At 41.1% G+C, this 144179-nt stretch overlaps 1 protein-coding gene across 1 annotated transcript; it reads left to right on the top strand.

The window, feature by feature from the left end:
* The first annotated feature begins 58868 nt into the window (after positions 1–58868).
* LOC125455547 (kinesin-like protein KIF28P) lies at positions 58869–135760 on the top strand. The gene is made up of 21 exons (XM_059649460.1): positions 58869–58922; positions 65241–65432; positions 65663–65869; positions 65974–66009; positions 67064–67285; positions 84985–85139; positions 85348–85459; positions 89165–89232; positions 94522–94664; positions 95665–95744; positions 114323–114470; positions 115651–115837; positions 117443–117624; positions 122012–122130; positions 126579–126686; positions 127915–128060; positions 128198–128326; positions 130566–130700; positions 132588–132754; positions 135227–135333; positions 135599–135760. Exons 1-21 carry the CDS (start codon positions 58869–58871, stop codon positions 135758–135760), a joined length of 2859 nt encoding a protein of 952 aa, XP_059505443.1.
* Positions 135761–144179: the final 8419 nt, after the last annotated feature.

Genomic DNA, 144179 nt, shown 5'->3' with positions numbered 1-144179 from the left:
CAGAATGATCCTGTGGATGAAGAACTGTCATACTGGATGCAGTTGAGAACTTTGGATCTGGACTTGAAGGAGTTTATAAGGATAAAGGGGAATTTGAAACTTACAAAGTACCAAGAGGTGTGGATAGAATGGATGTGGAGAAGATGTTCCATTAGGAAAGAGTAGGATGTGAAGGCACAGCCTTAGAGTGAAGAGGCTACACTTTAGAACTGAGGTAAGGAAGAATTTCTTCAGCCAGCAGGTGGTGAATCTGTGGAATTCACTGCCACAGAAGGCTGTGGAGGCCAGGCCATTGAGTGTCTTTAAGACAGAGATAGAAAGGTTCTTCATTGGTAAGGAGATCAAGGGTTATGGAGAGAAGGCAAGAGAATGGGGTTGAAAAACATATCAGCCAAGACTGAATGACAGAGCAGACCTGATGGGCCAAATGGCCTAATTCTGCTTCTATGGCTTTTAGTCTCATTGTCAAGTGAAGCCCTTAAGGAGACAATTACAGGAAGTAGAATCATATTAGTGATTTCTAATCTGGGATTCAATTGATAAATGTGGTTATTTAGGTTTACAGTGTGTCCTGTAGAATTGAAAATTTTTTTTTAACAATCAAATCATGAGAGCTTTTCTCATTTTGTTACTGTCCCAGACCATAACCCAAATTTGAATATAGTCCAGTTAAGCACCAGTAACATTTTGTTTAAAGTAGAGAAGTGATGCTGAAAATTCACTGCCTGGTGAGAACTCACATTTTTTACATAATAATCTAGAATGCTCTGATATGCTCTGTGTGGAACTTTCTTTGTGAACCTACATAAGAAAAACAGTGAGATCTAGACCAATCAAAACACAAGCAGCTTTAGTCATGAAAACATTTCCAATCAGAATTGCCTTAATAGTCAAACCAACTATTGTAGACTGACAAGTCATCATCATACATATACTTCATTTTGCTAAGGATGGATTTCTCTTTTCAGAAGTCAATTTTAATGTAAAAACAAAATACTTAATGTGTCTGAAATCTGAAGTAAAGGCATACAATGCTAGAAATACTCAGCAGATGTGGCAGCATTGGAGAGAGTTAACATTAAACAATCATCTTTTGTCAGCTGCAGAGCAAGCTAGCGATGTAACAAGTTTTATCTAGAAAAGTTTTAAATGAGCACGAGAGGTAAGAGAGATTAAATGTAAGATGCAATGGTAGTCCAAGACAAGAAAATGATGTTGATTGAATAAGTAGTGGATGTATCCACTGTGACTGTAAGTAAAAAGTCACTACGAACTGCCATCTGAAAGAAACAAAGGATTCGGCATGTATTTTGCAATTGCCTAACTTCTCGGTCCTGGATGTTACACAATTCAGAGAAGTCAGAATAGAGAAAGGAGAGGAATTGACCATCAAACATAAAAATAGAAAATGCTGGAAATAAATTGCCTGCAGTGTTCATGGAGGTGTGGATTAGGTGGGTTATAGGGGGAAGGGTGTGTCAGATTACTGCACTCAGTGTGGAGACTGAGAATCTGTAAAGTCCTGAACCGAAAGATTAGATGCGGTTCCTTCAGTGTACATTGAGCTTAATTGTAATAGTGCAGATGGCTGATGACAGAGATCAAATTGAAAGTGAAGCAGAGAATTAAAATCTCAGGCATGCAGCAACTCAGGGTTCTGTTTACAAACTGAATGGAAGATTTCTTAACCCTTTGCTGCTTCCCATTTTATCTGCCTCAAGGGGGCTGTTTAAAACCCGTTAGGTCTCCCCTTTTTCCCATGCGGCTAATAAGTCATATGAAATATTATTACCGTCACTCCCTGCTAGAACTGAACCTCAGAGAATCCCACCCAGACCCATTCCCCCTATAACCCACCTAATCCACACCTCCGTGAACACTACAGGCAATTTATTTCCAGCATTTTCTATTTTTATGTTTGATAGTCATTTCCTCTCCTTCCTATATTCTGACTTCACTGAATTGCAAAATACATCCCAAATCCTTTGTCAATGCTAATGTGAAAGAGACAGCTAGGTTAGGTGACACTTCTTCCTTCCCTCTTTCTCTGTTCAATATCTCTCTATTACATCTGTGATTTGGGAACTTGCAATGGAGGATTGCAGGATAAAGAACACTTTTTAAACCAACACTCTTTCTTATGTTTGCATAAACAAAAGAATTCAGATGGGAGATTCAAATAAATCCACAAACCTGCCTGCCCTGGTCGACCCATTGTCTCAGCCTGTTCCTGCCCCACTGAACTCATCTCCACCTATCTGGATAATAAAATGTGAGGCTGGATGAACACAGCAGGCCAAGCAGCATCTCAGGAGCACAAAAGCTGACGTTTCGGGCCTAGACCCTTCATCAGAGAGGGGGATGGGGAGAGGGAACTGGAATAAATAGGGAGCGAGGGGGAGGCGGACCGAAGATGGAGAGTAAAGAAGATAGGTGGAGAGAGTGTAGGTGGGGAGGTAGGGAGGGGATAGGTCAGTCCAGGGAAGACGGACAGGTCAAGGAGGTGGGATGAGGTTAGTAGGTAGCTGGGGGTGCGGCTTGGGGTGGGAGGAAGGGATGGGTGAGAGGAAGAACCGGTTAGGGAGGCAGAGACAGGTTGGACTGGTTTTGGGATGCAGTGGGTGGGGGGGAAGAGCTGGGCTGGTTGTGTGGTGCAGTGGGGGGAGGGGACGAACTGGGCTGGTTTAGGGATGCAGTAGGGGAAGGGGAGATTTTGAAACTGGTGAAGTCCACATTGATACCATATGGCTGCAGGGTTCCCAGGCGGAATATGAGTTGCTGTTCCTGCAACCTTCGGGTGGCATCATTGTGGCACTGCAGGAGGCCCATGATGGACATGTCATCTAGAGAATGGGAGGGGGAGTGGAAATGATTTGCGACTGGGAGGTGCAGTTGTTTGTTGCGAACTGAGCGGAGGTGTTCTGCAAAGCGGTCCCCAAGCCTCCGCTTGGTTTCCCCAATGTAGAGGAAGCCGCACCGGGTACAGTGGATGCAGTATACCACATTGGCAGATGTGCAGGTGAACCTCTGCTTAATGTGGAATGTCATCTTGGGGCCTGGGATAGGGGTGAGGGAGGAGGTGTGGGGATAAGTGTAGCATTTCCTGCGGTTGCAGGGGAAGGTGCCGGGTGTGGTGGGGTTGGAGGGCAGTGTGGAGCGAACAAGGGAGTCACGGAGAGAGTGGTCTCTCCGGAAAGCTGACAGGGGAGGGGATGGAAAAATGTTTTGGGTGGTGGGGTCGGATTGTAAATGGCGTAAGTGTCGGAGGATAATGCGTTGTATCCGGAGGTTGGTAGGGTGGTAGGGTGTCCAAGTTCTTTAAGGACCGCAACTTTCCTCCCACAGTGATCGAGAACGCCCTTGACCGCGTCTGCCGTATTTCCCGCAACACATCCCTCACACCCCGCCCCCGCCACAACCGCCCCAAGAGGATCCCCCTCGTTCTCACACACCACCCTACCAACCTCCGGATACAATGCATTATCCTCCGACACTTCCGCCATTTACAATCCGACCCCACCACCCAAGACATTTTTCCATCCCCTCCCCTGTCTGCTTTGCGGAGAGACCACTCTCTCCGTGACTCCCTTGTTCGCTCCACACTGCCCTCCAACCCCACCACACCCGGCACCTTCCCCTGCAACCGCAGGAAATGCTACACTTGTCCCCACACCTCCTCCCTCACCCCCATCCCAGGCCCCAAGATGACATTCCACATTAAGCAGAGGTTCACCTGCACACCTGCCAATGTGGTATACTGCATCCACTGTACCCGGTGCGGCTTCCTCTACATTGGGGAAACCAAGCGGTGGCTTGGGGACCGCTTTGCAGAACACCTCTGCTCAGTTCGCAACAAACAACTGCACCTCCCAGTCGCAAACCATTTCCACTCCCCCTCCCATTCTCTAGATGACATGTCCATCATGGGCCTCCTGCAGTGCCACAATGATGCCACCCGAAGGTTGCAGGAACAGCAACTCATATCCCGCCTGGGAACCCTGCAGCCATATGGTATCAATGTGGACTTCACCAGTTTCAAAATCTCCCCTTCCCCTACTGCATCCCTAAACCAGCCCAGTTCGTCCCCTCCCCCCACTGCACCACACAACCAGCCCAGCTCTTCCCCCCCACCCACTGCACCCCAAAACCAGTCCAACCTGTCTCTGCCTCCCTAACCGGTTCTTCCTCTCACCCATCCCTTCCTCCCACCCCAAGCCGCACCCCCAGCTACCTACTAACCTCATCCCACCTCCTTGACCTGTCCGTCTTCCCTGGACTGACCTATCCCCTCCCTACCTCCCCACCTATACTCTCTCCACCTATCTTCTTTACTCTCCATCTTCGGTCCGCCTCCCCCTCGCTCCCTATTTATTCCAGTTCCCTCTCCCCATCCCCCTCTCTGATGAAGGGTCTAGGCCCGAAACGTCAGCTTTTGTGCTCCTGAGATGCTGCTTGGCCTGCTGTGTTCATCCAGCCTCACATTTTATTATCTTGGAATTCTCCAGCATCTGCAGTTCCCATTATCTCTCTCCACCTATCTGGACTCCATTTTCTCCCCTTTGGCTGAGGAACTCCCTGCCTACGTCCATGACACCACCCACACCCTCCACCTCCTCCAGAACTTCTAATTCCCTGGACCCCAAAACCTCATTTTCACCATGGACGTCCAGTCCCTATACACCTGTATTCCTCATGCTGATGGCCTCAAGGCCCTCCGCTTCTTCCTGTCCCGCAGGCCCGACCAGTCCCCCTCCACCGACACCCTCATCCGCCTAGCCAAACTCGTCCTCACCCTCAACAACTTCTCTTTCGATTCCTCCCACTTCCTACAGACAAAGGGGGTGGCCATGGGTACCTGCATGGGCCCCTGCATGGGCCCAAGCTATGCCTGCCTCTTTGTAGGTTACGTGGAACAGTCCCTCTTCCGCACCTACACAAGCCCCAAACCCCACCTCTTCCTCCATTACATTGATGGCTGTGTAGGCACTGCCTCTTGCTCCCCAGAGGAGCTCGAACAGTTCATCCACTTCACCAACACCTTCCACCCCAACCTCAAGTTCACCTGGGCCATCTCCAACACATCCCTCACTTTCCTGGACCTCTCAGTCTCGATCTCAGGTAACCAGCTAGAAACTGATGTCCATTTCAAGCCCACCGACTCCCACAGCTACCTAGAATACACCTCCTCCCACCCACCCACCCTCCTGCAAAAATTCCATCCCCTATTCCCAATTCCTCCGCCTCCGCTGCATCTGCTCCCACGATGAGGCATTCCACTCCCGCACATCCCAGATGTCCATGTTCTTCAAGGACCGCAACTTTCCCCCTGCAGTGGTCGAGAACGCTCTTGACCGCGTCTCCCGCATTTCCTGCAACACATCCTTCACACTCTGCCCCCGCCACAACTGCCCCAAGAGAATCCCCCTCGTTCTCACATACCACCCCGCCAACCTCTGGATACAACGCATCATCCTCCGACACTTCCGCCATCTACAATCCGACCCCACCACCCAAGACATTTTTCCATCCCCACCCTTGTCTGCCTTCTGGAGAGACCATTCTCTCCATGACTCCCTTGTTCGCTCCACACTCCCCTCCAACCCCACCACAACTGGCACCTTCCCCTGCAACCGCAGGAGGTGCTACCCTTGCCCCTGCACCCCCTCCCTCACCCCCATCCCAGGCCCCAAGATGACTTTCCATCGTAAACATAGGTTCACCTGCACATCTGCCAATGTGGTATACTGCATCCATTGTACCCGGTGTGGCTTCCTCTACATTGGGGAAACCAAGCGGAGGCCTGGGGACCGCTTTGCAGAACACCTCCGCTCGGTTCGCAATAAACAACTACACCTCCCAGTCATGAACCATTTTAACTCCCCCTCCCATTCCTCAGACGACATGTCCATCCTGGGCCTCCTGTAGTGCCACAATGATGCCACCCGAAGGTTGCAGGAACAGCAACTCATATTCCACTTGGGAACCCTGCAGCCCAATGGTATCAATGTGGACTCCACCAGCTTCAAAATCTCCCCTTCCCCCACCGCATCCCAAAACCAGCTCAGTTCGTCCCCTCCCCCCACTGCATCCTAAAACCAGCCCAGCCTGTCCTCGCCTCCCTAACCTGTTCTTCCACTCAACTATCCCTTCCTCCCACCTCAAGCCGCACCTCCATTTCCTACCTACCACCTCATCCCGCCCCCTTGACCTGTCTGTCTTCCCTGGACTGACCTATCCCCTCCCTACCTCCCCACCTATACTCTCCTCTCCACCTATCTTCTTTTCTCTCCATCTTTGGTCCACCTCCCCCCCCCTCCCTATTTATTCCAGAATCCTCTCCCCATCCCCCTCTCCGATGAAGGGTGTAGGCCCGAAACGTCAGCTTTTGTGCTCCTGAGATGCTGCTTGGCCTGTTGTGTTCATCCCGCTCCATGCTTTGTTATGTTGAAAACAATGTTTAGCTTCACTGCACTGTGTGCAGTGCTTTGTCTCCCATTAGCACTTGCTTGAGAGGTTTGAAGACGATCACAGACTCTGAGCTTTTTTCTTTCGTTCATTCATTCATAGCATGAGGGTGTCACTGGGCTTGACAACATTTATTGCCCTCTCCTAATTGCCCAGAGGGCATTTAAGACTCAACCACATTGCTGTGGGTCTGAAGTCACATTTAGGCCACACCAGGTAGGGTTGGCAGTTTGCCTCCCTAAAGGACATTGAAGGAGATGGAGTAGTGAGCAGAGAGCGGGAGGAGAGCTATAAAAAAAACAAGCAGTGTGAAGGAGGTTCTGAGAGACTTGGGGAATTCATAACTGGCCATGGCTGTATTGGAACTCATGACCCCCAAAAACCTCATCTGCAAACCACTTCGACATTGAAGCAAAGTTAATGTTTCGGGTCCAGTGATGAGGCAGTTCTGAAGAATAAAAATTGTCACCTGGAGAAACGAGGATTAAGTAAAACTTGCACAGATTTGTTCGGGGTATATCATATATAATCGAGTCGATTAAGTTATGAGCAACGCAGGTTGATGATAATCATGCAGTTAATGTGGTGTACATGGAATTCCATGGTAAGGTGCCACACAATAGGCTTGTCAGCAAAGTTGAAACATGGAACAAAAGGGTCAATGGCAGCAGTGACGCAAAGTTTGTTGAGTGACACGAAACAGAGAGAAATGAGAATTTTTTTTTGACTGAGGGAGGGTATGCAGTGGGGTTTGCAGAGGTGAGTACCAGCACCTGTGTGGGCAGCATGGTGGCGTTGTGGCTTTAATTATGGCTTTCAAAAGAGAACTAGATGTACTCTTGAAAAGCAAATGTCAGCAGGGCTATCGGTAAAGGGATGGAAATGGATGAATTATTCTTAGAGAATCAGAATAGGCACAATGGGCTAAATGGCCATCTTATACTTGAATTGATTTATCACATGTACCTCGGTACAGGGAAAACTTTTGTTTTGCATCAGTACAGGCAGATCATACCATACAAAGTACATTAGAGTAATAGAACAGAACACAGAATACAATGTTACAGCTGCAGTGAACACACACAAAGAGCGAGATCAACAAATCAATTTAAAATTTGAGAGGACCATTAAGGAGTCTGATAACAGCAGGGAAGAGGCTGATCTTGAATCTGTTGATATGTGTGTTTAAGCCTTTGTATATTCTGTCCGATGGGTGAGGTCGGAAGAGACTGTCATCAGGGTGGGAGGTATCTTTGATTCTGTTGGTTGCCTTTCCGAGCCAGCAAGAAGTGTGGATGGAGTCAACAGATGGAAGGTTGGCTTGCATGATGGACTGGGCTGTGTTCACAACTTTCTGTAGTTCCTTAGTCCTGAACAGAGCAGTTTCCATACTAAACTGTGCTGCATCCAAATAGGATGCTTTCCATGATGCATCTATAAAAATTGGTAAGAGTCTTTACAGACATTCTGAATTTCCTTAGCGATGTAAGGAAGTAGAATTATTATTGCGCTTTCTTGACCATAGCATCAATGCGGCTGGTCCATCTCCACCCCAGCTCAATTGATGCAGACAGGCATGTTCCCTCCATCTTGTTTTCTCAAGTCAATGAAAAGTTTTTTGGTTTTGTTGACATTGAGGAGAGATTGTTATCTTTACACAATGCCACCAAGCTCTCTCTCTTTTCTGTATTCTGTCTTGTCATTGCTTGAGATCCAGTCCGTAACCATGGTGACATTAGTGAACTTGTAGATGGAATTAGGACAGCCATGAGTGGACAGAGAGTATAGCAAGGAGCTGAGTCCGCAGCTTTGTGGGGTGCCGGTGTTGAAGATTGTCGTGGAGGAGGTGTTGGCACCTACTCTTACTGATTGCAGTCCGTCGGTCAGGACATCTAGGATCCAGTTGGCAAGGGCAGAGCTGAGAACCTAGGTCTTGGAGTTTGGAGATGAGTTTGTTTGGAATTATAATATTGAAGGTGGAGCTGTAGTCAATAAGCAGGAGCCTTATGTAGGTTTCCTTGTTATCCAGATATTCCAGGGATAAGTGTAGGTGGAGATGATGTCTGCCTTGGATCTAGTGAGATGCTGGCAAATTGCAAGGGATTAAGACAAGTCTGGGAGGCTATAGTTGATGTGAGCCATGTCTAAGCTCTTAAAACACTTTATAATTATGGATGTCAGAGCCACCAGGCAATAGTCATTGAGGCATGTGGCACCAAGATGCCAGTTGTTTTCTTGAAGCAGAAGGGATTTCAGATCATGACAAGAAGAGGATAAAGATGTCAGTGAATACTCCCACCAGCTGGTACATGTAAGATCTACGTGCACAGCCGGGTTCTCTATCTGAGCTGGTCATTTTTCATTTGCCCGCTCAAAAAGGCTGATCTGAGGTCTGCGGCAGTGACTGAGGGCACAAGTGTACCTAAGGGCCTTGCAGCAGATGACACTGTTTCAGTGACCTTCTGCTCGATACAAACAAAGCATGCATTGAATACATCAGGGAGGGATGTATTTTTGTCTGCCATCCTGTTCTGCTTCATTTTGTAGCCCATTACATAGTGTAGGCCTTGCTACAAACAGCGGGTATCCATGTGGTTATTGTGCGATCATCTGTGATATAACCATTTTTAGTTCAATTTTATTGACTTCGTGATCCATTCACGGTGTCCTTAATGTGAAATAAGATTAAATTATTAGCAATTGACACAGGAGATTAATTTATGTCAGATTTGTTGATCAACCTGGTGACTATTTCCAGTAAAAATAATTGAATATTGATGAAAAGTAAATGCAATATTATTGAAAAATAAAATTATTTAGCATCTGTCTTTGTTTTGTGACATATGCACTTTTATTTCCCAATACCAATGTTCCTTCTGCAGATTGATACATATCAGGAGCACAAATAATTTTTCATTTTAAACTGTTTTGTATTGAACTTATACTTCTAGTGAATTATAAAACAGTTTCACTTTTTGAAGATTGAAGTCATAAATCAACTGGTCAGTACTCTAAAAGGGAGTTTTATTTTTATATTAAAAAGATCTATAATCCTTAGGTTGAAAACCCTATCATTACATAGCTGAAGAAATATCACTTGTAGAAGAATTGAAATGAACCAAAGCAATCAAAATTAAAAGTGAAGTTAAGCAATGGTACCTGATTGGAAGGATATGAGAAACGGAAAAATTAGCTGGATGAGCTAAGAGAATGACAAATCTAACCTGACGTAGAAAAAAAAAATGTCACATCATATTTTGTAAGAGAGTATTAAAAGGAAATACACCTCCAAGTGGATTAGAGGAGCAGAGAGAAGTTGGTGCACAAATAAACAGACTAAAGGGTAGCAATGCAAGTCAATAAAGATATAAAACTACAAGTGGATTTTCTTACTTTTCTGTTAATTACAGGAAAGATGTGGAAATGTTGGAAAAGGTGCAGAGGTGATTTACCAGGATGTTGCCTGGAATGGAGGGAAGGTCTTATGAGGAAAGGTTGAGAGACCCAGGGTTTTTCTCTTTAGAACGACGAAGGATGAGAGGTGACTTGATAGAGGTGTACAAAATGATCAAAGGTATAGATAGAGCAGACAGCCAGAGACGACTTCCTACTGTGGAGGTAGCTACTATGAGGGGCAATTGTAAAGTGAGTGGAGGTAGATATGGGGGAGCTGTCGGAGGTTGGTTCTTTACTCAGAGAGTGGTAAGGGTGTGGAATGCATTGCCGGAGAGGGTAGTGGAGTCGGCCTCATTAGGGGCTTTTAAGCAGCTATTAGAAAGGCATATGAATGATATTATAAGGTAGGGGTGGAGGTTAGATAGACCTTAGGTTTAGGGTAAAAGTTTGCCACAACATTGTGGGCCGAGTTCCTTGTTCCAATTTCCATGTTCTGGGATAGACCTAGAGACAAAGATGTAATGGGGAAGTTAATGAAGACTGAAATTGGGCTATTCTTGGAGTATTTTGTACAATTTATGGCAATACACTTGTGAAAATATTAAAACAATTCATGATAACAAAGTGTGGAGCTGGATGAACACAGCAGGCCAAGCAGCATCTTAGGAGCACAAAAGCTGACGTTTTGGGCCTAACTGGACTGTTACTTTGGTTGAAGGATTACAGTTATGAAGTAATGTGAAAGAGGCCTTTCTGATTCTGGAAGGTTACATTAGGGTGCAGTGATGGATTGTTTCCATTCGTCACCTGGGTGGTAATGGCGCGGTGGAGATTTTCAAGACATCCAAAAAAGAACTGAAATGATAGGTTAGAAAATAATCTTTTTGCTAAGAAGTTTAGTTAGAATGTGGAAGTCTCTTCCTCAAGTCATTCTTGAAGAAAGCCTCTAAAAATATTGGTAGAGGGAGTTAAATATTTGCTGGAAATTAAGAGTATTGAAAATTGAGCAGGAATGTGGGACTTGGATTAGTGTAGATGATGACGTGAGCATTCAAGGATCATGGGGAAGAAGAGAGCAAAATAAACAAGACAAACAAAAAAAGGCAGTGGGAGCTTGGGACATAGGCTCAGACCTAGGCCTCTTAGTCCTGTGAGCCTATTCTGCCATTCAAAGTGATGACTCATCCATGGATTAACTCCATATACTTGCCTTTGGCGCATATCCTTTAATATATCTGCTTAACAAAAAGAGTTATCCATCTCACATTTAAAACTAACAACTGATCCAACATCCACTGCTATTTGTGGAAAATAATTCCAAATATCCACCACGCAGTGTGCATAGAAGTCCTTCCTAATATCTATCCTGGACAATCTGGCCCAAATACTCAAACTATTGCCCCTGTTCTACAGACCCCAACCAGTGGAAATAATTTATCTTTAGCAACACAATCTTCCCTCCGAATATCTTGAAAACTTTGATCAGATCACCTTAACTTCTAAATTCTAGGGATAAAAGGCCTAATTTGTCAAATCTGTCTTTATAATGTAACCTCTGAAGTCCAGGTACCGCTCTTGAGATCCTAATTTCACTGTCGCTAATATCTAGTTAATTCACTTTTTTGGAAAAGTTGTGTGATCTGAATATCAGAAGACAGCTTCCTATGAATGAAATACATCTGTTGAACAGAAAATTGACTAGCAATTCAAGTTGACAAAAGGGTTCTTAATCAGATTCAGTTGGCTGCAGCCTAACTGCATGTCATAATGGAGACATGGGGGGTGGGGGGCGGTGAGAATATAAATGTAAGCATCGAACATGAAGAAATCATTCATTCCAAAACATTTTCGCATCACACATTTCACAACTGCTTTGTCGTGGATTCTGATGTTGAAAAGAAAGATCTGCATGCTGCCTAATTCATAAAACTGTTAAAGCAGGGCTCTGAAATTGATGTATTTCCTTGATTCAAATCTGCAGCCTACGTCTCTCCAAACATCATATAGTCTCCTGAAGAAGAACAAGGCATCAATTTGACATTCATAATTCAGGAACCATAAGGTAATGATGCACAACTTCCCAAGATACTTCAAAGCTCTTTCTCATGTGATTAGTGTCATCATAACCCTTGCTATCCACTCCAAATATTGAGCAAATCAGAATTGTACCAATTTCAATACTCTTGTTCTAAACAGTTCATTAATGATCTGATATCCTGCAGCGCATTGAGTGCAGCAGTTTGAGTTTCTTTAATTATTAATATGACTTCTGGATAGAACACATTGTGGTAGCAAAATATTTTCCATCAGAAAGGGAAACTGACTTTGCCTTAGGACTAATTTAAATTAATTCAGCTTATATATTTCCCCTTGTCAAATTATTTTTCATCATACATTCGTGGAGATATAATTTTAAAATATTTATGTTATTAAAGTACTAAATGCTTCTAAAAACGGTCTTATTCATCCAGTACCTTCTAATAGGACCCAATTTTGATCAAAAAATTGCCAGTATTCAATTTTTTCTAGAAACTGTTGAATAATTGAAGTCTTTTAATAGAAACATAGGGATATTGATGGACCACGGAGAGACAGAAAGAGCTTTGTGTATTTTTGCAGTATATAGTGTATATGTATCCCCACACTTGCATTTTTTTTTCCAGTCGTTAACTCTTATTGTTCAACTTTAGACATTCATTATCAAAGTATAGGTTTCATGCTTGGGCTATAATGGAAAAATAAAAGTGTGGATGCATTCCATTTCAGTGGAAGAGGATTTTCACAAAGTGGTTGTAACTGGAGAGCAATTAGATGTAGCACAAGCTAGTAAAGACATAGTGAAAGAATGTCTTCTGTCAAATGTGATTTCAGCTTTAGTAAAATAGGTAGCACATAAAATCCTTTACATAAGATGATACATATTAATGTGATGCTAACAATAATGTTTCACACACAATTACGAAGAAAGAAATGTGCCAAGCTTATCAAAATTGTGGAACCATAAGTTCATTCATACAGCAAAAGTAAAAAAACAGGCTGAGCAAAAGTGCTGACTATTTAATGGCTCAGTTTATGCCTTTTCACAGCACTGGAACTAAATTTCAAGCTTTTACTTCGTTGATTAAGACCTATAAACACTCAATCTCTGAGCAAAGGAAAACACCAATTTTTAACAGCTGCTATTTTTAACAGCTACTAAGTTTTTACAATAAATATGACTAATTTCTGTCAAAATAACAACCTGTATGTTTCTCTTTCCTATTCAGCTGAAAGTAATGAGAGTTTAAGTGGTGCAGTTGGTGTCCATTTGGTTAATAAAAGATGGCAAAGATTTCACAAACCTGATGCTGCCATTTCCAAAGAGCCCTGGATGAGTTCTTCATTTGTGCAGGAGAACTACAACTTTAGCTCTTTGAGCCCGCTTCTGGAACTTGAACCTCTACAGGTAACCAAAAGACAATCATGTGAAATAGATTGAGTTAAGCCTCGTATGCTTTATTATTTTCTATAAAATTATCCTGCTGGGAACTTAAAAATTCAGAGTATCGCATTTCAGAGTTTTGGATTCAAATCATTTTGAAAGTGTTTAGCTCTCACATTGTGATGCTAAACACATATTTTTAAATGCTATAAAGGCACTGAGGAATTCGGGTAACTTCATTAATCAATTCAGTACCATAAGACAAGAATGATTACTGTTTGAATATTTAAAAAAAATTGATTCATCTCCATTGGGATTGTTATTGTAGAGTAAAAGTCAAGTGCAATATTTAGACTAAGCACAGTTAGACTGCAACCCTGGATGGATAGTGCAGTCAATTATGTTAAAGACTGCTGACAATTTAAGATAGATGAGGATAGATGCCAATTGTGACTTTGATAAGGACCAGAATGGCAGGGGCAAAAGTTTGATTGGATGGATTCAAGCATAAAGTTGCAATCTGGGAGGTACAAAGTTTGGAGGAGTGAGGGGGGAAGGAGAGTTGGAGGGTGGGGTTAGGAATGAAGAGTAAAAAGTTGGAGAATGGGAGTAGGGAGAAGGTGAAGAAGAGGGAGAAAGAGGAATGCCAAATGAGGGGATAGGCCCCGTATTTCATTGAAGTATGGTGAGGTGTAATGGATTTCAGATAGCAATTAACCAAGCCTTGGTAAGAAAGCTGAACCAGTAACTCTGCACAGAGAATTGGAACATCACATTATGTGGCACTGTCACAAAGCTAAATAGCATAGACTCGGAATAGACCTGGCATCTCAAAAACTGGGCAATAGTGAAGAATTGTGGGCCATCGCCAGCAGCAGAATTGTGTTTAACCACATCCGAAAATCCATTTAACCCACTATATCATGATAATAAAATGTGAGGCTGGATGAACACAGCAGGCCAAGCAGCATCTCAGAAGCACAAAAGCTGACGTTTCGGGCCTAGACCCTTCATCTGATGAAGGGTCTAGGCCCGAAACGTCAGCTTTTGTGCTCCTGAGATGCTGCTTGGCCTGCTGTGTTCATCCAGCCTCACATTTTATTATCTTGGAATCTCCAGCATCTGCAGTTCCCATTATCTCTAACCCACTATATCCTTCAGTTTACCATTACCACAAGCAGGTGATCAGCCCTGATTCAGTGAGGGACCTAGGAGAACATGACAGGAACAGTACCAAGTGTACCTGAAAATGAAAAATTAATCTGATGAGGTACAATGAATCATCAACCTGATGAAGTACCCTCAGGACTACATGCAGGGCTAATGGCAAAAGCAACATAGACAGAGCTTACCAATTCTAAAATCAATTGATCAGACCAAAACTGCTCCTATCACATTCAGTGATGAATGGTATAGGATAATTAGATTGCTACCAGAGAGTTTTAGGTTTCCTGAACGTGCTAATCCTCAATGATGGTGAACGCAGCATGTCAGTGCAAAAGAATAACTGGAATGTTAGCAATCATCTTCAAAGGTATCAAGTGGGCTGGCCTATCTCACCCTTCTCTTGTTCTGCAGTATGGCTACAACATGGCCTTCCATTCAATCCAGTGGCTAAGGAATTTCCGATCCGCAGAAAATGTAACAAATCTAATTCAACAATTCACCACCCAATCAGTGTACTCCAAACAAAACAAAGTGATGGAAGTTGTCATTGATAGTGCTATCAAGTGGCAATAAACAGCCTATGGCTCTTCAGTTTGCATTTCACATGGATCATTAAACTCAGTACAGCCCTGACCTGATTATGGATGAAACAACATATTCCAGATGTGAGATGTCCTTGACACCAAGGTAATACTTGGCTGAGTGTTTATTCTTTATTCATTCACATTTTTTAAAAATTCACTCAAGATGTGGGCGCCACAGATTGCCTTACTACAACCGGATAGGCTTATGGGCTATTAAGAGTAAACCACATTGCTGTAGGGCTGGAGTTACCTAACGGAAAGGTCAGATAAGGATGCAAGTCTTCGTTCCCTAAAAAACCTTAGAGCCAAGATATTTTGATAATCTGGTAGTTTCATGGTCAACTTTATTGATACATGTTCCATCTGTATGCTGATGACCCAGCTCTACCTTGTCACAAATTCTTGACCCATTTGCTATCCCTGGTTTGTCAGCTGTTTGCCAGCCATGACGGGGAGTGCAGAAAATACTTTCAACCAAATCGTGGGAAGAATAAAGTCATTAGCTGCAGTTCACACTATGAAGCTCATTCATTTGATACTACCTGCATTTCTTTCTGCAACAACAGTCTGAGGTTGAACCAAACGGTTTCAAATCTCTGTGCTTTATGTGACTCGAGTCCAGCTTTTGATTACGTATCTGTACCATCAGAGGTGACTACGCCTGCCTTGATCCTGTTTCACCTCATCTACGGCTCAAAGCCTCATCTATACCGTTGTCCCTGAATTTGATAATTTCAATGCCCATGTAACCTGTTTTCCAACTTCCACTCTACGTAAGTTTGAGTTCATCCAAAATTCTGCTGCTCATATCCTAACTTGCACCAAACCCTGTTCACACAACACCCTTCTGCTCACTGATCTATGTTGCTGCTCATCCAGCCATGTCTTGATTTTGAAATTTTGACCCTTTTTTTCAGATTCCTCCAGGAAATCCTCCTCCCTATCTTCCCCAGTCCCACAAGACTCCTGAGATCTTTTGCATGACCCCAGTGCTGGCCTCATACACATCCCCAATTTTAATCATTCTGAATGGTGACCATGTCTTCAGCTTCTTAGGTGCTAACTTCTGGAATTCTCCTCCCTAAACCTCTCCATCTCTTCACATCTTTCTATTCTCAAATAAAACATTGTTTAAGCCTACTGGCTTGTTTAAACTTTGCGTTATTTTCCTAAAATAACTTTGTGACATATGGTTATATTTTGTTTGAATGTTATTTGATAACTCTCATGTGAACTGAATTGGAATATTTTACTACATTAAAGATACAAATTGAATGCAAGTTGTCATTAATTTCTAGACAGCTAGGTGGGGAGCAACAGGTGAAAGGCAACAAAGAATTCTATTAAGATGGGGGTTGAACTGGATTGAATCTCTTGTAATTTTTAAAGTTTATACCTTGCTGTCTTTGTTTCATTCAGAAGGGGGCATGATTCCAAACCCAGTTTAAGGGGACAGAAGAACGAAAGAACAAAAAACGATTGATCACCTAGAGATTCTTAGCTCTTGAGAGTTCACTGAACAGGTGCTCAGCGTACCTGGGATAAAAAGATGGGGGTGAAAATACAAATAAAATAGAGGAAAGAGTGGGGAAGAGAACACTGCACAAGCAACAACTCCTTTTAACTACTGTACAGTGCAATGATTCACTGTGACCTCCTCAAATGTTCCGAATATCGGGAAATGAAAAGGAGTTTTCACGAAGGAAATTTTGAATTTAAAGAAATGTTATCTGCAAACAAAATGACAACTGATCTGAAAGCCTCTGTGTTTGAGGAGAGAGACAGTAGGAACTGCAGATGCTGGAGAATCTGAGACAAGGTGTAGAGCTGGATGAACACAGCAGGCCAAGCAGCATCACAGGAGCAGGAAGGCTGACATTTCGGGCCTAGACCTTTCATCAGAAATGGGATTTGAGGTGGCTTGTTTCATGGATTCTGGATTGAATCACAATGATACAGAAATACACCAGTTCTATGTTCACAAATCCTGCAACATGTAGCAGGGATGAGCTTAAAGTAAATAAAAACAAAATTGAAGCACAAACATTTAGAAGATTAATGGTGCCAATGAAAGATACCTTTTGTCAATAGAAATCCAAAATTGATTGGAAAAAGATTGTTTGATGAATGAAGGAAGGGAAACATCAGCAGTGTTGTTGCTGCTATGGAAGGTAATGCTCCAATATTAAAAGGTAATTCTTCACAGAATGTAATACGAGAAAAATAGGTAGGGTTTTACAGCACAGAAACATACCAAAGTGGCATTTAAGTTCCATGCAACTTTTCTCATTTCACACCAATATTCCTTTCTTGTTATTCAGTAAAGGACTCAGATTCAATTCCAGCCATGGCTGACCATTTGTGTGGAGTTTGTATGTGTGAGTTTCTGCTGGGTGCTCCCGTTTCCTCTTACAGTCAAAAGATGTACAGGTTAGTTGGATTGCCATGCTACATTGTCTGTAGTGTCCAGGGATGCATGTGCCAGGTGTTGTGTTATGGAATAGACTGGCGTCTGGGTGAGATGCACTTTGCATGATTGGTTGGTTGACTCTTTCTGCACTTTAGCAATTCGCGTGTGGACATAGGTATGATTTAGATCTCCACAACTTTCATAGTCAAGAGTGGTGGTTCATGGTACCTTTGTTCTGTTCTGAGCCATAGTCTGAATGATCTTCTCCTGAGGGGGGTGAGTCGGAAAATAGTATTGATTAAAAATTGAGAGAATTGCAAATGCAGTAAATCAGAAACAAAATGCTGGAAAATAACTTTCTGGAAGAGCTCAGCAGGTCTGGCAGCATCTCAGGTGCTGAGGAAGGGTCACTGACCCGAAACGTTAACTCTGATTTCTCTCCACAGATGTTGCTGGATCTGCTGAGGTTTTCCAGCAATTTCTGCTTTTGATGTTTTATGAGAGGCCAGACATTCATTACTCAAACTCTTGAGACTCTGCCTGATTCACAGCATAATTATAATCCCTAATCTCTGCTAATAAATTCACAATTTTTAGTTAGGCAATGTTAAAACGTTTAAAGTGCCTGAAGTTTCAACAAAAATGGTTCTGAAACCTTTTAAGAAGCAATAGTTTTGGTGAATAACAGTTGTGCCAACCTTTGGGCATAGCCTGGGTAAGCTGACCTGACAGTAGCCTATACCTCCAGTTCTGTAATAAATAGCCCATCTTACCTGGTACTTTCTGGTTGGAAGTGGGGTGTGGAATTGAAAGTTCAGGTAGAAGATGCAAGTGGGGAGGGAAGGCTACAGGGAGATTCAGGACGTCACATAATCAAAGGAGTGGTGTACTGGGGAATTAGTGGGACAATGCAAAGACCAGGTCAGAAGAAGTTTGCAGATTACAGGGTGGGGTGACCAATCAAAGCCATGAGTGAATCAGTCACAAACTATTTTAGATCAAGCAATGTGTAATGAAGTAGATCTGATACAAGATTTTGTAGTTAATGGCCACAATATATAACAATTTCAAATTCAGTTTAAAGGGGAACAATTCAAGTCTCAATCCAGTATCATATCACTGCCTTTATTTAAGATGATGAAGTTGTCTAAAACTGATTGGGAAAATAAATCAAGGAGGAAATCAGTAGATGAGCAGTGATAAACAGTTAAGCAGGTATTTCATAACATTCAAAAAAAAAAGGTATTCCAGTCAAAAAGAAGGACGCAATGAAGAATCACAGGAAAGAGGGAAATGGCAAATAATTTCAATTAATACTTTACATCAGTCTTCATGGTGGAGTATACTATAACCAGCCCAAAGATAATAGGCAAGCAAGATGAGAATGGGACGAACGATCTTGTAACATTCTCTGTCATGAGGAACAAAGTATTTGATGAACTAATGCAACTAGTGACAAATAAATCAGCTGGACGTGATGTCCTGCATCTAAGGGTTTTTAAGGAAGTGGCTGTAGACATAGTGGAGCTATTGTTTGTAATATTCCAGAACTCATTTGTTTCTGGGAGGGTTCCAGTGGTTTGGAAAACAGTTCAAGAAAGGAGGGAGACTATAGGCCAGTTAGCCTAACAGTAGTTGTTAGGAAAATGCTATAGTCCATCACAAAGGAAGAATTAGCAGGACATTTTGAGAAGCTTAACAGAATCAAAGTAAACATGGTTTTGTGAAAGGAAGATCATGTTTGACAAGTTTACTGGAGAGTTCTTTGAGGGTTGAAGAAGTGTATCTGGATTTCCAAAAGTCATGGTGCAAGATGCACAAAGGTTACTGCACAAGAACAGAGCTCACACTGTTGAGGATAATATATTAGCATGGATTGAGGAATAGATAACAGAAAGGTGGGATAATGGGTATGCTTCGCTTTGGTAAAATGTGGAGTAGCACAATGCTCAGTCCTAGGGCCTCAGTTATGTATTATTTGTATTCATGACCAAGAGAAGGAACATTGCCATATCAAATTTATTGATGATACAAAAATATCTGGGGAGCCGTGCTGTCAGGGACTAAGGAGTCAGCAAGGGGATAAGTTGAGTGAGTGGCCAAAGGCTTTACAGATAATCATGCACTTTGGTAGGAAGAACAAATCAAAAAGCAGACTATAATTTAAGCAGAAAGAGACTCTTAAAAGTACAGCACTGAGAGATTCATGTCTTCTTGTGCATGAAACACAAATGTTAGTATGCTAATGCTGCAAGAAATTGACCCAGCCAATGGATTAATGACATATTGTTTGGGGGTGGGTTGGACTTTAAAAATAAGATAACTGGGAAGTTTAGAAGAATGAGTGGTGATCTTAAATGAATCATACAAGATACTGATGGGGAATGACAAGATTTTTCCACTACTTGGGGGGAGAGTCTCAATCAACGAATGTCATTTCAGAATAAAAGGATACTTATTTAAAACTGAGTTGCAAAGAAATGCCTTCTCCCAGAGTGTAATGCATGTCTTGAATGCTCCACATTGTGGAGGCTAGTTCACTTAAAGTACTTAAAGAGGAGAAGATAGGTTTTTGAAGTGTTAAGCAGTTGAGGGAAATGAGGAGCCACACAAGAGGAGTTGAGACTTGGGGCAGAACAATCACTATGATGTTGAATTCTGAGCAGATTTGGAATAAGTTATTCCTGTGCCTTTCATGTCCCAAGAATGGTTTTGGGTGAGGCTTGGAGAGAACAGAGGTGAACGATTACTGCAGCTCTGCCTCACAAGCAATGTTGGAAAGGCACCTCATCGCTGAATGCAGAATTCCTCACCTTTGTTTACCAACTCAAGCTCCAGGTCAGGATTCGGCATCATCAGAAAATAATGTGGAGCATGTATCCTCACAAAAATATTTAAATGTCTAAGATAACAAAGCAGCATCTCAGGAGCATCTAACCTGCTACCCGAGGGCAGGTTGGTGAGCAGAGCTGGTGTCCCCTTCCCTTGAACCAGAAGTGAATGGGTTTGGGGCTGATGTGTTCAGGCAAGACAACATCTGACCCAAAAATCAAATCCAAACCAGAGTGATACAGAAATGGAAAATTATAACTTGAGGAGAGACCTGAGACATTGGTTATTTCCACTACATCAGGAGGTTAAGAAGAGATTTAATGTCAATTTTTAAACTTATGAGGAATTTTGGAAAAGTAAATAGGAAAAGATTAATTTTTTCCCTCTTTACAAGCCAGATATGAAGGGAATAAGAAGGAAACTTATTTATGCAGCAAGCTGTCGGAGCAAGGAACGAGGTGTCAGAGTGTGACTGGGCAATCATTTGAAGGGCATTGGGAACAGTTTAGAAGCTGAGGAAAATATCGAGCTATGGAGAGTGTACAGGACAGTGGAATTAGTTTTAGATTGTTCTGACAAAGAACTGACGCAGATGCAATCGACCATGAACTAACTTCCATCTGTGCCCGATTCCTTAGTTTCACCAATTTGAGATATCAAAATTTCACCCTTCCTTTCAAGAATTCCCATGCTCATTGTCAGAAAGCATTTAGAAGTAAGTGTTTTCCTCATTTAAATAAGTGTGCCATTTCAATTAATATTATCAATGAACTAAAAATGCTGACAACCCTAGTATTTGAATTAAACCAGAAATTGGTGGAAAAAGCAGTTTCAATTGAAACCATTTTTTAAAAAAAAACACAATGTAGCACAAAATTATGTTGATCCTATTATGCTGATTGCTTTTAATTGCTTACAAGGCAATATGTAATCATAACCACTTTTACCAATTACACTGAATAGCAAATGGCATCTGGGAACTTGTTCAAGAACCAGGAATATTAACATAACAGGATACACCAAATATATTCAGCTAATATACACAACATCTGGAAATTAAGCCTCCAAGGCAACTGGTGTGCTGCAAATCATGCTATCACAACATGCTTATTTATTAGTTTCTTAATCTCCTTGGATCAACTAAATTATTTAATGTTGCAAATAAGGCTCACTGAACAGAGTTTTTAAGATCGCCGTGCAAAATATGGAACATACAAAGACTGACAAATCTGACATTGCGGCTTGTTGATAGTCCATTAAAAATTTAAAATGGTTGCAAATCCTGTTTCATGCAGACTCTTGACAATAAATACATTGGCCAGCCATCCGACTATAATTCAGTCTTAGTTATCCTTACTGTAAGCTGTTCCATTCCTTTTAAAGACTGGTATTTCAAAGAAGGTCTAGCCCAGTTTGTTGTTTTGCTGATATGATATGGTTTCAGCCTTTAAGAATACAGGAAATAGGAGCAGAAAAATTGGCTGATCTGATTATGACCTTAACTCAATTTTCTTGTTTACCCTGCCAGAACAATTGGATGACATGCTAGGTCATTTTTAGAGAGAATTTAGGGTCAAATACATCACCATAAGTGGGCCAGAATAGGTATTGGCAACAGCTTTTACTCCTAAAAGATATTAATGCACCAACATTTAAAAAAAAACAACCATGTGTTAATTACGTGGAGTGGATATGCATTTCACATTGATTTAATGAAGTAATTTTTATTCTGCTTGTTACTGTGTTGGCATTTGAACTCATATCTCCAAAGCTTTGGTCCAGGTCTCTAGTTTGCTAGTCCTATAACATTACCACTTTGATGCCTTTCTTGCAGGTGATGGTATTCTGTTTAGAAATAGGCCAAAGTTCATTATTACAGCCTACTATAAGATTATCATCTTGTACAAATTTAGATACTAAGGACTTCCTCCACTTTAGTGGTACTAAATATTGTTACTAGCCATCCCACTGTTGTCCAATATTTTCCTGCAACTGGCAATACGTCATTATTGGCAGAGGCCAAAAGACAAGAATATTCACTTATCACCCTTAAAATAGGTGTGTTGTTGGGGTTGGAATGAGGAAGTCACAGAAATTTGTACCAATTTAACTTAGTTATTTGGTTTAATGAGTTATATTTATGACATAACATTCTAGACACATGCTGATTTTCACTGTGGTACAGATTTGGGTTTCTGTTAGGAGTCTCCATCATACTGAGGTAGAATTCAATGTGCTGGTGTAAATTGTTCCATTGGTACAATTCTTCCTCAAATGGAAAAGGCTGAAGGGCCTGTTCTGTGCTGTACTGTTCTATGTTCTCTATGTTCTATGTATCATTGCCATGGACGGCAATTTAACAAACATTGTGGAAGGGCCATATCTTTTTATTTTGCTGGATTTTTAAACTGGATTGAAAATGTGGAAAAGATTGTGTTTTAATAACTAAAGATTATGGAAAGTATTACTGCAACTTTCTTTTTTAAAGCAATAACCTGGTACTCATTATAAATTGAGTAAACAGCTACTTGTTCAAGCAATGGGAATATCTAGTTTTAGACAAGCTGGGCTCTGCGGGACTGCATACAAATGGAGATTTGACTGGCAACTAATAGCTGATTAGTCTGTGGGCTGGGAACCTGTGTTCAATGACAAAGGCATTCTGCCTGCCAACAACGTGACTGTCTCCCAGAAGCACAATAGCTTGTAGAACGTAGAACATAGAACAGTACAGCACAGAACAGGCCCTTCAGCCCACGATGTTGTGCCAACCATTGATCCTCATGTATGCACCCTCAAATTTCTGTGACCATATGCATGTTCAGCAGTCTCTTAAACGTCCCCAATGACCTTGCTTCCACAACCGCTGCTGGCAACGCATTCCATGCTCTCAAAACTCTGTGTAAAGAACCACTTCTGACATCCCCTCTATACTTTCCTCCAACCAGCTTAAAACTATGACCCCTCGTGTTAGCCTTTTCTGCCCTGGGAAATAGTCTCTGGCTATCAACTCTATCTATGCCTCTCATTATCTTGTATACCTCAATTAGGTCCCCTCTCCTCCTTTTCTCCAATGAAAAAAGTCCGAGCTCAGTCAATCTCTCTTCATAAAATAAGCCCTCTAGTCCAGGCAGCATCCTGGTAAACTTCCTCTGAACCCTTGTGGGTGTGAATGTTTTGACAGAGGCCCTTGCTCTGCAGAGAGGATGGAGCTGTCCTGTTCTTCTCACTTCAATAAGATAAAACTCACGTCTGTAAGCTGTACCCCTCAGTTGATCGGTCAGAAGTTATAAGTACAACCCAGTCATCCTGTGCTTCCTGCAACCAAGGGGAAGCACCTGGAGAAGTCAGGTCGAGGAACAGGAGGAGCTAAAAGGGTTATCTTAGTGAACCTTGTGGGCAGGGACTGTTAAACTGTCTTCCTTGTGTTGTTAACACCTTTTTGTTTGTACCCATCTGTAAAAAAGTGTGGGTTAAGTATTATAAAATGGTTAAAGCTTTAACTAGTAGAGCTATATGCCAATGAGTCAATTTTTAAAAAAAAATTCATTCAAGGGTGAAAATGTTGCCAGCTGGACCAATACTTACTGCCCATGCCAGAGGGCAGTTTAAAGTAAGCCACATTGCTGAGAGTTTGGAGTCATGTGTCGTGCAGACCTAGCAAGGATGGCAGTTTCCTTTTAAAGGACATTGGTGTGCCAAATATTTTTCCAACAATAGAAATGGTTTCATTAGACTGTTAATTCCATTTTTTCAAAAAATTCATAATTGTATTCAAATCCCATGACAGGAATTGACCAATGTCTCAGATTATTACCTGAAGTCTGTGGATTAACAATACAATGACAATACCACAAAGCCATCTCCTCCCCCATATCTGTAGGTAGAATTTAAGAATTATTATTACTACAAGTTAAGTACAGAAACCTGGTCTGTACTTTACTGATGTGGGGCTAAAAGACAGTTTAATAAGGAAAATTCACATTTCTGTAAAATCATTAGCTTTTGTAATGACACCGAGAATAGTAGGGGCATGATTTCCAGCACGCTAGCCCAGTAAGGCATAACAGTTAGTGACTTATCCAGTCACATGGAAGCTTTTCAGGAAGATTAGTGAAGCTAAAGCAAAGAAATGTTTACAATGTCAATGAGCCACTGAAGGATGGTTATAAATATGTACAAAAAAATTCATGCAGATTGACAAAGCTTACAGGTCCCAAGTACAAACTCAATGCTTGAACCTTGCGTCAATGGAGCAAAATAATCAAATAAGACTTACTCACATTTGGAAACATTTGCAGTTGTACAGGGCCTTGGTGAGGCCACACATGGAATATTGTCTCCACTTCTGAGGAAGGATGCTCTTGCTCTCAAACAAGTGCAGCAAAGGTTTACCAGGCTGATTCTGGGGATGGGGTGGGAATTGACATGAGGAGAGATTGACTAGGTTAGGATTGTTTTCAGTGCAGTTCAGATGAACGAGGGGCGCTCTTAAAATTTTAACAGGGCTAGACAGAGTAGAGGCAGGGAGGATGTTCCCGATGATGGGTGTGTCCAGACCAAGGATCACAGTCTGAGGATTTGGGGTAGACCACATATGACAGATGAGGAAACATTTCTTCACCCAAAGAGTAGTGAGCCTGTGGAATTCATTACCACAGGAAGCAGTTGATGCCAAAATGTTGAACATATTCGAGAGGCAGTTAAGTGTGGCACTTAGGATGAAGAGTTATGTGAGCTTTATGTGGGGAAGTCATGTCTCAAACTTGATTGAGGCTTTTTTGAGGAAGTAACAAAGATGATTTGAGGAGGACTGGGTGGTAGATATTGTCTGTATGGGCTTTGACAAGGTCCCTCATAGCAGGATGCTCCAAAAGGTGAAGTTACATGGTATCTATGCTGAGCTGATATAACAGATGCAGAGCTGGCTTAGTAATAGAACACAGTAGCGATAGATAGGTATTTTTCTGACTGGAGATCTGTGACCAGTTGTGTTCTGCAGGGATCAGTCCTGGGGCCCTTATTGTGAGATGTGATTTGGAAGAGAATGTAGGCAGCCTGATTAGTTGGTTTGCAGATGACACAAAGGTTAGGGGAAAGCTGTGGATAGTAAAGAGGATTGCCAGAGGATATAGCAGGATTTAGATAGGCTTGAGAAACAGCAGATGGAGTTTAATCTCGGCAAACGAAGATGATGCATTTGGAAGATTTAATGAAGGAGGAAAGTATACAGTAAACCCTTGGTATCATCAACATGCAGAGGGTTTGAGGTGTACATGTCCATTTTCCTGATAGTGGTAATACATGTTGATAAGGTGGTCAAGATGTGTATGGCATGCTTGCCTTTAGTGGTTGGAGCATAGGTTATGATGATTGGCCAGTGTTGCTGTAGCAGGATAGAACTTATTAGCCCATGTTTGGAATATTGTCTACATTTCTGACTGTCACACTACCAGAAAGCTGTGGAAGCTTTGAAGGTACAGAAAAGTTCTCAGGATATTGCCTGGTTTGGTGGATATTAACTGTGAGGGGAAATTGGACCAATTTGGTTTGTTTTCATTTGAATATCAAAGGATGAGGGGCAACCTAATAAAATAATGAGAAACATGGGTAGAATAGACAAGTGGAGTCTTTTTCCCAGTGACTATTCATTATTACCTCTAACTCAGAGCCAGGTCTCAATATGCTGTCTGAGACTTTTAAAAAAAAAAAGCAGGTACCCACAGCCATTGGAAGAGGTGACAAAATGTATGAAAGTAAAAAAGTTTAAGCATGCAATGGTTCACTCATCCCATGTGCAGGAACAATCACATTGACTATATTTGTGCTCCAATCGACACAGACATTGTGGACTTCTCCAATGTAGACATTGCTAGACCAGCAGTTGCAGTACACCATCACCTCACACTAGTCTTTATCCATGGAAGCTGTCAGACACCACAGAAATTGCAAACAAACAATTCAAGTGGCAACTGCAGAACTGAACGTGGAAAAAAAACTGGATTAATAGAGCAAAATCACAACTCTCTGCTGTAGAGTTAAAATTGAATGTTTACAAATGAAAAATCTGAACAACCAGCTCAGGATAAATCCAAACTTGAACAGCAGCTTTGAGATGGAAGAGTCCTTAGGGGATACCTCAACTCAGCTCACTGAAATGAATGAGGAACTAAAAGACAAAAGGAAGAAGGATGAATTATGAACTTTGTAGCATAAATCCCATGAAGACATCACCCGTTTAAGTGAAGATCTGGAGAAAATCATATGCAAGATTAGGTGAAGGGAGATCCAGAGAGTCATCTTACCTGGTGTTCCTAGAAAGCTATCAGATCTGTGAGGGAGCGGCTTGCAGTAAGAGGCTGTAAATCATGGGTGAATTTGTAAGTCTCCACCACTTGCCTGGGATTTGGATAGGCACACCATTCAGCTGCTTAGAACCATCTCATTCTGAGTTTGAAAGGAGAATGAGATGATGTGATAGCAACAGAAAATCTGAATTTAAATTGTGATAAATTAGAAAAGAATGTTATTTTAGAAAGTCATGGCTTTTGTTCTGTCCTATTCATTTGTGGGATGTGGGCATCACTGGCTGGCCAGCATTTCTTGCACATCCCTTATGACTTTAGCTGAGATGCACCAGTAAACAAGGGAAAATTAGGGAAATGTGATGAATCCATAGAAGTAATCCTAAGAACAGGAAGTTTAACATAAAGGAAATAATTTTCAGATATGGAAGTCCTGCTCAGTTGAATGAAAAGTATGGTTTGTTTAAAAAGTGTTAACATAATAGCAAGTCAAACTAATTCTGTCACTATTTCTGGATTCACACTGATCTTAGATCACAGGGAGAGTGCAGGGAAGGGGAGTTGAAATGCCCATCAGTCATGATTTAAATGGCAGAGTGGACTTGATGGGCCAAACAGCCTTACTTCCACTCCTATGTCTTACGGTCTTAAAACATTCAATGACCTTTCAAATTGCCCAATCATTTCCAACCAGACTTTACAAATAACAGATCTGGGACACTAAATTTGTAAGACTTAAAGAAAAGAAGGATTTAACTATAAAATAATCTAATTAATATCTATGCTGAAAGCCCAGTCTTCCTTGAATAAAAACTCCCACTCACACACACCAATAGACCAAAACAGTTAAGGGATAAATTGAAGAAAAAAAAAAGTTTACCAGCTTGATAACCATGAAATCCTTTGATGATTGTTCACATTACAGGCACATAATTTAAAGTCACCAGTCAATACAAACAGCTTCAACAAGCCGCTGGAGACTTTTATTCATTTTTTACAGATTGGATTCTGAAATAACACTATAGAAGCCAGAGATAATGGGAACTGCAGATGCTGGAGAATTCCAAGATAATAAAATGTGAGGCTGGATGAACACAGCAGGCCAAGCAGCATCTCAGGAGCACAGGCTCTCTGATGAAGGGTCTAGGCCCGAAACGTCAGCTTTTGTGCTCCTGAGATGCTGCTTGGCCTGCTGTGTTCATCCAGCCTCACATTTTATTATCTTACTATAGAAGCCAACTCACTTTTTATTTACTCATGGGAAACCCTTGACACAGAACCAGCTCACAGAGTGACCAGAACCTCTGACACTCCTGTTATATCTGTCAGCTGGGTCTCCTTGATTAGATCAGATTAACAGCCCAAATCAGGAAACTTACATTCAACACGATCCACCTGGCTGATATCTTTTCAATCACTACAGGTTCAGAGAATTCTCAGCATTTTAATAGCTGCAGAATAACTAGAGAGAGCAAAACCAAAAACGGCTTTCCAGTCCAGCAGCTTATAAAGCAAACAACTGGCTTCTGCTCAAAACTCAGCAGGAAACAATTTAAACTTCATTTTCTCTTTCTTTTCCAATATTCTCTGTGGGCAAGTGGCTAGCACTGGTCTTCTCATGTTTGACCAATTCAAAATCCAACCATTTGACTGTAACCAAATCTTGGTGCCGAATCATCTACTGCATTATTAGAGCAGTAATTAAACCTGCATTAACTCTCCAGGCCAGTTTCCAGAAGTATATATCTTTTGTTTCTTTTTTTTGTCAAAACAAGTTGTGTTTAAGGTTCAACACAGCAGGCCAAGCAGCATCTTAGGAACACAAAAGCTGACGTTTTGGGCCTTGATCGTTTCATCAGAAAAGGGGAATGTAGAGAGGATTCTGAAATAAATAGAGAGAGGGGGGAGGCGGACCGAAGATGGATGGAGGAGAAGATAGGTGGAGAGGAGAGTATAAGTGGGGAGGTAAGGAAGGGGTAGGTCAGTCCGGGGAGGACGGACAGGTCAAGGAGGTGGGATCAGGTTAGTAGGTAGGAAATGGAGGTGCGGCTTGAGGTGGGATCACCCTCCAACACTTCCGCCATCTACAACCTGATCCAACCACCCAGGACGTTCTTCCATCCCCACCCTTGTCTGCCTTCTGGAGAGACCACTCTCTTCGTGACTCCGTTGTCCGCTCCACACTGCCCTCTAACCCCACCACACCCGGCACTTTCCCCTGCAACCGCAAGAAGTGCTACACTTGCCCCCACACCTCCTCCCTCATCCACATCCCAGGCCCCAAGATGACATTCCACATCAAGCAGATGTTCATCTGCACATCCGCCAATGTGGTATGCTGCATCGCTGTACCCGTTGTGGCTACCTCTACATTGGGGAAACCAAGCAGAGGCTTGGGGACCACTTTGCAGAACACCTACGCTTGGTTCACAGTAAACAACTGCACCTCCCAGTCGCAACCCATTTCACCTCCCCCTTCCATTCCTTAGACAACATGTCCATCCTGGGCCTCCTGCAGTGCCATAATGATGCCACCCGAAGGTTGCAGGAACAGCAACTCATATTCCGCTTGGGAACCCTGCAGCCCAATGGTTATCAATGTGGATTTCACAAGCTTCAAAATCTCTCCTCCCCTGACTGCATCCCAAAACCAGCCCAGCTCGTCCCCACCTCCCTAACCTGTTCTTCCTCTCACCTATCTCGTCCTCCCACCTCAAGCTGCACCTCCATTTCCTACCTACTAACCTCATTCCTCCCCCTTGACCTGTCCGTCTTCCCCAGACTGACCTATCCCCTCCCTACCTCCCCACCTATACTCTCCTCTCCACCTATCTTCTCCTCCATCTGTCTTCGGTCCGCCTCCCCCTCCCTCCCTATTTATTTCAGAATCCTCTCCCCATCCCCCTTTTCTGATGAAGGGTCTAGGTTTGAAACATCAGCTTTTGTGCTCCTAATATGCTGCTTGGCCTGCTGTGTTCATCCAGCTCCACACTTTGTCATCTTGTATAAATTGTTATACTGCTTCATGAGCAATTGAATTTTAGGTCATTGTTATGAACATGACAACCTCCACCCCCACACACTCCCTGTTCACCCTGACATTCTTCAGTCTGTTCCCATTTCATAATGGGAGTCTTTATAATTCAGATTCTAACTTATAAGCCTCATCCCTAAATCATTCCTGTAAATCTTTCCTGCAACTTCTTAAATGATCTCAATTCCATCACAATGCTCACTTGAGCCCATACCAATGTATCACAAAGGCTTGGCGTGATAATAAGTATTATTCATATGTAATCAATGATCAAGTGACCACCACATTGCCCAATGTATTCAAAAGGAATGTTACTTACTAAACCTGCTTGATGGCACAGTTGCAACAGTACCCTCGATCTTCAGCATAAACTGAGTTTAGATAATCTCTGCAAAGCTTACTGCAAGTTATTTTATGTGGGGCTGAAGTTGTTTTTTGTTTTCTTTACTCATTCACGGGATGAGGGCCAGGCAGTATTTATTGCCCATCCCTAATTGCCCAGATGGCTGTTAAAATCAACCACATTTTCTTGGATTTGATTCATCCAATCTCTGCCTGCAGGCCTGAAATTAAATGATATAAACAGGATTTACATTCTTCTTGTCAGGATTGTAATCAAATTCCAGGCGCACACTGAATAATTATTTCATTAATCCCCCATCATAGTATTTACAATAACGTGTGCAAATTAATTTGACAAATACTTGGTTGCAGGGAATGTCCACAGATGTAATCTTGGTATCATATGCTATTTGGTCTTCAGCCAAAAGTGATGAACTAACTGAAAGATGCAGCATAAATGATAGCTAGGATGTTGCAATAGGTCAGCATTTTGTTCTGGAGCATAACTGTAATACCCACAGGTTTAAAAAAAGCTGAGCATTTTAGTTTTTAAGCACAGATTGACAACAGATAAATAAGTGGAATCGTATGTCACTGAGTAGCTTTTTGAAAAATGCATTTGAATGCTTCATTTTCCATGTTCAACAATTACAATTGCATGGGGGAAGCCACTTGTGCTAAGTGAAAAGTTCATTGTGTAATTTTGCTGCAAATGATAAAAGGGCACTGAAACAAACTGAAATGAGAAATGCTAAGAGATTGTACGAATATATTATTAATTTATCAATAAAGTACTAAATTCTGTGTAGAGGAATACAAGAAGATCCCAAAGGTACATTGTTAGAGTTTATATGCATGCAAGACAGCTAGAGTTTAACCTCCAGAAATGCTGTTCCTGCAGGTGATCTGCTATAGGTCTGACACCATCCAATTTTTGACCTGCCTGCATTTTGCAGCAATGATCCCATGGGGCTGGGGATATGGACAGTCTGGTCAAACTGTTGCAAGAGAAACATTTCTGTGCTGGCCTGCTCTTGCATTGATACATCTTTTCCCCTTTAGCAGTTTGGTCCTGCTATTTCTAACTATCAGGGGAGTCGATGGCCTAGTGGTATTATTGCTGGACTGTTACTCCAGAGATCCAGGTAATGTCCTGGAGACCAGGTTTGAATCCCGCCATGGCAGATGGAGGAATTTGAATTCAATAATTATCTGCAATTAAGAGTCTTACGATGACTGTGAATCTATTGTCAATTTTTGGAAAAGCCCATCTGATTCACTAATGTTCTTTAGGGAAGGAATCTGCCATCCTTACCTGGTCAGGCCTATGGGTGAATCCAGATCCACAGCAATGTGGTTGACGCTTAACTTCCCTCTGGGCAATAAATGCAGGCCTAGTCTGTGACACCCACATCCCGTGAATGAATAAAGATAAAAGAATAACTCCTAAGCACTTCCCTTCATTTCCACCAGTACATGCAAAGAACCAGAAAAACACAGAAGCTTCACATAGATGACTCCACCTTAAATGTGTGCTCTTCTCAAATCCTGTTTCCATTTCAGATTAACACCCAGGAATCCGTGTCCCCTTTTACCTCACACTACCACAATAGCCCAATTCTATCCAGCCTCCGCATGTGGAAATCCACCGCTTTGAACTTTGCCTCCACCCCTGCACCTTGCCCTGAGTCCCACTCCAGTACAGCTTAATGATGCACATTCTCCAGTGCTCCATGCTGTCCCTGTGGAGACCATGGTGGTGGTCTAAGCCTGTGGCCTACCATGCCTTCTGATGGTGTAGCAGCTAGTCCTACGTATTTTGAGTTTCCTCCATCACTGTCCTGACTAAGCCTCAACACACAACTCTGTTTTTCCCCCAAACCTTGATTTCCCAAGCCTCTCTTGGTATTGAACCCTTCCACTGTTCCTACAGCCTGCCCTTGCACTCTCTTCTTCAATCATTGCATGGAACCCCAGGACTGTATTTCCTCAGGATACTGGCTGATTTTAAAGGAGCAGGCCATGATTGTGTTTTTGCTTTGTGGCCCTGATGGATGATTCTTATTTCCCCTTCCTGTGAGGTCCATACAACTGACTGCTTGTAACCTACTCTCTGCAGTGTAGTCAGGCATATCCTCTGACTGCAAGCAGCCCAGGTGGAAGAGAACAACTGACTGTGGCCAAGGCCCTAAGCTGTGTATTGAATATGTTCTTGAGTGATAGGAGCAGGACACTCTGATTAACAACGGCCACACCCTCTTTGATTGGATTGGGGACGGGCTACCATTCACTTGCCAACAAGGCTATTTGCTTGTATAAATGTGCAGTGAGTTTACTGTGCAAGTAGCTGGCACATGCTGCAGGTTTTAGCTTGAGATATTTTTGTGTTAAAAAGCAAGATGTTCAATCACTGTCCCCCAAGCTGGGCAGATTCTTACTGACAAGGATAACCAGCAGTCTGTCAGCATGTCTTTGTAAAAGAACATGTTAATACAACAAAACTGCTAGCCTTTAGACTCTGGCTGAAGCACCAACAGGTTTACGACAAGGCAATGCATAGACACACCAAATGCATGCAGCAGGCACTTGGTGAGCAGGTGTTAATGGAGCAAATGAGTAGTTCTGAGATGCAGCCTGGTCCAATCCATGAGCTGGGAATCCTGGTGTAGGCGTGAAGTGTCCTTGTTTCAGCCTTTCAATGCCATCTAGTGCGGATTTGGCTCCTAAATGTCTTGCAAGTGTATTGTAAAGATGCCACAACAATCATAAGAGTTTGGTAAATCTCAGATGTTAATGTCCATGGATAAGTGGTGCATGGGATAGCTACTCATGGTCCATGTCCTGGGAAACACCCAGCAATGAGTTGAAGTCACCAACCACCCCTGATCTCAGAGCAACTTTGAGACTTAGCCCGTAGACATGACTGATTCAATATGTGATTACCCTGACTTCTTACAAGGTTGAATGGTGGGCCACTTCCTGCACAACGTATCCCCAGATCTTGCCTGGCTGAATGACAGTGGAAAAGGCCCTGGACTGTGTGCATCACTGATGCCACCTGCTAGTGATCCCTTCCATACCCACCCGTCCTCACCCCTCTCCTGACTGGACTGAGGACTAGTCACTACCCAGTGACCAATTGGTTGAATAGATAGATATCAGTCAGTATGAACACCGCACAGGCATTTGGCACGTGCTGCAGGTGGTAGGTTGACGCCTTGGTGTGCTGCATAGCAAGATGGCCTCTTGCCATGTAACCCCCTCTCTCTGGCCACTATATAGATCCATACAGACAAACAGAATCTGCATGATTGATCTTGTGAATACTGCAATACAGAGAGCCTTTGGCTCTGGCAGAAGCTGGCTTGGCTAATCTTGAATGTTAATGCCAATGAATACATTGTGCTTGTGGCTAGTGACTATGAATCCTGAGTAACATGGCAGCTCCTTGCAGCCAGCTTTGAGCTGAAGTTGCTAGGAACCCGCTCTGACTTCCATATTGAGAATTCTCAATGTCTAGTTTGTTCAGCACGTTTGAAATAGTAGGAAGCTGCATATTAATAAGGTGAAATATGCACTTAATGAGGTACTTACGCACAGAAAAAAAATAGGTGCAGGGGTAGACCATTCAGCCCTTCAAAATTGAGCCACCATTCAATAAGATCATGGCTGATTATGCAATCACAGTATCTCATTCCCACTTTCTCTCAATGCCCCTAGATCCCTTAAAACACAAGGCCACATCCAGCTCCTTCTTGAATATATCTAATGAACTGGCCCCCACAGCTTCCTGTGGAAATAAGGACCACAGGGTCACAGATCTTTGAATGAAGAAAATTTTCCTCATCTCAGTCCTGAATGGCTTACCCCTTAACCTCAGACACTGGCCCCTAGTTCTAGACCTCCCCAGCATTGGGAACATTCTTCCCACATCTTGCACATCTAGTCCCATCAGGATTTTATATGTTTCTATGAGAAGCCCTTTCATTCTTCTAAATTCCAGTGAGTACAAGCCCAGCCAATCCAATCTTTCCTCATACATCCATCCTGCCATCTTGGGAATCAGCCTGGTGAACCTTCTCTGGGCTCCGTCAATAGCAAGAATGACCTTCCTCATTCTAGGAGACCAAAACTGCACACAATACTCAAGGTGTGGCCTCACAAAGGCCCTGTATAACTGCAGCAAGACATCCTTATTTTAATACTCAAATCCTGTCACTATGAAGGCCAGCATGCCATTAGCTTTCCTTACAGATTGCTGTACCTGCATTCCAACCTTCAGCCAGCATTCCACCATGACACCTAGGTCTCGTTGCACCTCACCCTGTCCTGACACGTTACCATTCAGATAATAATTTGCCTCCGTGTCTTTGCCACCAAAATAACCTCACATTTATCCACATTATATTGCATTTGCCAAGTATTTGCTCACTCAGCCAGTCGGTCCAAGTCACTCTGAACCCTCTTAGCATCATCCTCACAGCATACATTGCCATCCAGCTTAGTGTACAAGGTATCATCCCCTTTAAAATGAGCAACTCATTGCTACCTAGCAAAGAACTTGCAGTGACTTTCCCCAGCAGAAGCATAAAAGCAGCAGCAAATTACTTTTGAGATAGACCTTACCAGACTTCCCACATGATCATGCCATAGACCATATTGTTCAGACCCTGTAAGATTCTGCATCTTGTTTCTGATTGAGTTAAATAGCTATTTTTGCTGAACTTCTGACCTAATTAAAGAGAAATGTATTGGTATGTTCTATTTGGTTTGTGTTGATCTATGCAAATAATTCATAATTTATTGTTGATGTAAATAATGAATATGTTGAAAGAATTACTTAAAAGTATGCTGCAAGTTCCAATCATTACTAGCTGAAGACTCTGTGAATTTGACATCTAAATTAGGAAGGTATGTTGAGTTGCCTGAATGTCACAGCTGGAAGTGTTTAATGTCAGTGAGGTGAAGCCCTGAGATCTCCAGGACCTTGTGAGGAAGCACAGCTGGAGGAGTTGGTGACATTTAACAGGAACTTTCATATTTCACAAGAGACATGAGTCCTCCATAGTTTATAGGTCAGAGGGCTTCAACTGTTTATGAAACAAAAATAGGCAGTTGTTGTGAAAATACACAATTTTGTCAGTGGCATGCTGTTCCCAATGGTGGAACGGGAAGACTATGCTGCTTCCAGTTTCTTGTTTTTACCCCCTTTCTCATGGGTTTCTAATTAAAATCTAATGCTGCCAGCATACACATAAGACGTATGATTCCCAAGAGGGGTAAGGTTTTCCATGGTAAAACCCTTCACCAGCTGACAATGCTGCAGCTTGAGATGAAAAAAAGCCTTCTGGTCAAACTGTGAAGCTTTGTATCCCAGCCAAAACTTTCATGTTCAACTCCATTACCATTAACATACAACTCGAAAATGAAAAAAGTGGTGCAGATGATTTTCAAACTTATATTGTACTTGTAAAAATGTCATATTACATTGCTGTCACTTGGTTGCTACATGCGATGTTATTTGTTGGGGCTAACATAATCAGAGAACTAAGTGTACTGGCACTAAATGGCATCTGGATGGATACGTCAATGGGAAGGGCTTAGAGGGACATGGGCCAAATGCTGGCAAATGGGTCTAGATTTATTTAGGATTTATGGTTGGCATGGACGAGTTGGATCGAAGGGCCTGTTTCTGTGCTGTACAGCTGTACGACTCTATGACCTCATGTTAATGTGCATTGGATGTTAGGGACACACTTTATTGTGGAAGAAACAAGCAAGTGTTTTTTTGTTAATTATTTTGTTGAATGTTCCTGTTATTGAATGTACTGTGTTGTATTTACCAGTCTCGGGGACACAGCTGAACCCGCAGGCTCAGCTGACCCTTCCTACTATGCATTGTAAAGTACATCATTCTAGATCACTTGTGGCAGCGATAATTGAAATGTTGCAGATAAGCTAAAAGCCCTGGTCCTCTAGCAGCCAGCTCCCTGAGACAGACACCCATGTGGACAGTACTGACACAACCCTTTCAAATCCTCATTTTCTTGCTTTGACTCACTGTTCCCACCACAAGATGCTAAACCCTTCTCATTTCCTCTACTGCCCTGAAACTACTCTTTGTTCTTCCATGGACGCTTCCGTCCACCATGACCCCAAACACATTGCTTTGCACACTCACCTCCTCACCAATGACCTATTCTTCTGGGCCTGAGCCTCCATGCAAGCTGCCTTCTCCTCTTCCTCTCCCTTCTGCTGTGAACCTAAACAATCAAATTCAAGAAAGGAGAGAGGCAGACAACAGAAAACTATAGCTTGATTTCTGTTGTGGAGAAGTTAAAATAAATCACTAAATAAATTAATGCTGTGCAATTTTAGAAATGGAAAGCGAACAGAAAAAGTTGTCATGGTTTCATGGAAACATTGAAGATAGGAGCAGGAGAAGGCCATTCGGCCCTTAGAACCTGCTCCGTCATTCTTCATGATCATAGCTGATCACCCAACTCAGTAGCCTAATCATGCTTTCTCTCCGTAACCTTTTATCCCGTTCTCCCCAAGTGCTATATCTAGTCGCCTCTTGAATACGTTTAATGTTTTGTCATCAACTACTTCCCATAGTAATGAATTCCACAGGCTCACCACTTTTTGCATGAAGAAATGTCTCCTTGTCTCCATCCTAAATTCCTCTACCCTGAATGCTCATATTGTGAACCCTGTTTCTGGACACTCCCACCATCAGGAATATAGTCCCTGCTTTTACCCTGTCCAGTTCTGTCAGAATTTTATAAGTCTCTATCAGATTCCCCCTCACTTTTCTGAACTCTAGCGAAAACAATCCCAACCTAGACAATCCCTCCTCATACGTCAGACTTGCCATCCCTGGAAAAGGAAATCATGTTTAACCAATTTATTAGAGTTCTTTGAAGGTCTAACATATGCCCTGGATAAAAGGAGCCGAAAGACATACAATCAGAGACAGTAAGAACTGTCAATGCTGGAGTCTGAGATAACACAGTATGCCACTGGAAGAACACAGCAGGCCAGGCAGCATCAGAGGAACAGGAAAGATGACGTTTTGGGTCTTCCGAAGAAATCTTCTGAAGAAGGGTCCCGACCCAAAACGTCAGCTTTCCAGTTCCTCTGATGCTGCCTGGCCTGTTGTGTCCTCCTGCACCACATTGTGTTATTGAAAGACATACAAAATTTGGATTCCAGAAAGTAGCTGTTGTGAAAGAGTAGACGTTCATGGTGCAGAGGGTAACATTTTAGCATCGATAGGTTAGCTGGCTGGCAGAAAATAGAGTATGTGTGTGTGTGCTCCAATTTTATATGCCCTGTTGCCCCCTGAATTTACATAAAACTGCAATAGGCTGGGCGATACTCAACATCTTTAAATGATTACAGATTGAGTACTATGAATAGTGAGTCAGGACAATATTGAGAGTATTGAGGCACTTCAGATTGGAACATGCTGTATGGAGTCAAGGTGAATTTTATTAAAAATTTTGTAAGTTTCAAGAGTATTTTGAAAAAACGTACATTTCAAATTTCGCACACAATGTGTTTCTTTTGGGAAAAATATTCAGAGAATGTTCACTATTGGGCTCATTCCTGGGAAGAAGGTGTTGTCTTCTCAGGAAAGATTCTGCAGGTTGGGCATTTACTTAATGAACATTAGAAGAATGGGCGGTGATCTAATTGCAACATACAGGCTTCTGAGGAGAATAGGTGAGGTAGCTGCTGAGAGTATATATCCTATCAAAGGGGAATCTAGCACAGATTCACAACATGTGGCCTCCAATTTAATACAGATCAAAGGAGATTTTTTTTCTGAAAGTGTCTTTAGGTTTTGGAATCCTCCACAGGGAGGCAGTGGAGGCTGGATCATTGAATTTATCCATAGCTGAGCACACCAGATTTTTTATTAACAAGGCCACAACTGGATCAGCAATGACATCATTGAATGGTGAAGCAGGTTCTAGGGGTCAATTAGTTTGCTCCTGTTCCTTCTATCTTGACGAACATAATTCTAATAAACTGTATCTGGGTAGAGACAGCAATTAGTGAAAGTGTTCAAATGCTTCTTACATATGACAGGAAAAAGTGTTTGCAAAGTAGGAAATTGAGTACCACGTAGCTACAAGATATGCCCTCACTGTAGATCCCTGGTGTCTCATCCGTCGGATGGTTGTATTCAAGCCAAATGGCTGCTACTGGCTTCCAAAACAGTACAGAATGTATGCTCTGTATCCATTAACATTTTACACTAAGTCAGTTGTGAGGCTAATTGACCCCTTAGTTTTAGAGCAACTGTTAAACTCAGTTAGGCCAGCAAAGCTTTGAAATGGACATACCTTTCAAAGTTAGATTCAGCTAGAATTAAGATATTGTGATCTTTTCAACCTTAATTTACAGCTTCAGGTAATAAAATTCTGTTGGGAACATAGCTAGTGGTATTTCTTTTCTGTTGCAGAAACAATAATCAAAACTCTTGTGACTCTCCAGTACAAGAGACGTCTAGACACCTTGCAGCTCTTTACTAACATTTTCAAATCACATCAGTAAAAGTAATAATGCCCATAGTGTTTTTATGTCTTATTTTAACTCCTCAGTTATCATTGCTGCTTCATAATTATCTGAAGTTTTCAGCGCTATTTATATTCTGTGCTACAGGGAAGAAGACACAACACTCAGTGGGAAGGTCACACATTGCTGCACAGAGTCTACTTGCTGACAATATCTGCTCTCTTGTCAAAATCAAGACCCATGGTGATGAGGATTGATGACAGTAGGGAACTGAAAGCCTAAAAGCAGTTCCTATCTGTTTCATGCCATGTAGAAAGTCAGCCAGATAATTGACTAATAATTAAGGACAGCTGTAGTCGATTAACATTTTTATGGTTGATTAACTTAAAATAAATGTTGTCCAATCTGTAAATGCTACTTTTCAATCCCAATTTTGACACTGGTTTTGCTTTTTATATGCAAAATACACAATTTACATATTGTTTGCATCATATTCATTCTGCAGGCAAATAAATGAGTCCCCAGAGACACCATAATTTACATCAGAAAACAACACGATGACTGGAATTGTTAATTACTTTTTACCCTCACCAACTTTCTCACTCCTTTTTCAATAGGTCAAGCCACCTAGCATTTTTCTGTGTGTGGTTATTGTAACAATTGTATGATTTTAGTTTTGTATATGGCAAAATCAATAAGTGCTCATAAACAGCAGTCAAAATAACAAGTGAACATTTTTCACACTTGCATGTTTTGAACACACAGTGGCAGAAATTAAACTTGATCCAGTTTATTCTAAAGTATTTATAATTTATATTGTTCCTTGAGTAGAAGGTAGATCTTGGCACTGGCATGCTTCTGAATAGATATTGTCTGGTTTATGTCTCATTATGGTAAACAGTCTGAATATGCCATATTCATATTTAATGTTAAAGAACAAGACTTTGATTTTGTCTGTAAGTAGTCTATAATCAGGTTCAAAGTGGTAGCTAGATGCATCAGATTCATGAAATGTTAATTGCAACGTTGCCCCATGAAAGAAGAAAATAAAGATTTGCATTTATGCCTTTCATTACCTTGGCAGTTTTGAATTGCAGAAGGTTGTGTGCCAGCCTCTGAGGTAGTAACTCTGGTCTTGAGTCCCACTCTATCAATTAATGCTCACAGAAATTTATTTCATTATTAACCTGTAAGTCCTACCACACACTTGTAGCAGTTGGTAAGAGAAAGAGAGCATGCTGCTCAGCCATGTTAATATGGAGAGTAATTCCTCAAGCTGTAGCCACTGGCAAACTATTGCAGAAAAAGTATCCAAAGGAACAGACACAATACAGGGAAGCCTCTAACTCAAAGCTCATGACAGCATTACATCACAAAAGTCATTTGCAGGCAATGAGGTACTTTTGAAGTGTCACAATGACTTCTTAGAATCAATGCTTGGTCGATTGAAGGCTTGCCTTACTCTCTGTGGATGTGCTGAGGAATTTCCACATAAAGAAAAGGGTCTAGGCCTGAAGCGTCAGCCTTCCTGCTCCTCTGGTGCTGCTTGGCCTGCTGAGTTCATCAAGCTCTACACCTTGTTGTCTCTCTTCTATTATCAAAGAAAACAATTGTGCGGTTTGACCGTGGAGAGATACTCAACCCCTACCCACCACTTCAGCAATTAAGGGCTGGGTGAAAAGGTCCATGGGCGATTTCTTGACCCAACATCTAGTAAGGCCCTTAAATGTTCAATAAAGGGTCACATCAACTATCATATTTCCTACCTTGGCATATTAATCAAACCAATAAAATTGTTGAAAAATCGTGGCCTAAGTGAACATTAAAGACACAATTGTTTGCACAGAGTTTATTTTAATCAGAAGAAAGTTAGCAACAGACTGTGCACACTGGTGAGCCCAGTGGGTTTCTGTTCAGTCATTGTGGCAGCATTGACATTTCAGAGAAAATAGCTTTGTGCACTGTGCTTTTCAGAAAGAATAATACTATCAGCTCCAGGCAAATAAACCGATAGTCAACATTGCTCTCTCATGTGCAGCATGTTATAGTTGGCACATCCCAAGCTTTAGATAGCACCAGAATGCTTGGATTTCTGTCTTACTTTCATCTGCCATGTGCACACATCACCCTAATTACAGCATGAATCTGGTGCCAAATTGCTAGCATGATAATGGCATAAAACACCAGCTGCCTGCTAGCTAACACCAGTGCGCAAATATCTGAATCAGTCTTGAACCTATATTAGGAGGGGACCTATATCAAAGACTATTTGAAGTTAGTCTGAAAGATTGAACAGTTTACAGGTTAACTTTCTGTTCAGAAAAATAATAACAAGAAATTGGATAAAAGCAAAGGAACATCGGGGCTACAGACATTTTGCTACATTGAATATCTCGAAAGGCATTCCAAACAAATTTTGCAGCTTTCTTACACTTGGGAATAATTTCTTGAGTCAGAATAATGATAGATAAAAATCTGGAAATTCAGATATGTGAAATCTTTGGAACATCCCAGCTACCATCTTAAAATAATTGAGACTGTTTTAGTCCAGATCTATGGAGCCATATCAGAAAATGTGTACAAGAGCGAGAAGGGAAGAACCAAGTTTACAGAGTTGACTAAAGTGTGTGCTCATGGAATCAGTCTTGTTGACCTTTCTGTATCTTGTATTTGGAGATTTTTACAACAAAAGTTTGAGACATTTGAGAATTTAGAGCCTGGCGTTTCCTACAACACTTTGTTGAAGATGTTATTCTGACATTTTAGCTGTGCTACTCTGAATGTATATCTTGTCTGTTAGTTTCTTAGTCCTTTTGTACACTATGTAACTGCACCTAATTTAATCGTAGCACTCATATAATTTTTATAACAACTTTTATAGGTGGAATCAGAGCTAATGGGAACTGCAGATGTTGCTGAATCCAAGAAAACAAAGTGTGGAGCTGGATGAACACAGAAGGCTAAGCAGCATCTTAGGAGCACAAAAGCTGATGTTTCAGGCCTAGAAGGGTCTAGGCCCGAAACATCAGCTTTTGTACTCCTAAGATGCTGCTTGGCCTGCTGTGTCCATCCAGCTCCACACTTTGTTACCTCTTATTTACAGATGGAAAATTTGTTTTTCTATTGATTGAAAGGAGTTTACTATTGTACAAACAGTCCATTTAAGAATTTTTGTATCACATTGAAAATTCACAGCCAGTTAATGGGTTAATCCCTCTCCATCACTTGCCATCACTTTCCAAAGTTAACATAAACAAGAAACAGTATTAGAGAAAAAAAATGGAACAAAGACTGACAAATTCCAGATTTGATAGTTCTCCAGTATTTTAGAGGAAGTAGTAGATACTTTTGCCTTAATCTTTCAAATTTCACTCAATCTAGGAATTGTCCCTTTAGATTGGAAAATTGTGATGTAATTCCATCATTTCAGTAAAGCGATAGAAATAAGTTAGGAAACTTTAGACTTGTTGGCAAAATAAGTGAAGGAGATATTGGAATTAAGGATTGATCAACTGAGTACTTCAAGAAATTTGAACTATTAGAGAGAACAATTATAGATTTGTGAAGGATTAGTCATGTCCAATTAATCTAGTTGAATTGTTTGAAGAAGTAACTTAAGAATTTGACACGGGAGTATCCATAAATGCTTATGGAATTGAAGGCAAATAATTGACCTGGTTAGGTTATAGTAGACAAAAAGAAGGCACAAATGGTAATTGGAAGAAAGCAATTAGTGATGCCCCATTCAAATTTGCGCTGGGACCTTAACTATTCATTAATAACATAATGATTGGTAACACAGTAAGTAGTATAGACAGGGACATAAACCCACAAAGATAGATTAAACATGTATGCATAACTATGGCAGACGTATCTCAATGCAGGAAAGGGAATGCAATTTAGAATTTGGAATGTGTGCAACACAAGGCTGAAAGAGATAGATTCTATGCAGTCGCTGTGTTGACTTGCATCACAGTCAAATAGAAGCTGATGGGGAATTTGATTAGCATTTTTAAAACTTTGAAAGAAATTAATGGGGTGTCTAGACAGAAGAACATTCTGCTAGTAGCAGAAAAGTAGTGTTTCTGCTTAAGTGGAGTTGTGAATCTTAAAATCAGAACTATGCCATTGAAGAAACAAATAAAGAAAAACATCTTCCTACAAAAGGGTATAGGAGTGTGGAACAGTTTTTTCACAAACAAAACAGTAAATGTTAGCTCAATTAATAATTTTAGGTTGGAATGTAATGACATTTTTGCTGTTTGAGGTATCAAAAACATAAGAACAGAAGGAGGTCATTTAGCCCCAAAACCTGTTCCACAATTTAACATGGATATTGGTGGCCTGCAACCTAAATCTCAGATTTTAATTTAACAATTGATCAGTAAGGTAAGTACTAAATTTGCTGATAGGAAACCTTTCAAGCTGGACTAAGATTTGCAGTTGAGTTCCCTGAGGTCCGTTTTGGGATACCTTCCTGATATATATTAATAATCTAGATCTTGGACACCAGGGAACAATTTCAAAGTTTTCAGATGATGCAAAACTTTGAAGCATTGTAGATTATGAGGACAGTGTAGAATTCCAAAAGGACTTTGACAAGTTGGTGGAGTAGATGGATAATTGGCAGATGAGGCTCAATACAGAGCAGTGTGAAGTGATACACTTTGGTAGAATGAGATGGAGAAACAGTATAAAATATCCTCCAGGGTGTGCAGGAGCAGAAATGCATAATTCACTAAAGGTGGCAGGGCAGGCAGAGCATGAAATATCCTCAGTTTTATTAACAGGGGCATAAAGTACAGACAAAGGAGGTTACATTGAATTTATGTGAGACACAATTAGATCTCAGCTGGAGGATTGTGTATAGTTTTGGGCAGCACACTTTAAGAAGGATGTGAATGCATTGGAGAGACAGCAGAAGAGATTTACATGAACGTTTCCAGGATGAAAAACTTCAGAAGATCAATTGGAGAAGCTGGGTCTATACTAACTGGAGAACAAATGACTAAAATGAGACATAATTAGACTTTCAAAATCATGTGGGATTGGACCTAGTTGGTAGAGAGAAACTGTTTCCTCTCATAAAAGGAACTTTTCATACAATGAGTGATTCTGGTCTGGAATGCACTACCTGGAAGTGTGATAGAGACAGGCTCAATTGAGCCATAGAAAAGGACGTTATAAGATTATTTTAAAGAAACAATATACAACATTATGGGGAAAAGGCAGAAGGATGGCATTGAAGTCATAATGCTATTGGCAGACAGAGCACAGACACAATGGCCTAAATGATCCCATTCTGCAGCATAACAATTTTGTAAATGTTGCACTCCCTCCAAGGCCAACATAGTTTACTTGAGCACCCAGATGCCTGCTGCACTTTGGTCAGGGGCTGAATTGTCATGCATATAAGTCAGTGGAGTGGATAGATAAATGGCAGATGGCATTATATTCAGCCTTGTATTCCAGACTTCCAGACATAGAGGAGATATAGTCTTTATAATTATTTCCAATATTTGTTCATAACATTTTAGTGATGTATGTATTTGGGCTTGTTGATATTAAGGGGTTTGGACTGTAGCAGAGGAATGGAGTTCAATTACACATCTCATGAATGGTGGAACAGAATCACGGGGACAAAGTACTCCAATACCTATGTTTCTATATGGCTCCTAGTGTCAAAGCAGGAGCAAACGTGAAGCATAATTGCAACTACAATTGATTTCTAATGGAGCCTAAACCAAGGGTTATGGCCTAGCCAAGCACTTACATGAAGCAGAGATACTCCCAGGAGGAACAAGGATCACTCTGTTTTTTTTATTCTACAGGTTAAGCCATCATTCTGGATTTATGCTACTTAAATACAGCATTAACCAAAGAACAGGGCAGTCTTTCTCCACTTTAGTTTAATGCGGGGTTAGGCCCTGACTCTTAAACTACACTGCAGAGATTTTGTACAAAGTAGAGATGAATGCTTCTTTCCTAATGGTGGAGTATAAATGCCCCTTTAATTTTGTTGAAGACAAAGGTTAGTTGTGATCAGTGATATTATCATAGTTCAGAGTTCTTATAACTTTCCTTTTCCCTGAAAAGTGTTCGCTCATTTGTGTGGTTCTGTCTTCTATATTCATTGAAACGATATCACATGGATAGAAAGAAGCATCATATACCAATAAAAAAAATTGAAAAATTAGATTAAAAGACAGACTTCACTTGTACAAAGAATTAGATTTTCAAGCATGAACTGTGTTAGAGAGTAAGAGAGAACATGTGTTATATCAATCAAAGCAAAATGAGGAAAGAAATGTGGTTGTAAACAATTCTTAGATACTTCAAACAATAGTAAACATGTCAAGGTGAACAATTTATATTTTGGTAAACACACTTATTTACATGCAGATCAGTGTCTTTGACACATGATGTATGGAGAAACATTTGTGCTGGCGTCAACCTGTTGGATAATGCTCAATCTTTGCATGCTATTATAACAGCCACCACAAGCTGGTGCTATAGGCAACATAAATGATATTAATCTGAACCAAAATATTTAAAATACTGTTACGAAATGGTGGAAATAATATATTGCAGCACAGCAGTATCTTATTTTATGCAGGATGTATAGCTACAATTGGGTACATTCTGTTGCTTATTATTTATTTACTAATTTGGTGTCCTTTGGATTTACTCCTTAATTTAGTATTATCCCTTAAAATTGATTGTAGAAAACACATTCATTTAACTGTACAAAGATTTGATTGATGTGTGTGACACATAGAGTGCTGAAAACTGGTTGACCCAGCTGGCCTTAATGTGTGTTTTATTTTAATAGAATACAAAAATGAATAAAACAATATTAATGACAATTTTTCAACTGTCATTTAAATTAATAGTATCTATTATGACCATTAAATCTATGCCAGTGAAAAGAAGCTCAATAACCGAACATAAGGAATGATTAATTGGACAGGATATTTAAAAAGAAAAGCATGAAGACATGTTGGTACCAGGTTTCAAATAAGACATGTGTTTCTGATACAGCTTCAAGAAGATTTGTCAGTTGTGAAAAGCATTCACCATCAGTGGGACAGAAAATGGAGAAGAAATCAAAGACATGTGGCTGTGCGCAACTTCAAAACAATGTTTCATTTTAATCTTTTTAAAATTTCTTTTGAAATTACTGAAGGATAACAACGACTGGACTGTGCAATTGAATAAAGATAAGTGATTTTAGAACACATGAAATAAAATCATAGCCGGAAGCAGAAGAAACAAACAAATTGATTATCTAAATTGATAATCTTAATTGGAAGAAATGTCAAAGATTATCCATAATAAATTTTGTGCCTGATGTTGTTTGTTTGTGAAAGCTGATCTTCATAGATTTTTTTTGAGACGTATTGTTTATGCTGGAATGTTGAAATGCATTCAGTACAGATGTCAACTGTATTCATACTGGCACCTAAACAGCATTAATTGCCCCCTTAACAGTACAATATTGGATACTAAATTGGTAATCAGAAGTAAATGTTATCCTTTCTGCCCTGAAAACTTTGACATTTTGCCGAGTTATAATTCCTCAATAGTTGCTGTATTTCAGAACTCCCCATGAGCAATAAGCAATAGAAAGCTATTTGACCTTGGGAGACATTGCACATTTCCCAGTTCTGTTGACTTTGCATCTTTGTGTACATACTTGGATTCATGGATGAACCGAAAAATGTCACATTGCAATGTCAGTTTAAATACTAAAATGCAGTATAATGTGACAGATTTTGGAGTAGTTTCGACAATTGCTTTATTCAACCATGTTCAAGAAACTAACTACTATCTGAATCAAAGCAACTTGACTTGATTGGCGCTCCTTAACATTCATTCCTGTCATCTCCAGTGCAGCATTACACCACATACAAGATGCACAGCAACAATTTACTCAGGCTTCTTCCACAGCATTCTCCAAACCTGCAATGTCTAAAACTAAAAACAATTGCAGCAGCTGAATATAAACCTCACCACCTCCATATTCAAATCCCATACCATTCTGACTTGGAAATATATTGCAATTATTTTAAGCAACAACACATATTCAATAAGCAATGACTTGGTTACCAGTGGTAGGACAGTGGAGGGCAGCCTGCTGGTTCAGTGGTTAACACTGCTGCCTCACAGCACCATGGACCTGGGCTTGATTTCACCCTTGGGTGACTGTTTGAGTGGGCACAATCTCCCTGTGTCTGCATGGGTTTCTTCTAGGTGCTCCAGTTTCCTCTCACAGCCCAAAGATGTGCAGGTTAAGTGCATTGGCCATGCTACATTGCCCATTGTGTCCAGGGATGTGCAGGCTAGGTGGGACTAGCTCTGGGAAATGTCGGGTAACAGGATTAGAGCAGGGATCTGGATGGGATGTCCTTCAGAGGGTGTGAATTTGATGGATTAAATTGCATGCTTCCGCACATTAGGGATTCTATTTCTGTACCCAGTGTATGCTGGCAAAATGTGCTGAACAAATTTGAATTCCTACCTCAGTGTGTAATTAAAAAATTATTTGCAATGGATTAATTTAAAATTCTGAATATTTTACACTTTGCTTGAGGGATTAGGTGAATGGTTTTCTAGTTTAATTATAAAACAATATATATCTAATTCCACATGCTTATTAATTATGTAAGATAAATACACATACTGTTTTAATCTTTAAATGGAAATTGATGGAAGTATGAGATAATTTTGCTATTTGTTTTCGGAGCACTTTACTGAAAACTTGTTTAGACCTAAAGACAAGTGTGAAACATTGAAGGTATGAGCCATTGTGAGTTATCAATTAGATCATTTAAAATTGTTTAAATAATCTAGGACAAGAAGGTTGTTTTGTAGGATAGTTATTACCAGTTCAAAGAAAGCACCTAGGACATAATTCAAAGGTGATGCACAGCAAAATAAAAATCACACTTGGTTTTGACTAACAGCAGTTTATCAACATGTATATAGCCAATTTTGTTTCAAATGTGTAAGTAACAAATTAGATGATTATTTCTGACAAAGACACAGTTGAAAAAGCCATTATTTTTATACTTTTATATTTGTTATGTTTCAGCCTCATAAACACCCTAAATAAACAGTTAAGCTTGCACTTAAATATTCATGAAAAACATCTGTAAAATGAGCAGCATGAAAACTGATAATGAATGTGTTCAAGGGCCCTGTTTCATGCAGCATTATAATAGTTCATTGACCTTCAGTGATCAGATGGCATGAGTGCAGAAAACTTTGAGCATCAGGCTGAATGGCAAACCTAAGAGCTGGCTATTCATGCACAGGCAACCTTTCAAAGGCAAGATATTTTGGGTGTCATATCATTCAAATTTTGATGTACCTTTGTAAAAGTAAAGCTGGAAAAGCTAGATAACAAAATATATTAAGAAACTCAGTGCTATAAAACCGTATTTTTTTCTGTAGAGTTAATGTTTTTAACAAAATGTAATATGGAAATATATATTACATTTGTGAAAAGGGCATCTTGTAAAAGTGCTTGAGATTAGTTATCTCTGGAGCTTGGGGAAGAAAGTTCCACCACAGGATTTTATGGCTAGAGTTTTGCTTGTCTCCCCTATATCCCCCTACACCTCTGCACCAGCTCAGGAGTGGGCTGCAAAGCCTAGGGAGTGGGCAGGGTAAAATCAGGCGATATAATTGGGAGCATAGTGCCCATTGTCTCCTCACTTCCACTAGCACTTTATCCCGGTAATCTGACGGCAAACTGGGATGGTACTTCTTGAGTGAGCCCAACAGAGGTCTGTGTAATGGTCAGCTCCACAGCCACCATCTCCCTCCAGTTAATCATGGCCCACCCACTTCATTTGTTCAACACTCAGTGCTGTTCCAGCTGAGGAACTAACTAGAGCGGCCGCCTCTCCTGGTGCTCCTGGGACTGGTTGATTGGCTGACAGCACTTGGAGGTGGGACTTGCTTTAAGATGAGGAGCAGAAGCCACAACCTGAGCCCATTAGCAAGTTGACACTGAAAAATCAGGCCTGGGTTACTCAGTCAGGTAGAGGCAGACATGTGAGTAATTTCACTACACTGCTGTCTCACCATAAAATGCGGGTTTACTATGTAACAAGGTGTAGAGCTGGATGAACGCAGCAGGCCAGGCAGCATCAGAAGAACAGGAAAGCTGATGTTTTGGCTCTAGACCCTTCTTTTCTGAAGAGCTTTCCTGCTCTTCTGATGCTGCCTGGCCTGCCGTGTTCATCCAGCTCTACACCTTGTTATCTCAGACTCCAGTATTGGCAGTTCCTACTATCTCTCAGGTTTACCGTGTGTTCCTTTTTCCCAAAGATAAATACCATCTAAAATGAATGCATCAAATGCACTTATTCAGAGATGAATGTAAAATAGGTTTTACTACTTAAAATAAATTGCAACATTTCTGAAATGTGCCAATGTTAAAGTAGATAACATCCAATAAAGCCATGTAAAGTGTTTTTGAGCTATTAGAAGAAATTATGTCAGAAAACAAAGCAATTTGCTACAATGTGAATGATGTGCCTTACTATTTTCATGATTTCGCAGAAAATCATATAGCAGATCTACAAAGAACATGTTGAAACATTTCTGTTACTTCATGATTAATCAATAAAAATTTAAATTATCAGCCACTAACTTGCAGATAATCTAATAGCCCATCTACTTTGATAGCCCTTCTATAGAGATGCCACCTTTCAAGTTCAACTGCCTTCGAGCTTTCTTAAACATAAAAGCCATGTTATTAGTCTTTGCACAGTCACCATGGTTGGAGTATCCCAGTGTTGGTTCATTTATTTAATATTGTGCAAACCATTCTGCTTAGCCTCTTCAAGAATGTCAATTGTTTATTTATTGAACTCCATTATTCCATTTTAGATACTTAGCAGGCATTTAAGTACTTACATTGTCAGTGACCATCCAGGAATTTTCTTAATTCCAAAGGAGCAAAGTGCTTGTCTAAATAGAATACATACAAAGTTGAATTATCTCTTTTTTTTATTGATCGGTACAGATATATTCCATTGCTGAATGTTATATTGGACTATTTGAATCATTTCAGTGGTTTTAATTTATATCAGTATTTTTACGGTAGTGAATGCCTGATATTAGAAGGGGTTGACTGACTCCATTGATTTATATTGAGAGTCTTAGTTGTCATGGTACTAATTATTGTTGGTCAGGTAGGGATTGGAAGATGAGATTTGTGAGACAAGATTTGTGAATTTGCTCACTGTTTTTGACAGATAAATAGAGTGGGAAGGGCACAGGAAATCTGTTTGACAGAAAAACGTTTGTTTCACCTAAAACAAAATAACTGCAGATGCTGAAGATCTGAAACCTGATTTCCACCATTAAGATACATCTTGTGTTCCATGTACTTCCCTGGGTCCTCTTTTTAAGAACTAACAGCACAATGACTTGTGGTTGATGAGTGGGCTGTTAACTTTCTCACTTTACACTTCTAATATATACTTATTGGGGAATGACTCTGAAAGGATTAATAGTGGAGATTGCATTAAACTCCAACCAATCTGACGGTGCTGCGCTGGCTTTGTTGAGAAGCAGAAATCCTTAGAATCCCACGGAGGGCAGGCCTTTGATCATTGTTCTCCTAATATGCTTATTAGAACTGTTTATCTTACTAAGGTAACTTGTACCTATTGCTGTTATGCAATGAATTATGTCTTTTGGATAAGTGGGAGAGGTGGCAGCATCGTGGTAATGTCACTAGATTAAGAAGTCTAAAACCCTGATTTGCTGAGGATGTGTGTTCAAATCCCATTACAGCAAACTGTGATTTCGCTATCAAATAAAAGTCTAGAGCCAAAATGAAAGTTGGCGATTACATAACCAGTGTTGATTGGTGTAAAAGCCCATTTCATTTATTTATTCTGATTCACATGTGACTCCAGATCCACAGAAATGTGGTTGACTTTTACTAACCCTTTGGGAAAGGTGAGGTGCCTTTTGGATTGTTAAAGTAGACACACAAGTGTGTTTAAAAAAGTGAATAAATTCATTTTAATGATCAAGCTCAGTAGAACTATTAACGGATCTACGAAAAGGAACTGTTGAGCTAGCAAGGCATTTAAAACTCTTTAAAGATTTGAAAAAAGCCTGTGCAGTATTTAAAAACATGCAGAGTTTGCAACTTCAATCTGTCCGTTGGCATAAACTTGAGGTTTATCATTGCTGGATTAATGCTACATTACTGATTTCACAATCTTTCATTAATACTGTGGGGAGACCTCTCAATTCAAAGTGTGGTTTACAGCTGCAAATGACCAGAGGCACTTTGAAGTGGTCAGAGATAATGGGAACTGCAGATGCTGGAGAATCCAAGATAACAAAGTGTGAAGCTGGATGAACACAGCAGGCCAAGCAGCATCTTGGAAATGAAGTTCATATCTTCATAATGCCCTTTGTTCACAAATGAAGTTTGCAACTTCAATCTGTCCGTTGGCATAAACTTGAGGTTTATCATTGCTGGATTAATGCTACATTACTGATTTCAGCTGATGTTTCGAGCCTTGACCCTTCATCAGAGAAGGGTCCTCTGATGAAAGGTCTAGGCCCGAAACGTCAGCTTTTGTGCTCCTGAGATGCTGCTTGGCCTACTGTGCTCATCCAGTTTCACACTTTGTTATCTTACACTTTGAAGTGGTACCATAAATGCCAATCCTTTGTAAGGGATTAGATGTAATGCCTAATTTTATTTATGGATAAATGACACAAGAAGGAAAATGTACAGCAGGTGGATGAAAGTGAAGTTATCCACTTTGGTGGCATAAACAGGAAAGCAGATTATTGTCTGAATGGCAATAGCTTGAGAAAGGGGGAGGTGAAACAAGACTTGGTACACCAGACACTGAAAATGCAGCAGATGGTGCTGATGGTAAATATATGCCAGCGTGCAAAGTGTGAGGATTTTGAGTATCGGAGCAGAGATGTCTTGTTGAAATTTTACTTTGGTGAGAGTCACACCTGGCGTGGCCCTTGGATCTCTAATTCTGGGAGATTTCTTGCATCCTCCTCAATGAAAACAAGATTTAGCCTCTCCGATATTTCTTTATTTACAATATATATTCTCTTCACTCTGCCTGTAATGGATCTACATTTATCTTGGCCAAATCTTACATGTTTTAAAAGTTTTAATGGACCATTTTTATCTTTTTGCTTATTTACATTCATGTTGTTTTCCCTTTCTTTGTGAGTTTATTGGTCCTCCTTTACTATATTCTAACATCTTTCTGCTTCACAAGTGCATTACTATTTCAAGCAATTTTATAGATCTTTTCTTTTAATCTTATATATCCGTAACTTCCTTTGTCAGCCATGGTTGCACTTATTTTCTGGGGTCTGAGCCTAGAAGAAATATACAGTTGCTGAAATCTCTGCAATAATTCCTGGAAGATTGCTCAGGTACCTTCATACCCGTTAACGTATACTCCCAGTCAACCTTAGACAATTTGCCCTTCATATCTTCATAATGCCCTTTGTTTAAATTTAACACCTTGACTTTGGTTTGAGCTACACAACTTTTAAACATGATGTAATGTTTTATCATAGTATGATAATTCATCCCAAAACTTTATTTTACAATGTTATTCATTCACCATTTTCACAAGTTTTGTTTTTTTATTATTTACTCTGGGCATCGCTGACCAGGCCACATTTATTGCCCATTCCTAACTGCCTAAGGGGCAGTTTAAGAGTCAGCCACATTGCTGTGGGTTTGGAGTTACATGTAGGCTAGGCCAGGTAAAAATGGCAGCTTAGTTCCAAAAGGGGAATTAATGAACCAGATGGACCACCAATCAACAATGGATTCATGGTCATCAGAACCTTAACTCCAGATTTGTATTGAATTCAAGTTCCATCATATGTTGTGGTGGGATTTGAAGCTGGGTCCCTAGGATGGATTTAATTTCTGCACTGACTGAGGTTACCATGAAGCTCCTACCTTTTTAATCATGCTGCCCACCAACTGGACCTCCACACCCACCTGACGCATGGTGACTTTTAGGCTAAATTCACCACTAACCATCCCTCTCTATCATTACAACAGCTCTTTGGCCTGCAGTGACTATGGCAACTTTACCTATTACCTATGCTATATGCTTCTCTAATCTTTTGATTAAGCCCATTCACCACACTACCGTTAAAGTTTGGTGGCCTTTCAAGAATTCTAACACTATGTGCTGCTTCTCTCATGTCTCTTAGCTCCACTCAAACAGATTTCATACTTTGCTCCTCAAAGTTCAGTTCCTCCTCTAACATACTGATCCTATCCATTATTGTCAGCGCAAGACCACCCCACTTTGCCCTTTTGCTTGTCCTTCCTACATGTTGAAAACCCACAAATATTCAGTCCCACTCCTGGTTTCCTTAACACTTATTGATTGTTGTTAATTACCTCCATTTGAGCTTTTAAATAATCTAGCTTGTTGTGAATGCTTTGTGCATTCAGTTGGCTGACTTTGTCTTTAACTTAACTTTGTCTTTCAGATATTATTCTGCATTCCAAGCTTAGTTGATGCTCATCTTCAGTTCACCTGCCACTTCATGGGATCCCTGACTCTGGCAGAAAGGAGGCAACACATCATCCTGGAGTTACATTTACTGTGCCGCAGAAATACATCTCTCATCCCCTGACTATGTAATCCCATAGCATTATTGCTCTTCTACGCTTCTTCCTCTTGTCCTATGTAGCTAAGTCAGCTCTGGTCCTACAAATAGGCTCTGCTGCTTACCCTTGCCCTCACCAATTGCCATCACCAGCATCCAGAATAAAGTAGGCACAATTGACTCTGCAGGCTTTTCCACCGGAGTCTAGCAGCATTCTTGTATATGTACTGCATCCGACACCCAATGGGACATTTTAAATGCTGTATGATATTATTGGTGGCGTGGTAGTTCAGTGGTTAGTACTGCTGCCTCACAGCACCAGGGACCCGGGTTTGATTCCACCCTTGAGCGACTGTTGTGTTGGGTTCGCACATTCTCCCTGTGCCTGCGTGCGTTTCTTCCAGGTGCTCCAACTTCCTCCCACTGTCTAAAGATGTGCAGGCTTGTTGGGTTGACCATGCTAAATTGTCCCGTAGTGTAAAGGGATGTGCAGGCTAGGTGGGATTAACCAATGGAAATGCAGCGTTACAGAAATAAGATAGAGGGTGGGTCTGGATGGGATGCTTTTCAGCAGGTTGGTGTGAACTTGATGGACTGAATGGTCTGCTTCCACCCTGTAAGGATTATATTCTATGGTTCACAGCCTGCTTTGTCCTCTTCAACTGCCTGTGAGGCAACCTATCTCTTCCTAACTTGCAATGTGACCAACTCCCTAAATGACCCCCTCAGTTCCCTGCTTCACAGATGCACATAACAGACGAACAAGAAGTGGTACATCAACTTAAAAGGGGATTGTGTTGTCTCAAGAGAAATCTTGTTTTTTAACTGCTAGGTTTGTTTGCAGTTTGTATTCCTTGGTACTTACTTTCTAATGCTAGTTTCATCCACATTTTAAAAAACATATGGAGTATGGAGCTGTCTGTATAAGTGCTGTGCATGCACTGTAATTCTTTGTAAGAAGGAACTGCAACTGACTGACCCTCTAATGTGCTTCAGACGTTAAGAACCAATTCTGCATTCAAGAGTCTAGCTGTTGCCAACATTCACCATCTATTGCGGGAGCAATGACTATTGACCTCAAGTCACATAGCGTAGAGAAGGTTGCGCAGGCCTATTATTCGTATTGTTGATCTCCCGAAGATTTCATATTTCCTTTGCTATATTTGCTGTGTATTACAACTATAACACTTCTTCAGATGTGAAGTGTTAGTTTACCACTAATTATGGATTAGCTGTACATCAAATGCATATTTATTCCTTGGCTGAGCACATGGTAATTCCAGTCATGATCTGCTGAGCGCTGTGTTGAGGATTACTGCCGATAGTGGCCTATTAAGGTTTGAGTACACAGCTGTCATCAACCTTCACTTTGGGGGCTGAATGAGTACGAACATTCCACAGGGTTTCAATTTTTTAGCACCCTGCGATGGTCATACAAAGAAAAAAAACACACTAGCCAGGAGGCTCAAGAAGTTCTTTTTTAAAGCAACAGTGCACATAGCCACATGTAGAATGCTCATTAAAACAGATGAGCAACATTACTGCACCTATGTTTTTAGCCATGTCAATTCTTTCTTAGAAATTTCACTGAACCACAGCTGGAGGGATGCAGGAATTTTTTCTTATTCATTCACGGGATGTAGGCCTCACTGGCTGAGATTGCAATTAGTGCCCATCCTGACTTGCTCTTGAGAAGCTGGTAATGAGCTGCCTTATGAAATTACTGCAGTCTATTTGGTGTAGGTACCTCTACAAGGCATTTGGCAAGGGTTGTGGGGGGAAGTTCCTGGATTTTGACCCAGTGACACTAAAAGAACAGCAATATATTCAGAAGTCAAGATGGTGAGTGTTTTGGAGGGGAACTAGCAGGCGATAGTATTTTATGTATCTGCTGTCTTGACTTTGAAAATGGTAGTCATTGTGGTTTTAGAAGGTGCTGTCTTACGAGCCTTGGTAAATTTATGCAGTGCATCTTTTCAATGGAAGCACTGCTGCCAGTGTGCATTGGTGATGGAGGGACCATATTTGTGGATGCGGTGCTAATCAAGCAGACTGCTTTGTCCTGGATGGTGTCAAGCTTCTTGAGTGTGGTGAAGCTGCACTCATCCAGGCAAGTGGGGAGTATTCCATCACATTTCTGGCCTGTGGCATGTAGATGGTGGGCAGGCTTTTGGGAGTCGTGAGGCGAGTTTCTCACTGCAGGATTCCTAGTTTTTCAGTGGGCGATGGCTTTCTGGTATTATCGCTAGACTATTAATTCAGGGACCCAGATAAAGCTCTGGGGACCTGCGTTTAAATCCTGCCAATAGCAGATGGTGGAATTTGAATTCAATAATAATATGGAAATAAGAGTCTAATGTTGACCACGAAACAATTGCCAATTGTCAGGTAAAAAACAAGTGTCTGGTTCACTAATTCCCTCTAATGAAGGAAATCTGCCATCCTTGCCTGGTCTAGCCTACATGTGACTCCAGACACACAACAATGTGGTTGACTCTTAACTGTTCTTCTTGGCAATTAGGGCTGGGCAAAAAATGTTGGTCCATGACCATGAATGAATTTATTAAAAACTTGCTCTTGCAGCCACTGTATTTATATAGCTAATCCAGTAGACTTTCTGATCCATGTTAATATGCAGGAACATTGATAGTAAGGTGTTCAGCAATGCCAATACCATTGAATGGCAAGGGACAATTGTTAGATTCTCTCTTGTTGGTGATGATCATTTCCTGGCATTTGTGTGTTTCCAGTGTTACTGCCATGTGTCAGTCTAAACCTGGATGTTGTTCTGGTCTTGCTTCATATGAACATTGACTGTTTTAGTATCTGAGGAGTTGCAAATTGCCTGAGATGGACAGCAAATTTTCACAATAAATTTGATCTTCGGGACCTCAGCTGCATATGCCTCAAAGTTCCACTGGGTGAAGGTGAGAGCAGGGTGGCAGTGTGCTCATGGAAGTGGGGCATAGGCAGTACTGATTACTCAAAGCTAGTTGACCTGGACGTAACCAAATGGCTTTTCTAAGTTACTTGTGAGGAAAGTAAGAATATATCACACTGGTGTGTAGCTGGAGTCGTATATTTGCCAAGTCAAGACAGGAGAACAGCCGTCTTTAAAAGAACAGTTGGGGAACCATATGGCTTTTTGACAGGTTTATTGTCACTTTTACTGGTTGCTATTTTACATTCAGAATTTACTTTGTAAATAATTACAAATTCTCAGGCTTCCAGATGTTATCTATACCATTCAAAAGCAGGGTAACAAACATTTTTTTTCAGAATTAAAGACTTATGATTTGAACAGAGATGAAGGTTGGACAAATTGGGCAGATTTTCCAAGTAGCGGCAATCCCACTCAGATTGCCAATCCACTTTTTTTTTACATTAAGGAAGTGCTCCATATTACAGACTGAAGATTCTGATTAAGGTTTCAATAGGTGGGTGAGGAGAATATCCTCTTGGCTTATTGTCCCTACCTCTGACCCAGGATGATCATGGATTCAAGTCTCACCTGCTCCAGGGGTGTGTAATTACATCCCTGAGCAAGTCGATTAGAAAATATCTACCATCAAAAAATAATACATAAAAAGTGGTGAAAATAATGTGGACCAGAGGATTGGGAATGTTTTAGGAATCACCAATGAATGACAAGAAAGCTTATAAAAAGGGAGAAAATTGATTATGAAAATAAATTGCCAAGAAATATGGATATATAAAAAGAAAGTGAGTAGCTAAAATGAGTTGGAGGAAGTGACTGAGGAACTGATACAGGGGAACAGGGGAATGATAGATAACTTAGACAAATATTTTGCATCAGTCTTCACAGTAGAGGGTACTGTAAGCATGCAAAAAATTCCAGGTAAGTAATGTGTTAAGGAAAAGAAAAGCTTGATTTTGCTGTGGAGCAACATTGTGGAGATGTAAATTTTTCCACTGGCTATTCTTGATTTTCAAATGTGTTGCCAGTGTGTCATTCATTGTCATGGTGTTCCATTGCATTGTTACGTCTGTATGTGTTTTGCTGAGGTCACTCTGCACAATTGGCATGTAGTGCATTTCCCTAAGCTCTGCTTGGTTTCTCCTCAACACTGCCTCCATTGTGTGTTGGGGATTGTGACTTTAAAAACCTGAGATCACTGTAAAATTAGGATACCGTTGCAGGTAATCATGTGCCCATTGTGGGGTAAGTGCCTTTGAATTATTTTATATGTAGTCAAAATAGCAAGTCTTGGCACAAACCTTTAGGTAACGCCCAGTCTCTAAGGACACAGAGCCTGACATATCTGGGCCAATATCTTTACCTTTTATGAGAAGCCTTCTGGAAATTGTTTGAAGTTTGTCAGTTATCCTTCTGAATACTCAGAACAAAAAAGATTGACATGACCAAAAGTGCAGTCATTTCTTCTTGCAAGTTGAAAGAACTCCTTGTATTTTTTGTGGGTGTTTAATCAAAGATATGCCTTCTCATGACAGAGAGTGGGTGCACAAAATGCTGGCTGGATGGTGAATTTGCAATACAGGGTGATGCCAACAGCATGGGTTCAAATCCTGCACTGGCAGATGCTAACATGGAGGTCCTGCCTTCTCAACCACTTCTCTTGCCTGAGATGTGATGACTTCAGGTTTAACCACCACCACCACTAATTGTCTCTCTGTCTCTCTCTCTCTAACGAGAGAGTAGTTTCATGTTTTGAAAATAACAAGAATATGTACAGGCACTGCACCTGTTTCAACTTGTTCATTTCTCAGGGCAATCAGAGTCAATCTGCCTGGTTTAAAATTAAGACTGGCTGACAACTTTCAATTAGAATTAATGGGTAAATTCCACATGGCAACGTCCCTATCATTCAGGGTCCACTTGCCAATCAATCAACATGCTTTTCTCTGGCAGTATAAATGTTGGTTTTCCTTTTGAATTGACGTTTCTGTAAAATGTCTTGACGAGTGCAAGGCAAAAAAAATGTTCCCACATTCTAATCAACCAAATGACTATATTTTTATATTAGTGCTTCGATAAAAGCAAGTTAGATCCAGAATATATTCAGTCAGGCTGTAAAATGAAGTTTGTAAGTTAGCAGAAAGTTAATTGAGAACCAAAACAAAATATTCCATGTTCATTTAGAAAAGGATTATATTGAAATTCAACATAATCTTAATATTGTTGTCTGACATAAGAGACTGTTGAATAAATTAGTAATGAGCATTGTAGAATTGGCTTTTAAATAATTAAATCACTTAATTAAAATTCCAAACATTAAGAACTTCCTTGAATCCTAAATAAAAAGTATCCAAAACATACAAAAAGCTTTACTTAATTATTTGTAATTTGTTTTCTTCTTCTAATGCAGTGACTTTATATCTTCAGTATTTTGGTTTCCTAGCTAGGTGACAGGAATTAAAAATTAATTTGTCCTTTGGAGAATAATTCAGTACTTTCTCTACTACACCTCTGTAGTTGTCAACATGACCAGTACTGGGCTTGACAGAGCACCCTTCGGTTTTCAGACAAGCCAATGACATTGCATCTGTCACACAAAGGTCACATTCCTAATATAGCATCATATAAAGCATCACCACAAGAGATCAGCAAGGCACAAATCCATTAACATTGGCAGTGCTTGAAGTAGATGAACTACCCCATGGTATAGCTTCCACTCCTTTTTTTTAACTTTACTGTGTTTTTTTAAAAATTCAAATAGCATCATATCTGCTTAACTTGAGAAGCTTCATAATGTTTAATGAAAATAATCTAAAAGTTGCTGTTCGTGTGCGCCCATTCAATCAGGTAGGATTATCCACTTTACCTTTTAAAATGCGAGTAAATTTCCCAGTGAAGCCTGTTTGTAAAATCTATTATTTTCTTTGACAGATGTGGAATCAAAATAAACAATTTAAAACAATTTCATCGGAAATTGTACAGTATTTTACATTATTTGATGATAGAATAGAATTCTAAGGAATTGTAACATTGAGTTTACTCATCCTCTATCTTAGGCAGTCCCTCAAAATCTGTAACCTGCAGTCTCTGCCACATGTGGGACATTGGGTACTTGAAGGATTAGATAGAAAGGTTTTTTTGGAAGTGTGATACCAAGGACACCTCAACTTTGTTTTTGCATGTTCCTGACAATGTCTTTACACCCATCCTGAGCCTTCTCCATTTTGGCTGGTCGCAAGCCAAGATCAGTCATGTTTCAGCAGCTGTCTACTTGACTACTTCAAAGATACTTTGAACACTTTGCTCATGAGTTTCCATCGTCCTTCTGGGAATGTCCTGCTGTGACTGAGTTTCCAGTAAAGCTACCTTCAGAGTTTGCTATCTATCATACAGCTGACATGTCCCACCCAGGAGAACTGGTCTTGAATGATCCTGGCAATATCGGCTTGCTACTGGATTTGGAGGATCTTACAAAAGCAGTGGTAATGGTAATTCTCTACTACTTTGAGGTGCCTTGATGTCCAAGTCTCAGAGCAGAAAAATATTCAGGGATCACTGGAGCCTGGTAAACCATGACCTTGGTCTCAGTTTTGGGATCCTGGTCCACAAATGCCATTTACTTCAGTCAGCTGAAGGCTGAGCTGGTGCTTTGAAGGTGATGATAAATTTCATTATCTATGTCTACCTTCACTTATCTCCACTTAAGATTGACTTATGTGGAGGCAACAAAATATCAGCAGATTGGCACACACCATAAGCACACTGCTCATGCATCCCAGGGCATTTTAATTGACACTTTTCAGACATTGTGACAGAGACTGGCCCCAGGCTGGCAGATCCTCACTGAGATTCAGAAGAACGAGGACCAGTGATGTTGTTCAGACCCTAATCATGTTAACTGACAGCCATAAAATCAAACCATGACACAGGCTTCACCAGGGAGAGCTCTCCGCGGAACCAGGGATTGAGAAGCATCGTGCCCATGAAAAGACTAGGAAGTTCAGATGATTCTGTTGGTTAAGGGTATCTTTGGGTCCATTAAATGAGTAAATAATTAGCTCAATTTATAAGTTTGCAAAGAAAAATTTTAGTTATGTTTCTGGGCAGAATTAAGGGGTGAACCCCTGTGTGACTATGGATGGCAGCTTAAATGTCGATTAGTGTCACTGAAGATGAAATGATGAATGACAAAAATTTAACTTGTCCTGCACAAAAGTCAATGTACACATTATTTGTGAAGATTACATGTGAGTGATACATTTACTGCTTTAATTAGAATTCTGCATGCTGACAAGGGAAGGATTTAAAAGGGACCTCAGGGGCAACTTTTTTTACACAGCGTGTGGTGTGTGCATGGAATGAGCTGCCAAAGGACGTGGTGGAGACTGGTACAAATTCAATATTTAAAAGGCATCTGGATGGGTATATGAATGGGAATGATTTAGAGGGATATGGGCCAAATGCTGGTAAATGGGACACGATTAATTTAGGATATCTGGTTGGCATGGATGAGTTGGACCAAAAAGTCTTTTTCCATGCTGTACAGCTTTATGACTCTATGACAAATTACATGGAAGATAAAGATCATTTTTACATTGATATGACATTTTTTCAGAGCTGTATGCATTTTGAAGTTCAGTAACTTGTCTTGGAGGTGAAAGTAACAGTCATTTTGTCGAGAACAATGTCCTACAGACTGTAATAAAATGAATGGCCAATCCATCTGTTTTTGATGCCGTTAGTTCATCCAAACTGATTAAGACTACAGGGGTCATTTTCCAATTTGGTGTTTACTGCAGGGAGCCTTGCCCAAAGGAGTTTCTGGTGCATTCAACCATTATCACACATGTTGAAAAATGTGCAGAATGCACCTGACTTTACGACAAGCGAAGCCAATTGCTGAGGCTCCCCACTGATAACATAAAGTTGGAAAGTGATTCCTAATGATCATGGCCTCAGCATGAGTCTGAAAAGAAAAATTTACTGTGATGTGTAAAAAACATCATGTTCAACTCATAGTCAAAATTGTGGAAGTGCATGGGCAAATTATGGCTGTGTTTACAGAATAATTTATTGTCTCCTTATTATCCACTACTTGAGACTATGCTGTACATAACAGGCAAGCACAGTTCAGAAACTTGACTGCAAATTTACATTTCAAATACCAAACTAAAATCGAACATAAAGTTTCCTAACCATTTAAAAAAAAATCCTTGGTTGTTACTTGCATGTTAATCTGCTGACTTGTGACACTGAAACGATTGTTTTTAATAGCACTAAGGAACCGCAGTGGGGAGATAATTCCTGCTGCATATCCTATAGACGTTAAGTCTTTGTTCTTTATGGGTTTTTGAAGCTTGCATCATAGGGGATAGATCTTTTTGATGACTCATAAAAGTTGAACTTCTGAATGTTTAAAATTGAAATGTCATCAAGGGAATGTGAAGAGGATAAATTTAAGGATTCTGATCACTCTGATCGCTAGTCTGGGAGCTCCTGCTTCTTCATTTCATTTGATCTGGGCTGGGGTGGACAAAGGAGTCAGAGTTTCACAGCCTTGCGAGAGCTTGTGTTTTCAAATAAACCTGTTGGACTACAGCCTGGTGCCATGTGATTTCTGGCTTCATTTCACTTGGAGCTGTAGGCTCATGGGTCAAATGAGATGCAGTGTATTGGTCTACCTCCTAGTACATAGTCCTCAAATGGAGAAGACTGCTGCAGAATAGCCAAGTTTCTTTTCAAGAGGAGGCAATGGTGTAGTAGATCATCGCTAGACTGGTCATCCAGACACCCAGGTGATGTTTTGGGGACTTGGTTTCGAATCCCACTAAGACACCTGGTGAAATTCAACAAAGATCTGAATTTGCAAGTCTGATGCTGACCATGAAACATTTGCCAGGAAAAATCTGTCTATCTGGTTCACTGATATCCTTTAGGGAAAGAAACTGCTACCCCTTCCTTGTCTTTTCTCTGTATGACTCCAGACTCTCAGCAATTTGATTGATTCTCATTTGGCCTCAGGAATGGCCTGACCAAGCCACTAAGCTGTACCAGTCATGACAAAGACTCAAAAAGGAATGAAAATGGACAGTCTACCTGGCACATCAGCCTTGGTGCTGGAAAGGACAATAGCAGATGTGACCTTGTCGACCTTGCAATGTCCTTCTTACTAAAATCTAGGGGTTAGTGCCAAAATTGGGAGAGCTGTCTCACAGACTAGTCAAGCAACAGGCTGTAACAGTTATACTCATGGAATCATACATCACAGACAATTTCCCAGACACCACCATCCCCATCCCTGGATATGTCCTGTCCTACTGGCAGGACAGACCCAGCATATGCAGTGGCACAATCGTACTTAGTCCTGAGGGTATTGTCCTAGGGGTCTTCAATCTTGATTTTGGACACAAGACAGTTCATGGCTTCAGGTTAAACACGGGCAAGGAAATCTCCTGCTGATTACAATGTATTACCCTCCCCTCAACTGATGAAGAGCTATTCCTCCGTGTTGATCAACACTTGGAAGAAGTACCGAGGATGGCAAGGGCACAAAATGTACTCTGGGTGGGGGTTTCAATGCCCACCATCAAGAGTGACTCGGCAGCAGTACTACTGATCGAGCAAGTTGGTTCGTAAAGAGCATAACTGCTAGACTGGAACTGCAGCAGGTGATGAGGGTCAGTGAAAAACACACTTGACGCCATCCTTACCAATCTGTCAGCTGCAGAAACAGGTAAGACTGCACGGCCCTTGTGGAGGTGATGCCCCACCTTCACAATGAGAATATCCTCCATCATGTTATGTGGCACTGTTACTGTGCTAAATGGGATAGATTTCCAAAAGAAAATGGCAACTCAAGACTGGGCATCCATGAGGTGCTGTGGGACATCAACAGCAGCAGAATTGTACTCCAGCACAATCTGTAACCTCGTGGCCCGTCATATCCCCCCCACAACCATTACCGTGAAGCCAGGGAGTCAACCCTGGTTCAAAGAGGAGTGCAGGAAGACATGCCAGAAGCAGCTCCTGACATACATAAAAACGAGGTGTCAAAATAGGACTGCTTGCAATGACAAGCAGCATAAGTAGCAAGTGGTTGACAAGTTAAGCAATTCCAGTAACAATGAATCTTATCTAAACTCTGCCATTCTCTCATTGTGAATGGTGATGGACTATTCAACAATTCCCTCCACAAATGAGGCTTCGAAAATATCCCATTGCCAATGATGGGTGTGCCGAAAACATCAGTGAAAAGATGGAGCTGAAGCATTTGCAACAATCTTCAGCCAGAAGTGCCGAATGGATGATCCATCTAGGCCTTCTCCAGACGTCACCAGTATCACAGATACTAGGTTTCAGCCAATTCACTCCAGGTGATATCAAGAAATGGCTGAAAGCACTGGATACTGCAAAGCCTGTAGGTTTTGAAAATATTCCAGCAACAGTACTGTAGATATGTGCTCTAGAACGTGACACACCCTGAGCCAAGCTGTTCCAAAACAACTACACACTGGCATTCACCTGACAATGTGGAAAAGCCCTGGATTTTGCAGACAAATTTGGACATACCCAACCTGGCCAATTACTGCCCTCTCAGTCTATTCTTGATCATGTAAATAGTGGAAGTTGTTACCTACAGTACTGTCAAGCAGCACCTGCTCAGCAATAGCTCAAAGACATCCAGTTTATGTTCCATCAGGGCCACTCAACTCCTGACCTCATTACAGCTTTGGTTCAATCATGGACAAAAGAGCTAAATTCCAGAGGTGAGAGTGAGCGTGACAGCCCCGGACATCAAGTCTACACTTCACCAAGTGTAGTATCAAGGAGACTGAGTAAAACTAGAGTCAATGGGTGTTGTGGAGCAAACTTTCCACTGTTTGGATTCATAGCTATCATACAGGAAGGTAGTTGTGGTTGCTGGGGGTCAGTCATTTCAGCTCCAGGCCATTTTTGCAGAAGGTCCTCAGGAAAGTGTTCTAGGCCCTATCATCTTCAACTGCTTCAACAATTACCTGCCCTCCATTATCAGGTCAGAAGTGCAGATGTTCACTAATGATTGCACAATGTTCAGCACCATCAGCATCTCTTGAGATACTGAAGCAATCCATGTCTCAATGCAGCAAGGCTCAAACAATATCCAGATTTGGACTGAAAAATGGCAAGTAACATTTGAGCCACACAAATAGCCACCTTCAAGAGACAATCTAGCCAATGTCTCTTGACATTTAATCATGTTACCATCACTGTAACTCGACTCTCCAAATGCTCGGGGCTTACTATTGATTAGAGCTGTACAATTCATATTAAATAAAAAGGCTACAACAGCAGGTTAGAGACTAGGAATCCTGTGGTGAGTAACTTACCTCCTGACTTGTCAAAGCCTATTTATTCACTTAAATCCACAGTAAGAGGTGTAATAAAATATTCTCCACTTGTCTGGATGGGTGAAATTCCAATAGCAGTCAAGAAGTTTGACACCATCCAGGACAAATCAGCCTGCTTGTTTGACACCACATCCAGAAGCATTCACTTCCTCCACCACCAACACTCAGTAGCAGTAGTGTGTACCATCTTATGGATGGACTGCACAAATTTACCAATGCCCCTTAGACAGCACCTTCCAAGCCCATCTTGAAGGACAAGTGCAGCAGATACATGGGAACACCACCATCTGCAAATTTCCCTCTAAGGCACACGCCATTCTGACTTGGAAATCCACCATTTCTTCAGTGTTGTTACATTAAAACCCTGGAACTCCCTCCTTAAATAGCATTGTAGGCCTACCTACAGCACATGGACTGCTGCAGTTCATAAAGGCAGTTCACTGCCATCACCTTAAGCCAACTAATGATGGGTAATAACTGTTGGCCCAGTCGTCAATGTCTACATTAAGATTAGCTTCAGAGGTTAATTGTAGATTGCCAACAGTTTGTGAGAGTGATTGGCAACCTTCTACTAAAAAGGAGGTGAATCATAGCATACAGATACATGTTCAATAGTGCTTTCACTGTCCCACCCCATGGAATTTAGCTGCTCTCCCACCGCCTTCGCATGGTTAGCATTGGATGTGCATAATCAAGATTATATCATGTGGATTTTCAGGACTGATAACTTAAAATTAATCAGTATGTGTTTTTTTTTTCTTGAGCATGATTTTTTAAGGGAGAAAAAGCAATGAGAAGTAAACGTATAATTTCAATGGCTGGCAACAATTGCACCATTCAGGATCCCAGAGACCTTTGCAACAAAAAAATGTCTTCCTTTGATTATTGTTATTGGTCAACTGATGGACATATTGAAAATGACCAAGGAGTTTTTCTGCCTAATGGACCTCACAGCCAATACATCAGTCAGGTCAGTCAATCTTCTCTTAGAAATAAGGTATAACAATGCAATCATTAGTTGGTTTTTGGTACTCAGGTTATATCTGCTAATATGTAGTTAAGTACGATTAAATATCAGAAATTTTATTCTCTTTTATAAGGAAAAGCATTACAAGCATAGACTGGGCTAAATAATAATAATTTAGAATATGAACTACAATTTGAACTATGTAGGGGCTAATTTATTGTTAACTTTTAAAGAAACAAGCCTTTAATGAACTTGGAAGAGCTGTCTTAGAAAATGCCTGGAAAGGGTACAATGCAACCCTTTTTACCTATGGACAGACTGGATCAGGAAAGAGCTATTCAATGACTGGATATGGAGGAAATAAAGGTCTTGTTCCCATGATTTGTGAAGAACTTTTCCAGGAAATTAAACAACACCAAAACGAGAATGGACAGTTTTATGTAAGAAGTCAATGTTATCACATACACAGTCAATTTGAGTTTATTTCACATTTGTTGTGACAACCTAAACTGCTCCTCTGTTGATGCTCTATAGTCTTTTATAGGGTTCTTTCAGCATGTTTGAAATCTACAATGAACAGGTACTTTTAAATATTGCACTATATAGAAATCAAATGGCAAACGCAAACCTAGGTGTGTACTATTTCCTAACTTTTCTGCCACTTGAGCAAATGTGAACAAAACATGAGTTTTGCCCTTTTTCTTTGAACCAGCCTCACTACTTTATCGCATACTTTAATTAATGTATTTGATTTCTAAAATATCCTTACAAAAATTAAATAATGATGCTTAAAGTTCATTAGAAATATGTAGTTACAATATTGAACAGGTAATTTGTCCAAAACATTTTCAATTGATTCCATCTAAGCTAAAACACTCAACACCATGAGAATTCTCCTTTCACATGTCTTCAACCCCTTTTCCTTTCACCATCTATCCAAATTAATCTTGAATGCTGACATAATTTCTACCTCATGTTTTTTAATTTAAAAATATTCTTTATTCATAAAATCATCTCCAAGCACGTAGAAATGTACCAAATCAGTTCTGCACCATCTTTGCAGAGAGAGAAAAAACACAAGCAAACATGTTGGAGCTTTCAAATTTCTCAGAGCTTCTCTAAGTTGCAAAAATCAAAGGCATTTTCTACTTATGCAAGAAACTATTTTTGTTAACTTGGAGGCACTGAGAGGGCCTGACAACTAAAGGGACCCTTGTTATACTTTGGCAGAAAGATGGTGGTCTCTCCCCACTGCACCTTGGTGGCAGCTGCCACAAGTTTTAATGCTTCTCTCAGTACATAGTCATGGAGCTAGAAATGTGCCAGTCTGCAACACTTGGTTGAGGTTAAGTCTTTACACTGGAAAACCAATGAGTTTCGGGCAGACCAAGAAATGTCTTCACCAAGTTGATGTCCCTCCAGGCATAGTCAATGTTTGTCTCAGTGTGAGTCCTGGGAAACACAGCAAGTAAAAAACATTTCCTCATACCAAACAGCATTCTAATTAACCTATATTGGATTAATTCAAATGATTGGGTGCTGTTCGCTGTCTCCTACCTGCATATTTGTGTTATCTAGTACAATCCCATTGATACTATTTCTGTCCATGCTAATGTTTATATTTGATTTCGAAGGTTCAGGACCTCCTGGCAAAGGTTCGCAAGCCGAGTGGTCTGCGTGTGTGGGAAGGCAGAAATGGATTTTATGTTGAGTATCTGAAATCAGTGCCATGTGGCAGTTTTAAGCAACTTGAGGTTTTGCTGGATCAAGGAATTCAGAACAGAAGTGTTGCAACAACGAACTGGAACACCACCAGCAACAGATCTCACATGGTGATCAGTATCCAGTTTCAACAGGTAGTAACTATAAGCCTAATCAGGGAGGTAGTGAGACCATAAGACATAGGTGCAGAGAGAGGCCAGTCAGCCCATCTAAACTTTTTTGCCATTCAATTAGATCATGGTTGCTCTGATAATGTTCAACTCAGCATTCTTGTCTTTCCCCATGACCTTAGATTCCCTTACCAATTAAAGATTGTTTATCTCAGCCTTGAAGATGCTTAATGACCCAACCTCAACAGGTCTCTGTAGTAAAGAATTCCATAGATTCACAACCCTCAAAGAGAAAGTATTCTTGTTCATCTCTGTATTAAATATGTGACCCCTTATTCTGTCCTCTTGTCTTGACTTTCCAATAAGGGGAACCACCCTTTCCACATCAGTCCTGTTAAATATTTTAAGGCTTTTATATGTTTCAATGAGTACAGGTCCAATGTACTCAACCTCTTATATAAGACAGTTCCTCCATAACTGGCATCAGGGGAGTGAATTTACTCTGTGTATCTTTCCATTGAAAAGGAGTCCAAAACTGTTCACTGTAATTCAGTTGTGGTCTGACTGGTGCCGTGCATAGTTTTAGCATTACCTCCCTATTTTTATATTTCATCCCCTTTGAAACAAAGGCCAAAATTCTATTTGCCCTCCCTATACCTGTTCAACTTCAATGGTAGCTTTCTGTGATTCATGAACAAAGACTCTCAAATCCTTCTGTTCCATAACGTTCTGTAGTTTTTGTCCAATTAAATAATTTTCAACTGTTCCATTCTCCCTGCCAAAGTGGATAACGTTGTAATTTCCCATATCATATTTTATGTGCCAAGTTTTGCCCACTTGCTTGACCTGCCTAAATCCTTTTGCAAGCTCACCATTTTCCTGGCACCTATTTTTATGCCATCCTTAAATTTGGCTATAGTCCATTCACTTTCCTCATCCAAATCATTAATATATGTTGTAAGTAGTTGTGGTCTCAACAATGATCCCTTTGACACGCCACTAGTTACAGGTTGCCATCCTGAAAATGTCCCCCTTATCTCAAGTTTTGTCTTCTATTTGCTACCTAATCCTCTATCCATGAAAAGATACTCCACCCAACATTGTGAGGTCTTTTAAGTAGCTTAATGTGTGGTACCGTATCACATGCCTTCTGAAAATATGAATACCTTCATTCCTTTATCATACATGATTGTTATGTCCTCACAGAATTCTAGCAAATTTGTCAGCCATGACTCCGCTTCATAAAGCCACACAAACTGCTTGATCATATTATGTATTTCTAAATGTCTATTTTACTACATCTTTCATTAAAAAAAACTAATGTTTTCCCCAAGACAGATAGGAAGCTAACAGCTCCAATGTTACCATCATCCCTTTTCAAATAAAGGTGTTACACTAGAACATAGAACATAGAACATTACAGCGCAGTACAGGCTTTTCAGCCTTCGATGTTGCGCCGACCTGTGAAACCAATCTGAAGCTCATCTAATCTACACTATTTCATTATCATCCATGTGTTTATCCAATGACCATTTAAGTGCCCTTAAAGTTGGCGAGTCTATTACTGTTGCAGGCAGGGCATTCCACACCCTTACTACTCTCGAAGTAAAGAACCTATCTCTGACATCTGTCCTATATCTATCACCCCTCAATTTAAAGCTATGTCACCTCCTGCGAGCAATCTCCATCTGAGGAAAAAGGCTCTCACTGTCCACCCTATCTAATCCTCTGATCACCTTGTATTTCTCTATTAAGTCACCTCTTAACCTTCTTCTCTCTAACGAAAATAGCCTTAACTTCCTCAGCCTTTCCTCATAAGACCTTCCCTCCATAACCAGGCAACATCCTGGTAAATGTCCTCTGCACTCTTTCCAATGCTTCCACATCCTTCCTATAATGTGACGACCAGAACTGTACGCAATACTCCAAGTGCGGCCGCACCAAAGTTTTGTGCAGCTGCCACATGACTTCATGGCTCCGAAACTCAATCCCTCTACCAATAAAACCTAAGACACCGTACGCCTTCTTAGCAACCCTATCAACCTGGGTGGCAACTTTCAGGGATCCCTCTGCTCATCCACACTACCAAGAATGTTACAATTAGCCCAGTACTCTGTATTCTGTTACTCCTTCCAAAGTGAATCGCCTCATGCTTTTCCGCATTAAACTTCATTTGCCACTTCTCAGCCCAGCTCTGCAGATTATCTATGTCCCTCTGTAACCTGCAACATCCTTCCGCACTATCCACAACTCCATCAACTTTAGTGTCATCCGCAAATTTACTAACCCATCCTTCTACATCCTCATCCAGATCATTTATAAAAATGACAAACAACAGTGGCCCCAAAACAGATCCTTGCGGTACACCACTAGTAACTGAACTCTCGGATGAATATTTCCCATCGACCACCACCATCTGTCTTCTTCCAACTAGCCAATTTCTGATCCAAACCGCTAAATCACCCTCAATTCCATGCCTCCGAGTTTTCTGCAATAGCCTACCATGGGGAACCTTATCAAATGCTTTACTGAAATCCATATACACCACATCAACCACTTTACTCTCATCCACCTGTTTGGTCACCTTCTCAAAGAACTCAGTAAGGTTTGTGAGGCATGACCTACCCCTCACAAAACTGTGTTGACTATCCCTAATCAAATTATTCCTTTCTAGATGATTATACATCCTGTCTCTTATAATCCTTTCCAACACTTTACCCACAACCGAAGTAAGGCTCACTGGCCTATAAGTACCAGAGTTGTCTCTACTCCCCTTCTTGAACAAGGGGACAACATTTGCTATCCTCCAGTCTTTTGGTGCTATTCCTAATGATGTAAAGATCAATACCAAAGGCTCTGCAATCTCCTCCCTAGCTTCCCAGAGAATCCTAGGATAAATCCCATCCAGCCCAACGGACTTATCTATTTTCACACTTTCCAGAATTTCTAACACCTCCTCCTTATGAACCTCAATCCCCTCTAGCCTAATAGCCATACCTCAGTATTCTCCTCAACAACATTGTCTTTTTCCCATATGAATACTGATGAAAATTATTCATTTAGCGCCTCTCTTATCTCTTCGGACTCCATGCAAAACTTCCCACTGCTGTCCTTGACTGACCCTAATCTTACTCAGGTCATTCTTTTATTCCTGACATACCTATAGAAAGCTTTAGGGTTTTCCTTGGTCCTACCTGCCAAAGACTTCTCATGTCCCCTCCTGGCTCTTCTTAGCTCTCTCTTTAGGTCCTTCCTGGCTAACTTGTAACTCTCAAACGCCCTAACTGAGCCTTCACGCCTCATCTTTACATAAGCCTCCTTCTTCCTCTTGACAAGAGATTCAACTTCTTTAGTAAAACATGGTTCCCTCACTCGACCACTTCCTCCCTGCCTGGCAGGTACATTCTTATCAAGGACATGCAGTAGCTGTTCCTTGAACAATCTCCACATTTCAATTGTGCCCAGCCCCTGCAGTTTCCTTCCCCATCCTATGCTCCCTAAATCTTGCCTAATCGCCTCATAACTGCATTTCCCCCAACTATAACTCTTGCCCTGCAGTGTACAATTATCCCTTTCCATCGCTAAAGTAAACATAACTGAATTGTGGTCACTATCACCAAACTGCTCACCTACCTCCAAATCTAACACTTGGCCTGGTTTATTACCCAGTACCAATTCCAATGTGGCCTCGCCTCTTGTTGGCCTATCTACATACTGTGTCTGGAAACCCTCCTGCACACACTGGACAAAAACTGACCCATCTAAAGTACTCGAACTATAGTGTTTCCAGTCAATATTTGGAAAGTTAAAGGCCCCTCTGACAACTACCCTGTTACTTTCACTCCTATCCAGAATCATCTTTGCAATCCTTTCCTCTACATCTCTGGAACTTTTTGGAGACCTATAGAAAACTCCCAACAGGGTGACTTCTCCTTTCCTGCTTCTAACCTGAGCTCATACCACCTCAGTAGATGAGTCTTCATCAAGCCTTCTTTCTGCCACCGTAGTACTGTCCTCGACTAACAATGCCACACCTCCCCCTCTTTTACCATCTTCCCTGATCTTACTGAAGCATCTAAACCCCGACCATTTCTGTCCCTGCTCGGTCCATGTCTCTGAAATGGCCACAACATCGAATTCCCAGGTACCAAACCATACTGCAAGTTCACCCACCTTATTCCGGATACTCCTGGGGTTGAAGTAGACACACTTCTGACCACCTTCCTGCCTGCCGGTACACTCCTGCGACCTTGAAAGCTTATTCATGACCTCACTACTCTCAACCTCCTGTACACTGGAGCTAAAATTCAGGTTCTCATTCCCATGCTGAGTTAGTTTAAACCCACCTGAAGAACATTAGCAAATACCTCCCAGGATTTTGGTACCCCTCTGGTTCAGGTGTAGACCATCCCGTTTGTAGAAGTCCCACCTACTCCAGAATGACCCCCAATTATCCAGGTATCTGAATCCCTCCGTCCTGCACCATCTCTGTAGCCACGTGTTCAACTGCTCTCTCTCGTTATTCCTCACCTCGCTAGCACGTGGCACAGGTAACAAACCAGAGATAACAACTCTTTGTTCTAGCTCTAAGCTTCCACGCTAGCTCCTTGAATTTCAGCCTCACATCCCCATCCCTTTTCCAACCCATGTTGTTCGTGCCTATGTGGACTACGACATGGGCCTGCTCATCCTCCCGCTTAAGGATCCTGAAAGCACAATCCGTTCGTCACAGACCCTGGCACCTGGGAGGCAACAGACCAACCGCGAATCTCTCTCATTCCCACAGAATCTCCTATCTGTCCCCCTAACTACAGAGTCCCCAATGACTAATGCTCTCCTCCCCTCCCCCCTTCCCTTCTGAGCAACAGGGACAGACTCTGTGCCAGAGACCTGTACCCCTTGGCTTACCCCTGGTACGTCCCCCCCCCCCCCCTCCCAACAGTATCCAAAACAGTTCACTTGTTGCTGAGCGGATCCCTGCACTGTTTGGCTGTTCTCTTTCCGTCCCCTGACTGTAACCCATCTACCTTTTGCCTCTACCTGATGTGTGACTACCTCCCTGTAACTCCCCTCAATTACCCCCTCAGCCTCCCGAATGATCCAAAGCTCATCCAGCTCCAGCTCCAGTTCCCTAATGCATTTTCCGAGGAGCTGGAGTGGGGTATACTTCCCGCAGATGAAGTCAGTGGGGACACTAGTGGTGATCCTTACCTCCCACATTCTGCAGGAGGATTTTGCAACTGCGCTAACATCCATTCCCACTGTTCTGAATCCCCAAACAGACTATTGAAAAAAAAACAAAAAAAAACTAGTAACCTTACAAAATCCGCGCTCAGAACCCTTTGTTTGGTTAGAGGAGGAGGATGGGTTGGAGACCTTACCTAAGTAGTGTTTTGGGAAGGGTCTCAACCCGAGGCGTCAGCTTTCCTGCTCCTCTGGTGCTGCTTGGCCTGCTGTGTTCATCCAGCTCTACAATGTGTTGGCCAAAATATATTACCTCACTCACTCAGCTGTCCCGTATCCGCTCCTGCTCAGTGTGCGCTCCGCCTATCCATGAGGTAAGTTTGCCCTCACGGTTCCTCCTGAACTCCCGCCGCTGAAACAACTGAAAAGGCTGCAGTCACATGCGGTAAGACTTTTATAAAGAAAAAGCTTACCTTCCCAAGCTGACCTTGCGCTTCCTCCCGGGTTCCTGCCACTGAAACAACTGAAAAAGAAAAACATTGGCAGCTTTCCAATTCTCTAAAACTTTTACAGAATCAAAGGACTCCTGGAAGATTCCTCCTGGTGCATCCATTGTCCTTGCATCTATTTCCTTTAATATCCTCGGATGCATCCTTACCACTTCTTCACCAGTGATAGTTCTTGTATTTATTTCCTCTCCTCCTGCCTGGTGAATATTTAACATTTTTGGAATACTTTGAATCTTTTCTACTATGAAGACAGATAAAAAGTATTTGACTCCTGTGCCGTTTTCTAGTTCCCCATTATTATTTCCCAAGGCTTATTCTCTAAAGGGCCTATGATCACTTTGGCTTCTCTCTTCCTTTTTATACCGTTTACAAGTTTGCCCTCAAAGTTTATTTTCCTCCTCTTATTTTTTTTGCTCATCTTTTGTCGTATATTAAAATTTTCACAATCACTGTTTACTCCTCGTCTTTGCCACATTGCATGTTTTTTCTTTCAATCTGATATTATCCTTAACTTCCCTGGTTAACAATTCTCCTTTCTAGAATCTTTCTTCCTCAGTGGAATATGTCTTTTCTATGATTCATGAACTATTTTTAAATGTCTGCCATTATCCCTTAACTGTTTTTGCTGCTAGACTCCATTCTTAGCCCATTCTAGCCAGCTCTGTCCTTATTTCTTTGTAATTGCCCTTGTTTAAGCTTAGCATAGTTTATTGTTACCCAAGCCCCTCTGTGTCAAACTGGTGAATTGTAGGTGTCATTAAGTATGATGGGCTACTTAGCAAGCTAAATACCTAATTCTATCTCCTACATTGATAATATTTTAAAGAGTCTCATCTGGTAAAATAATACTTTGAATCAAATTGCTCAGGCAAAATTATGAAATAAGTTGTAGTATTAAGTGGAAGACAGTTATGCTAAATTTGTATTAAACCTTCACTAGATTACACTTTTTATACTGCATGCTGTTATGGTCATCATATAAAAGATGTAGAGAGAGTGGATAGAGTACAAAGCAGATATGCAAGGAGGGTACAAGGAATGTGTGGGCACTCATGTGTGGATTGGACTGACGGGTTGGACCCATTTTGTCTTGAAAACCGAAGCCTGGCAGGTAGCCTAATGGAGTTACTTAACATGATGGAATGCTCTGATAGTGTAGATACAAAATAAATGATACCGTTTGTGGGAATAGCAAAACGCAATGCCATCGATATAAGTTAGTCACCAAGAAGTGTAATAAGAAATTCAGAAGAAGCTTTTTCACAAGAGTAGTGTAAATGTGAAATGCTCTCCCACAAAATGTGGTTGAAGCAAATAATAGAAACGCTTTTAGGGGGATGATGAACAAGCACAATAGGGACAAGGGAGAGAAAGGGGTACGATGATAAATTTCGATGAGAGGAGGCTTGAGTGCAGCATAATCACCACCATGGACTGCTTAGGCCAAATGCCCTGCTTCTGCACTTCATATCCATTGTAATCCTAAGCAAACCTAAACATGAAATTGCAAACAAGAACTACAAATGAAGAACAAGTTGGAATTAAATGCTGAGAAACAAGCAGAATGTTATCAGTGATAATGGGAACTGCAGATGCTGGAGAATCCAAGATAACAAAGTGTGGAGCTGGATGAACACAGCAGGCCAAGCAGCATCTCAGGAGCACAAAAGCTGACGTTTCGGGCCTAGACCCTTCATCAGAGAGGGGGATGGGGAGAGGGAACTGGAATAAATAGGGAGAGACGGGGAGGCGGACCGAAGATGGAGAGAAAAGAAGATAGGTGGAGAGAGTGTAGGTGGGGAGGTAGGGAGGGGAGAGGTCAGTCCAGGGAAGACGGACAGGTCAAGGAGGTGGGATGAGGTTAGTAGGTAGGAGATGGAGGTGCGGCTTGGGGTGGGAGGAAGGGATGGGTGAGAGGAAGAACCGGTTAGGGAGGCAGAGACAGGTCGGACTGGTTTTGGGATGCAGTGGGTGGGGGGGAAGAGCTGGGCTGGTTGTGTGGTGCAGTGGGGGGAGGGGACGAACTGGGCTGGTTTAGGGATGCAGTAGGGGAAGGGGAGATTTTGAAACTGGTGAAGTCCACATTGATACCATATGGCTGCAGGGTTCCCAGGCGGAATATGAGTTGCTGTTCCTGCAACCTTCGGGTGGCATCATTGTGGCACTGCAGGAGGCCCATGATGGACATGTCATCTAGAGAATGGGAGGGGGAGTGGAAATGGTTTGTGACTGGGGGGTGCAGTTGTTTGTTGCGAACTGAGCGGAGGTGTTCTGCAAAGCGGTCCCCAAGCCTCCGCTTGGTTTCCCCAATGTAGAGGAAGCCGCACCGTGTACAGTGGATGCAGTATACCACATTGGCAGATGTGCAGGTGAACCTCTGCTTAATGTGGAATGTCATCTTGGGGCCTGGGATGGGGGTGAGGGAGGAGGTGTGGGGACAAGTGTAGCATTTCCTGCGGATGCAGGGGAAGGTGCCGGGTGTGGTGGGGTTGGAGGGCAGTGTGGAGCGAACAAGGGAGTCACGGAGAGAGTGGTCTCTCCGGAAAGCTGTCAGGGGAGGGGATGGAAAAATGTCTTGGGTGGTGGGGTCGGATTGTAAATGGCGGAAATGTCGGAGGATAATGCGTTGTATCCGGAGGTTGGTAGGGTGGTGTGTGAGAACGAGGGGGATCCTCTTGGGGCGGTTGTGGCGGGGGTGGGGTGTGAGGGATGTGTTGCGGGAAATACGGGAGATGCGGTCAAGGGCGTTCTCGATCATTGTGGGGGGAAAGTTGCGGTCCTTAAAGAACTTGGACATCTGGGATGTGCGGGAGTGGAATGTCTTATCGTGGGAGCAGATGCGGCGGAGGCGGAGGAATTGGCAATAGGGGATGGAATTTTTGCAGGAGGGTGGGTGGGAGGAGGTGTATTCTAGGTAGCTGTGGGAGTCGGTGGGCTTGAAATGGACATCAGTTACAAGCTGGTTGCCTGAGATGGAGACTGAGAGGTCCAGGAAGGTGAGGGATGTGCTGGAGATGGCCACCCCAACCTTCAGTTCACCTGGGCCGCATCATCTTGGAATTCTCCAGCATCTGCAGTTCCCATTATCTCTAAATTATTTGGATGTTGCTTTGTGAATCTATATCTCAACTCCAGAAATGACTTCACAATAGTGTACATTGTACAATAGTTTCCTCATCATGTTTTATTCCTCTGAAAGCAGGAACCTTTCAGTGATATTGGGCTAGATTTAATGGAGCTTACCAGTTGGGGGTGGGGGGGGAATGTGCGGTGAGGAAGTATGGTGTGGGGGAGCAGGAGGGCCCTGTTGCAGGAATCCTGCCTGTCAGCAACTAGATGGCAGTTAAGCCCATTAATGAGGCATTTAAAGTCAATTAGCCCTTTAAGGTCTCTGGAATTTCTTTGTGGCTGAGTGATTGAATGAGACTTGGATGAGGAAGGAATGGGTTGGGGAAACTTATTTCCCAATCAACAAAGTCAGTGTTAGATAATTTAAATAATGCACTGAATAGAGCTGTTAGGGGTGAGGTGAAATGTTGTGAATTAACGTTAAATATAGGAAGTTCGGAACATGGGAATTAGGAGTGGGAATAGGTAATACAGACCTTCGAGCCTGCTCTGCCATTTAACATTACCATGGCTGATCTTATCTTGCTCTCAACTTCCCTTTCCTGCCTATTCCCCAAAGCCCTTTATCCCACTTTTCATCAAAAACATATCTATTTATTTCTTGAATCTGCAGACGGATTCTGCCTCCACTGCATTCTGGGGTAGTGAGTTCCACAGATTCAGAGCCCTCTGAGAGAAGCAATTTCTCTTCATTTCAGTTTGGAAGTTACGTCCTCTCAATATCCACGATTCCTTGTTTGAGACTGTCCCACATGCAGGAGCATCTGTTCAACGTCCACCTTATAGTTCCCCTTTAGCATATTTTACACCTCAATCAGATCTCCTTTCATTCTTATAAACTCCAAAGTATACAAGCCCAAGCTATTCAATTGATCCTCATAAAATAGTCCTTACATCCCAGGAATCAATCTGGTGAATCTTCTCTGAAATGCATCCAGTGCCATCACATCCTTCTTCAAATAAGGAGAACAATACTGGACACAGTATTCCAAATGTAGTCTCACTTTATTACTTTCATAATCAGGTCAGTTAAAAACAAAGAACTGTGTATGCTGAGTATCTAAAACAAAAACAGAAATTGTTGGAGAAACTCAGCAGGTTTGGCAGCATTTTTGGAGAGAAAGCGAAGTTAACATTTTCGGTTCAGTGGCCTTTCTTCAGAAATCAGTAGGTTAGGAAGTTTGAGAGTTCTGAAGAAGGATCACTGGAACCAAAACAATGAGTCTGCTGTCAGACCTGCTGAGTTTCTCCAGCAATTTCTGCTTTTGTTGCACTAGTTAATGATGTTTTAAGGAAATATATTATTTCTCTGGAGGCAGTTCAGAGAAGGTTCACTAGGACGATCCCTTTTATGGAGGGATTGTCTTCTGAGCAAAGTTTAAACAGGCTTGGACTCTACTCACTGGAGTTTAGAAGACTGAGAGGTGAAACATGGCCTAGAAACATGGAGAATTCTTAAGAAAATTGAAAGACTAAATCTTGAGGGATATTTCCCCTCATAGAGTCATAGAGATGAACAGCATAGAAACAGTCCAAAACGTCCATGTTGACCATCCAAAATAAGTCTAGTTCCATTTCCCATCATTTGGCCCATATCCCTCTAAACCCTTCCTATCATATACCTATCCAAGTGCCTTTTAAGCGTTGTAATCGTACCAGCCTCCGCCACTTCCCCTGGCAGCTCATTCCATACATGCACCACTCTCTGTGTGAAAAATTTGTTCCTTAAGTCCCTTTTATACCCTTCTCCTCTCATCTTAAACCTATGCCCTCTAGTTTTGGACTCCTCCTCCCTTGGGAAAAGTCCTTGCCTTTTTACCCTATCCATGCACATCACCTCTATAAGGTCACACCTCAGTCTCCAATGCTCCATGGGAAATAGCCACAGGCTATTCAGCCTCTCGCTATAACTTAAGCCCTCTAATTCTGGCAACATCCTTGTAAGTCTTTTATGAACCCTTTCAAGTTTCACAACATCCTTCCAATAGGAGGGAGACCATTGGGAGAGTCTAGGACCAGAGGGCTTAGTCCCAAAATAAAGGGACACTGATTTAAGACTGCGTTGAGGAGGAATTTCTTCTTTGGGAGGGCAGGGAATCTTTGGAACTTGTTGCCACAAAGAGTTGTGGGGACAGAGTGCTTATGTATGTTTAAGACTGAGATAGGTAGGTCAGTAGGGGAATCAGAATTATGGGGAAGGGGCAGGAAAGTAATTTGCTCCTACAGAGTATCAACATTCCCTTTTCTTGGCATGAATGCCACTTCGAGTCAAAAACCTGCTACGACAAGCCTTCAGTTCTCAAACATCAAGGCCGCATTTCTTGAAGGAGCAATAACAGAGAAAAATAAAGACGAAGAGAAACAAGAGGAAAAATAAAAGGAGAGAGATGCAAAACCAGTAAAGTAGATCATTCTGAGACAAGAGCTCTGAAAATTGTGCTTGTTATCAGCAAGGAGGGCCTTCACAGGATTTAATCAGCTGGCCTTTCCATGGATGATCAGAAAAGATCCAGAAGTGATCTGGAAAGTTCACCCAAGATCAGCTGAAGGTTGAATTAACTTCAGGATTTACAAGCTCCAACTCATGTCACACAGACAGCTGCCTGCGGAGTCTATTGATGAGTATGTCACAGGATGCCTCAGCTAAAAACATAAGTACAATATTTCTGAAGAGGTATTATCAGCAAAGATCATTGAGTTATTCACTGCTTCCATACCAATTAAGATCTTTAGAAAAGATCATTTGGGAAGAAAATAGGTGATACCATTGACTCATTGCTTGAGGATGTACAGAAAAATAAACCCATGTTGCTAAATCAACAGCAATTATATGATTTTGATGTCACCAACAATATTGTTAGAGCCAGCAAGGTGCATCAAACCGACTAAATCTGTAACCAATTTGGTTTATCACACCTAACCAAAATTGGTCCAAATTTTCTTGATATTTGTGAAACTTGTGGCACTGAAGACTGTGGGTACATGTGGAAAATTTGGTTCCAACGGTCAAGCCAGATACTGGATCACAACCCTGGTGACCAATAAGGTGACATAATACCCAATACTGGCATGAAGCAAAGTATTAAGAAGTTGCACAAAAGTAAACAGATTAGTGAAGTTCTGAGTCAATCAAATGAGAGGAAAATTTCAGAAGATTCCTGATGTTTTCCATGTTGTTAAACTCAAGAACTATGTCAATGATACAAAGTGATCAATTCATCAATACCATATGTCCTGAAAAGACAGAAAAGTACTTACTAAGGACAAAAATCAACTCAGGAGCTCGTGAAAACATATCATCACTGTGCATTCTGAAAGGTATCTACCTCAGCAAGTGGAAATCTGTGGTACACTCTAGAATGATTCAGTGTAGAATTGAAAAACAACTCCATTCATTAACAGATTCACACTGCAGAGCCAATGCTTATGCTCATCTTGGTTTCTAAAATCCTTTTCCTTGTAGATATCATCAATTCAGCAGCAGGACTATCAATGTGCACAGATCTCAATGTAATCACAATTCATCAGATTCAATCCACACTTACTGAGGCAGAACCAATCACATCTGAACCAATCCAAGTAATCTTAAAAGGATGTGATAATGGGAACAGCAGATGCTGGAGAATCCAAGATAATAAAATGTGAGGCTGGATGAACACAGCAGACCCAGCAGCATCTCAGGAGCACAAAAACTGATGTTTTGGGCCTAGACCCTTCATCAGAGAGGGGGATGGGGTGAGGGTTCTGTTCGTCCCCTCCCCCCACTGCACCACACAACCAGCCCAGCTCTCCCCCCCCCCACCCACTGCATCCCAAAACCAGTCCAACCTGTGTCTGCCTCCCTAATCTGTTCCTCTCACCCAACCCTTCCTCCCACCCCAAGCCGCACCTCCATCTCCTACCTACTAACCTCATCCCACCTCCTTGACCTGTCCGTCTTCCCTGGACTGACCTATCCCCTCCCTACCTCCTCAGCTATACTCTCCTCTCCACCAATCTTCTTTTCTCTCCATCTTCGGTCCGCCTCCCCCCTCCCCCTATTTATTCCAGAACCCTCACCCCATCCCCCTCTCTGATGAAGGGTCTAGGCCCGAAATGTCAGCTTATGTGCTCCTGAGATGCTGCTGGGCCTGCTGTGTTCATCCAGCTTCACATTTTATAATCTTAAAAGGATATGACTTCAGAGTGAGATTTACTCCAGATACCAAGATGCTTGCATTTGACTCACTGAACAGATTGCCAGCCCACATAAAGACTAAGATATTCCTCTTGATCTACAAACTGATGCGATTGACTAACAGGTTCTCAAGGTTGATCTGTAACACTTTGGCCAGAGCGAGCCTGAACAGTTACAAACAACAGCTGCTGAAAATGAGCAACCACAGAAATGTATCGAGGAATGGCCAGATAGGATTGAAGAACCTGCAAAGATTTATTTATTTTTGCTATTCAAGGGTAAAAAAGTCTTAATATTAAAAGCATTATACCAAGATAACATTCCATATAACACAAAGGAATCATGTACTGACCAGGGATAAATCAGGATATTCAAAGACTCATGAATGCATGTGAGATTTATATTAAGCCCAGCAGAGAAGGGAATCTCAATATCCACATAATTCACTCTTTGGACAAAAATTGTAGCAGGACAATTCACAGTGCACGGATTGATTACATCCTTGTGATGCGTGCTCAATGGTTTAGCAACATAAAGAGACAGAGTGTTCTTTTTGGTTTATTCAGCATGCTAGATCAGATAATATCTGACATCAGACTGCAGAACACTGTCAAACTGTTTCAACATTTGCTATGTGGGGAGCAACCCGTAATTGCGTTGTTACCCAGATATCTCTGCTCACATATTCTAGCAGAATATATGATGCATATGATCAAATTAATAATTATTAAGCATTAAACAATGAAGAAGGTACTCGCATTGCATTACTACATTTCCATGCTACACCAATGGAGAAGGGATAACTACCCAGGACATTATTTTTCAAGTCCAGAGGAGAATGAAAGAGATGCTCAATGTGCCAGCAAATAGCGAGCTATCCAGGCTGCAAACTGAGCCGACAATATCAGTTAGAAGCACAAATACAAATTTGTAGATACCAGCAAAAGTTTCAGAATATGCAACTAGCCCAAATGATGCAAAACCATAACTGATCATGGCAATAGACTGCAAATTATCAGAAGTCAGCTTAAACTAAACTGCCATGAGCAACAGGAAGAGAAGCAAATTGTACAATAAGCGAGCAATAGCGAGCATTGTGTTTCTCTCCACTCAATCAGGGTGTATTACTAAACCTCCAAAGCATTACATTGAAATTTAAAACATTGGTCATGTAAACTCTATTTTATCTGTTTGTACAATCATCAAATTAACAGCATACACAATTACATACATCTGTTTAGGCTAAGTTTTGATCTTTTGGGAAAAAAAGGGATGCTGTGATATATCTCATGGTCAATGTGTCAGTATTCCTTTAAGAGACATGCTCATGATATTATTACTGTATCATGGCATGTGATCTGAGGCATAACGGTTTCAGACTTCATTTTATTTCAAGATCACTTCCAACGAACCACGCTACTAGGTGCATGTTTCTCAATTGGAATCTAATATTTCTGTACAATATAATCTAATATTTATGAATAATAGTATTATGAACAATTAAATATATACAAGGAACAGCATAAGTATTGCTGCATCAGCTAAGGTATCCTTTGGAAACAAACTCATGTCAACAAAAAGTCAGCTTTGAGGGGAAAAAAAACCTTTGGAACTCAGGAAATAATTGGAAGCTTGCATCTGATAGCCTTTACTAACAGTTTTGTGAGTGTCTAATAACTAAAAAATTGAATGTGCAAATGTACAGATCTTGATGGCAAAGACACTGCAAGTCTTAGCAACTTACTGTGCAAAATCTGTCAGAAATCTAAAAACCAGCAGCTATGTTCAAGGCAAATACTATATCCTGAGATGTAGATAGAGAACCAGAATTCTTTGCAAGTTATGCATTCTTAATACGATTGACAATATGTATAAATCAGTATTGAATTTTCTATTATATTCAATCTCCAGGGTAAGTGTATGTGGAACTGTAATTTCAGAACAGTCAATTTCTATTAATTCAGTAATGCATATCACACAATAATTTATCAGAGCTAGTAGGGATTGTGCAATTAAATATGGTAGGTACTTTTTTTTATTGCATAATGGATCGTATAAGCCTCATTATAGGAAAAATATATTCAAAACTGTGAATGGTTCCAAACTGTGTATGATCCTTAAACTCCTGACTGTTCCAAATGATAATATCCCTGAACTTTCTCACCACAAATTTTCAGTACAATTATGAAGTGCTGAAGTGCACAGCAATCATTTGGCTACTTATGAGGAATAACTTTACTACTGTGAGGTTAACTCTTCATCACCTAATGCCTGCCTTGCTTTGAGGTTTGAGCCCAATAATTTGACTGTTATCTCCTCAGGAACTCCATTACTTTATGTTGAAAGCCATCCCCTCACTTCTCCAGTGACAGCCTGAGGCCACTTGAAAACCTATCGCCTCTCCATCATGGTGATCAGATTCTATTCTATCAATTGGCCATGAAAATCAACTAGATCTCATTGTTGGCAATGTCACTCTTGAATAGGCCAAAACCAAAAATCTGAGTTCTGGCCAAAAAGTGAACATAGAGCCATGTTACCTTCTCTGTCAAATTTTCTAGAACAAAGATTATTTTAGGAACCTATAATTGTTGTTCATAATGTCACTGATGTTAACTACTAACCCTTAGTAACCAACAGTCTCAGAGCAGGAACCCAAATATCAAAGGTCAGATGTTAAGCCCAGCACGAGGATATTCTGATCATGAGGAGTTGAGGGGATCATGAATGGGTTGAGGAGAGTGAGAGGAAGTTTCCATACCTTATGTTTTATCTGGATGAGGGAAAGTTATTGCTGAATAACCACAAAGCAATCTAGCTTTAATAATGGAATCCTGTTCTTGATTACATGAAAAAACGTGCATGGTAGCCATCTTCTTTTTCAAAATAAGGTATCAAACAAAGCTATTTCACATACAACACCAACTAAGCACTTTCCACTGAGAAACTTGGTTTCAAAGTTTATGTCAATTAAACCCAATGATGGGTGTTGTGTAGGCTGCAAAAAGTTTATTTTCACTCTCTATGTATCGCTTGTAATTAGGTTCCTTTCCTTTCAAAACTGAGAACACATTAAATGCTTTGGTTTCATTGCATAATTTGTTTGTAATGTCCTATATTGTGGGCGAGTAGGTTGACTAATGCATTCTACTTGTGCTGAGAATTGTCACAAGATAATCTAATTGGAGCATAGTCACTGAAAACAGAACCCAGGGTTGACATTGTATTACCATGAAACAGGAAACAGGAAATTGGATTAAAGGAGAGCTGTAAAAAAGAGCAGTTCAGGTGACAATATTAAGAAAATAGTAGCAGGGTATTTAATAAATCATAATTCAAGCAAGCTGAGCCAATGTGGTTTTATGAAAAGGAAATTCTAGATTACAACTTACTCTTTTTTGAGGAGGAGATAAATAGGGTGCATAAAGAAGCACAGTAGATGTAAGATTGGGTTATTGAGGAGGTGGTGGGATGTTTGAGTGTGGCAAGTCAGCAGACCTGTCTCCTTGATAAAGTTCTGCCATATTTTTGTTCCCAGGACATAGGAGAGGGATAGAAACAGGTCCTCAACCTCCAGAAGGACACAAAGGATGGTAACTGATCCAGGCAAACGTCAAACTGTTTTTATCTCTCTTTGGCGCTTCTGTTAGCTGTAACATCGACCCAGTTGTAACAATGAATATCAAGCTGTCAAACCTTCCATGACTCTCTATATCTCATGGTCTCCCAGGCATTCTCCATACTCATTCCTCCAATATCTCATACATACGTACATATATTTGAATTATGAGTGATAACATGATGAAGATTAATATTTTTAAACAGGTTTTGTTTAATAGTAAATATCTTATTTCAGATGTTTTCCTGTTATGCAGATGAGACATGTGACATCATACAAAAGTTAACACTTTGGATATAATTGGAAGTTGATAGAAGGCTTTAGAGCGACCTTAGAGCTTTATGTTGGGCACCTAACTACCGGAACTGCTTCAAAACTGAATTGCTTCAATACCAAGAATTGGTCCCAATGTGTGGTATAAACAACAAAACTACCTGGTTCTTTAACAGTTAATTCCAGTGATTTATACATCTGTGTTGGTTGTCCATTAGGTTAGTCGTATTAGGTGTCCATAGATGAGATGCTGATGTCCTTTGCCACAAAAGAAAGTGAATTATCACTATTGACTCCATTATTTATATCCAGCAGTATTGATTGTCAACTGCAAGGATATTTCCTGTTCATAATTTATTCTATATCCATGTTAAATTACAATCATGTCAGTCAATCCTGGGGTATTATTGAATAGCAGTATATTTTTCAGGACCAGTGAATAATTCTGCCACAGGGTATTTAAAACAGCTCTGATTTGCTGCTCTATCTAATTCTTTCAAGTCCTTTAGAATTCTACAAAATAACACACGAAAGGAATTAACCAGAAATTTAATTTTTACCTCCTCACTTGTTGAATGGTTGCTTAAATATTTGTATAAATATTTTCCAGAAAACTGAGCCAAATATGCTCTACTTTTAACCTGACAATGATTGTTGCAATAAGGTTCCCACTACCACACACCAGGCATGTACTTACATGTTACTTAAAACATTTTTGATCAGTATTTTTATGTCCACAATTCATAGTGCATCTGTCGTATTCTACTCCACTTGACAGTTACCTTGACATAGCTTGATGAAGAGATAAATAACTGTTCAGTATTCATAACAGGTGTTTGCGAACCAATTCGTGACAAAACATTCGGAGATTAACTTGGTGGATTTGGCTGGCAGTGAAAGGCAACGAAGTGCAGGAGCTGCTCTTGACAGGTTCAATGAAGCACGGGCAATCAATCTCAGTCTAACAACTCTTGGAAATGTTATTAGGTGAGCTTAACCCAATCTGACCTTTCTTCAAAAAATAAATGAAACCAATATTGCTTTTGGAGTTCAGCTCACAGTTTTAATATTTATGCCTAACATCTGCACTGGCATTTTTTTTTACTAAACAAAATCAGTGTGACCAAGTCTTGATGGCTTTATGTACCTGTTGTTAAAGTGAGAAACTGCTTACTGTTCATTAAATATTGTGCAGTTCTCTCTCGAACAAGGCTGTGGGCAAGAGAGTTCAGTACATTCCTTATCGTAATTCAGTGCTTACCAGGTTGCTTAGCACTGCACTAGGAGGGAATAGCAAGACAATTATGGTGAGTTTTGATGACTTCATTGAAGTGTTTATTTATTTTTTCTCAGTTCAAGAATGTTGAAATAAATTTAAAATCTTCTACCTGAAATTTTCCAAATTACACCTAAATAGACTCGGTAATTTTATTAAGAGGTTGGTACACTCATACGTGCAACTGCAAAGTAGCTCAGTGATTAATACATTTTGGAACATCTGACCTGTGCTGTTTATATATCAGAGGGAAATTAATTCATTTTACTGTTATATAGTAAATGTCATCTCGTAAGATATCTGTTCATTCATCAGTGTATCACATTCACAATCTATTGTTGTGCTTTATGCCCATATTGCTGTACATTCAGAATCTGAAGTGAGTAGTACTATATTAGCTAGTTTATTTAGCTCATGAACAAGCTCATAACAGATCCCATTCACTTAGAGAAGTAAGACCTATTTGTGACTATATCATGATTGGAATGACACAGAATTCAACAGGGTTAATCTGGATGTGAGTTTGCTCATTGAGCTGGAAGGTTAGTTTTCAGACGTTTCGTCACCATTCTAGGTAACATCATCAGTGAGCCTCTGATGAAGCGCTGGTGTTATGTCTCGCTTTCTATTTACCTGTTTAGGTTTCCTTGGGTTGGTGATGTCCTTTCCCACATTGGTGATGTCATTTCCTGTTCTTTTTCTCAGAGGATGGTAGATTGGCTCCAAATCAATGTGTTTGTTGATGGAGTTCCGGTTGGAATGCCATGCTTCTAGGAATTCTTGTGCGTGTCTCTGTTTGGCTTGTCCTAGGATGGATGTGTTGTCCCAATCAAAGTGGTGTCCTTCCTCATCTGTATGTAAGGATACGAGTGATAGTGGGCCATGTCGTTTTGTGGCTAGTTGATGTTCATGTATCCTGGTGGCTAGCTTTCTGCCTGTTTGTCCAATGTAGTGTTTGTCACAGTTCTTGCAAGGTATTTTGTAGATGACGTTCGTTTTGCTTGTTACCTAGAATGGTGATGAAACGTCTGAAAACTAAACTTCCAGCTCAGCGAGCAAACTCACATCCAGAACCTCAACCTGAGCTACAAATCTTCTCAAAACTCGCTAGGGTTAATCTACTTGCAAACTATGCAACAGTCCATCTCACCTCAAAGGAAAGAAAATTGCAGATAAGCTTCTGAGAGTTCTTCGGTGACCAAGTGTAACATTTGAACCATACAGGCTAGCAATGTGCTTACTCAGTTCTTCATTGGTTGTTCTCTGTTGCAGGAGTGATTAGGCGTTACTGCTAGCACAGGGGCTGGAGAAGGAATTTCTGTTTCAAATTCTGATTGCTATCCAGTGTTTGGTTGCAGAATGCCAGCATTTTTGAACATTAGGAATCAAATGGAAATGATGTGACTGTTATCCGTAATTTGCATTACTAATGCTGCAACAGGGATTTCACAATCTTAAGTTGTAAAATTGGTGGGAAGTCAACTAATTCTCAATTCATTAAACATTTTTCTTCAGGAGTTCTGCCAGTCTTCTGCCCACCAATGTAACCATGGGAAACCAGTACTGGGATTTCAGTGTTTAAATGTATATGTTAAGAAGCATGTTTGCATAGTACCAAAGATTTGGTGTCTATGGATAGGAGAGAAAGAAAATCAAAAAAGGTCAAGATAATTGTTGCACATTCTGTAAGAGGAAAACACACAGCACATTTCAAAAAGTAAATTTTATGTTTCCAAAATATTTCTGCAAATTTTTAAGAAACTACAGGGGTTTGGCAATCCAAAGTGGAAGGAAAATAACCAACCTCCAAATAAATAACATTTTTTTTAATAAATGACCTTGAAATTATGACGTGGGTTGATATACATGAACATTTAAGGTGTTCATTCCAAGTTCCTTAAATTGCTATTCACCATTAGCACTACCCTTTCAAAATAAATGGATTAATGCAACCCTACAAAAGCAGGAAAGGAGATTTTCAAACGTATTAAGTTTTTAAACCTGTTTCCATATTGTATCATTCAAGGGCTGTGATGTTAAGCAGAATGCTAACTTACTTTGCTGATTTTATTAGTTAATAATCCTGAATGCAGTATTGAAATTGGTATCTGCTTTGGTAAATATTTAAAGGGTATCATTTTCATGAAAACTGGCTGACAACATTCCCCATTTGTTTCAGAATACATAATTCAAGAGTATAACTCACATTGAAATAAATCATTGTGGTACTTTTGGATAACATGGTGACAAATATGAGCATGACTCTTCTCCCTATCAAAACAGCGAACTTAATAATTCTGATCTTTCCATCTGCTGAACACAAGATCTGAGATTTTCCCATGTTCACCAGCCTGGGACTTTCTTGAAAATTAAAGTCAGGGTGGCTGAGCACAGTGGCCCAAATGTTCTCCTGCTGGTCAGAAACTGAACAGCATACCACAGAGATCTTTTATTTACAGGGGATTTCCCACAATTTCAGACTGCATTTTATCTGACATGCTGGAGTGCAAATATTTCATAAATCTGGACTAAGAAAGTGAAAAAGTAACCAGAGTTCAATAGAGTTGAAATCCAGAAGTACCTGAATGGATATTGTTGTGTCTTGCAATGCCTTTGGCATGAGATTTGATTTACTAATTTGGCAAGATTGCACCGATTCTCACAAAAATCCCCAAACTACAGCTTCAATAAATGGAGCAATGAAGACTTCCTTTTCCTTTAGAATCAAAGAGTCATATAGTCACACAGCCCAGAAACAGACCCTTTGGTCCAATTCATTCACATCGACCAGGTTTCCTGAACTGAACCAATCCCATAGGCCCGTTTGACCATATCCCTTTAAAACTTTGCTATCCATGTACCTGCCCAAATGCTTTTTAAATGTTCAATTGTGCTCAGCTCCACCACTTCTTCTGGCAGTTTATTCAATATATGCATCACCGTCTGTGTGACAAAAATTGCTCCTCGTGTCTCTTTTAAATCTTTCCCTTCTCACCTTAAACCTATGCCCTCCAGTTTAGGATTCCCCTACCCTGGGGAAAAGATCTTGGCTTTTCATGTTATCTCTGCCTCTCATGTTTTTATAAGTTTCCTACGTTTCAGGGAAAAAGGTCCCACCATATCCAGCCGCCAACCTCTCCTTATATCTCAAACATCCTTGTACATCTTTTGAGGACCCTTTCCAGTTTCATAATATCCTTCCTATAACAGGATGATCAGAATTGTGCACTGTGCTTCAAATATGGCCTTACCAATTTCTTGTACAGACATAACATAATGTGCTGAAAGGAAAAGTGCCAAAAACCTTCTTCAACACCCTATCGACTTGTTTTACCACTTTTAAGGAACTATGTATCTGCACCCATAGGTCTTTCTGTTTGAGCGCACTCCCCAGGGCCCTACCATTGACTAAGTAAGTCCTGCCCTGATTTGCCTTACCAAAATACAACACCTCACATTTATCTAAATTAAACTCCATCGACCAATCCTCAACCCATGTACAGTGTGTATATTTAAAATAGAAGTTTGAATTAAATTAACTGATACATGAGGCACTTTTAATTTTAAATGTAAAAGACTGTTTTTAATTCACATGAAAAACAGGCATGGTTAAACAAATCTTTGTTGGTACCTCTTCGAAAAATTTTGAAATGACTAAAAGATGTGCATCTCACTCATAATGATTTACTGCATTTACTATTGCATGCTGATCATTTACTGCAAGAATTATTTCCAGGTTACAATGATTAGTCCAGCAGACATCTATTATGATGAGACCATGTCAACATTACGATTTGCAGAAAGGTAAAGAACAACACAATTTATTTCTAAGCTTTGTCTCCAAATCAACAACAAAGCCACTTCTAATGAAATGTGTAGCATTTTGATCCTTACAATCTGTTCTTCAGTATAGGCAGATGGTAAAGTCCCTGTGTCCCTGTGTGTGGCCTAGTCATTATTATAAGTATCACACAAATTGTTTTTATTATTTTTATCAATGATCTGGTTGAAGGAATTGAGAAAAACTTATACAAGCATGCAAGTGAACTGATTACGTTAGTGAAAAAACCATGAAAGGATAGGTTGCAGCCGATAAGATGAAAGAGCAGGCCTACATCAGGTGAACGTCCATTAACACTTGTAGATTGGCATAATGTACTTGGATGGAGAAGTTCTAAACAGAAGTGTTAAGAAGAAAGGGGGAAGTGGTTTCCATTACCTAATTAGTTAAAAATCCATAGCAATTTGGGGAGGTAGTTCTGAAAGGAAATAGCGTCTTAAAATGCATTGCCAGGACAATGGAATATGAAACTAATATGCAAACCATATTTTAAGCAGAGCAAATGTCAAGCCTCATCTGTAACAATTGTTCCTTCATATGATGGGAAATATGACAGGACTGGAAAATTTTTGCAAGCTGTAATGAGAATGGACATGATAATAAGACAGTGATTAAAAAAAGCCACGATATACTGGAGACATCAGCCATCTTGGGCAAGTGACTGGGATGGAATCTCCTTACTAGTGAGTGATGCACTTAGAATAGCATAATGTATGAATAAAAGAGCTTGCAGAACCCACTAGAGCCAGACAGCAGTCACACATAGACAATCATTACAGACCACACAGTCTGCCCACAGTGGTAAAGATGGTCATCTCTTCAATCTGAAGAATCAAACACCTAGTCACAAGCTCATCAAGATGACAATCTTTTGATCAGTACCTAGTTAAGTGCCATTAGTTAATAGGTTAAGTTTAGTGGTCAGGGACTATTTAACATTAGGAAAGCATAAACTGCAGGGAGAAATCATGGAGGTCATGAAATAATGAAAAGATCAAACCACCCTCACCACTATTTATTTAAATTGGATAACTTAGGGAGGAAGGTAGGATATGATAAAAAAAAGGGAAATAGTTTAGCTGTTAGGAAATCCTTCTTTTACAAATAGCCATCAATCTCTGGAATAGATTGTTACATTTAGGGAGGGTAGATTTACTACAAATATTTTGGTAAAGGAGCTGTTATATTAGATGGTGGAGCTAAAATGCTTAGCCTAGCAGCTCAACTGTAACTTCATAGACTCTGATATATAACCCAGCAACTGGGCAATGTTGAAGAATCTTGAGGAGTTTTGAAAAGTCTTGGGGAATTCAGGAAAGTTGTAGTAGGAGACATTATCATCAATACAATATAGTTTGTATATGTGCTGTGTAATACTCATTATCTTCTTGTTGAGGACAAGCGCCTCCTCTTGCTGAGACTTATTTGTTGCTCATTCTACACTATAAAGTGCTAGAATGCTCTTAGATGAGCCCAGGAAGAAGAATTGGTGGCAGCTTTCTACCAAAGGTACATAGGTATTACCAATGCTGCTCTAACGAGAGCTAATGAGTCCTTGGAAGAGGCGAGCTTACTGACAGAAATAAAAAATTGATGGATCATTAGAAAGAATGCCATAAACAAAAACAGAAAGTACTGAAGAAACTCAGCAGGTCTGGTAGTATCTGTAAAAGAAAAACAGGGTTAAGGTTTCGAGTCCAGTGACTCTTTTACGGAACACCAGTTGTTACACAGTGTTTGTTTGATCAGAACTGGGCATCAGAAAGAAACTTAACTCGTCTCTTTCCCAAATTGACCCTAGGTTTTTCTATGATCTTGCTCTTCCTATGCACTTATACCATATTTAGATAAAACATGATTTGTTGCTTTATGGTATGAATTAATATTCCTGATTTATCCTTCATGGTTTCCCCTTTCCCCATGCCTTACCTTTAGTTGGTCTTGTCGGACAGTTTACTTAACCAAATTTCCAGTTCGAATTAATGATCTACATTGAAATCTTTTCTGTTCTCACATACTAGTAGGCCTGATTCAATAGTTTTTGTTTAGATGTTAGTTTCCAGTATTGGGCACATGTAAGTCAGAAGGAAACGGCATAGTGGTGTCTTGTCAGGCTGGGTCTGAGAGTCAAGGTGTTGGGGCAAAGCTGTCAGGGCATCTAGGAGGTGTTAAAGGAGTCAGTTGTATCATTACACAGCTGTTAGCCATAGTTTTAATCTCTTTTACATTTCCTGGGTAACTATACAGGCAAGAATTAGAGCCATAGGTTCATAGAATCACACAGCACAGAAGCAGACCAACGTGTCCAACCAGCCCACACTGGCCATATTCCCAAACTAAGCCGATACCACCCGTCTGCATTTGGCCCATATCCCTCCAAACCATTCCTTTTCATGAACTTATCCTAATGTCTTTTGAACGTTGTAACTATAACTGCATCCATCACTTTCTCTAGCAGTTCATTCCACACACGAACCACTCTGTGTAAAAAAGTAGCCCATTGTGTCCTTTTAAAGTCTTACTTCTCCCATCTTAAAAATATGCCACATTGTTCTAAAGTTCCCCTCCCGAGGGAAATACCCTTGGCGTTCACTTTATCGCCTCATGATTTTATAAACCTCCATAAGGTCATCCTCAAACTCCTGTCCTCCAGTGAAAAAAGTCCGAGCCTTTCCGATTTTTATAACTCAAACCTTCCGTTCCTGGCAATATTCTGGTAAGTCTTTTCTGAACTCTCTCCAGTTTAATAATGTACTTCCTGGAACAGGGTGACCATAGCTGCACACAGTTATTTGAATTCATTCATAATCTGGAATTAAGAATCTACTGTTGACTATGAAACCATTATCGATTGTTGAAAAAACCCATCTGGTTCACTAACATCCTTCAGGGAAGGAAATCTGTCACCCTCACTTCGCTTGTCCTATATGTGACTCCAGGATCACAGTGATGTGGTGTTCTCCCAACTGCCCCCTGATATGGCCAAGCAGACTATTCAGTTCAAAGGCATCTAGGGATGGGCAATAAAATGCTGGCCAGCCAGTGACATCCACAATTGAATAAAAAAGCACTCCTCTTCATCAACATCCTGTACAACCTCAACATGATGCGGCAATTCCTACACTCAAAAGTCTGAGCAATGAAGGCAAGTGTGCGAAATGCCTTCTTAACCATCCTGTCCACCCGTGATGTGAATTTCAAAGAATGATGTACCTGAATCCTTAGATCCCTCTGTTCTACAATACTACTCAGGGCCTACCATTAATCGTAAAAGTCCTGTCCTTGTTTGTAATATCAAAATACAAATGTGTCACATTTATCAAACTTAAACTCCATTTGCTACTCCTCAGCCCACGTCCGAAATCTCCAGCTTTAAAACAAAGTTGGAGACTTTTTTTGGATAGCCCCAGGATCAGAAAAGTTGGAAATTTAAACTTGCTGGACAATTCATGTCAATTTAATGCAGCGGAATCCATGTAGGTCTTGACTTTTATCTCTCGGATGTCTTGGCTCTGACTATCCAAACTGGAATATCTGAACCAATATTGTGAAGGTGAAGTGGTTTACTCCTGATAAATGCAAGGTTACAGGGATAGAGTACTGGGCTGGGTTTGGGTGCTTCTCAGAGGGACAATGCAGACTCAATGGCTGAATGGCCTCTTTCTGCACTGTAGAGATTCTACAATGCTATGATATGTACACTGAGAGCTGCATTAGTCTGATGATTGTATGGCAGAATTCACCAGTACTTGAGCTGACAGCTACTCTAAAATGGTCACCAGAGATAGAATAGTACTCAATTATATTATGATAAGACCAATCTGTCAAGATGTTGAAAATTATGTTTATCCTTCCTAAATCGAAATAATAGTCTCACTAATACATGCATTATGCATTTGCCATAACAATGTCTCGATTTCTATGCAAACATCCAAGCTGCAGTTCACACAACTCTCTCTGGGGCTCCCGTGTCCGCTCCACACTCCCATCCAACCCAACCACGCCCGGCACCTTCCCTTGCAACCGCAGGAAATGCTACACTTGTCCCCACACCTCCTCCATCACCCACATCCCAGGTCCCAAGATGACTTTCCATATCAAGCAGATGTTCACCTGCATATCTGCAAATGTGGTATATTGCATCCACTGTACCCGTTGTGGCTTCCTCCACATTGGGGAAACCAAGTGGGGGCTTAGGAACCACTTTGCAGAACACCTACGCTCGGTTCGCAATAAACAACTGCACCTCCCAGTCGCGAACCATTTCAACTTCCCCTCACATTCCTCCTCCGACATGTCCATCCTGGGCCTCCTGCAGTGACACAATGATGCCACCCAAAGGTTGCAGGAACAGCAACTCATATTCCGCTTGGAAACCCTGTCGCCCAATGGTGTTAATGTGGATTGCACAAGCTTCAAAATCTCCCTTCCCCCCACTGCATCCCAAAACAAGCCCAGCTCATCCCAACCTCCCTAACCTGATCTTCCTCTCACCTATCCTCTCCTCCCACCTCAAGCTGCACCTCCATTTCCTACCTACTAACCTCATCCCGTCCCCTTGATCTGTCCGTCCGCCCCGGACTGACCTATCCCCTCCCTACCTCCCCACCCATACTTACCTCTACAGGCTCCATCCCTGCCCCTTTAACTTGTCTGTCTCCTCTCCACCTATCTTCTCCTCTATCCAGCTTCGATCCGCCTCCCTCTCTCTCCCTATTTATTTCAGAACCGTCTCCCCTTCCCCCTTTTCTGATGAAGGGCCTAGGCCCGAAACATCAGCTTTTGTGCTCCTAAGATGCAGTTTGAGAAGCTGTGTTCATCTAGCTCCACATTTTGTTGTCTCGGATTCTCCAGCATCTGAAGTTCCCATTATCTCAGTCTACACTTTCCTGCCTTGCTCAGGAGAATAGAGATATCAAGCGTGAGGTGAAAAATTGTTTGTAATGAAGCACTAAAATATATTCAACATTTTTATTCAATGCTATTGCCTATGAAAAACATAAAGATCTATGATTTTCATCTATAACGAGACATCTTCAGCTGCAATAAGATCCTATCGACATAGCACAAATGAGACAACTTTGTCTATTTCTGATGTCCATCTGCCATGTAACAATATTACCTGCTGAAAAAAGATACCTCAGAGATTTTAAAATAATGTGGTGTGATACAGTGTAATGCAGTTATGTATTATAATAATGCAAGCCTATAGCCAATGGCACACATCATCTGTACATTTCTTATCTTCAAAGAGCAAAGAACATCCAGAACAGAGCAGTGATTAATGAAAGTCTAACTGAGCAGCTTCTCCTGGATCTGAAAGAGGATAATACTAGGTTGCAAGCAAGAATTGGCGACCTGGAAAAAGCTGGAGATGTTCACACTGATGAGCAAGGTTGGGTTATTATTTTACTGTGTATTAATTGAATACTACTGTGGAGGTGGTTGAGAATTTATTAAAGAGTGTAGTATGATGGAATCAGTGGGTTATCCCATGGTAACAGTCATCAACTTAATATATTTATGCAACTGTACTGATAATACTCTTTAAAAGGTTTTAGCCATTGAGATCATTTAATACTGTCTTTGATTCACTATACTTGGTTACAGTAATTTTCTTTTGTCTGTTCAGTATGAAACTCAACTTTTGACAAGAATACAAGCTAAAACATATTGAGCATTCAGAATTTAGGTTAAGAATAAGTAACTATGGTTGCCCAGGCAGTATTTTCACTATTGAATGATGCTCACGCATTATGTTTACTTAATTGTTGCACTCTGGAGATAGCTTTCATTATCTATTTGACTAGATTTTGGCATATTTTGCTTTATTATTCCTTTCTGGTGAAGGTAGATAAGACATTATAAATGAAAGAAGTTGCATATAAGTTGCATCATTGACAACCACATGATACCTTTGAGGATATTTTGGAGAGTAATCACAGATTTAGGATTGGGAAATAAGGGTGTGAATTTGAGTAGACCAAGACCACAAGTAATGAAGGAATCCATTGTTTTAATGCTGATATGTAATGGTGACTAGACCAACCCTGCTTACAAAGCAAAAGTTCTACCACTGAGCATCTTGATCCATCTTCCTTTTTACCTAACAACAGAACAAGACAAATAAAATCTATCGATATACTTCAATTCATATTAGGTAATCAGCTTTAAGGCATCATCACTGTGAACAGATTCAATATTGAAACAGATTAAGTAGCATTACATTAACAACTATTCTTCTTGCAATTTTAATTTGCAGGTAATGTGATACATTTTGATGGTTGTTTTACTTCTAGGCATTTGCATAAGAAAGCAAACAGGTAATCTATATACATCAACATGTTTGACTCCATGTGACTTTTTAATATGCCATTGGATCCGTGTATTTATAGGTTCCTTAGGTGAATGCAAGACAGATGGTATGGAAAAGAAACTAAAATGTTCATGGCACATGCGAGGTGGTACAATAAAGGTTGGGAAATAGCCACCGAACCTTCTGCATACAACACAGAGCCAAATGGCAAACAAGAATTAATGGCAAAGCAAATGGGCTGAGCCTGTAAAATGCTGCTCCTCCATTTTACATGCAAAAACTAAAGCCCATGACAATGAAGCAGGGTGCTAAAATACAGGCAGCTTGGTACTCTACATATGAGTCCTGTGCTAATCTGACAGGTGTGATTTGTGTAATTTGTGGGATTTAAAAGTCGAGGTCTGATAATGTGATTCAGACTCCAGTGACACTTCCAAACTACTGTAATGCGACTGACATTGGCTTTTCAGCAGGTCCAGAACATGCTCAAGGCATTTAATATTCAAAAGGGATAGTCTCCAATGTTTCAACAACATGTTTTAAGCATTTTCTTTATTTTCTTTCTGGAGATTTAGGTTGATCGTATCCCATTATTATGCACCTATACCACTCAGCATGATTAATTTGAGATTTCCTTAAGATTATGTCCCTGTTTGGAGCTGGAGTAAGTGGAACACAGTCCAGATTATGCCTAGTCTGACAGATTGTGCTAAATTTGCATTGGGAGCTTACCAGAATGGACTCAAATGTTTCACTTCACTATCTATTTGAAAGGTAATCACTCCAGCTAACATACTATCTTTACCGTGCACAGCTGAATGTGAGTTTAAGAATAGATCTCTGCTAAAAAGGTGACCAAATTTGCAAAAGTTAGAATGGGGGCAAGTTGAAAAGACTTGGGAAGACAGATTTCTGTAACGATGCGCATTCTGGGCAACCGATGGCAAGATTCTGGGGAAGCAAGAGTTAACGGGAGGAAATCATGTGATGACATCTCCTGAAGTAAGTCCTGCAAAGTTAGAAATCCTAAAGACACCAAATTATTGAAGGCAGCAGTTATGAGCCACAGACTGTTATTTCAGTGACATTTCAGCACCCATCTTCGATTCCACTCAGGATATTCAGCGAGCAGTTCTCTTACCTCAATGAACAGTAGGTGTGATGTCTTTTCTTCACCAAGGAAGTCACTACCAAAACTTGCAACTTGATGCGAGCAGACTTGTAGCCTCAGATCAGGGAGAGAGTAGCTGAGAAGGTGGTTGTGAACATGATCTGCCACGTCCCAGGCTGGATCAAGTGATACCTCCAATACCCCCTCGATCACCAGCAAATGGTATCTAAGGGAGATCATTGAGGATCTGAATGCAATATGAACATAGAACATAGAACATTCCAGCGCAGTACAGGCCCTTCAGCCCTCGATGTTGCGCCGACCTGTGAAACCAATCTGAAGCTCATCTAATCTACACTATTCCATTATCATACATATGTTTATCCAATGACCATTTAAATGCCCTTAAAGTTGGTGAGTCTACCACTGTTGCAGGCAGGGCATCCCATGCCCTTACTACTGAGCGATTATGTTTAATTTTGTCTTTGCAGCTGAACAGATGATACTTTTGTTTCACTCCGCTTTCAGCACTATGGCTTCCAGTGCAGTGCTTTAAAAATCTTGAAGCCAGCTTTCTGGAATGTTTTGCCATTTACGTGACTTTACATGTGAAAAACACTTTGAAAATTCTCCAGAATGGAAAAAGCAGGGTCTAATTGTTCTAATTGTCAAAGTTGTTGGGGCCCACTTGGTAAAGTGTGCTGATTCTCAAGCTCCACTATTCTCTGGGCCAACAGAAAATTCACTGATTTAATCAAACTCCCAAAGTTATCTGAATGATGGTGCCAGGTTAACAGAAAACACTGACCAGGTTCCTGTACCTGACAAGAACTACAACTCATTTATTACAAATGAGTTAGATCCAACCACAGGTGAACAGCTGTAAACTAATAATATCAGACTCTACTATATAAAATTCTAACCTGCTTTTTAGACATTCCCAGACATACATAGGGATCAACAAAAAAGCCCAGGTGTTTTGAATGGAAGAGTAAATACGGGGGAATCACAATCAAAGAGAACCAGTCTACAGGCTTAGATGGGACATTCCTAAATCTTTCCAAAATCATTTGTCCTACAAAGTCCTTCCTTCCAGATTCTCAGCTCTTTGCCTAAATCACAGGGGATTTATACATTAATTACTCAGTTTCGCAGTCACTGGTTAGTGGGAACAGCTTACTGGTGAGGGGAAAAAACATACTGTCTTCAGGTTTGAGTTACTTGCCATAGAGAGGTATAGAGACAGATGCTACTTCTTCCAGCCTGGAAAACTTCTGCTACTGTACCATTCATACATAAGCTGTTCCATTACCTAGGAGCCAAGCAGAAAGGTGTCATATAACTGATGGACTTTGGTATTCACAATTGCACAAACAAATCAGCTACCTGTTGCTGTCCAAATACACACATCCTGGCATCATGCTGTCTTATCACACCTTCCCCCTGTAAAGACAACAGTGTAAACACAACTCACATTGACACTCCTTGGTTTTTTTCACATTAGCCCACAATCAAAAATGCAGATATGTAAAATGCTACAATTTCCACATAATCCTTGCCAGCTTTAACAGGTGTGGACTAACTTTGGCAGGTGTCGCCTAGCTTGTCTTCTCGCAATTTGGCTTTTCCTAAGACATGTTGCTATTCAACAGTGTGCTTAGCATTGGCTGCATGCTGTAATTATTTCAATAATCAGCCAGTGCCTAGTCTCCATAATATCTGCATCTGAAGGAACAAATGCAGGTTAATCATGTACAATGATCCCTCCACCTGTATGTGGCATTTCACAGACAAGAGCGAGAAGTAAATTGAACCATTGTTATTGTCCTCGTCTTATGCCCATTATGGCTTTTTTTTTGTCTGTTGTTTTCTCCCCTTCCCTTTCCCTTCTGAAATTTGGTGAGGTGTGTTTTTGGAAAACCAGTTTGTGAGGTCCAATTTAAAAATGAGCCTCAGTAACTTCTTTAAGGTTAAAACCAAGTTTGAGTTTATTAAGACCTTCAAAATGCAGGGCAATAGTTTGCAGCATGCACAAGCATACAGGTAGGACAGAAAGAAAAAAATACAAAGTTACAATCAGAAATCACTTACATTAATGCAATTTTTAAAAAAATGTGAAGTAGAGCTTTGTGAATTCCCTCAGTTGGCTGCTCTGAAAGAACTCCTTTTTGTAGAAACTCAAATGCAAACGAATACAGTTGAAGCTACAGCGATATTATTCTCGTGGGATGAGAATTAGCTCACATTTTAAGTGAATTACAGGATTCGTTTTGGAAATTAAGTTTTATGAGAAGTTGAAATTAGAGGCAGACGACAACTAAACATTATTATATACCGTACTAATATCAAAAGCAGACGAAGGAAATAAATCAATGCTGTATAATTAAACCCCATTTTTTTCCATCATGCAATTGAGCTCATAATTGAATCATTTTAGTTATTGAGGCCCCTTTGATACATCTAGGAAAAACTATTGGACAAACATATAATCAAGGAACAGGGCTAGGCCATTCGATCCTTTGAGCCTTCTCCACCACTTTGTCCGAGTATGAACAATCTGATTGTAACCTGAAAACCACAAAGCTGCAACCTCACTTCACTTCACTAAAGATTTATCATGTTTAAAAATGTTCAAAAACTCTCCTTTGAGCACCTTTTCAGGAAGAGAATATCAAAGCCTCATGACCCTACGCATTACTCTTTTGTACTATGATGCATAAATCTTAATTTTAAGCCTTGAACCCTAGTTCTAGATACACCATAAAAGGAATTATTATCTTCTCCACATCTACTCTGTCAAAACCCCCTCATATATTTTAATCAAATTGTCTAATCCAACTCTTCTAATCTCTGTCAAAAACAGATACTTGTTCAACCTCATCTCATAAGACAGCCCAGCCATTTCATGTATTAGTCTCAGAGATAATGGGAACTGCAGATGCTGGAGAATCCGAAATAACAAAGTGTGGAGCTGGATGAACACAGCAGGCCAAGCAGCATCTTAGGAGCACAAAAGCTGACGTTTTGGGCCTAGACCCTTCATCAGAAAAGGGTCACATTTCTATGAACTGCTTCCAAAGTATTTACATCCTTCCTTAAATATAATCGCCAATACTCATCATACTCAAAGTGTGACCATGCATTGTGCTGTGAAACTAAAGAATAACCTCCCTACTTTAATTTTCAATAGTATTACGATTTCCAAGTTTTTTTGTAACTGCATGTTAGTCTTTTATAATTCATCCAGTTACTTCTGCATCTCAGAGCTCTGCAATCTCACAACTTTACATAACATATTTCTAGTTGATTCTTTCTGCCAAAAATGGACAGTTTCACAGTTTCCCATTTTATTATCCATTTATAACAGTTTGGCCCACTCACTTAACCTGTCTATGTATTTTTGAAGCCCCATTATATCCTCTTGCTAAATTATTTGCATTTGTGGTGTCTGCAAATTTTATGATAATATTTTTATCTAAATCATGTATAGGAAGCGTAAACAGTTGAAATACCAGCACTGATCGCTGTGTCAAACTACTCTCAATACGTCCTACCAACTTACAATAGACCCTCTTTCACCTGCTTTCTTTCCTGTTATCTATTCAATCTTCAATTCATGGAAACATGTTACTCTGTATTCCAGGAACTATTATTTTCCACAATACATGTAATATGCCACAGATCTTAAGCTAACTGTAGTTTCCTGCTTTCTGTCTTGCTCATTTTTTGAATAAAGAAGTTGGTCTTGCTATCATTCAATCTAATGGGACCATCCCTTAATCCAGGGATTTTAGAATATTAAAACCAAGTCAGAAGGAAACGTACATAAAACTTACAAATGACACACACCTATCCAGTTTATATTGTATATATCAAAACAGAGCTCCAGTACAACCAGTGTATTAATTTGTAAATATTATACTTTTAAATAGGATTTTTCCTCTGGGAATGAATCAACTATCTCACAAGCCACTTGTTTTAAGATTCTAGGGTTAAATCCATCAGGATCCAGACACTTGTCAGATCACAGCTGCAAAAGTTAACTTGCTTCTCTTGAGCTAATATTAGCATTAATGAACAGAGCTCCTCTCCACCTATTCCTCATTTCCTGTCATTCTTAAATGTCTTCTATTGTTCAAGATTCAGGTCATAATCCATGTCATCCTGTAACCGTGAGTCTGTAATAACTGCTAGGTCACTCTTATTCATTTCTTCTTACGCTGTAAGCTCATCCAGTTTTGTAATATAATGTGCATTCAGGTACTTTTTGTAAATTCCAGTTTTATATGTTGGTTTATTCTTAAATTTGTAATCTCTCTCTTTCTCTCTTCCTGTTATGGGCTGTTTTTAATTTCCTGTTTTAGCAAAGTTCTCTTTAGCCTTGATTTACTCTTTTATTTTCTAGGTCTTTTGATCCCTTACACCCACTATTTAGTTTAACGTTCCTTCTATTTCCCTAGTTGTGGGATCAACAAGAATGTCAGCCCAAGCAAAGTTCAAGTGGAGTGTCTCATCGGTACTTATGCCACTGTGCTACAAACCAGAATCCATTTCTCCCACACCAGCCTTTGAGCCATGAATTCATTCCTCTAATATGATTTGCACTATGACAAATTGTACATGACTCAGATAATATTTCAGAGATTATGACCTTTGCATTCTCTTTCTCAGTGTGGTACCTATCTCCTCTTAATTTATCCCTTTTATGTTGTTCAAGACTTCTTCAACTATGGGAAGTTGAGCAGACAATTCTGGTGCCTTCTGCTTTTCCAGTTTCTTTGGACTTGTTGGAATTCTTGAGGCACAATGGCTGAAACATTTTCAAACCATTTCACCTGAAGTAGCCAGTTCTTGCTATCTTATTTAATCCCTTTTTGGGCTTCTAATTTCATCTACAGCACTTTTTTTTCTGAAAAGCATGTTCTCACTTGTTCTCTTTTACTGAGCTACTCTGTCTTTCTGCTGAAACGCTCTCTTTTCTTCTCTTTCCTGAAGCAACTTGCCAGCTTCCTCCTTCCCAGCATTGTGAGCCATTTCCTAAATTAGGATGGAGTCTTGGGCTCAATAAACCAATTAACTTTATTTCTGATTCCTCTGTCTGCTTTAGATTGAGATTGAGGTCTTTAAAGTCACATTAAGAGTATTTGCTGCAGTTACATTTACATGCAATAAAATAATTGCACCTATGGAAATGTGCCTTTCCAGGCTTCCAACTGGTAGCTGATTCAGAATCATTGTCTTAATTTGAATGCTGGTCAGATTTTTGTGCATTTTGGTCACATTTGGCTTATTTTAATGGATTTAGCTTTGAAGTTAGGCTCAATTTCGTTTCATATACAAGTGAGAAAAGTGGAATTTTAAACTTCTCTTGTTCTGTCCATAACATAGCTGGTTCTTAGTTTTTCTTTTACTTTTTTTCCCTTTTAAAATAGGTGGATGTACATCTTCCCAAATCCTGTTTTAAAATGACCCAAAGCAAATTCCTTAGAGTTAAATCAAACAAGTTTGCATTAATACGTTAAAACCCCAAGGTAATTGCTCATAACAATCATGCACAAAAGCAGATAGGGCAGAAAAATAAAGAAATAAAAGGCATTACAATTAAGTGATAATGGGAACTGCAGATGCTGGAGAATCCAAGATAATAAAGTGTGAAGCTGGATGAACACAGCAGGCCAAGCAGCATCTCAGGAGCACAAAAGCTGACGTTTTGGGCCGAGACCCTTCATCAGAACCAACACCACACACATCACCCTCACCGCTGCTGCCGCCGCCCACTCTGCACCACCCACAGCGGACGCCGACGGAACCCTGCTCACAGCCGACGCCGCCGACGGAACCCCGCCCACAGCCGACACCGACGGAACCCCGCCCACAGCCGACGCTGCCGACGGAACCCCGCCCACACCCTCCACAGCCAGCAACCCCAGAGAAGACAGCCGCACTGAACCCTGCCGCATCTTCACCATCCCCCCCAGACCTCCCACTGACTGAGGACGAACAGTCAGTCCTAAGCAAGGGGTTCACCTTTGTCCCCCTCCACCCACGTATCAACGAATACCAGTCACGTTTCGACATGGAGCAGTTTTTGCGCCGCCATCGCCTCCATGACTACTTCTTTAACCGTGAGCCCAACCCTCCCTCCACTGACGCCTTCACCTGCTTCCAACACAAGCCCTCATCCTGGACACCACCCCCAGGCCTCCTACCCTCCCTCGACCTCTTCATCTCCAACTGCCGTCGAGACATCAACCGCCTCAACCTCTCCAGCCCTCTCACCCACTCCAACCTCTCCCCTGCAGAATGGGCAGCCCTCTGCTCCCTCCGCTCCAACCCCAACCTCACCATCAAACCCGCAGACAAGGGTGCGGCAGTGGTAGTATGGCGCCTCTACATCGCCGAGGCCAGACGCCAACTCTCCGACACCACCACCTACCGCCCCCTTGATCATGACCCCACCCCCGAGCACCAAACCATCATCTCCAACACCATCCATGACCTCATCACCTCAGGGGACCTCCCATCCACAGCCTCCAACCTCATTGTTCCCCAACCCCGCACGCCTGTTTCTATCTCCTTCCCAAAATCCACAAACCTGCCTGCCCTGGTCGACCCATTGTCTCAGCCTGTTCCTGCCCCACCGAACACATCTCCACCTATCTGGACTCCATTTTCTCCCCTTTGGTCCAGGAACACCCCACCTACGTCCGTGACAACACCCACGCCCTCCACCTCCTCCAGGACTTCCAATTCCCTGGCCCCCAACACCTCATTTTCACCATGGATATCCAGTCCCTATACACCTGTATTCCTCATGCAGATAGCCTCAAGGCCCTCTACTTCTTCCTGTCCCGCAGGCCCGCCCAGTCCCCTTCCACCGATACCCTCATCTGCCTAGCCAAACTTGTCCTCATCCTCAACAACTTCTCTTTCGATTCCTCCCACTTCCTACAGACAAAGGGGGTGGCCATGGGTACCCGCATGGGCCCCAGCTATGCCTGCCTCTTTGTAGGTTACGTGGAACAGTCCCTCTTCCGCACCTACACAGGCCCCAAACCCTACCTCTTCCTCCGTTACATTGATGGCTGTGTAGGCACTGCCTCTTGCTCCCCAGAGGAGCTCGAACAGTTCACCCACTTTACCAACACCTTCCACCCCAACCTCAAGTTCACCTGGGCCATCTCCAGCACATCCCTCACCTTCCTGGACCTCTCAGTCTCCATCTCAGGCAACCAGCTTGTAACTGATGTCCATTTCAAGCCCACTGACTCCCACAGCTACCTAGAATACACCTCCTCCCACCCACCCTCCTGCAAAAATTCCATCCCCTATTCCCAATTCCTCCGCCTCCACTGCACATGCTCCCAGGATGAGGCATTCCACTCCCGCACATCCCAGATGTCAACGTTCTTCAAGAACCGCAACTTACCCCCCGCAGTTGTCGAGAACGCCCTTGACCGCGTCTCCCGTATTTCCCGCAACACATCCCTCCCACCCTGCCCCCGCCACAACTGCCCCCAGAGGATTCCCCCTCGTTCTCACATTACGCCCCACCATCCTCCGGATACAACGTATCATCCTCCGACACTTCCGCCATCTACAAACCGACCCCACCACCCAAGCCATTTTTCCATCCCCACCCTTGTCTGCCTTCCGGAAAGACCACTCTCTCCACTGTCCGCTCCACACTCCCCTCCAACCCCACCACACCCGGCACCTTCCCCTGCAACCACAGGAAGTGCTACACTTGTCCCCACACCTCCTCCCTCACCCCCATCCCAGGACCCAAGATGACCTTCTATATCAAGCAGATGTTCACCTGCACATCTGCCAATGTGGCATATTGTATCCATTGTACCCGGTGTGGCTTCCTCTACGTTGGGGAAACCAAGCGGAGGCTTGGGGACCGTTTTGCTGAGCACCTCTGCTCGGTTCGCAACAAACAACTGCACCTCCCAGTTGCGAACCATTTCAACTCCCCCTCCCGTTCCTCAGACGACATGTCCATCATGGGCCTCCAGCAGTGCCACAATGATACTACCTGAAGGTTGCAGGAACAGCAACTCATATTCCGCTTGGAAACCCTGCAGCCCAATGGTATTAATGTGGATTTCACAAGCTTCAAAATCTCCCCTTCCCCCATTGCATCCCAAAGCCAGCCCAGTTCTTCCCCTCCCCCCACTGCATTCCCAAAACCAGCCCAGCCTGTCTCTGCTTCCCTAACCTGTTCTTCCTCACACCCATCCCTTCCTCCCACCTCAAGCTGCACCTCCATTTCCGACCTACCACCTCATACCGCCTCCTTGACCTGTCCATCTTCCCTGGACTGACCTATCCCCTCCCTACCTCCCCTCCTATACTCTCCTCTCTACCTATCTTCTTTTGTCTCCATCATCGGTCTGCCTCCCCCTCTCTCCCTATTTATTCCGGTTCCCTCTCCCCATCCCCCTCTCTGTTGAAGGGTCTCGGCCCGAAACGTCAGCTTTTGTGCTCCTGAGATGCTGCTTGGCCTGCTGTGTTCATCCAGCTCCACACTTTGTTATCTTGCATTATAATTAAGTATTGGTTAGAAAAAGGCATTAGTTCATGTGATTTAGAGCCTAATAAACCAATGTCGAGTGAGTTCTTGCAGTTGGTTGGGCTGGTAGGATTCCTTTTCATAGGAACTCACAGTAGATGTAAAATAATTCTTGTAAGTTGGTAAACTAGTTCACTTTCCAGGTAGAATGCAGCATTCTTCCAGGAAATCAGGTTTTACAAGATGTCAAGACCAACAGCACACTATAGCTAAGCTTGAAGCTGTTTCTTCTTGACTACACTGATTTAAAACGCAGAATAAGGAGAGAGATAAAATCTGTACATTTAAAGCTGTTTAAAGTAGTCTAACAGCTTCAGTCACATGGCTGGAACTTCCAGTTAGGTCCTGACACGATATAACATAGAAGCAGAAACAGGCCATGCGACATATGTCTTCCCTGCCATTCAATGGGACGATGGCTGATCTAATAATCCTCAACTCCACTTTCCTTCCTTTTCCCGATAATAACTGATTCCCTTACTGACCAAAAAATCTATCTACCTCAGCCTTGAATATACTTAATGACCCAGCCTCGACAAGCCTCTGTGGCAAAGAATTCCACAGATCCACAAAAGTCTGTGAGAAGAAATTTCTCCTCATCTCTGTCTTATATGTGCAACCATTCATTTTGAGATTTTGCCCGCTGGTCCTAGCCTTACAAGGGGAAACGACCTCCACACATCTACCCTGTCAAGTCCTCTAAGAATCTTGTAAATTCCAATAAAGTTACCTCTCATTCTTTTATATTCTTCTACATTCCAATGAGTAGAGGCCCAATCTACTCAACTTCTACTCATAAGACAATCCCTTTATTCTTGATATCAACTTAGACAACCTCCTCTGAACTGCCTCCAATGCCACTATAGCTTTACTTAGCTAAGGGGCCCTGAACAGTCTTCCAGCTGGGGTCTGACTTGTGCCTTGTCAGTCACTTTAGTTATTCAGACAGCCTTGATGATTCCTTTCAAAACCCACTGGGTATTGCCTCAAATTACTGTGGGCATGTTAGCATTATTTTAGATGTAAAGAATTGCAATAGCTCTGTCTTTGTTCAGATTGGCTAGAGTAGCAAGTCATCTGCAGCTCCTTAATGTTGGCTGGATTGGCATGTCTTTGCAATGCTAGGTGTGTGACATTCCAGTAAGTTGATGTAAGCTGCTTGTCCCTACGCAATTGGAGACCAACTGATAACAAATGATCATCAACAGCCATATTGTCAATACAGCAAAGTCCAAAAAAGAATAAGCAAAAGAATATAGTTTAAAGAAAAACAATTTAGCCTCCTGGGCACAACAGGTGATTATCAAATTTGGCCCCACTTATTACATACTGTGACCAATTTGAAGTTAATTGCTGTTGGTCAGGGATGTTTTCAATCGTATTACAATCGGGCAGAAAGAATACCTTCTCTTGCAGTAGTGCTGTTTTCCACTAGTCATGTCAGCATCATGATTCTTCTGTATTTCTCAGATTAATATCATTTGGATTTTCACTTTCTTAAAATCACTGAATGATCATTTTTGGAAATGAAATCAAATTTTGGAAATCAAATTGTTTGATTTTCTTCAGAGATAGTGGGACGTAGTCTGAAGAAGGGTCTAGGCCTGAAACGTCAGCCTTTCTGCTCCTCTGATGCTGCTTGGCCTGCTGTGTTCATCCAGCTCTGCACCTTGTTGTTTGATTTACTTACTTGATTTACTTTCTAAATGTTAATTTAATAACATTAATTCTTTACAGGTTTGATGCCATTTTTATGAAATGTGATGCCCTGGTTATGGCAATAAAATGTGAGGCTGGATGAACACAGCAGGCCAAGCAGCATCTCAGGAGCACAAAAGCTGATGTTTCGGGCCTGGACCCTCCTCTCTGATGAAGGGTCTAGGCCCGAAACGTCAGCTTTTGTGCTCCTGAGATGCTGCTTGGCCTGCTGTGTTCATCCAGCCTCACATTTTATTATCTTGGAATTCTCCAGCATCTGCAGTTCCCATTATCTCTGCCCTGGTTATGGCAGTTAGTTTATGATGAACTCAGTTTGGGATGTTTATTAGAGAAATAAAATTATCATTCAATACAGAGGTGCTGAAAAGATTAATTGTTGACAATGACTGACAATTGAAAGACATGCAGAAATCATGGCAGCAGAAACTGGAAGAAGCAAAGAGGGAATGGGAGCAACATTGTAGTTATATTAGAAAGGTAATTATTTATGGACATAATATTTTACTACATTCTGTACAAATATTTTTAAGCAAATGTAGTGGGCAATTTATGCAGCAACATTACATTTAAAATTCCAAAGTCAGGAGTTATCTGCTCTATCAGCATGTGTCAAGAGTTTTGGTGTTGTGTTTTTCTTTTGTGAAGGTTTAAAACTCACTTCGTGTTTCAATGTTTTATTTACATATTATTTTCAGAAGAACACAATATTAAAGTTTCAAACTTGTAGAGTGAAACAGAATAGATCTGTTTAAATTTATTTAAGTTCAATGTAGAACAAAATTCAAATAAATGTCAAATCTGGTTTCAAAGCAGCACATGCTACGTGACTGTACTTAAACGTGGTTGTGAAATCCAAATACAAGCACAGCAATAAAACCATTAAGTACAAATAATTTAAATCACCTTAAACAGTGAATATTGATTTTGAATGAATCTCCTATTTAAATAGCAATGCAATTTAACTTTTAATTCAAGAAAAACCCTGAGAATGGAATTGTAACCAATTATTTTTAATTTCAGGAAGAGAAAATGATGACACAGCTTCCCTATTTCCTGAATGTCAATGAAGATGCCCAGTTGTCTGGGGTGGTCCGACACTTTATTCATCGTGGTAGGTGAACCCTTTAAGAACATCTCCACTTTGCATGACTACTGTGCAAGTAGTGATCAGTTTTCAAGCCATTTGATCACCTTATGCATTTATAGTGCATTGCTGCTGTGGCAGAAAATCAAGCATGTTACAATGTGAAAGGAGCCAATCTATTTTATTTGACTGCTGAAATGCTTAATGCTGTTTTGAAACATTCATAATTGATTCATGCATGAAAGAGTTAAAACAAACAGAATAGAATTATACCTATTTTAACCTTATGCAGTACTTAGTATTCAGGAAATTTTTTTTATCTATTACAAGATTATTCCGTGCATTCCCTCTGGCTGAGAGCACTTACTAAATTCCTGACTCTCATTTGCAATTGAATAAACTGACTTCTTGCTGTGTGCCAAGCAAGTATCTAGAATAAGTCAATGTTCTATAATTGCAACTACTGAATTGTGAAGCCAAAAACTTATTTTAATATTGCAGGCATTTCTGTAATTGGGCGAACAGCTGGTTTACAGCAGGACCTTGTTTTGAAAGGACTTGGGTAAGTGAAACCTAGGGATTAAGTTATTTTCCATTGTTATCATATCTAATGAGAAAAGCTAAAGACGAACACAGTTTAATAGTCTATTGAAAGACAGGTATTATAAATTGTTAGCACATTGGCCAGCTACCCATTCTGCTGATGAAGTGGCAGCTGCCATTTTGAATCTGACTGACAAGCTATGAATGTCAAACAGGTTCCTTGATGTTTCTCCCCTATATCAGGTTCTAGGAATGTCAGTACCCATGAGTACGCAGGAAGGGGAATGGTGACACGATCAGGTAAGGAGGGCCTTTCCTAAAAGTTCAACAGCAGTTAAATTGCTGAATCCCAGTACATATCTGCCTTAACCACACAGCCAGCAGTACCCATTGAGACTGCAATGTGTGTTCAAAGTATGTCATATGGACACGGATTTCTTTGAGTAGGGGGCCTGCTTCTTGATTGTCCAGAGGTGAGGCTTTTCCAAGTAGTCTCACTGTTAAAGGGAATAAGTAACTGCAACAGATCCCAGAATTTTTAAACTGCAACCATGTCACCTACTGCATCTGTGCGAGTGCTCTAAATGAGAATCTTGATGAGAGTTATTCTCCTGCTTTCTCCCTGAAATCTTACATATTGCTCCTTTTAAATGTCTACCTAATTCCCTTTTGAATGCTGAGATTGAATTTACTTCCATCACAAACTGTGGCAGAGCATTCCAAATGCTAATAACCCAATGTGTGAAAAGTTTCTCCTTATATCATTGCTGTTTCTTTTACTAATTATTTTAGATCTGAGCCCTTTCATTCTCTATCCATCCATAAGTGGCAACACTATTGTCTAAACTATTCTCTCCAGACCTCTCTTCCTTTCAAGACTTCTATCAGATCTGCTGTTAGCCTTTTCTCCTCTAAGGAAAACAGCTCCAAGTTTGGTAATCTAGTGTCAGAACTTAAATGTCTCATTACTGGAAATGTTTCTCGCAAACATCATCTACAATCTCTCTAATGCCTTCACATCTCTCCTGAAGTTTGGTGCCCAGGATTGGACACAATATTTAGCTAAAGCCGAATAACGTCTGATACAAATTGCTTTGGCATCGGTGTCATTGTTAATGAAGTCTAGGATATTGTGGGTATTTTCTAACTAACCAGTTTATAGATGTTATTTCATACCTCTGGAGCAGAAAGGACTTGAACCCGGGCTCTCTGGCTCAGAGGCAGGGGCACTACCACTTCACCACAAGAACTCTCCTAAGATATTATATACTTTATTGGTTGCTACCCTCTCGACTTCAATGACTACATCAATACCCAGGGCTCTGCTTTAGAATTGTACCACTTTTAAAATATTGTTTGTCCACGTTTTTCCTCATATTTTCCACATTAAACTTCATCCAATGCCGCCTATCCATCCACTCCACTAACTTACCTGTCTCCTTTTGATTCCCTACATTGTGCCCTTCATAGTTAACAATGATTCCGGGTTTCATAGCTTGGAATTGTGGCCTGCGCACCAAGGTTCAGAGCATTTCTTTTATATTTGGGAAAACAAGGGCCCAAACTGACCTCTGGGGAACACTGTCACACAACATTTCACCAAGTCCAAAAAAAGCAGCCAGTTACTGTTATTCGTTGTTTCCTATCACTCAGAAGGGGCTAGGCCCGAAACGTCAGCTTTTGTGCTCCTGAGATGCTGCTTGGCCTGCTGTGTTCATCCAGCCTCACATTTGATTACCCCACATTTGTATCCATGTTGTTACTGTGCTTTTTGTTCCATGAGCTGAATCTTTGCTCACAGGTCATTTGCGTGACATCGAAGCAAATGCCTTCTGGAAGTCCATGTATACTACATCAAGACTTGCCTTCATAAACACACTCTGTTACCTCCGCAAAAATTATGGCCAGTTAGTTAAACATCATTTTCTTTTAGGAATAATTCTAAATTAACCAACATTGTCTATCAATTTTGCCCCAAATTATTTAAGCCAGAACTTCCACACTGTGGGATTTAAACTAACAGATCTTTATTTGTTAGGCTTATCTTACACTTTTTTCACCAACAGTATAATGTCTGCAGCAAAAAAAAAGTTGCTGGAAAAGCTCAGCAGGTCTGGCAGCATCTGTGAAGGAAAAGACAGAGTTAACTTTTCAAGCCCAGAGACCCATACTCAGAACGGAAGGGCTCTGAGGAAGGGTCACCGGACCCGAAACGTTAACTCTGTTTTTTTCCTTCACAGATACTGCCAGACCTGCTGAGCTTTTCCAGCAACTTTGTTTTTGTTCCTGATTTACAGCATCCGTTAGTTCTTTCGGTTTTTATTTAGTATAATGTTTGCAATTCTCCAGTCTTCTGGGGCCAGTCCTGAGTCTAAGATTGAAAAATGATGGCCAGTGCCTCTGCTATTTAAACTGTTATTTCTCTCAGTGTTCTTGGATGCATCCCATTCAATCTCAGTGACTTGTCAATTTTATGTACTGATAACCTATTCAATACTTCCACCTTATTAATTGTAAATCTTTCTGATGACGAAATTTCCCTTTTTCACCATGGCTGGGTGGCATTTCCTGCCTGTATTTAAGACTTCAACCATATCTTCTGCCTCTTATGTGTAAGTCTTCCTTTTGGTCCCTAATTGGGCCCGGTCCTTGTGCCATTCTTTTTACAATTTGCGCATCTGTGGAGCACTTAGAGATTCCTCCTTCATCTTAGCATTTGACTTGTAACTATTTTTTCAATATTTGGTTATTAATATTTTTGCTCTCCAAATTGTACCTCTGTCAGCACAATATTTCATGTCAGTGATTCATAAACTAACACTTTTTTTTAGATCTCAGTCAAGGCTACTTTGTTACAAGATCCATGGGGATGTGTAAGTGCAGCAAAGAATGACCTATCTTCTGGTATCTTCCTCCTTCCCCATTCAAGGCCATGATGCTAATTTTGAAAAATAATGTACATAATTTCAAAAGGGAATTTTTATTAAAGATGTAGGATTGAATATTTGAAAGACATGATCTCTAACTGGGTTTGCTTTGAATTTTTAGGATTCTGGACAAGCATGCAGTACTTACTGTTGTGACCACAAAGTGGTTCTTGAGCCCATAAACAAGGCTTGGGTTGTGGTCAATGGAGTACCTGTTCTAACAAAGCATCAGCTGCAGCATCTGGTGAGGGTTCTGTCTCGACTGGTCTGTATTTGTATAATGTAACTCACATAACATTACTCCGTAATGAGCATCATGTGTGCTCTATCTAAAAGCAGGTCTTTGCCTCAGAGTAGCTTTTCCAAATAACTCTATCCTGTGCCATTCTTTTCACTTCACAATAACTTCTGTCAGTTTCCAAATGATCCAAAATTGATATTCTCTTCCTTCATTTTGCTCTTCTACCTTCAAGTTTTCCATCCATGAGATTTCTTACAAGTCTGTTTCTTTTTAAGTTGTTCCTTTGATGCTTTTTTCCTAATTACCTTAAGAAAATGTCTTCATCCAGTCACTCTTCACAGTAATTCATCATTTTGTTACTTTTGTTGTCCAACTTGTCCTTTTCATTGTCCTCCACACCCACATTTCAAAACCGTTTAGCAAGATGGTCTCAACCCTCCAATGAGACCTATGTCTCACATCCATACAAACAATACTCTGAGTCAATCCATTCTTGAGATCGAGTTGCTTCTTGAGATATAGTTAACTTAACTACATAATTTACTGTCAATGTCTGCTAACATTGACCTGACATCTATGTGCGACAACAATGAAAGACTTATGCAACATTTATTTAATGTCATTCATGACCTCAGGAGTGCACAAAGTGCTATACAGCCAATGAAATGCTATTGAATTATAGTCACTATTGCAATATAGAAAATGTAGCAAGCAGCTTTGTTCACAGGAAGAACTGAAAGAACTGTGGATGCAGTCAATCAGGAACAAAAACAGAAGTTGCTGGAAAAACCCAGCAGGCCCTGGTGGCATCGGTGAAGAAAAAAATCAGAGTTAACTTTTTGGGTCCGGTGACCCTTCCTCAAAACACTGTTCTGAGGAAGGGTCACTTGACCTGAAACGTTAACTCCGATTTTTTCTTCACAGATACTGCCAGTCCTGCTGAGCTTTTCCAGAAACTCCTGTTTATGTTCACTGGAAAATTGCTTAAATAGCAGCATGATAATGTCTAGACAGTTCATTTTTAGTCATATTGATTAGGGGATAAATATTGGCCAGAACACCAGGAGACAGATTTTCATTCAACATTTGGGAAGGTAAACTAGGAAAATGACTGGCCTGGTAGTGCCATTTTCTTTAGAAAGCTATGTCGACTAATGTATTTCATGTGAAATGGGATGGAGTGGGAGCATTGTTTCTGGAGGCAATTTGAAACAACACCAAGGCAGACGGGTGTCTAAATGGGCTAGTTAGAAGGGTTGCCTCATCTGCAACTTTGGTGGGTTGTACTAAAGGCCATTAGGCTCTTTAGCATCCAGTGTCACAACACCTCCCCTCTCGCTCTCTATGTCTCTGATAAACTCATGCCCCCCTCAATGCTCCTGTGTCCTTTCCATGTCACCCTGCATCCTCTCTGCCCGTTGTCTTATGCGCAATGTATAGAACTAATGAGCAATATAGTAACAGTGGCAATTTAAAAGAAAAAAACACTCAAAAACTCCTTTGAAAAGGTATTGTTTTCACAACCTCATAAAAATGTCAATCAGACAAGAGTGTTTTACAGCATCAAGTACAAAAACTTTACTTTGTTTGCCACCTCTTAATCTTTTCCAAATAAGCATCCAGACTTTGAAAGAAAATCAAAGAAAGATCAACTTACTATCTCTGAATCAAAGCAAATAATTCCCTTATGACTTTGTGAACTGCTCCCGCAGCTGATTCCTTTTGTGAGCCTTGGAATATAGTCAAGCATTCATAATAAGGCCAACTGGCAACTGTATCAACATTAGCAGATATAACTCCAAGATTCATTGATGGAATCAACAATGGGTTCTAAGTGTAGGCACCTTATAAACTCACAATCCAGGAATGGGGGATGAGAATTCCAGAATTGGATCCATGCTTTTTAAAGCATCCGCCTCCATTCTGACATTGAAGGAGACTTGAAAATCAGGGCCAGGATGGGTCAGCTGTTCTTCTTTAAATATTTCTAGAAGAACATTTATACTTGTCCAGGAAAACAGACATTGCCTTTCAGTTAAGAAATCATCTGAAAAGTAGTTGCCATGAAGGTACCGCACTCCCTCAGTGCTGCACTGGGGTTTCAGCCTAGTTTTTTGTGTGTGAGAGCGATGTGAACCAATAACTTATGGCTGCAACTTATATGTATTATCTTGGCAACTTCATTGCTACATGACTCAATAATGATGATAATTAACATTAAACGTAACTGTGAGAATGCTGAATAGTAGTTGGTTAATTCAAAGGTCAGAACAAATGTGTAATCATTCATGAAAAAAGTAATCTAAAAATTTAGCTTCAATCTTTATCATATTGTTTTATAGTATCTTTTAACTCATCTCACAGACATGGAATGCTGCATTCTAAAACTTCAAATTTTAAGAGTGCTAAATTTGTGTTTTTAGTGTGTAGTTACATAACAAATCAGAGATTGTTTCATAAAGATCACAAAGACCTGCCCTATCCTGTGACATACAGCAAATGATAACAGTAACAATTGTTTATTGCCTTGGCAGGACAGAGTTATATTTGGATCCTGTTCATTCTACCTGTACTTGGATTTCCCACATGAGCGAAGTGACAGAGATAAAATTCATGAATACAACTATGAATTTTTTGCTTCTGAATTGGCATGTATCGAAGGGTTTGGAATGGTGAATCTAGGTATGTTTCATTTTGAGTTTACTAGCCATATATAAGCATATTGCTGGTGCTTAGGAAGATAGACCTAAGTTAGAGCTGTATTTGGACAGTCCTGTCCATCATCATGGCAAACAAAACAAACGTGAATGACCAGCTAGTTACAATCTACAAGAACAAAGTGTGGGGCTGGATGAATACAGCAGGCCAAGCGGCATCTTAGGACCACAAAAGCTGACATTTCGGACCTAGATCCTTCATCTCTGATGAAGGGTCTATGCCCAAAATGTCAGCTTTTCTGATCCTAAGACGATGCTTGGCCTGCTGTGTTTATCCAGCCCCACACTTTGAGATCTCGGATTCTCCAGCTTCTGCAGTTCCCATTATCTCTAGTTACAATCTTCAGATGTGTTCATTTAATTATAATCAATAAAACCTCATACTTATTTTGTGCTCGTTTTCCTTGTATGATAACCAAAAGTATCTTCAAACAGTCTTTAGTTATTTACCTCATGAGGGTATCTGAGTACTTCCATGAGTAATTGATAATACACATCCGAATTGGCAGTAGAAGGTAGGTTCTGATTTCTATGTTGCGATGAAATCCAAAAAGCTTCCAAGTTGCTGTATTGATATGATCTTTGTTGTCAGTATTCCGTGTTGTTTCTGTTCACATGTACTTTACAAATCGATAGGTCTGAATTATAATGTGCGGAAATGTTTGTGTTTGACCATTGGTTTTATGAGAAAGTAAGACTGAAGATAAACAATGTCAAGAAGGAGACACTTTTTCTTTGCTCAATGGCTCATGAAAGACATTATTTTTCTGTTTATCTGGAGATTTGAAAGCTGACGTAGAGGCTTGAGGAGGAGGCTTTTCTTTGGTTGGTAAGAGTTTCAGCTAAGTGTGTAACGTTTTTAAAGATTATAATTTTTTTTATCTTTTACATACTTAATATTAAAGTATGTATAGAAAGAAGGGTAGCTTTTTTTCGATACAAGGTGCTTTTAAGGTCTTCTTCTTTTTAGGTTTAATGTCAGTGAGTGCTTTCAAGAGGCACAGAGTGTGATGGTTCATAGATTTAGAGAGGTGATCATAGAGCAGGATCAGTCAGAGAGATGGGTGACTGTCAGTAAAGATAAGAAGGTAGCTCAGAAGTCCCCTGTGGCTATGCTTCTCTCAAACAGATATTTCATTTTGAAGATATCTTCACTGTTGAAGAGGATAGTCAGTCAATGGAAAATAGAAGTGGTGATCAGATTGTGGCTACTAAGAATGAATCTTATATTAAGTGGGGCTTGTCTAGTTTTAAAAGAGCAATTGTTGGAGGGGACTCTCCTGTTGGGATGCGGACAGGCGATTCTGTGGCAATAAGCATGAATGTAGGATGGTATGTTGCCTTCTTGGTGCCAGAGTTAAGGACATCTCAAAACATTTGAAACATATGGTCAAAAGGAGACTGCGAAGCCAGAAATTATGCACTTTGGTAGGAACAACATAGTTGGGAAAGGGTTAAGGCTTTGCAGACTGAATATAAGAGATTAGGCATTACTGCACCTCCCAGTTGCGAACCATTTTAACTCCCCCTCCCATTCTTTAGATGACATGTCCATCATGGGCCTCCTGCAGTGCCACAATGATGCCATCCGAAGGTTGCAGGAACAGCAACTCATATTCTGCTTGGGAACCCTGCAGCCCAATGGTATCAATGTGGACTTCACCAGCTTCAAAATCTCCCCTTCCCCCACCACATCACAAAACCAGCCCAGCCTGTCTCTGCCTCCCTAACCTGTTCTTCCTCTCACCCATCCCTTCCTCCCACCTTAAGCCGCACCTCCATTTCCTACCTCCTAACCTCATCCCACCTCCTTGACCTGTCCGTCTTCCCTGGACTGACCTATCGCCTCCCTACCTCCCCACCTATACTCTCCTCTCCACCATCTTCTTTTCTCTCCATCTTCGGTCCGCCTCCCCCTCTCTCCTTATTTATTCCAGAACCCTCACCCCATCCCCCTCTCTGATGAAGGGTCTAGGCCGGAAATGTCAGCTTTTGTGCTCCTGAGATGCTGCTTGGCCTGCTGTGTTCATCCAGCTTCACACTTTATTATATAAGAGATTAGGCAGAAGGTTAAAATAAAAGAACCTGAAAGTTAGTAACCTCTGGTTTCCTCTTGGTGTCATATTCTAATGAGAGTAGGAATAAAAAGGTAGGGCAGAAAAATCAATGCCTGAAGAGATGGTGCAATGTGCAAGGATTCCGATTTTTAGCTCATGAGGATTTCTTCTGGGGCAGAAAAGACCTGTTCAAAAGGGGTGGGTTTCACCTGAACTGGAAACGGACCGATATCCTGGCGGGGAGATTTACCAGTTCAATTTTGGAAGCCTTTAAAGTAGTGGAGACTGGGGGTTTCCTAAATAGCATCAAAATTGGAAAGAGAAAGACAGATAAAGACGGTTCTAAATCAGAAAACTGCAAGTTAATTAGAAAGGGCAGATAAGAGCTAGTCAGAGAATGAGGTAACTCTAAAGAATTAAACTGTATTTATTTCAATGCATGAGGTCTTACAGGCAAGGCTGATGAACTGAGGGCATGTATGTGAACATGGGACTGGCACACCATAGCTATTACAGAAACCTGGCTGAAAGATGAAAACTGGCTGGACAGGGCTGACAGCTCTATGGTCTGAGTTTTGATGTTATAGGAAAAATAGAAAGAGAGGCAAGAGAGGAGGGGCAGTGGCATTTTTGATGAAGGAAATCATTGCTGTAATTGGAGAGGATACTTCTGAGTGATCGTCCAGTGAAACGCTATGGGTAGAAATTTAAAAAAAAGGAAGGGATGATCACTTCGATGGGATCGGACACTAGGCACCCCAGTAGTCAGAGGGAAATTGAGGAGCAAACACGTAGACAAATGTCAGATAAATGTAAGAATAATGGGTTTGTAATATTAGGGGATTTAAATTTCCCAAACATAGATTGGAACTGCCCATAGTGTTAAAGGCTTGGATGGACAATATGTCAATGTTCCTACTAAAGAAGGAGAAAATCTTGACCTCTTGGGATATAAGGCAGGGCAGGTGACTGAGGTGTTAGTAGTGGAACATTTTGAGATTAGTGATCGTAATTCTATTAGTTCTGAAATGGTTATGGAAAAAGATAAGCCCTTCATAACAGGTAAAGTTCTTAACTGGAGTAAAGCAAATTTTAGTGTCAGAGAGAAGGGCTCACAAAGGTTGTTTGCAGGTAAAGGGATGGCTAACAAGTGGGAAATTTTCAAAAGTATGACAATGAGGTTTCAGAGGCATTATGTTCTGGTTTGGGTGAGGGGTAAGGCAGGTAAGATTAAGGAGCAAATGGATGAATAAAGATATTGAGGTTCTAGTCGAGAATGAGAAAGAATCATATATTTGATATCGATGATTGGAATCAAATGAATTTCTTGAGAAGTATAACAAATGTAGGGGTATGCTTAAGATGGAAATTAGGAGAGCAACGAGGGGATATATGCTGGCCTTGGTAGATAAGGTTAAGGACAATCCAAAAATATTCTACAAGTACTTTAAGAGCAAAAGAGAGAGTAGGAAGAAAAACAGCAGTTGCTAGAAAAGCTCAGCAGGTCCTTTAACATGTATGAAAATAAAATCAGTATTAATGTTACTCAGAATTGATGGTAGTTGGGAAAACATTGGTTTATTTTCAGAAAATAGGGAGGGGAGGTGAATATGTGTCTGATGGTGGCATCTCTACCTCAACCGGGTCCAACCCATCTCCCACACTTACAGCTTCACCCCCTCTACTTCTCTCCTGCAACAACGATAGGTTTCGTCTTTTCTTTACCTACCTCCCACCAACATCCACATCCAGAAGATCACCAGGCACCATTTTTGCCACCTCTAGTGAGATGTCACCACCGGACACAAATTCCCCTCCCCTCCCTTGTCCACCTTTCGCAGGGACCATTCCCTCTGGGACACCCTGGTCCACTCTTCCTTTACTCCCAACACAACCCCCACTACTGCCAGCCCCCATCTCTCCCCCAAAGCCCTACGGCACCTTCTCCTGTAAACAGTGAAGTTACAACACCTGCCCATTACCTGCTCCCTCCCAAAACGCAAGGCCCCAAACATACCTTCCAGGTAGACTGGATGGCTGCTTCGCAGAGCATCTACATCCTGCTCGCAAAAATGTCCCTGAGCACCTGTTGCCTGCCACTTTAACACACCGCCCTGTTCCCTGGCCAACATCTCTGTCTCTGGCTTGCTGCAGTGTTTGAGTAAAGCTCAACACAAGCTGGAAGAACAACACCTGAATTTCCACTTGGGGACCCTGCAGCTCTCTGGACTCAATATCGGGTTCAATAATTTTAGGGCCTAAACTCTCCCAAGTCGCAGCTCACTACACCACACACCAGGCCTTGTTGCCACATAGCCTGCCATTACACCTACCTATTTTTAGTCACTAACAGTCCTCATTAACAGCTATTTACCCTCCTAGCCAAATTGTTATCAGCTCTTTTGTCTATCCAACTGCTCTTCTCTGCTCTTCTCTCTCTTCGGGCTGTATCCTTTATCCTATCGTTTACTCCCTAGACCACCCCCCTCTATATTTTCTGCATGTAAACTGACATTTTTCCAGCTACCTTCAGTTCTGAGGAAGGGTCACTGGACCTGAAACATTAACTCTGATCTTTTCTTCACAGATGCTGCCGGACCTGCTGAGGTTTTCCAGCAACTTTGCATTTTGTTTCTGATTTACAGCATCCACAGTTCTCTAGGTTTTTATTGAGAGAGAATAGTGTCCATTAAAGATCAATGAGGTCATCTATGTGTTGAACCATGGGAGATGGCAGAAGTACCAAATGAATATCTTGAGTCGGTTTTTACTGTGGAGAAAGAAAAGGAGGCTAGGGAACTCAGGGAAATAAATATTGATATTTTGAAAACAGTTCACAGTACAGAAGAGAAAGCGCTGGAGGTCTTAGAAACCAGAACGGTAGATAAATCTCTGGTACCTGATCAAGTTTGTCCCAGGACACTATGAGAAGTTAGAGAAGAAATTGCGGGGGCCGTTGCAAAATATTTGTATCATCTATAGCCATGGGTGAGGTGCCGGAGAACTGGAGGGTGGCTAATGTTGTAGCTTTATTCAAGAAAGACTGTTAAGGAGAAGCTTGGGAACAATAAACCTGTGAGTCTGACATCGGTGGTGGGTACGTTGTTGGAGGTGATCCTGAAAGAGAGAATTTGCATGCATGTGGATAGGCAAGGACTGATTAGAGGTGGTTGGCATAGCTTTTTGCAAGGAAATCATGTTTCACCAACTTGTTAGAGCTTTTTTAAGGAAGTAACTGAAAAGATTGACAAGAGCAGAGTGGTAGATACTGTTTACATCGACTTTAGTAAAGACTTTGACAAGGTTCCACATGGTAAACTAATTAGCAAAATTAGATCACAGAGGATTCGGGGAGATCTTGCCAATTGGATACAATATTGGCTTGATGGTAGGAGACAGAGACCATTATATTTCGAACTGGAGGCCTGTGACTAATGGTTTTCCACAGGGATCAGTACTGGGTCCACTTTTGTTTGTCATATACATAAACACTTTAGATGAGAATATAGCTGACATGTTCAATAAGTTTGTGGATGATACCAAAATTGATAGTTTAGGGGATAATGAAGAAGGTTATGTAAGCTTACACAGAGATCATGATCAGTTTGGTCAATCGGCTGAGGAATGGATAAATGTAAGATATTGCATTTTGGTAAAACAAACAAGGGCAGGGCATATATAAGTAATGATAAGGGGCCTGAGCAGCAATGTAGAACAGAGAAATCTAGGGGTTCAGGGTTTTTATAATTTTTTGACATTTGCATCACAAGATAGACAAGGTGGTTAAGAAGGTGTGTAGCATGCTTGCATTTATTGCTCAGATGAACGACTATAGGAGTTGGGAAATCATACTGACATTGTTACAGGACATTGGTGAGTTCTGGAGTACTATGTGCAGTTCTGGTCACCCTGCTATAGGAAAGGCATTATTAAATTGGAGACGGTTCAGAAAAGATTTCCTAAGATGTTTCTGAGAATGAAGGGTTTCAGTTATAAGGTAAGGCTAGATAGGCTGGGACTTCTTTCACTAGAGCTTAGAAGGTTGAGGGATGACCTTATAGAAGTTTATAAAATTTTGAATGAAAGGCATGTGTAAGGTGAATACCAAGGGTCTTTTTCCCTAAAGTGGGGGAAGTCAAAACTAAGAGACATATTTTTAAGCTGAGAGGAGAAGATTTTTAAAAAATGACTTGAGGATCAACTCCTTTTCACAGAGAGTGTTTCATGTGTGGAATGAACTGTTAGAGAAGTGGTGGGTGCAGGTACAGTTACAACATTTAGAAGACATTTAGATAGGTACAATACAAGAATAGGAAAAGCTTGGAGGGATATGGGCCAAGCATAGACAAGTGGGATTAGTTTAGTTTGGGAACATGGTCAGCGTGGACTAGCTGGACCAAAGGGTCTATTTCCATACTGTATGACCCTATGACTCTATGACATCTAGTTCAGAGCTCGGTGCTTCCACATGCCAATGCAAATGGTGACTACTTTTTGATAGCCCAGAGTCAAAGCAGCCCAGGACTCCTGCTTCTCCTGGCACTGTAAAAAACCTTTATTGTTGTTTAAGGCACCATTTGCTGTAACACTTATGGAAGAGTGAATGATGCCCCTGCCTCTGATCCAAGAGGCCCACATTCAAGTCCCATCTGCTCCAGAGACATACAATAGTCTCTGATCAAGCTGAGTACAAGGTATTTGCAAGTTCCACTAAGTTCTATCCTGCAATAGTAACCAGACTCCCACGTACATTGTAGGAGTCTGACCAACACAACACCAATAAACAATAATGGCCTTGCTTTGTGGTAATTTCCAGCACTTGCTCTGTTAATTGTAGTTTACAGATATTTTAAGTTTGTGAGACATTTACAATATTCGAATAGATCGTTTTACTGCACAGTAATATTTTGAGATGCTTCCAATTTGAAACAATTATAGAAAATGTGACAGCCATTAGAAACAATTTCTGAGTGAAAAGATAAAAAATGCTCCCTTTAAATCTGAGTAGCCAATGACATTTACTGCAAAACTACCAGCAAAATATTTTAGATGTCCATGGACAGCTCAAATTTCTTTAACAATCATTATACTCTCATAAGATGTTGTCCACAGAAAAGATATCCTCCAAACTAGAGATCCAACGAGTCTCATTTATTAAGTCAGGAAATATTCATTTGTAAAAAACTGAGTTGTATTGGTTCAGTGTAAATTTTCTCCAATCATGGTAGTAAGTTGGAATGTGATGGAATATATAACAACCAAGAAAATTATTAATTTCATAATTCCTTAGCTACAACATTGCAGTGATTTCTTTTTGTGAGCTACAGGCATGTATTTAATTTCTCACGATCTCTATTTTCCATCTGTTCTTTTTCATGGTGAGCTTGCGTAGCTATTGTGCAACTGTCTTTCTCTTTAAGATCAAATTTTGTTTCTTGTGCCTTTTTAGGAGTGGATGAAAAACTGGAGGAAAATATGGATCCTGATTTGAGCAGAATTTTTCATGATTTTATAGCAATCATGCCAATGGTGGCTCAAGCAAACCAAATAAGTGAAGAACTTAACAAGGTCCGTTTCATGTGATGACTCAATTACATATTATTTTGACTGCAGTTAAGTTCTTAATTTTATAATCCTGTCTTAGCAATGCAAAATGCTGGTGAATTGCACTGAGTTCAACTCTGAAATCCACCATAAAAACACAAGTTGGGAAGTTACAATGAGTTACATTTGCAGAGGAGCACAATTCTTATCCACAGGCCATTGTTGCTGCGGCTTGTCATTAATTATATGTTCTCTTCCTTTATCGAAGATGTTTTCTAGCTTTATAAAGTAGTGGCCCCTGAAATGGACAGAAGTGGTGTTTTCTCTGACAAACCAGACCTCCCTAAGTGCTATTAAGTTGTGTGCATGTATATATTGCAAATTCTCTTCTCAAGAGCTCAGCCTGATTGACAGGCATATTTCTCGTAGGGAGCAGCTCCTGAGCTGCTATTCGATATTTAAGGCCATGTGGTAAGCCCTTCAAAAAATTTGATGCAACCCAAATTTAGCCAAAAAGCGTAAGGTTTACCTATTGTTTTAGTCAAGGTTTTACTGTGAGATAATGCCTTTTTGTCAGCTCCCTGAGGTGCCAGTAATTTTGCCAGCTTGAATGTATTTGTATATATGGCAATCATGCAACAAACCTCATTATCATCTGAGAACAGGGCCACTTCAATTGGCAGCTGCAAACTATTCAAAAATTGTTACTCTGTACCACATAATTGTATATGTGACAAATACAACAACATGTCTGCAGTCATGCAGATCTGATCCCCATGATGAGAATCAGAAATCCAGAAGGCTTAGAAGAAAAGATCAAATTTCATGCTACTTACCTGACCACTTTAAGAGCATTACTGCTTCAACAAGACAAATACAGTTAGCCAGCAGCTGGAACATGATCACAAACAAGAAGGTGTAAGGGAGACGCTGAAAAGGCTGGAGCTATTTTCCCTGGAGCATGAGAGGCTGAGGGGTGACTCTATAGACGTGTATAAAATCATGTGGGGCATGGATAGAGTGAATAGCCAAGGTCATTTTCCCAGGATAGGTAAGTCCAAAACTAGAAGACTACAGGTTTAAGGTAAGAGGAGAAAGGTTTAAAAGGGACTTGTGGAGCAACTGTTTCATGCAAAAGGTACAGTATAAGCTGCCAGAGAAAGTGGTGGAGACTGGAACAACTACAACAGTTAAAAAACATATTGATAATACATGATTAGGAGAGGTTTGGAAGGATTTGGACCAAATGCTGGTAAATGAGACTAGATTAATTTAGGATATCTGGTCGACATGAACGAGTTGGACCGAAGGGTCTGTTTCCATCTTATACAGCGTGGAAGAATGGCTGGACCTGAAATGCCATGAGAAGGCTAAGAACACATACTGTGAGGCTCAAACAGCATTTCACCATCATGGTTGATTTACAAGTGTATGACAAAAAAACTAGTCATTCCAGCTTTCTTTTGGGAAGCTGTAAAAGGAAGGCTATGCCAAGGACACTCAGCATTACCAGGTGTACAGCCTGGACTCAGTCAACAGGCTTGTACTTGTTTCAACAAGAGCTGCCATCTTCCATGATGGACATTTGTAAGAATAAAAGGTTCCCAGGTGATGTTATATTGTGACTATCTGAAATAGGAGGGAGAAATTCTTCTGTGAAGAAAATTCATGGGATTAAAGGTCTTCCAGATTATAATTCTAAATGGGATAACTATGGGAGAGAAAAGCTTAGCAACTGATGTTCTAAAAGGCAATAGGTCTGAAGGGGTTAATACTTATGTTACATTGCCTCCACCGACTGTACTGATGACGTGTAGTACTGTCTGTGGATGGATACAAGGAGATTTACTCTCATTTGTAAAGAGACCAGATATGTCTGTACAGGTCCCTAAGATTTTAATAATTATGCCTGACCAACATAGTTGTGACCAACACAATTGCTATTATCCACTGAATATTCATGATATCAAAGAACAGTAGATCTTCTGTAGATATTCTACAGTGGCATATTCTCTGCCACTGATCACGAGATCAGCCGAAGGCAAAGCAAAGACAAAAGACAAAGACAAAGGTGACAGCAAACTACTGTAAACAATGCTTACCCAGTACCACATCCATAAGGTACCAGCAGTAGTCACCTGGGAAAATACCACACTATTGAACAAAGAACATAGAACAAAGAAAATTACAGCACAAGAACAGGCCCTTCAGCTCTCCAGGCCTGCGCCGATCCAGATCCTCTATCTAAACCTGTCACCTATTTTCCAAGGATCTGTATCCCTCTGCTCCTTGCCCATTCATGTATCTGTCTAGATAAATCTTAAATGACGCTATCGTGCCCGCCTCTACCACCTCCACTGGCAACCGTTCCAGGCACCCACCACCCTCAGCATAAAGAACTTTCTTTGCCTGTCTCCCTTTAACTTTTCCCCTCTCACCTTGAAATTGTGACACCTAGTAATTGAGTCCCCCACTCTGGGAAAAAGTTTCTTGCTACCCACCCTATTGGGAACATTGGTTCGGCACAAGTTTTCTGATTCCCAATCCCAGGAGAGGGCACCAGGTCCCTGCTCAAAGGGGAGTGAAATCTTTGGATGGAGGATGGCTTGATGTGGGGATTTGATCACATGGAAACTTGGTAAGCCAGTTTCTCCCACTTCTATAGGTCCACAAGCAGGGTACATATCTCTTCCTGAAGCAGTGCTTGTTTTCCTTGAGCTGCCAAAGAATAAAGGCCAGTCGATGTTACACTTTAAAACAGGATAAACATGAGGCCCCCAGCCTTGTTATAACGTAGAAGTGGCCAATCTATGGTCTTAACGTAGATTGACAGCTCATCCCCTTGCCCTGCCTTTGCTAAGCCTGGGAATGGACAGATTGGCTTCAGGTTTGAATGTTTTGAATGTTTTGTCATGAGACAACAAGGCCCTTTTTGTTTGAGGTTAAAATTTTCTCCAAAGAATAAAATGTAGTGCGTGTTGTGGTCCCTACAAGTGCAAATTTGTGTCTCTAGTTGCAGTAAACATTGCTTTGCAGAGCCTAGTAATACTCTGAAGTGGTTGGAAGTTTTGTGAGTTTAAATCCTGCTCCTGAGCCCTCAGGACATTGAGTGAGTGAGTTTTGAGTAAGTTTTCTGCTACCAGACGTGTTGTTTGCAGATGAGATGTTGAACTGAATTTGTCTTCTCTTGTTGCCAAGGCACTGTTTGAAGAACAGGAATGTTATTTTTTGTATCCTCGCCAATGATTATCCTCAATTAAGATGAAACAGAGTTTCGACTTGTTTTTGGACCTTTCTGTGTGTGTATTTGCTGCCATCTTTTCTCATTTATAGTGGAATCTGCATTTCAGAAGTAATTTGTTAACTGTAAAATTCTTTGGGATGCTCAAAGTTGCAAAAGACACTTAATAAAAGAAGGAATGTCCCATTTAGAGTCATAGAGTCACAGAGCTCTACAACACAGAAACAGGCCCTTTGGCCCACTCTGGTCCATGCCGACCAAAATGCCCATCCACGCTAACCCCATTTTACTGCACTAGGCCCACATTCTTCTAAACCTTCCCTATCCATGTATTTTTCCAAAAGTCTTTCAAATGTTGTTAATGTACTCGCCTCAACCACTTCCACCAGAAACTCATTCCATTTGCACACCAACCTTTGTGAAAAAAAGTTGCCTCTCACGTTCCCATGTATTCTTTCCCCTCTTATCTTAAGCTACACTCTCTAGTCCTCAATTCCCCAAGCCTTGGAAAAAGACTAAGTGCATTCACCCTATCCATGCCTTTTATGATTTTATATACTTCCATAAGATTCACCCTCTGGCTCCTACACTCTAAAGCAAAAAGTCCTAGCTTGTCCCACCTCTCCCTATAACTCAGTCCCTTGAGTCCTGGTAACATTGTCTTAAATTTTTTCTGCACTCTTTCCAGTTTAAGAACATCCTTCCTATAGCAAGGTGACTAAAACTGAACACTCCAGGTGTGGCCTCACCAACGTCATTTATAACTGCAACATAACTTCACAACTTCTTTATTCAACACCCTGACTGATGAAGACCTGTGTGCTAAAAGCATTCTTCACAGCCCTGTTGACCTGTGGCTCCACTTTCAGAGAACCGTGCACCTGAACTCCAAGATCCTTCTGTCTCACTACACTCCCTAAGGCCCTACCATCCACCATGAAACTCCTGCATGATATGACTTTCCAAAATAAATCGAAAATTATTTGTCACAAGGAGGTAAAGCCGTGAGGTATTCAATCCATACCATTTTCCATGATGCTCTGAGGTTAGTTTAGAAAATGCATGTACAGAAGCCGAGAAAAAACTTATTTTCCTAATTTTCATTCTTGAAACCATGAGTGGTATCAAGTACATCAAATTCAGAGAGAGAATAGGCTAAAATGAATCAAAGAAAGGCAATGCATTATTCAATCCACTACCAAAACAATAGTGTATTTATGCCTTTCTGAAGGGGGTTACCTTTGAACTTGAGGTGAAGCACTTGACGTCAACAGATGCCAAGGGAGAAGGATTAGAAAAAGAAATTATTGTGAAAGTAACAAACAAGCTAACAAAACAGGTAAGTGACATCAGGAGTTCTATTCTGTTCAGGTAGAATTTCAAATTGAATCATGTTAATACAAATGTGATTGGAAAATTCTAATCGTATATTTACATGTGTGTGACTGAACAGCATCAAATTAATGATATACTCTTCTCTAACAATGTATTGACATTCACTAAGTGTTAATACTATTCCAACTAAAGAGCCTGGTCTGTACTTCACCTTAGTCAAGTTTTACACTATCCATTTAACTCGAAAGACTCCTAACGTATACAGTTGCAAAAAACAAATGTCACCCTCTTTGGCAAATTAGTTATGGGCAACAAATGCAGCCTTGTCAGTTTTGCTAGCTGCCTAGAGAGAAACTTGTTAAAAATTATGAGGAGACGTAGAATAAAAATCATGCTCTTATTTTTCCCCAAATTATCCTCCTATGTGAGTCTTATCCATGCCTAACATGGGAACGTAAGCAAAACCTCTGTATAGTCAATATTGCGGCAAGGGCATGAGCTGTGCTGGCATCTTTGAAGCTATCGTAAGTTATGAGGAAAAGGAGCCATGCCAAGTTAATTCAAATATTTCTTTCCATCTGGCTGATTCCACAGTAAGAATAATGTCACTCAATTATTTACTACATTATACAACAAGGATGAGCGTTCATGTGTTCTGTTTTGACTTTCTCTGGAAACTTATCAGACCTCTGCCAATTCAATAATGAGCTGAATGCTACTACAGAACTTCAGAGAAACTCAAAAGTTGAACTTTTCTATGTCTTGTAGCAGGGTGCCTTACTTCAGCCAAGCACCTCCAAGGCTAAGAACAGGGATTTGCTAACATGACGAGCTCTGAGCATGATCTCACATTTGATTATTTGCACTACACACCGCTAACAATCGGGTGCATTACCATACAGACGAAAGTCTGGGTCAGATACCGACAGCTTATATGGTTACATTCTACCATGATAAATTGTGAAATGAAATACAATAAATATGGCCATTTGAGAGCTGATGCAGGAGAAAAGAAATTATGATATGCTGTCAGATGGTTGGAAAGATCTTACTGATTCATTAATTCAGGGAACCTAGCTTTCATTTATTTTGTGTTTATTTTTCTAGGCTTGTACAAGCATGTTCATCTTTCACATGCCATACTTGATCAAACCAATAGATCCTCTAGGCACTTTTTTTCTGTGTTCAGTGCCTGTGAATGGAAAACAAAATGATTATTGGTCTATTTGAAGGTTGAGATCTGGCCACGGGACAAGTTCACTGATCAAGAGCTTTTAATTGAAGGCATTTACATGCACTTTCTAGAAAATGGAATATTACCTAATATGGTGGAACAAGATCCATTCTGGGATTCTGTTGAGATTTTGCATCTTGGGAGGTAAAAATCAGAAAGAATGTACTGTAGAGAGAGCACCTCAAAGTGATTTTGTTTTTACTCTGTATCATGACCACCATTGGATTTAATGGTTAATGCCCATTTTGCTATCAACATGCACCATTGTAAATGTGTTGCAGTGCCCATGTGTGGTTGGAAACTTTGGTGTATTGCATCGCTTACAAAGACCAGGTGGAGGCTATTAACTATCAAGGGAAAGAAGAAGCTGTTATACAGATCAGATTGCTGCCCTGCACTCCAAGTGGAAAGTAAGCTCAAAACATGACTATAAAATGTTAACACTCATAAGTGAAATATAAATTGACTTTGGGTGGAGTACAGTGTCAAATCAACTTTGCGGTATAGGGAGAGGGACTCCATTGGGCATTGAGTGCCCAAACTATCGGCCTGTTTCCCAAATTGCAACCCACAACCAGCTTCCTAGAGTTTATTCAGCAGCCTTGGCCATGTGGCATGGGCAGCTTTGTCACTGGTAAAATGAACAGTGGTGGTGACAAAAGCCTCTTCACTAGTGGTTAATTCATCACTTCCAGCTCACAGTTTACCCAAGGGTAGTCAGGGTGGTAGAACTGCAGTAGAGTTGGACAGTTGATTAGGACAGCATCTCCACCATGCCATCTAATTTTACCAGATCTAGTGGATTACCAGAGATCATCTGTACTGTTGTTTAAGAGAAGCATTTAAATTAAAAGCAGTCACATTCCTCTTTATCTGATATGCAGAACAAAGGCTTTGAAAGTTAAAATGGCATTATGCAGACGGCAAAAAACTCTTTGGGCTGCTGGAAAGTCTACGGCCATCATAATTATGAGAAGGTACTCAACAGAAGCCACAACAGATTGATCTGAATTTTGACAAGTTCTGATTTATTTAGCCAATAAATATCACGTTAATTCTGCCTGCTTCTAACAGCAATCTGAGCCTCAATTTAAATTTCAAAATAAACTTGAGAACAGGATTACATAAGACTGGCATTAAAACATAAATATTTATTACTGTGGCTGCAGAAAACATGATGGATGATGTGACCATGCCATAAGATGTTTACTCCCAGTAAAATAACTAACAACTCGATTGTCACTCTGTAGCTGTTGAAATTCTCATAAATATTCACAAGTGCTATAACATTAATTGGAAAATTCATTTTACTTTGAATTTTACCACTTCATCTTGTGTTCTCACTTCAACTTTCAATCTCTGTTTTTTATGCCAAACAGCCAAATTTGAGACAACTTGAGAATATTTTAAAACAGTTAATTTTATTCACCAACATAATTACGCATGCCACAAATTAGTTAAAAACCAAAAGAACTTGGATGCTGCAAATCAGCAATGAAAACAGAAATTGCTGGAAAAACTCAGCAGACCTGGCAGCATATCAGAGTTAACATTTCAGACCGAGTGACCTTTCCTCAGAACTGGACTCATTAAGTCTGATTTCTCTCCACAGATGCTTCCAGACCAGCTGGGTTTTTCCAACAATTTATGTTTTTGTTGCCACAAATTAACTTGGGTAGATTGAGGGTAATGATTGCACCTCAATAACCAGTCAAGTGAATCTTTACCATTTGTTACTTTGTAAATCCATTTTTAACCCTTTATAAGTGAATTGGTTTTGAATGATGTAAAATTGGACACATTTCTCTGGAAGGGCCTAACATTTGATTGAGCTGAAAATAATTTGTTATTGGAGACAGAATGAATGCAGACTCTGTAATATGATCAGTATCTCACATGTGGGCACTGCAAATGAGACACTAAAGGTTTTTAACTATTCCCAAGCTGTGATGCACTGCTTGCAGTACAAGGATTGCAAAGTATACTCAAGCATATGTGCCCCTGCAGAGCAGTATATACTTTTGAAGTGGTTGAACTTGCTGAGCAATAGCACTGAGTGAGCCATTAAGTAAGAATTCCAGGAGAACACAGACTAATGTAAGTCATCAAGCAATTTACAAAGGTCGTATTAGTAAATGATACTGAAGGAGTTTAGATGTAGAGAGGCGGGAGAAGGGCCCCTCAAGTGAAATACAGTACAAATACATCTAAGGCCTGTTGCGGTGACTGATCTACTTCATTATTGTACAATATATAGTCCTGAGTACTCACTATGCTTGATTCTATTATATTTCATGCATTTTAGAAACGTCAGGAATATTTATTTTTCAAAGTAAGAATTACTCTGGCTACCTGGAGATATTCATCACACATTTGAGACTTTGTCAAAGTTCTCCAATAGTCAGGATTTCAGAGCATAATTTTTGTTAAAAAGCCCTTGGGAGTCACCCCATTCCTTTTAAAGATAACACAGTTTGGAGGTGGAGGAACACAGCAGGTCAGGCAGCATCATAGAAGCAGGAAAGCTGATGTTTTGGGCCAGGACCCTTCTATTCCTTTTAAGTTGTTTCAATTGAAAAGTGTGCACTCAAGAGAAGGTGCATTTAAAAAAGAGGCAACTAATATGATATATGTACATTCCCTGTTTAGCCCACTGGGAGAGGAATCTGTCATGGTTGATTCTGACGATTTGCTGGGAAAATGCATGGACTTTCAAATGCAGATTAGTCTATGTTTGGGAGTGAAATGGATCAAAGGAAACAGCAGCAGAGGAGTTCAAATTGGGTGAGATATCCCAGCTTCCATCTACATACTCCTGTGACACACAAAGCAATCAAACACCTGAGGTTTTATTCTAATAAGTAGCTTACAATTAGACACAAACTTTTTCAAAGATTTCCTCCGCCTCCTGAAGATTCTGTTGAATTGTAGAAAATTGAAAACTCATTCTCTCTTTCATGAAACCCTGTCACTATTTCTTTCTGATGATTTTCATGTACAAGTTATTTTGTGTGGCTTACTGATGGATATTGTAAAACTCAATCTGAATATGCAAGAACTGCCAAATGGAATGTAAGGTGAATCAGTGAAGATCACAGTCATTTTAAATATCTTATATACTTCTACTTGTTATTTTGTCCTTGTAATTTACTGATCTGATTTATATTTGATGATGTGCTGGATAGTTACCAGTATTTTATTCACTTGAAGACTTCACCTGATGAAGGAGCAATGCTTTGAAAGCTTGTGATTTCAAATAAGCCTGTTGGGCCACAACCTGGTGTCATGTGACTTCTGATTTTGTCCACCCCAGTCCAATACTAGCACCTCCACATCATTTACTTCCTAAGCTGTGGTGTGATGAACTTAACAGAGCACTCTATGTGAGATCTAACTAGGGTTTTGTATAGCTGCAGCTGCTGAATATTAATAATACCCCAAAAAATTCCATTCCAGCACCTCCAGCTTTGGAACTGGTTGCCAAGTACTGGTAGAAGCAGATTTGGTGACACATTTGCTTTTGTACAATACAGGGAGGGCTGCTCTTCTTGGGATGCTATGCTCCCAAGTTACCAATTTTAAAGTGGATTTATGATGAGCAGTTTTCTCTGGAATCAAAGGTTAATCAGGAACTCTCAACAGTGCCAGGCTGAGATGATGGGACAAGGACAGAGATAGATTGGCCAGGAGTGGAAGGGGGAGATGGCCCAAAGGGTGTAAAAATTAGTGGGCAGGAGCAAGACTTCCTGTGTCCATGGAGCCAATGAAAGGGGGTTCATCATCCTTGCTTACCACCAAGCTACACGGATACTGCTGTCAGATTGGGTTCTTGGCATGGGCCTTCCCATATCTGGTAAAATCCCAGTAGCTCAAGGTGAGGCCCTTCTTCGGGTGGGTTTTAATTGTCCAACTAAGAACCTGTAAGGGATCATGGGTAAGTGGACAACCAGAAACCCTGTACTGATGTTGTTGACTGATACAGGACTCTGATTTGCAGCAATTATCTGTCTGTTCTTTTCATAAAACAGAGAAGTGCATAGAGTGCTGACTGTTCTTGTGCCAGATAGAATTTTGTTAAAGACTAGCGGATCTCCAATTACATGAAAGCATTATTAACCCTAGCATTTCAAAACATTTAAGCTTGCTACTTTTAGATATCACCACATATTCAGATACCACATTGTCCTTCAATCATATTCACTTGCGACTTAACAAAATTCACAGACTGTGATGAGAATTTAACACTCATTTATTCAGATTTAAATGCAGCGAGAAATGCCAAGGGGAAAATTCAGGTGTAACATGTATCAACACAGCATGGAGTCAAAAGAATTCAAGTTCTCTATTAGTAGAAATGTGATAAAAATAGTTCAATGAAATGATGGAGAATATTTAAATTAACAATTAAAATTTGCAATTAAAGTTTTCTCTGCACCTATTTAGGCTTTAGTCTTACTCTATAACCAACAATATCTGTACACGTACTTGCAGCAGATCTGAAGGTGTTAATACCAAATCTCAGCAATGTTATAACACATTATCAATACATAGAACATTAGATTTGTTGATATCCAGTATAAATTTCCATTTTTAGCATCTTATAAAGAGTTTCAGAGTGTTGTTTTTCAAACTACAATGATGTTGTTAACAAATAGCTTCTTGTGTGCACAGGTTTACGATGTATAGGCTTCCAGCAACATTCTCTACCCCTACTGTGTGGAATAATGCCAACTTTCAAATGGATTATACAATGTCTTTCACGATTCAACATGTTACTGCAGATTTCCTCAGCTATTTGAAAACACATGCGGTAGTACTGGAGCTGTGGGGTTTGCAAGGTGTGTGAATTGAGCTTCCGAATTGTTACAGGCAATGAAGAAAATCTGATATAAAGATGCAATTAAAGCACATGTATTGTTATTAAATCCTCAAAGCTACTACATTGTAGCTAACCACGTGATGGAGTGTGTTTCAGCTCCTGTTGTTGCAATTTCACTCACTGTTAATTTGCATTTCTTACATCATCAGGTGGAAGAGATGTAAACACAATGTTGGTGCTTAACTTGGGGGAGGTGACAAGGCAAATCTGTTTAGTGTCAGAGATAATGGGAACTGCAGATGCTGGAGAATTCCATGATAATAAAATGTGAGGCTGGATGAACACAGCAGGCCAAGCAGCATCTCAGGAGCACAAAAGCTGACGTTTCGGTCCTGGACCCTTCATCAGAGAGGGGGATGGGGAGAGGGAACTGGAATAAATAGGGAGAGAGGGGGAGGCGGACCGAAGATGGAGAGTAAAGAAGATAGGTGGAGAGAGCTAATGAAATGTGAGGCTGGACGAACACAGCAGGCCAAGCAGCATCTCAGGAGCACAAAAGCTGACGTTTCGGGCCTAGACCCTTCATCAGAGAGGGGGATGGGGGGAGGGAACTGGAATAAATAGGGAGAGAGGGGGAGGCGGACCGAAGATGGAGAGTAAAGAAGATAGGTGGAGAGAGTGTAGGTGGGGAGGTAGGGAGGGGATAGGTCAGTCCGGGGAAGACGGACAGGTCAAGGAGGTGGGATGAGGTTAGTAGGTAGCGGGGGGTGCGGCTTGGGGTGGGAGGAAGGGATGGGTGAGAGGAAGAACCGGTTAGGGAGGCAGAGACAGGTTGGACTGGTTTTGGGATGCAGTGGGTGGGGGGGAAGAGCTGGGCTGGTTGTGTGGTGCAGTGGGGGGAGGGGACGAACTGGGCTGGTTGAGGGATGCAGTTGGGGAAGGGGAGATTTTGAAACTGGTGAAGTCCACATTGATACCATATGGCTGCAGGGTTCCCAGGCGGAATATGAGTTGCTGTTCCTGCAACCTTCGGGTGGCATCATTGTGGCACTGCAGGAGGCCCATGATGGACATGTTATCAAGAGAATGGGAGGGGGAGTGGAAATGGTTTGCGACTGGGAGGTGCAGTTGTTTTTTGCGAACTGAGCGGAGGTGTTCTGCAAAGCGGTCCCCAAGCCTCCGCTTGGTTTCCCCAATGTAGAGGAAGCCGCACCGGGTACAGTGGATGCAGTATACCACATTGGCAGATGTGCAGGTGAACCTCTGCTTGATGTGGAATGTCATCTTGGGGCCTGGGATGGGGGTGAGGGAGGAGGTGTGGGGCAAGTGTAGCATTTCCTGCGGGTGCAGGGGAAGGTGCCGGGTGTGGTGGGGTTGGAGGGCAGTGTGGAGCGAACAAGGGAGTCACGGAGAGAGTGGTCTCTCCGGAAAGCAGACAGGGGTGGGGATGGAAAAATGTCTTGGGTGGTGGGGTCGGATTGTAAATGGCGAAAGTGTCGGAGGATGACGCGTTGTATTTGTAAGTAGTGAATAAAGACTAGTTCAAGAGTAATAGCTCTGGAAATCTGAAGCAAGCTACATGTCTGTGCTCCGGGTGAGAAGTTAATGCCTAAGGCAGAGACAAATGCACATGTGGTAAAATGTTTAATGTGAGTTAATATTCCATCATTAAAAGCTCACATTACTTGGCTTTGTCTGTGGCAACTTTCATTCTAAAACCTTTAAAAAGATAAGCAATGCCAGCTACTCTTGAACTTGGAATAGCAAGTGATTGCTATCCATGCTAATCATTCCTCAGCACCTGGAAGAGTTATATTCAACACCGACCAGTTGGCATATTCTTCTGTGGATGGATCTTCAGAATAACCTAAAATTACTTGGGAGTCTATTAATGGCAGTCTTGACTATCCTAGTATCATGCAGGATACAACACACAAGGAAGATAATTGCCCACCATCCCAGCACCTGCTCTTTGATTGAGTGATCCAATTAATTATTCTCCTGCTCTTTTGTCATAGCCCTATAAAATCATTTCCCTTCAGGTACTAAACCAATTTGCTTTTGAATATTGTTTTTGATCTTGTACATTGTAATTCTGCTCCTGCACTCTCCTTCCCCAACAAAATATACCTCCTAACTTTTCTCAACTGATTAACTACTTCAGTCTTCACTCAGACTACGTCTCTTTCCTCACTCATCTCTCTCCCTGCCCTACATTTCCCATTCCTCCTTTCTCCTCTTCGATCCTCACTCTCTGTCCTTTCCCAACTTCCTCTGCTCTCCTCTTCTCTCCCAATGCTTTCCTGCACTCTTCCTCTATTCTCTTTTTCCTCACTCAGCATGTTCCAATATCCAATTGCACTCTAACTCTGATTGACCTCAAATGGCAGAGGCTTTCAATGTCTTGGTCAATGCAGATTCATAAAATACTCAAGCACAGAAGAAACAGGTTTATAAAGAAATGGAAAAGCAACCCCTCTCTGTTTTTCAGATGGTTGCCAAGAAATGGAAACTGAGTTTGCTCAAGTTGCACGATCTAGTAATGGTAGTGTGCTGTTGGATTTGTGCTACAGCGATCAATGGACATCCGTGCCAGAGGTATGCTGAATCTGCTCATGACAAGATTATTCAGCACTGGAAAGATTAGCTTGTAGTTGATTCACATTTAATTATATTGATTTTCAAACAGATAGACCACTTGTAACTGTGTTCTGTTTTGCTGCATGAAGTAATGTTTGGTGTTTGATTTAATCTACAATTATTAATACCTTTCCTTTTGATGAAGGAAACAGCTTACTTTAGCTACAAGGAAACAATTTCGAACAAATTTCTCTCTGACACAATTCATTGCGACACAATTTAGGATCCTGAGAATTGCCGATCCAAACTATCTGAGCAACTCAAAAAGTTGGAACAAGAAATTGAAAACCTCAGAGATGCAAACCGAGACTTAAAAAAGGAAAACATCAAAATGCAGAGGAAACTGGAAAGGCTGAGAAGCTTCTCCTCAAGCCATGGTAACTAATTGTTATTACTGTGCTTTGTTGAATGTTGAATGCTTCACCTGTCATCTATTGCGAGCAAACTAACTCCCGAACTTCTCACCAGGATTAGCCACAAGTGAGAATTCCATTAAATCTACTGATGATCAATCCAGTCAAAAATCTCCATTTCCCAGCTTGGATGCTGAGTTTGCCAAGGCCCTGAAGACATTTTACTTCAGCATGATTGGAGTGAGAGGGAGACTAATCCACCTGAAGGAGGTCGGGCCACTGGTAAGGAACCTTTGCACCTGACTTTCACAGCACTATTATTTGATAATGCAGCAGTAGAATTTATAAACTTTCCAAGTGAATTAGTAAATGGAACCTTTTTAACTTTAATATAAACAAAATATGGGAGCCTGAATAATGTGGGCTACAGCAGGACTTGTGGTAGAATTGTGTAAGAGGTCTGATATGGCCTAACTTGACTTCAAAAGCAACTTGATGCATTTTTAATGCATGTGCTGGGCAGCAAGGCCAGATTCTTGCAAGGCAGTGGCCAGTTGCTGATTTAAGGGGATTGTAGCTTGTTAAACACTTTATTCAGGCTGGGGAGACAATGGCCTAGTGGTATTATCACTGGACTGTTAATCCAGAGACCCAGTTAATGTGCTGGGGACCCGGGTTTGAATCCCACCACGGCAGAAGGTGGAATTTGAATCAATAAGATATTTGGAATTAAGAATCTAATGATGACTGCGAATCCATTGTCGATTGTTGGAAAAACCCATCAGGTTCACTAATGTCCTTTAGGGAAGGAAATTGCCTTCCTTACTGGGTCTACATGTGGCTTCATACCCATAGCAATGTGGTTGACTCTTAACTGCCCTCTGGGCAATAAATGCTGCCTAGCCAGCAATGTCCTCATCCCATGAAAGAATAAAAAACAGAAAAACTTGCTTCATTAAAATTCAGACTCCCATCTTGCCAAACACACTGAACAAGCTAGATGTTGAGAAAAATTGACATGGAAGTCAGAACGAGTACCTGACCTCTCCATTGGCTATAGACAGCCTCATGTTGCTCAATACCAAACAAGATCTCAATGCATGATTCATGGGCACCAGCTTTATTCATCCCTTGAGCATGGACATTGGCATCTGACATTCAACACCCCTTAAAATCCTCCTGTCACCTCTCAGATCCACTTGCAGGATCCTTGGGCAACATAAACCTGCTTTCCAGGGTGCACCAGCAAAGAGAATTAAAAGGCAGCTTCAAGGGCACTGCTCACACAGGGAGGTATCCAGCTCCTGCATTGGACAGGGGTCCATCTCAGAACTGCTTATTTGCTTCGCACTTGCTCACCTGGTGCCTACCTGCATAGCCTCAACATTTATGCCTTCCCTTACCTTGTCTTGCTGTGATATACCATCATGGTTAACACATTGGCTTTTCAGTCAGAGGCAAGGGCTTTCAGTACTGCCATATTGATCTGCTGTTTTGTGCAGAGAAACAGACAGACTGTTATGATATTTGCCAGTGAGAACTTTCCTGTTTGGGGATGGGAGAAGAGAGTCTTGCTACACAGCACTCCCAAGCATCAATCTGATACCGAAAGCATGTACTAGCTGCCTGCGTGGCAAACACAATGAAAGTTTATTCACTTGAATGGCCGCGTTGGAAAGTACATAGAAGCTAGTCCTCAGTCCAATCAAAGCAGACCATTGTCAGTCAGGGGGTCCCTGTACCATCAGTGGTGGGCACAGTCTGCTCACAACCAAATGTCTTGGCCACAGTCATTCATCCACTTGTCCCCAGCATGGTTGGGGATATTTCTGACGACAGTCTGAGGAGTGGGAAATGGTCAGTCCTGTAGAATCAGCACTGGCATTCTGGGGAATTGTGTCTCGTCAGTTCGGGTGCTGCAAACACAGGCCAATTATCTCTATCAGCTGTCTGCTGAAGTCAGTCAAATGTCTGGGGTAAATACAGTCCTAAGGGTTGTGTGTTAATTATTGAGGAGGTGTGAGGGAAACCTGTAATTGCAATGGGGGGAGTTAGTACCAAAAGGGATGCGGCAGTCAAGGCTGGATGGGGAAAATCAAGACAGGTGCTGATGTGGGGACAAGGTTGGTGCTGAGTGAGAATCTCAAGATGTATGGAAGGGTAAGAAAAAGGGAATTGGAGGGCTTGTTAGGTAATGAGAAGGTTAGGGTTAGGGTTAGGGTTAGGGTTAGGGTTAGGGTTAGGGTTAGGGTTAAGGTTAGAGTTAGGGTTAGGGTTAGGGTTAGGGTTAAGGTTAAGGTTAGAGTTAGGGTTAGGGTTAGAGTTAGAGTTAGAGTTAGGGTTAGGGTAGGTTATTGGCAGTAACTGGAATGGAGGCCTCCAACAAGGGGTGCACAGAGGAACAAAAGGAGAAGTTGCTGGAAAAACTCAGCAGGTCTGGCAGCATCTGTGGAGAAAAGATAAGAGTTAACGTTTTGGGTCCAGTAACCCTTCCTTAGAACTGATGGTGGCTGGGAAGAAAAAATATGCAGAAAATAGGGAGGGGAATGGGGTAGGGAGTGAGCAAGATGGAAAAGGAGAGACTCTGAAGAGAGAGAAGAGCAGTTAGATAGACAAATGAATGGATAACAATCCAGCTGGGAGGGTGAATAGCTGTTAATGGGGACTGTTAGTGATTAACGATAGGTAGGTATAATGGTAGACTATGTGATAACAAGGCCTGGTGTGTGGGGTAGGGGAGTAGGACATGGGAGATTTTAAGGCCCTAAAATTATTGAAACTCAGTATTGAGACTGGAGGGCTGCAGGGTCCTCAAGTGGAAAATGAGATGTTGTTCTTCTAGCTTGTGCAGAGCTTCGCTGAAACACTGCAGCAAGCCTAACACAGAGAAGTTGGCCAGGGAACAGGGTGATCTGTTAAAGTGGCAGGCAACAGATAGCTCTTTTAGCGAGTCTTTTTAGCGAGCAGAATGTAGATGTTCTGTGAAGTCATCATCCAGTCTATGCTTCGTTTCCCAATGTTGAGGAGACCACATTATGAGCAGCAAATGCAGTAGACTAGATTCTGGGAAGTGTAAGTGAAGTGTTGCTTCACCTGGAAGGTGTGTTTGGGCCCTTGGATACTGGGGATGTAGGAGGTAAATAGACAAGTGTTGCACCTTGGCTGGTTACAGGGGAAAGTGCCGTAGGAGTGTGGGGAGGTGCTGGGGGTGAAGAAAGTTTGGACCAGGGTGTCCAGGAGGGGTCCCTGCAGAAGGTAGACAAAGGAGGGGAGGGGAATACGTGTCTGGTGGTGGCATTTTGCTGGAGGTGGCGGAAATGGTGTCTGATGATCTTCTGGATGTGGATGCTGGTGGGATAGTAGGTAGGGAAAAGGGGAGCCCTATCGCTGTTGCGGGAGGGAAGAGAAGGGGTGAGGACGGATGTGCGGGAGATGGGTCAGACGTGGTTGAGGGCTCTGTCGACAATGGTGCTGGGGCATCCTTGGTTGAAGAAGAACATGGGCATTTTGGAGGCTCCCTTGTCGAAGATTGCCTCATCTGAACATATGCGATTGAGAAGGAGAAACTGGGAGAATGGGATGGAGTCCTTACAGGAAGCAGGGTTGAGGATGTATAGTCCAGGTAGCCATGGGAGTTGGTGGGTTTGTAGTGGATATTAGTGGCCAGTCTAACCCCAGAAATGGAAACTGAAATGTCGAGGAAGGGAAGGGAGGCGTTAGAAGTAGGCCAGGTGGAGGTAAGGGCATGGCTGAAATTGGAAGTGAAAGTGATTTTTCCAGTTTTGGATGAGAGGCGGAAACAGCACTGATGATATCAGAGAAAGAGTTGTGGGTGAGGGCCACAAGGAATATTCCATGTACCACAAGAACCCCACAGAGAAAGAGGCATAGAGCACCCGGGTGGACATCATTAAGACGTAACGTTAGGGTTCAAGAGTAGGGAGGACAGTTTGATGCAAATTTCACATGAGGGATGGGTGGAAATAGATTGTCAGGATACTGTGAGGTAAAAAGAGACATGTGGCTCTGGAGGAAGTGAATCTGTTAACCAAGTGGAGCTGAGCTTGTCCAATTGAGGTGCGTTCACTGAGACCACTTGCAATTCTTCAGAAGTTAAATGCAACTAGAAAATGGCTGGTACAATGCCCGGAGTGGGTGGAGTCAGTGTCAGTTTGATGGTGAAAGCATGGGATCCACATCTCTTAGATGCTGGGACTGCTGCTATTTTGAATTACAATCATTCCTTTGTCCATTTGCAATGTATGCAGCGTGAATGTGCTTAGGCTTCAAAAGGTGACTGAAGGCTGTTTGCGCAATGCCATCGGTGCTTGCAAATCTAACATTGTCATCTCAATGATGTAGAAGGTAACTTAAACAGAGGTGAATTTTAGACAAAAAGCATCACCCACTTGTGAAACTTGCATGATGGTGGGGGTGGAGGGGAGCATTGCTTTGTGATTGACAAGGGCCTAGGATGGGAAGTGGTTCGGAACACAACAGGCACCCCTCCTTTATATGTTATATGTTTGCCACTCAGCCAGTGTGGTACCTTTACCAAATTGGTCACCAGTGCTGTGGTGGAGCAGATGATAGAGCCATTGAAAATGTGGTTCTGTCAATTGGACCAGTCTTGTGGGGGGACTTCCAGTATTGTAGGAACAGAGTGTGCCATGCCAGCTTGACATGCCTTACTCTGTGCAAATAAAGCAGGAACCAAAGGAGATGTGACAGATGCTGAGGAACTGAGGGAATGGGAGTAGCCTTCTGAGGAGGAGGAGGATGAGGATGTTGGGGAGTACCCTCTCCTTGTATCTAGCAGAAGTCAGCTGCATTGGGTGGTACAAGCCAGCGAGGACCTGATTGACACCCAATTCCTGTAGAATGGAACTGAGTGTAGCATTCCATCATGGGGGTGTTAGATGGGATAAAGTTCAGGACTGGTTAACAATGTGATGGCTAAACGGCGACTAGAGTGAGAGAACATGATTGTATGTGTAAGGGAGTGTCAGCCATGCCTCTGTGCCATGAGCTGCATGGTCTTGTGGCTTCTTTGCCGGGTTTTTGCTGGTGAGGGGCAACACAGGACTGTGAATACTTATCTGGGTGCATAGTGGGCTTTCAAATATGGCATTGGTAGAAGGGTCATTCAGCAGACATGTACTGAGTGGTGAGTTGCCCTGGGAATGCTGAGAAAGGGCTAGAATCAGGTGAGTGGGTTATCTTGGGATAGGGTAGTTAATTTTTGGGTGAGTTAGGTAAGATAGTTAAGGATCTCACCAGGCTACCCTTCCAAGAAAAACAATGCAACTGGCACCTAACCTAATTAAATAGATTCAGCCTATGCTGTTGTTGCAACTAATTTCAGAAGGGTGAATAAATTCTCCTCTCACCACTCCTGAGGTTGGCATAACAGAGTTTTGGATTTTAAACAATGATGTTTTCATCTTTGTTCAATATGCACTTGCCCATACAGTAAAGTTGTTATACATTAATTAAACCAGACAGATTCTTGTGAATTCATTCAAATTAAGGGGTTATTTTATTGTAAACTTACTCAAGTACAATATAAAGCTTCATAAGATGATAAAACCCCATTTCAAGTTCCATGACTTACACAAACATACTTGCATGCAATCAAACAGAACAAGATTCAGGGTGAGGGTAGGTGGAATTCAAACAAAGTCATATTTTTTAGGTGAAGGAATTATATTTTCCAGTGTTGATTTCAAAGTTCCACAGGAGTTGTGGCTGGCTGGTCTTCTGGAGACAGTCTTTGTAAACTTGAAATCAGTCCTGCTGCCAGAGTAAGGCCTTTGGCACTTCAAGTTCCTTTGTTTTCAATTCTCCACCTCTGTGGTGTATTCCAAGTTGAAAGTGACACTGGGAAATTTCTATCTCTTTATGTTTTTAAAAAAATTGTAAGTGTCTATGGGCATTATAACAAATCATTAGACTCTTTTGGGACTTGAGTCGGCTCTCTGGGCCTATTGAGTTTCCCTCCATCCTAAGGAAAGTCACCAGAAATGGGAGCCATGACAGAAAGCCAGCTTGCTGGCCAACAGTGCTATTTTTATCACATGCATCCTTTATTAGGCCGATGGGACCTGAAAGTCACATCCACTGAATCACAGAAGAGTGCAGCGCAAGAGTTGGTCATCCAGCTCAACAGGTGTGCGCCACTGTTTCCAAGAAAAAAAACTGTGAGATCCTCTATTTCTGTTTGTCACCACATCACATCAATTTTTATCCTTCATGTCTTCATCCAAAGCACAACTGAATTTTTTTCACCAACCACCCTATCAGGCAATGTATTCCAAATCTGACCCACTCCTTGGGAAAATGTTTTATCTTCTCAGTGCTTCTGGTTCTTTTCACTGTCACTCTAAATATGTGCCCTCTGGTAATCAACCTAGCAGCCACTGGAAACAATTTATGTTTATTCACTGTTCCCAAACCCTTCATGATTTTAAAGCAACTCTTATCGAATGAACTCTTGGCTTTCTCTGCCTCAAAGGGTACAACACCAGCTCCTTGAATCTATTCATTAACTGTAAATCCTCATTGATGAAACCATTCTGGAAAATCAATTTGATACCCTATCCAAAGGCTTTATCTTCTTCTTAAAGGCTGGTGTACAGAATTGAATAAAATCATCCAGCTGGGACTGATCCAGTCTTTTATGAATGTTTGGCTTCCTGGCTTTTGTACTCAATGCTGTATAAGCTGTCTTGATATCATCAAAGATTTGTGCACTCTCATGTTTCTTCGTATTTGCACCCTTTTATAATTAGAATAGTGAAATATATTATGTGGTGGCATTGTCTCTGCATTAAGGTGGAACGAATTGTGAATCATGCTGTAACCCAAAAAAATACTGTATATGACAATTTCTTCCGGTATAATTTTCAGCAATACATCTTCTAGAATCATATAAAGAAGGGTCTTTCATCCAAATAAACAATAACTTATCAATGTTATGTGATTGTTTTAAATTGATGGTACTGAGTTCCCAAAAATAAGTCAAAGGTAGTAATCTGAATAATAGAGGAAATTAAATAAACTAGGAATAAAGACATGGCTTGATTTGGGTCTGATTGTGCTCATGAATTTCACTGTACCTTTCATTAATAAGAAGGTTCTCACCTGGTGTGCTGATCAAAAGAATCCCTTGTTTTACAGTTAGAGGTATGAGTTAGATGAGGTGAATTTTCTGCTTACTATCACAGGAAATGGATTTATTCCAATGTTGGCATTAAGAAATGGTTTTTAATATTTGAATGATGCATTCTTTTATCTTGGGCCAACAGCAGAAACCAGACGTAAGAACATTGTATTTGTTAAAGAGTCATCTTTTATAATGGTTTTCATGAAGAGTGATGGAAAATTGATGACAGAATTGAGCCCACCTCCTGTCGAGTCGTGAACTGTCCTGGGTTTGTTCCCTGCAATTTGCATTCCTATTGGTTTTCGTTTATCTTAATCACTTTCCATTTTATGTTAACGCCTAAAAGTCATCAATCTGAAAGATAGGCCCAGCTATATGGGAGGAGCATTTGGGTGGGAGGGCATGTGAGGAAGAGGGACTTGGGAGGGCTCAGTGAGGAAAGAAAAACTCCGATTGGGAAATCCAAGCACACCTACTTCCTATACATCCTGCTGTTCAAAGTCGCATTAGGTTTCCTGCCAAATAATCAGCCTGAACATCGACCTCTTTCGTTGGGGAAGCCAGTGGCATAAAGGAGCAAGCAGTGGGATGACCAGCAGGATGAGATCACAGCTAAGGGCATCCTGTGTTCTGGGGGCATCAAGTGTGTAGAAGGTTGAGGTGGTTGTGTGGTTCACAATAGTTGTGATCATTAGGCCTATTGAGGTCAGGGAGAGAAACATCTGTTGCAGAAAAGGTCATACTTGAAGAGAAGTTGCATTTGAGGGGGGATTATGACATTGGGAGAAGTTAGGCGAATGGGGTTGAGAAACATTGCAGCCATGATCGAATAGCAGACTAGACTCGAAAGGCTAAGTGGCTTAATTCTGCATCTATATCTTATGGTCTAATGCTCTTATGAAAGTAAGCTAACTATAACTTTAAATGTGAGTTACAAAAAGTCTAACTAGATTTGCTGCACCGTTTAACACTGCTTAAAGAATCACTTTGACCAAAGCAAGACCTGCCAACGAAACTAGTCATATCTTCAAATGAAAATAACAAAGACTTACCTCTATTGTGGGCATGTGTAGCATGATATCTATGTCAAAGAACAAGGAACAACACTGCAGTGGAACAGGCTATTAGCCCACCAAGACTGTGCCAACACACAATGTCTTTCTAAACTCAAAACCTGTTGTCTCCATGTTTTCTGTATCCCTGTATTCCTGCCTATTCATATATCAGTCAAGATGCCTATTGAACATTGCAATTGTACTCACCTCCACCACCTCCTCTGCCAGTAT

The sequence above is a fragment of the Stegostoma tigrinum genome, chromosome 10, assembly GCF_030684315.1.
Source record: "Stegostoma tigrinum isolate sSteTig4 chromosome 10, sSteTig4.hap1, whole genome shotgun sequence".
NCBI classification, from domain to species: domain Eukaryota; kingdom Metazoa; phylum Chordata; class Chondrichthyes; order Orectolobiformes; family Stegostomatidae; genus Stegostoma; species Stegostoma tigrinum.
This window is presented reverse-complemented; position numbering and strand designations above follow the sequence as displayed.

What these genes read in the sequence shown, in the direction of transcription:
- LOC125455547 (XM_059649460.1), top strand. Translation starts at nt 58,869, where the DNA reads ATGTTTAATGAAAATAATCTAAAAGTTGCTGTTCGTGTGCGCCCATTC. An exon ending in GTGTGCGCCCATTCAATCAG is followed by an intron (nt 58,923 to 65,240) that starts GTAGGATTATCC and finishes TGATTTTTTAAG; the next exon opens with GGAGAAAAAGCAATGAGAAG. An exon ending in GTTTGGAATGGTGAATCTAG is followed by an intron (nt 114,471 to 115,650) that starts GTATGTTTCATT and finishes TTCATTTTGAAG; the next exon opens with ATATCTTCACTGTTGAAGAG.